General features: G+C 42.0%; 4 protein-coding genes across 4 annotated transcripts; 3 read left to right on the top strand and 1 right to left on the bottom strand.

The window, feature by feature from the left end:
• Nucleotides 1-3111: 3111 nt before the first annotated feature.
• Nucleotides 3112-21089, bottom strand: EIF4EBP1 (eukaryotic translation initiation factor 4E binding protein 1). The gene is made up of 3 exons (XM_058194135.1): nucleotides 20828-21089; nucleotides 8155-8325; nucleotides 3112-4063 (listed from the first exon to the last, which is right to left on the bottom strand). The coding sequence occupies exons 1-3, from the start codon at nucleotides 20988-20990 to the stop codon at nucleotides 4032-4034; spliced, it is 366 nt and encodes a 121-aa protein (XP_058050118.1). The 5' UTR covers nucleotides 20991-21089; the 3' UTR covers nucleotides 3112-4031.
• Nucleotides 21090-84581: 63492 nt separating this feature from the next.
• On the top strand, nucleotides 84582-90216 carry ADRB3 (adrenoceptor beta 3). The gene has a single exon (XM_058194842.1). The coding sequence runs from the start codon at nucleotides 84892-84894 to the stop codon at nucleotides 86209-86211; it is 1320 nt and encodes a 439-aa protein (XP_058050825.1). The 5' UTR covers nucleotides 84582-84891; the 3' UTR covers nucleotides 86212-90216.
• A 26410-nt stretch (nucleotides 90217-116626) lies between these two features.
• Nucleotides 116627-124959, top strand: LOC131203658 (nucleoplasmin-like). The gene is made up of 7 exons (XM_058194085.1): nucleotides 116627-116702; nucleotides 116942-117055; nucleotides 117947-118029; nucleotides 119428-119547; nucleotides 120202-120295; nucleotides 123043-123152; nucleotides 124825-124959. Exons 1-7 carry the CDS (start codon nucleotides 116657-116659, stop codon nucleotides 124849-124851), a joined length of 594 nt encoding a protein of 197 aa, XP_058050068.1. The 5' UTR covers nucleotides 116627-116656; the 3' UTR covers nucleotides 124852-124959.
• Nucleotides 124960-126840: 1881 nt separating this feature from the next.
• On the top strand, nucleotides 126841-142229 carry GOT1L1 (glutamic-oxaloacetic transaminase 1 like 1). Its single transcript, XM_058193985.1, has 9 exons — nucleotides 126841-126952; nucleotides 128922-129106; nucleotides 129927-130050; nucleotides 130615-130727; nucleotides 131943-132035; nucleotides 133706-133856; nucleotides 138367-138532; nucleotides 139915-140057; nucleotides 142012-142229. Exons 1-9 carry the CDS (start codon nucleotides 126841-126843, stop codon nucleotides 142227-142229), a joined length of 1305 nt encoding a protein of 434 aa, XP_058049968.1.
• The last annotated feature ends 1950 nt before the right edge of the window (nucleotides 142230-144179 follow it).

Here is a 144179-nt window from a genome sequence, read left to right as displayed (position 1 = left end):
TAGGTTCTGGCTGGTGTCAGCTTTGGTGGTGTCCAGCCACTGTGACCTTTGATGTCCCGGTTTCCGTTCACCATTAACTCTTTGGAGCATAATTGCTTTTTGCAGTGAATTCCATTACATGACTTGGCCAAAGTGAGACATAGTTTCGTGATTTTGTAATACCTAAATCCCAGGCCCTGTTGGGGTTTTGCCCAAATGGCATGGAATTGGCTCAATATATTTTGGTGGCTAAGCAAATGAAGAATAAATAAAATGATGCACCTGCATACAGGAGCTAATAGGAAGTTGACTGGCAGTTGACTGACCCACTAATGAAGGAAATTCCATGGCAGCTGAAACCAGCAAGCTAGCTTAAAGGGACAAGAAATAACCCATGAAAACTAGTGATTTCTGTTTTCCGACATCTTGCTGCTGTTCCCACCAAGCATTTGCCATTAGAGGCAGCTGTCTCATTTTGTCTAAGAGCAGGGCTGGCTATGGCAAGGCATATGAAGGCTGGTGGAAAAACAAGTGACAAGATTCTAGGGCCACAGCTCTATTGCCATAAACACAATGAAACCCTGCCTTCAAATCCTTAGCACAAGTTTGCAAAATGGGATTTCTACTAACATTTACTTGAATAGGCACAGACTACATAGAATGCACTAAACTCCCCATTTAAACTTATTGCATAGTGAGATCAAACATGAATTGGGTAGAGCTGAATTATGCTGGAAAGCTAATCAAAAAGTGGGGTCACAGATTGTTTTAAATCTTTGTGTAATTACAACTAACCATTTTCCCTTGGACTGCTTAACACATGATGCTCTCACAAAACCAAATTGATTGAACTCTGGCTTAATACGCTGGATCAGCCAGGCTGTTGCCTCTCAGGTACATTTGTACATTGTTTTGATATAACAACTGGGTGTGACTTTGGTATTTGTTTTTCTTCCTGAATCCAGAAATCTAGCACTATAGCTAAGAGACAGCCCCCCACATTTTTACCCCAAGAAAAGATAGTGATGGATGGGAATCCATATTGTTAAGTCATCTTTCAAAAATTTTATAGACAATTAAAAGACCCTCAAGTTGAACTTGGGATGGCAAGGGTAGCAAGATATAGCCAGCACTAAAACTTACTGATCAGGTAGTTACTCTTTTTCTGGGTTCACATGATCCACAGTACTGTAAGCTAAGCACAGGGCAGGAATCGTACAATAGGCTAGCTTACAAAGGGACGGATTTGCTTGTGATTCAGTAGACCATGCAAGTGTAGCCCACTACACTTACATTACACTACACCACTACACTACACTACACCATAATGGCAGAAGCTCCTCTCCACAGGAGCATTGGCAATATAACATTGCAATGCTCTCTACATGGGGCTGCCCTTGAGGTGCACCCGGAGGCTGCAGCTAGTCCAGAATGCGGCTGCGCGAGTAGTAACGGGAGCCGCTCGTGGCTCCCACGTGACATCGCTGCTCCGTAGCTTGCACTGGCTTCCTGTGGTCTTTCGGGTGCGCTTCAAGATTTTGGTAGCTATCTTTAAAGCGCTCCATGGCTTAGGACCCGGGTACTTACGAGACCGCCTGCTGTTACCTTTTGCCTCCCACCGACCCGTACGCTCGCACAGAGAGGGTCTCCTCAGGGTGCCGTCCGCCAAACAGTGTCGGCTGGCGGCCCCCAGGAGTAGGGCCTTCTCTGTGGGGGCAGTGACGCTCTGGAACGAACTTCCCCCCGGTCTGCGTCAAGTGCCCGATCTTCGGACCTTCCGTCGTGAGCTCAAAACATATTTATTCATTAAAGCGGGACTGGCATAATTAGTGATGTATTTTAATTGGGTTTTTAATATTTTTTAACTTTTTAATTTAAAATTTAATAATCGGCCTTTAAAATTTGCTCTTTTTAATTGTTGTTTTAAACTGTATATATCTTTGTTTTTACTTTGGCTGTACACCGCCCTGAGTCCTTCGGGAGAAGGGCGGTATAAAAATTTAATAAAATAAAAATAATAAATAATAAATAATAACTATTTGATCTATTGGTTAAGGCACCAGGCTAGAAAAAAGGGACTCTAAGTTCTAGTCCTGCCTTAGGCATGAAAGGCACCTGGGTGACTCTGGGCCAATCACCAGGTGACTGAGTTCCCATTCTGCTTTAGACATGAACGCCAGCTGGGTAAATTTGGGCCAGTCACTCTCTCTCATCCCAACACAGCTCACAGAGTTGTTGTTGTGGGAAAAATAGAAAGAGGGAAAAGTATTATATATGCAAGATAGAATTTGGGTTGGTCACTGGGATTAGAGATTTACTCTTCTGAGCTTTCGGACTCTGGAATTCCCTGAAGATGGGCTCCAGCATGAGTCTGAGCCACGGTGGCGCAGTGGTTAGAGTGCAGTACTGTAGGCTACGTCTGCTGACTGCCAACTGCCTGCAATTTGGCAGTTCAAATCTCACCAGGCTCAAGGTTGACTCAGCCTTCCATCCTTCCGAGGTGGATAAAATGAGGACCCAAATTGTTGGCAATATGCTGAATATTTATTTATTTATTTATTTATTTTTGGCTGTACACCGCCCTGAGTCCTTCGGGAGAAGGGCGGTATAAAAATCGAATAAATAAATAAAAAATAAATAAATAAATAACAGTTCGATCCTGACCTGCTCAAGGTTGACTCAGCCTTCCATCCTTTCGAGGTGGGTAAAATGAGAACCCAGATTGTTGGGGGCAAGAGGCTGATTCTGCTTAGAGAGGGCTAATAAAGCACTGTGAAGTGGTATATAAGTCTAAGTGCTATTGCTATTATCCTAGGACTCATGTATTTGTCTTCATTGATGAATTATTATTGAGTTATTTATAAAAAAATAATAAAGGAGAGATATAAATGAATGAATAATTGAACCATCCAACCCCTTAGATTCTCCAACCTAAGCTCTTTCTAGAATTTAACTCCCAGAATTCTCAGAAATGGTTGTGCTGGCTGGGGAATTCTGGGAATTAAAGTCCACATATTCTGCAGATTAAATAGAATGCAGAATGCTCATCACTAACAACATACAACTGTCATGGACAACAGGAAGGCTTGTGGAAAGAAAGGACACCGATCGGCTTCATCCAACACTCATACACCAATTTTAACAGTTTATTTAATTTTCGGTACAGTGAAGAATGTGTACAGATCTACACCTAGCCCTGTAAAGAAAGAAAAACAAGGACTTGCAAGGCCGCCTGCTTGTCCACAGCAACATTTTCCCACCTTAAAGACATTTTTTTCTTAGATTTTTTTTTTTGAAAAAGAGAGCAAGAGAAGAATTTGCTTCCTCCAGCACATTCAGAATCGAAAAGAAAATGGGATTTTCTTTCAGGGGTGATATCAAACAATCTGCTGATATGGGTGAGTTGTTTTCATCAAATCATTAAATTCTTACAGAATCTGAGGAAAAACTGCAGTGCAAAGCAATTGAGCAAGCATCTCACTCTTTTCTCTCTTTTTTTGTCACCAGGTTCCTCCTGGTCCTGCTACATTTCTCCAACTGGGGTGCTGATGCTGTAATAAAATTTTGGCCACAAACAATCACTCTCAAGAAGGGGAGATTTACAGGTTATACGATTGATGGGGATAAGAGAACACCCACTTCTGTATTAATGAATGAAAGACAACTGAGACTGCATTAATTGTCTACATCCGACATGATTACTTAAGTGTCCCTGCGTCAGTCTCTGGCTTCAACTCAACGTTTATGGAACAAAGGCACTAAGATTTGAGGCACAGAAACAAAAAACAACCTTCCTTCTCTCTTTAGCATCCTTTCTCCCTGGAAGTTAAAGACCCAAAAAATCCACCAATGTTTTCAGTCTTTAGGTAGTAAGAAATGTCCTCTTTTTCCCAGCTTTATTATTATTATTATTTTAATACGATGAACCATATATCCTGAAAAGCTTTGCATAGCGTGGGCTATTCTATAAGCCTCTCTCATTTCCGGAAGCGTTATTGATATCTCATCTTCATCAGGAATAAAACGACTCCTCTGTCCTCAAGGGAGAGATTTCAGATATCTATGTCGAACTGGGCTTCTTCACCTGTGAAAGAAAGAAATGATTTAACCAAACTGTCTATGGAGATTCTCAGTCATCCAGGTCATGGTTGTCCCAAAGATGCTTTTTTCAAAAGGCAGCTGGACTTTGCTTTTCCTTGAAGACGTTTCGCTTCTCATCTAAAAGCTTCTTCAGTTCTGAAGAAGAATTGAAGAAGCTTCTTGGATGACATGCAAAATGTCTTCAAGGAAAAACAAAATCCAGCTGCCTTTTGAAAAAGCTCCTTTGGAATTGACAAAAATCTCAATTTCATGTGTATTCATTGGATGCCACATATTGTTGTGACCCAGGTTCCCGGACTTGGAATCCTGGAGGATGATTCAGAAAGTGAGGAAGAGGAACTGGCAAGACCTGCTTCCCCTGGGCCCTCTCCCTCCCTGGCACCCACCCAGGAGGAAGAGGAGGGGCTGGCAAGGCCTGATTCCCCCGGGCCTTTTTCTGATTTGGCAACGCCCCAAGAACAAACTTGGCTTGATGCAAGACTGTGCAGACGTGACCGGCGCGCGCAGCAGAGGCAGCGTTGGGACAGAGTCAAAGAATGATGAGTCACGGAGTGACACCCACAGGGGCTATAAAGCAGGAGGCGGAACTTCCTGGCTTTTTGTCTTGGACAAAGCAGTGAATTTGTGTGGGCAAACTGTTTCAATGGAGGGAAGAATATATTCGTAAGTAACTCTGGCCTTATCTATAATTTCCTTGTTATCTCCAGAGACTTGGCAGACGCGTGGCTAGACATGGCCAGAACATTTATGTATGTAAATAAACTAGAAAAGAAGGCCTTTGACTGACTCTTTGTTGGGAGTACTGGGGGAGGGAAACAGAACACATATGTTTGAAAGCATTACTTCTCAACGTTTTCCTTAACATAAAGAGGGATGAGAGTCTACTCATTCCAGTTTTAACTGTGGAAATTCATTACTACTTTATATATATATATGAGTGCGACTTTAGGAAAAAGAACATATACATAGTAATTGACAACTTATAATCCTTCAGCAGTCCAGTCTGGCAAAGGACAACAGAATTATTGCTTTGAAAGCTGGTGGTTCAGAGGCAGTAAAAGCCTATAATCTTTGCAAAATTTACTTCAGTGTTCCCAGCAGAAAACAAAATATGCCCCTTTTTAAAAAAATCTCTTTTGGTTACTAGTTTCAATAGTGGTTTTGCTGCAGTAAAGCAGTCAGCAAAGATACTGAGAATTGGGGAATTCCAAGAAACTTCACCCATCTCAACTTGGTTCATTTGCAATCACAATCTATAATCATAGGACAAAAAATACAGACCCTGAACAAACAAAAACAAAAGACACAGGCACACTCAACATTCTTGGGACTAAGTCACAATTCTGACATGAAAGCTATACTACTGTATTCTGAAACAAGCTGCGAGAGTTAAGCAGTTGAAAACTTTTTTTCTGCACTCCAGGTAGTCCTCGTCTTATGATCACAACAGAGCCCCAAATTTCTGTTAGTAGCAACAGCAGTAGCACTTAGACTTATATACCCTCTCTAAGCAGTACCCATGCCCTCGTTACATTCTGCCTGGACTACTGCAATGCTCTCTACATGGGGCTCCCCTTGAAAAGCACCCGGAAGCTCCAACTGGTCCAGAATGCGGCCGCGTGGGATATAGAGGGAGCACCTCGTGGCTCCCATGTGACACCTCTCCTGCGCCGTCTGCACTGGCTTCCGGTGGTCTTTCAGGTGCAATTCAAGGTGTTGGTTACCACCTTTAAAGCACTCCATGGCTTAGGACCAGGCTATTTACGGGACCGCCTACTGCCACCAATAGCCTCCCATCGACCTGTGCGCTCCCACAGGGAGGGCCTCCTCGGGGTACCATCAGTAAAACAATGTCGACTGGTGGCCCCCAGGGGGGAGGGCCTTCTCTGTGGGGCTCCTGCCCTCTGGAATGAGTTGCCTCCGGGGCTTCGTCAACTCCCTGACCTCCGGACCTTCCACCGCGAGCTGAAGACTCTTTTATTCCATCGAGCAGGGTTACCCTAAAAATGTAGTTTTAATGGGGTTTTAGTTTTATTGTTATTGTTAGTTTTTAGTATTTTGGCCATAAATTATATTAATTTTATATTGTTTTCAACTTGTATTATACTGTGTTTTTAAACTGGCTGTTAACCGCCCTGAGTCCTTTGGGAGAAGGGCGGTATACAAATTTGATTATAAATAAATAAATACAGAGTCAGCCTATTTGCCCCCAACAATCTGGGTCCTCATTTTACCGACCAGGAAGGATGAAAGGCTGAGTCAACCTTGAGCCTGGTGAGAATCAAATTCCTGGAGTGAGCAGTGACTTAGCCTGCAGTACTGCATTCTAACCATTGTGGCACTGTGGCCCTGGTTTTAAGTGAATTTTGCCCCGTTTTATGACCTTTCTAGGCACAATTAAGTGAATCCCTGTAGTTGTTAAGTTAGTAACACGGTTCTTAAGTAAATCTGGTTTCCCCATTGACTTCGCTTGTCAGAAAGTCACAAAAGGGGATTACATCGTCCCAGGATACTGCAACCTTCATAAATACGAAGTATCTGAATTTTGATCACATGACCATGGGCGTACTACAATGGTCATAAATGTAAAAAACAGCCATAAGTCTCTTTCTTTCAGTGCTGTTGTAATTTTGAATGGTCATTAAAGGAACTGTTGTAAGTCGAAGACTACCTGTATGTGATCATGTATAAAGATAGATATTAGTTGATAAGCTTATTAAACATTTATTTCACTGAAATTTATTATTACATAAATAATTTTCACAGAAGCTGTAAAGTGGGCATGGGAATGACAAAATTAATTAAGGCCCTTCTTTGTCCAGCATGCCCTGCCTCGCAGCTTCCAAGAAGATGTCCGTTGAATGTCCAAAGTTAGGGAAGGAAAACAAAGAACATTTCTGGTATTCAAACAGACGCAGACTTTCTGAACATGGATGAAATATAGTCAACCAGCTGCCAATAGGCTGCACTTCCTCTATAATGAACTAACGTCTTTTCCTAGCATCTAAATCAGGGATGAAATTCAGCCGGTTCTATCCAGCTCAGGTGAACCGGTAGCGGTGGCCTGTGGGAGGCTCCGCCCACCCACACGGATGTCATGACGTTGCTGTTTTGTGACACTTTGCACACGTGTAGACGGTGCGCGCGCACGAAGCAAGCACGTCCATGGTGTGCGCACATTTGCGAACCAGTAGGGAAGGTAAGTGAATTTCACCCCCATCTAAATCATTTAGTAGGAAATTCTACACCGGTGTGTCCAACTTGGGCAACTTTAAGACCTGTGGACTTCAACTCCCAGATAGTAACCGATGCAGAATTGTGTAAGGAATTTAAATGGGACTCCACAGGCTTTGTGCAGCTGGCAATAGTTATTCTAGGAAATCAGATAGATAAGAGTCCTAGGCTTGTGGATGTAGAGCCAGATTGGTCTAGTGCAGGGGTCTCTGACCTTGGCAACTTTAAGCCTGGCGGACTTCAACTCCCAGAATGCCCCAGCCAGCTTTGCTGGCTGGGGCTTTCTGGGAGTTGAAGTTCACCAGGCTTAAAGTTGCCAAGGTCGGAGACCTCTGGTCTAGTGGTTAAAGCACCTGGCTAGAAAGCAGGAGACTGTCTTTCACATAGTGGCAGCATCTCCTCTCCACAGGAGAACTGGCAGTATAACTATTTGATCTAGTGATGAAGGCACCAGGCTAGAAACCAAGGGACCCTGAGTTCTAGTCCTGCTTTAGCCATGAAAGCCAGCTGGCTAGTCACTCTCCCTCAGCCCAACCCACCTCACGGGGTTGTTGTTGTTGTTGGGAAAATAGGAGAAGGTCTGTCTGTCTATTGGATATGTTTGCCACCTTATTTATAAAAATAATAAAGGTGGGTTACAAATAAATACAAATAAATAAAATATTCACAATGCACATGAAATCTCATGCGGTCAGTAGACCCAGCACTCATGGTGAAGCATCTATGGGTTTTACGACAGATCAAACCTGACCAGACTATCTTGGTTTGGCACAGAGAAAAGCAATGCGTGTAACCCAACTCAGCAACCATGTATTGTGATTCGTACAGGTGACCACACACCTAAGCCTGGTTTCTCATCGTCAGCAGACATGAAGTTGATCTCTGTCTGGAGCTCATCCATACTTGGATTTGTCACACCTGGAATGTCTGGAAGATTGCAAGGTGGTGTTTTGGCAACTGGAGAATTTCGGCACGCCATTAAGAATTTGCGGTCATAAATAATGCGGGTACCTATAAGAGAAAGATAGCTACAATTTACTGCTGTTCTCAGAGGGTTAAAGAACCAAATATTGCTCAGAAAGAAATTCCAGTTAACCTACCATGTTATCTATACTGTACTTTTGTATATAATTTTTATTCAACTTTTAAACAAGAAGATACAAGCAAACGGAAATTAATGAAAAAAGAAAAGAAAAATTAATCAAGAAAAATTGCAAGGAAAGTTGTATAAAAATAGAAAAGGAAGGAAAATGTATACTATATATATAAGTGGCTTGAGATATTCTTCACAGCAGTTTTAAATAAAATATATTTTAACCTCTTTCTAAAGTTATATCATATTGCTCTTTTTTTATAATCTATCTTATCTAATCATCAAAACCATAAATAATAAGTTCATTTTTTTCAGTTTTATACGAAAAGTCTGTAAGAGGCTTCCAGTCACCAATGATTGTAGCTGACCAAAGAAGTCAATTTATTAATTTCAGGAAAAATTTTAAACTTCACCAACCATTCCTCCATTATGGGTAAATGTTAAATCTTTCCATATCTAAGTAGACTGAACTTTTAATATTCAACAGCTTCTTTCCTTCCACAATCAGGGTTGGATTTTGGCTTGTTTTCACAATATAGCTGAGTCTTTCTTCTTTGCTGTTTAAGAATAGAATCAGGCTACTTTACATAAAAAAGCAGAAACTCCTGAGGAAAGTAAGGGGTAATGCACAGAAGCCAATAAACCTGCAAAATAGATTGAGGTTAATCATAATCCATGGTCAGAAAACCATGGTTTTCCACAACAATGAAAGCTGGCCAGTAAACCCGTCTCTATGACACAGAGTCTGAAGCACTGATGGTTAATACTAACTGAGAAGTAAGTAGCATAATATAATTGCTTATGTGCAGGCATATCTGATTATCTGGACAGTTTTACAAGGAGAACTGCACATTAGCCTTGCTTTCCATTTTTGGGCAAGAACAACAGAAGGAAAACAAGGGATGATATGCAATCTTTGTAAGTTTGCAACGGTGGCGGCTGCATAAAACTTGTGAACAGATATGATTCTTCCGCTTATTTCAAGGTCTATTCTATCATTAAGAATTGCTGGTTCTTCTTTGTCTAGAAGAGTGTCCAAACTTGGCAACTTTAAGACTTGCGCCCTTCAATTCCCAGACTTCCGCAGGCAGTAGGTCTTAAAGTTGTCAAGGTTTCACACCCCATTCTTGAGCTACTTGCTATCCAGCCTCCAAGAAGAAAGAAAGGCAGAGATGGTCCCACAACATTAGAGTCTCAATTGCCTTTCCTGTTTTGTCACCTTTCCCAGATATTCTCCACCACAAGAAAGGTCTCATGGGAGGCTATTAGAACAGGAGAGAGAAAAAATCCCTTTATTGCAATAGATAGGTTTAGCGGTGACCACTAGAAGGAGCCTTGTACTTTTATTTTGCTTCTGAACAGTTGCAGTACATAAGACATTTGCAAGTCCTCTGGCTGGGCTGAGAAACTGACTCCTAGTTTTGAAATATATATTCTACATTAGGCAATCAAGTCCTGAATAGCCACCAATCCTAGATCTTCATCCACGCATTAAGAAAGCTACACGCTTTTTACATTTTTCAGCTGTAACTGAGCCTTTTGCCACTTCAATAGAACCAAGAAAAAAGAAAAATGTACAAGTCTTCCTTTAAAAAAAAGATTGTGCATTAACAGCAGAGGAATCCTTACAGATAATTTTGGCTATGTAGTCTTTTCGGTTTTGATATTTTTGTATGCTTGATTCAGCTTCACTGAACCTGAAAGTCTACGTCTCTCTCTGCCTGCTGACAACAGGATTCAAGAGCAAGATTATTTGTCATTATGATAGACTTTTTCAGATAAATATCCAGTAATATTATTGTTCCTACTGAGTTCCTAACAAGATTCTTTCTGCCTTTGCAACTTTCCTCCAGCAAGAATGTAATGACAGTGAATTAGAAGGAAAATTGTGTATATTTTCAGAATTTGTATTCAACATTGAGCTGGCCAGGCAGCTTCCAAATATAGCATTAAGTATAAATCTTTTAAAACTCAAGCCAAGAAAATCAGAACTTTTTTTTTAGGGTTTAACGTTAACTCAATAACCCCAAACTTCAACCTCAAAACCACAATGTGGGTACTTGCCTTATTTGTAAACTTTATTGTGGTCATTCACCAATTCAAACACACAGACATCACAAATTCTGAGATAGCAAGTAAAGACAGCAAGAAGACTTAATTCTAACACTGAAGAGGTCAAAGAGCAAAATGTAGCCACATTTAGAGAAATCAAGCCACACTGATCAGTCTAGAAGGAGATTTGATGAGATGGAGAGTTATTAGCGTTATATGGAGAGTAACTGGGCATCTGGGTAACAAGAACAATACCAAAGCATGGGTTTAAACTTCAGTAGTTGCCTTAGATTTAATTAATTCCAGTAATTAAAAAAAGGCAGGTGGAATTGTGGTCCCCACCAAGACTTTTGTGTGCACGTATTTTTGCTACTCAATTGGAATTTTAAGCTGACTAGATATTATTAAAAATATGGGGATAATCCTAACAATTGTTATCAAATTAATTCAGTTTGAATTAAATTTATATTTAAATGCAAAACAATGATATTTAGCTTTTGGCTAAAAACTAGATTCCCCGTTTGGAGCAATTAGAACTAAATTGTTTTCCAACCCTCTGAAGTTTGGTGCGTTTCCAGGAATGAGGTGGGTGGAGCAGGGAGGGATTCAACAGTTGGGAGTCCACAGCGCAGAGCTCCACCCGATACTAAACAGCAATGAATCAGGATCTGCAGACAAGCGGCTTTCGCTGCTTCTGACGCCTGCCAGCTGCTGGAACACCCGCAGAACAAAGACTGTTTTCCTAGAAAAGTTGTCACTGTACCAGTTATTGCAAGAACATTTCATAAGGGGTTCACTGGAGGTCTATATCCCTGAGTTTATATTCAGACACATGCTCAGGACTCCTGTTTGCTTAATGCCATAGCCCGGCAGGGTGAAAACAGAGGCTTTGAAATATTTTCAGTTGCTGAAGGGGAGACGGAGGTGTTCAGGCCTCTACCCTCTGATTGCCTGCTTCCTAAGAACAGGAAACAACTGGGTGTATGGATGGGATTTTATACATACATGAGGGGGTCCATGTTGCTCTCCGAGCTTGGTTGTTTTCTTGCATCATCAGTGATAGTCTAGGACAGTGATGGCTAACCTTTTTGCCATTGCGTGCCAGGAGGAAGGGGGCGAGGGTGTGTGTTGCATGTGTGTCCACATTTATAATTCTTTGCACCCTGCCCCGCCCCCTGGCATGCATGTGCGACACCCCCCCTCACGGCACACAATGGCCCAGAAGACTTGTTTTTTTGCTGTCCCCAGCCTCCAGAGTCTCTCTAGGAGTCTGGGGAGGGCGAAAACAGCCTCCCCCACCCTCCGGGTGGGGTCCCTCCAGAGGGACCGGAAGTTGGCAAATGGTCCATTTTCGGCCTCTAGAGGACCTCCAGGGGCTGTGGTGGGGAAGGCCATTTTCACCCTTCCCAGACTCCCAGAGAGGCTCTGGAGGCTGGGGACAGCAAAAAACGGCCCTTCCTTCCGGTCTCACCGGAAGTTGGCAAATGGGCCATTTCTGACCTCCGGAGGCCCTCCAGGGGTTGGGGAAGGTCGTTTTCACCCTCCCCAGACTCCTAGAAAGGCTCTGGAGCCAGGTGAAAGAGAAAAATGGGCTTTCCTGATCACATGCGCACCAGAGCTGAGCTCATCTGCCCACTGATATGGCTACGCATGCTACCTGTGGCACGCGTGCCATAGGTTTGCCATCCCGGGCCTAGGATAATGAAACATCTGCAAGAAAACAAGCAAGCTTGGAGAACACCAAGGATCCCTCATTTCAATTCCCAAGCTACAAATATTCTATGATACATATATATGAAACTTTGAAACAAGACAATAAAAACGAACAAAGCTAGTATAAAGTGATGAAGAAAAAAAATTGAAGAAAAAGCAAAACGTGCAAGAGGAAAAGCTGAAGAAAAATAGCAAAAATTAAAGAAGTCACTTCTAATATTCTTCGCAGCAGTTATAAGTACAAGCATATTTTAACCCCTCTCTCTGAAGTTATATCATGATTTTCTTCTTTCAATAATCGTGTCTAGTCATCAAAACCATAAATCACAAGTTCATTTTTGTAAGTTTATGCAAAGAGTCAGTAAGAGGCTTCCCCTCATTTTTATTTCTGTATCTAATGTTCTTAATATTTTCATAGTTATGATTTTAAATGTAAGCCACTCAAGTTACTTTGCTGGTTGGGATGGATACCATATAAATTCAATAAATAAATAAATAAGTCAATAAAATATTTTCTTCAAAGAAATCAATTTATTCATTTCCGTAAAATCTGTCAACGTCACCAATCATTCTTCCACAAGAGATTCCTTGCATTTTTTTTATCCTGGAAGAGCAGATCTCACTCATATGAAAAATACACATAGGAGGTCTAGGTGTGGATTGGACCTTTGAAACTAGATGCAGTTTGTTAACACCGCTCTCGAAATTTAGGCTTCTGGGTTCTAAGGATGTTCCTTGCTTACAAGGCAGCTTACTGAAGGTCTCCTGCAAGTTACACAAGGAAAGTTTTTAGCTCCAGGGTAATGTTCTAGGTTTCTAATGCAAGTTTTGGAAGGGGTTAGTTAGCATCTGTTTTTTCTTGAGGGTGACATGGAAGCAAAGAAGATATATATTGGACCTTCTGAAGGCAAAATAGCTACTTTTGTTTTGTTTTTGTTCAATGCAGACTATTCTTTTCTTCTTGTCTTCTTCTTTAATCTGCATAGAATATGTACCACAAAAATCAGTTGGTCTCATACACGAATGAGGCAATCAATTTGCATTGGGATGGTATGTTGGTCAGCATGCTTCTGAAAGCAAATGGACGTTTCTTGCTGGCATTCCAAATCAGATTCCCAATTTATTTTACCACCTCACACATTCTTATCTGGAAGGAGAAATAATGGTGAGAGTCGTGGTGGCAAAGTGGTTAGAATACAGTATCGCAGGCTAACTCACTGCTCATTGCCAGCAGTTTGATTCTGACAGGCTCAGCGTTGACTCAACCTTCCATCCTTCCAAGGTCAGTAAAATGAAAACCCAGTTTGTTGGGGCAAATATGATTAATTCTCTGTAAACCACTTAGAAAGGGCTGTAAAGCACTATGAAGCAGTATATAAGTCTAAATCCTATTGCTAATAACAACCTGGAATTTCCAGATGTATTGGCTTGCAATGCCCAAATCTTTTCGGAAAAACAGCATGCTGGTTAGATATTCTGGCAGTTGGAGCCAACCTAGCTTGGAGAAGACTGACCTGAGTCTTCATGAAAGGGAGGTCTCCCTGGACAAGAGCCCTTTATTAGTAAGTCAGAAAATGTCAGGCATGGAAAAACCAAGACTACATGTTAAATTCCATTCAAACTGATTTATTGCTCTGGCTTGTGCACAGGAATCTAGTGAACTAGTGAGTAGCACTATTTTGGTGCTAGATAATAGAATTCAAGAGAGGTTGGACTTAGTCAGTTTGTGGCTATATAATGATTCTAGGCTGATTCCTCTTTTCACTCTGTCCCCAGGCTCTGTCACTCCTCCGACAGAAAGGGAACAGTGTAATGGTATGCGGAAAAGACCTTGGGAGACAGGAGGAAGAGCTGCAGATTAAGTAACCTTCATCCAAGAGATTTCTCAAACCATAGAAAGAAAAAGGATGTGGAGGGCATTTGAGAAGTACTATTTCTACTTAATTGGAGAGTAAAAGGAGAGTTTTGCAAGGTTCTGTTCATGTGCCTTTACAATAAGGACAGAGTTTAACACTTCTAGCTGGGCTTCTTGTCTGGACTACCCTGAAAGTCCAAAAATCAATCTTACTTTCTTTAACTTAACTCTCCATTGCCCCCAAGCAGCCAATTGTTCCAAACACCATCACGCCTGGCTGTAATTTTTTTTCAGCTGTGGTTGCAATGGGCTTCACAAAAAACCAGGCCCATGAACTTTTCCGAGGCCACCACAGGCTGAATGTTTGTTGTGAGCCAGGTCCATGCCTCCATGCCATTAACATAAGTGTTGTGACACTGGTCATACTGGCCATGTTCCCAGGGGCAATCTGAGACTGTTCAAAACAAACCACAAATAGGACTATCAGCATGATCTTGTTGTGCAGAGCAAAGTGTTTCTTCTTCTGAGGGATCCTCCTTGGGGTCAAGGAGAGACAATTACAATAAATTAAGGCTGGAACTGAAAAAACTGTGGCTCACGAGACTTTAACCGCCCTATTCAAAACCACACTTCCCCATCAGAAATACGACCTCCCTTTCCCCAGGCTCAGCTTTAGAGCAGGAGGAAAACAATACATTTTAGTCCAGTTAGCAGTTTGCATTATGCAATCTCTTCCTGATGAAAGGGAAAGGTATGGGAAAATGTAAACAAATCACTATCTTTATTTAATTTTTAGGAGAACAAGAGACATGTGCAGCAAACTGGCTTTCTGCATTTGGCTAGGGAAAAAAAAAATAACCAATGTGCAACACAACACTTCTGGCATTAGATTTATGGTAATTGGTTATCTTTCCCCCTTCCCAGGTTTTCGGCTCACAAAATGACTTCATCCCTTCTCGGTTATCTCCTGTAACGTTTCCATAGAGCAGTGTGTCAGTCTTCATCTTTTCCCCCTTTGGGGTCTAGCTCAGCTTTATTTGTTAATCCTAAACTTTTTATTTCCATCTCACAGTGTTTTTTTGCTCTTTTGTCTACCACTGGTTCTCTCCACGTGGAAATGCACTTGCTCTGTCCATAGACCATTGTTTCTCAACTTTAACAGCTTGAAGATGTGTGGTTGGCTGGGGAATTCTGGGAGTTGAAGTCCACACATCCTCAAGCTACCAAGGTTGAAAAACTCTGCAATAGACTGCAAAAATACTTCAGCTGTTTGGCCAAGTGTGTTTTAAATGTATAGTTTAGACCCAGGATTATTTCTCTTCTTTGCTAGTTTGCTAGCACATTTGAAAGAAGCGAACATCAATTCTTTCATGATAATTACAGTCAGATTGTTTTCCACCACATTTTCTTTTTTTCACCTCTCAAAAGAGCGGAGAGGACCATGAGCAACCATTCAAAACCATCTGCAGACAGTCATTTTTCAGGTTTTATGGACATTCTTCTGCTCTACAGTCAGAGACAAAAAGCATCCAACACCCACTCACTCTCCCTACATTTTAAAAACCAGAAGTAGGACACCATAGCTGTATTATTTGCAAGAGAAGCTGTGTTAGATGTTGTAGCAACCATTAAAGGATTTGGATTCACCTAGACCAGGGGTCTGCAAACTTGGCTTTTTAAGACTTATGGACTTCACTGGGAGTTGAAGTCCACAAGTTTTAAAAGAGCCAAGTTTGCAGACTCCTGGTCTAGACCTGTCTCTACTTCAAAGCCAAACTTTTTTTAAAAAAAATCATTAAAAAAGAAAAAGTTCAGGCTATACAGTCAAATCACAGAATAAAACACTATTGCCAGAACAGTCTGATGTCTATTTTCTGCAATCCAAAACCACGTGCACAAATAACTTCTCAGAATGGCAGATGATGCAATGCACAATACGCTGAAGCACAGAAGAAGCAACCACAGTCTTTCCATAAGACTCTTCCAACACGAAAGTTTTCTCCTTGGTAAATAATTACTTTGTTCATCTTGGAACCTGTTCATAGCACATGATTCGCAACCTGCTAGAGTTCATCAAGGTGACACCAGAAATGATAACAGAGTTACCTTGTGAGCAGCCTGGATGGCAGCCCAAAACTATTATGCAATACAAAACAAGCAGAGCTGAACATGCTTCCTTCCAGCTCCAGAATTCTGCAGCTCAAGGATTTCTGCTGCAACTGTGCAAATCTCACATTGATCCTTGAGCTGTGTGCACAAATGTAGGGAACCAAAAATTCTCAGAGCATTTGTCTCTAAACCACATTATGCACCCCTTTAAGCCCACCTAAGATTGACTTCAAAGAACCCAAGAAATGCTGCAAACTTCCCTTATAAATCCTCGACTTACAAACACAATTGAACTCAACACAATTGAACCCAATGTGGATTTTGCCTTATTTTACAACCTTCCTTGCCACAGTTGTTAAGTGCTGTTGTTAAGTTAGTAACATGGTTGTAAGTGAGTCTGGTTTCCCCATTGACTTTGCTTGCCAGATGGTCGCAAAAGGTGATCAAACAACCCTAGGACATTGCAACCATCATACATTAAGAGCAGTGCTGGCACAGTGGTTAGAATGCAGTATTGCAGGCTAATTCTGCCAGCTGCCAGCAGTTTGGAGCTCAAGTCTCATGGGCTCAAGGTTGATTCAGCCTTCCATCCTTCTGAGTCCACTAAAAGGAGGACCCAAGATTGTTGGGGGCAATAGGCTGACTCTGTAAACTGCTTAGAGAGGGGATGGAAAGCCCTGTGAAATGGTATATAAATGCAACTGCTATTGCTAAATATGAGTCAGTTGCCAAGCATGTGAATTTTGATCACATGACCATGGGGATGCTGCAACAGTTGTAAGTGTGAAAAACAGTCATCAGTCACTTTTCTCAGTGCCGTTGTAACTTTGAACACTCACTAAATGAACTGAGGACTACCTGTAGATACGTTAGTTTGCTCTATCAAATTCCCCCTACTTATTTCAATGTTAGGTCATAGAAAACCAAAGCGCTGTAGGTTGTTCATGTGGCTTTTCCACGTTAGTCATAGATTTTTTTTCTTGATTTACTGAAAAGCAGCTGTAAACTCACCCTCCTCCACACAGCAACAATAGCTTTGAATGGCATCATTTCAGATTGCAACACCAGACAGGCTTTTCAACTGATTGAGAAAGCAGGCAAATGCATCCATTGATGCTTATCGGTCAAATAAAACAAATTCCTTATGTTTTTTCCTTCCTTCCTTCCTTCCTTTTTTGCTTGTTGCTGACAATGCCACAAAATTACTGGATGATTAAATAACAGAAGATACTCAAAGGGAAGAGCCCAGACCTTGAAACTCAAGGTCCCCTTTACTATGGAAATTGTATTTTCAATTTCAACAATCCTAAAGTTGTGTCTATGAGCGTTTTGCTTAGTGATAGAGAAAAAAAGATGGCTTCGATCACACTTTGGGTCAGGGGTCTCCAACCTTGGCAACTTGAAGCCTGGTGGACTTTAACTCCCAGAATTCCCCAGCCAGCAAAGCTGGGAGTTGAAGTCCGCCAGGCTTCAAGTTGCCAAGGTTGGAGACCCCTGCTTTGGGTGATGCCAGCAGAGAGGACAGGAAAGTTATCCTGTGCAAGTAGAGAAACTGGAAAAGTGGACAACAATTAAACAATGTTGTCTGTTGGGACTCTGGAAGTACATCTTCTCCGTAGCAGTACTTACTGTACTTGAATACTTCTCTGATTTGTACTTACTGCAATCCAAACCACGTGCAAAAATAACTTCTCAGAATGGCAGATGATGCAATACACAATATGTTGAAGCATGGAAGAAACAACCACAGGTTTTCTATAAGGCTATAGTCCACCCCAACCGCAGATCTGGATAGTCCTCACACTTCTGTTTAGAAGAGCCAGGAAGACCTGGCTCTGCACCCAGGACTTTCACCAGTGAGACCACTTTTCTCACACCTGCCATCTTTTATTTTTACCTTTTATAATTTCTTTGTTTGGGGGACACCCAGAGCCATTGAGAGTCGGGTAAGCATACAAATTTAATAAAACATTACCAACATTCCTCTTTTCTGATGCAAAGCAGAATTGCTCTTCAAAGTCATGCTTAAGTCTCAACACGGTACCTGCCACGATGTCTTAAATTATGCAGTTATGAATACTTTTAAGTTATTCTCTTTTTAGTGAACATGTTAACACACTAGACCTCAGCTAAGAAAAGTTGCACATTTTATTGCACAAAAATATGTAAGTTTAGAAGTCCACCCTTGTGATTTAAGTTGCATTTACTGATGCCCAGTTCCCATGACCTGCCATGTGCCTCTTCTCCAGCCCCCCAAAATACATTCCAGAATGGACTGCCTGTTAACGTTCCCTTAAATGCATCCAGATTTAAAAGGCACTCACTACTTTGCATCAGTAATTAGGACTTAAACTTTGAGATTGCAGGCATCAGCCTGTCTGTTTTCATGACAAACAGAAGCAGCAAAAGTTTTACCCATGTATCACACTGAGTCTGCAACTGACACATGGATGGTTTATAAATAAATATTTACAAATCTATGGCTTCAAGGGGGCTCAGTTTTAACAAATACATTTTAATTCAGACTTCGGTTGTTTTTAAGAAAGCAAATAAGCTACGGTACCCACTGTATTTTACTGCATTGGATACAAGTAGTCCTCGACTTACAACAGTTCGTTTAATGACCGTTCAAAGTTACAATGCCACTAATGACTGTTTTTTCACACTCAAGACCGTTGCAGCATCCCCATGGTCGCATCAAAATTCAGATGCCTGGCAACAGATTCGTACTTATGATGGTTGCAGTGTCCAGGTTGTGATCCCCTTTTGTGACCTTCTGACAAGCAAAGTCAATACGGAAACCAATTTCACTTAACTCTGTTACTAATTTACCAATGGCAGTGATTCACTTAACAACCGTGGCAAGAAAAGTCATAAAAGGGTACAAAATTCACTTAACAAATGTTTCACTGGCCACAGAAATTTTGGGCTCAGCTGTGGTCGTAAGTTGAGGACTACCCGTATTGCTATTTTGGAAGAGTTCCTACTTGTGCACTCCTAAATACACGTCAGGCAGAAAATATATCTTGTTCCGTCTGCCCGCCACCAAAAATGTTGCAATGTTACATTTATCTACTCTTACAGCCCACTTTTACACAATACATCTGGTCCAAATGCAGCTAAAAAGTACAGCTAGGCATGCCTGTAATCTGAAAAAAAGCAAGCTTATTCTGCAGAGTTTGTAGTTCAAGAGGTTTGTGTCAGGTTTCCTACACCAAAGCCTGGGACAAAAAACCTTTCTGTGCAACGCTTGTTTTTACAGCACATTCACAATTTATAGCACACTTTATGGAAAAGTGGTTTTTCTGTTGGATTAAAAAAATGGCCCTTAATGACCCATGGTTCATTTCTAGTCTCCTGTAAACGTTTCTAGGATTCAACTACTATTCCCCATTACCTTCAAAGCAGAGTATTTTCTTCCCTGGCCAATGTTTGTACTGTTAAGGTACTCAAGGGAGCCACTGAGAATTCTAAGTATTAATTAATCTGAACCTGGAAAGGCACCAAGTTGGAGATAAACATTTATTCTCTGAGCCAGGATCCTCATATCCATAAACATGTTTCAGACGGGATATTACTTCCCTAGCTGTTTTGAGCATTTTCTCAGGAAAGGCTGTTCCTAGCTGGAAAATCCCTACTGCATGCTTGATCCATGTCCACCCTGTTTCCTTTTAGACAAATAAGAATATTCCACTCCATTATATTTTATTGTGGCCTCTGAACTCATTTATGCATTGTCTTTCTACAGAAATTGAGAGATTTCATGACAAAGCAGGCTTAGGACCCATTTTAAAGAAATATGCCGCCTCTTAAGGATCCTAATTCCACTGTGTGTGTGTGTGTGTGTGTGTGTGTGTGTGTGTGTGTGTGTGTGCTCGAAGAATGCCAGCCTTTTCCATTAAGTATAGAAGTAGTCTGAAGCCAGTCTCAGATTTAGACCCATTCTGGTATTCCCTCTTGAGGTGAATCCCCCTTTCTCTTACCCACACAGGATTCAAGGGTTTATTGATAAAATGAAGAGTCTGAGTAAGTGCAGAAAAGCTGGCAAGACTGAGTGAGTCCAGCCTGGCTGCTGGTCCTGCTATGCAGGAGAGAACCTTCTGCCCGTCTTGGAAAGCAAGACTAGAAAGGAGTCAAAATGTTGGGCACCATTTCAGGGTAAGCCCTGGATTGCTCACTTCTCAGAAGAACAATTTGATTCTAGCCTGCAGGATTGAACCCATGCCCAGCAGCATTATATTTACCCACTTTCTTGTTCCCCTCTTCTAAGTATGCAACCCCTTTCCTTTTCACTTACTCCCCGCTGCCCTTCTTTCCATGGCAGAGGCATACTTTTGGCACTCCACTCTCTTTTCCTGCTCCCTTCCTTGCATGCTCAGAGGCACTCTTTAACACCTCTGCAATTGCACACCCAAAGGCACTCCTAACACCATCTCTCCTGCCTTCCCTGCGCTCCCTCCGTGCTCAGAGACCTCTGCATGCTCTTTGCATGCCCAGAGGCATTCCTAACACCCTCTCTCCTGCCTTCCCTGCGCTCCCTCCGTGCTCAGAGACGCCCTTTACACCGCTTCTTCTCCCTCCCGTGGCTCTGCCTCTGGAGCCTCTTCACCTCCTCTCCCCCCTCTGAGCGCGCACTCCTTGCATGCTCAGAGGCACGCCAACCTCTCCTTCCCTCCAGCGGCTCCGCTCACCGCCAGGCGTGGTTCCGAAGAGGGTGCCGCCAGGCGTGGTGCCGTAGTCGCCCGGAGGCAAGGCGACTCCCTCGGCCAAGTCGAGCAGCTTGTTAGGGCCGGGGATAGCCCTGCCCAGCGTGGGCTCCGGAGCGGGGTGGGGGCGACAACAGGCGGCGGACATGGCCGGGAAGAGACGCCGCTCGCAGCCGGGATCGCCTGGCGAGCCACAACCGCCTCTCCTCCAGCGCTGCAAAGCACCCGCCGCCCCGCCCCCTTGTTTTGCCGGCGCAAAGCTCCTTGGGAGGTGTAGTCTTCGAACCCGCCCCGGGCACGCCTCTGGCTGCGAAGCCCGGTTTGCCTTGCGGGACGCCCTCGCCTCCCTGGATGATCAACGGCCCCCTCTTGCTAAATAAGGTTCCCCCTAAAGCTCCCCCTTTTCTTTAAGATGGTAAGCCGCAGTCATAGAAAAGGAGATAGATAAGGATATTTAGTTACTAACTATAAACCATAGTTTATACATAGTTTATAGTTTATACATAGTTTATACAAGAACACAAATACATACAATTTAATGTTTGTAATCATTGCACGTTATTATTGTTATAAGAAAAAACACCACAAATAGCTGTTAAGTAATATTTTCCTTTTTTTCTATGTTTTTAATGTAGAAAAAGTTTAATAAAATATATATTTTTTTTAAAAAAAGATGGTAAGCCACAGTCAGAGTTTGGCCACGAACAAGCAAACCCAGCCCGTGGCTGGTACGAAGCCAGGCGCAGAGTTTTTGCAAGCTTGCAACTCCTTAATAAAAGGAGTTTGACTTCTGCTCAACCATTTGACTTGGCGCAAGGTGGGAAGCCCGAAAACCAGATATAAAAAAAACCCCCACTAATTAAAGAGAACCTGTACCACTTGGATTCTCTGAAGGACTCGCCTCAAGAAGGAACAAAACCCAGAAGCCATGGATAATTGTTCTAAAACCGTCTTGAAATTTGAATAAAACCAACTCCAGCTGAGGTTGGCTATTTAGTCAGGGAGTTGGTTGTGCTTTTATAATAACTAGCTTCCCGCAGGGCCCAATGTGATCATTTGGTTTCTTTAGCACATTTGTGTGAACTCAGCTTTTGTGGTCTATGGAGGAAAGTGTGGTTGAAGAAACCAGGATAGAGGCCAGCCTCTAATCCAGAACAGTTCAGTCAGGAGGAAAATCATGCCTGGGCTCTCAGACAAAACAGGCAGAACATGAGAGAAAGAAAGGCTAATTCTTGAAAGCATGCTGATATGTATTTTTAACCTTACAAAGTTAGGTGGCAACACTTAGCTGATCTGGAAAAACTAAACAGGGTGGACTTCTGTTTGGATTGGAGGGGAGACACAAGGAGATTCTAAGGCTGTGCATAAGATTAGGAAATGAGGAAAAAAAACCAGGAAGGAAATTATAAACTGGTTATCAAGAAAAGTGCCCAACCGGTTGTCAACAAAACTTATGGACCTCAGTTCTTAGAATTCTGGGAGTTGGAATCCACAAGTGTTAAAGTTGCCAAGGGCAACCTACCTACTCTGGGGGAGGCAGAAGTCTCCTTGTTTGAATAGCTGGTGCATCACCCTTGGTTTTGGGAAGTGATGGGTGAAACCAGAGAGCCTTGCTCCTTTTAATTCCCAGGGCAACTGTCAAAGTGGCTTTCAGCCGGTCCTCACATTTACAACCATTGCAGCATTCCACAGTTACGTGATTAAAATTCAGCTTGGCAACCAGCATATATTTAGAACACTTGAAGTGTCTCAAGCTCACAGGATCTCCATTTGCAACCTTCCCAACTGGCTTCTGACAAGCAGAGTCAATGGGAGAAGCAGAATTTGCTTAACGATTGCATGATTCACTTAAATGCAATTCCATGGCAAAAAAACATCCTAAAATTGGGTGTGATTCATTTAACAACCACTTTGCTTATTAATGGAAATTCTGATGTCAATTGTAGCCATAAGTCGAGGACAACCTGATGGGCTTGAGCTTCTGGAGGGGAGGCAGGGCATATGGTTAATCAGTCAATGCTCTTCTATATAAATCCTAATTTCTCATCATTTTTCAGAAACTGTAGAAGCAAAGAACTTTTTTTTTTAAAGTAAACTCACGGGGTTTCTCCGTTGTTTTCACTTAAGTCATGGGGGCTACACTTGATTTGTCACTTGTCTGTTAATGCTGCTCTCTTAATCCTTTTAATTTTATTTCCTCATAATAGACTTTATTGTTTTCAACTGCAAAAGTTAATGTACCATTTATTTCCTGTCCTGCGGCTTTGTTCCTTTAATCCCTTTCTGGGACACGCACACAAGGGCTTCTTTGAGGCATAAATCGAATGATCGTGGTTGTTATGATGATGTTCATTTTTAGACGATACAGATTGGACAGCCAGACATGTGGCCAGAGATTGTCCTCTCAATGCTGTTGTTGCATACTTGGATTTTCAGAAAATGCCTCATCGAATATTTGGAGAAAATTAGCTTTCATGGAATAAGGGGATCTTGGTAGTTGGTGAAAAAGAGGAAGCAAACAGTAGGAATCAATCAGCAAGTTTTTTTTAATGGTGTAAGAAGGGGAACTTCTCAAGGGCTTTAGAGCTTGTTCATAAACAAGCTTAACTTATTTACAAGTAATCCTCAATTTATAACAGTTTATTTAATGACTGTTCAGAGTTGCAACTTATGACCTTTTTTCACCCTTTTGACCATTGCAGCATCCCCGTGGTCATGTGATCAAAATTCAAATGCTTGGTAATTGATTCCATATTTAAGAGGTATGTAACCTGTTGAGTTGCAGTCTCCTGGGGTCATGTGATCACCTTTCGCGAACTTCGTACAAGCAAAGTCAACAGAGAAGCAACATTCACTTAATAGTCATGTTACTAACTTAACAACTGCAGTGATTCACTTAACTGTGGAAAGAAAGCTCATAAAATGGGGCAAAATTCACTTAACTAATGTTTCACTTAGCCACAGAACTTTTGAGTTCAATTGTGGTCATAAGTCGACGACTTACCTATATTTACTTCTGAGTTGCTCCAAATAAAATAAAAATGCCCACTGAGAAAGGGGGGGCAGGGAAGAGAAAGAAGAAATTTTGTCTAAAAATCCAAATCAGTATTGTCAATCAATAATCAAAAATGCAATGCCAAAGTCACATGTTCGCAAACTGCATTGTCAATCATAACATATCAGCAAGATGAAGTCACTTCTCTCCTTTGCTTTTTATTTTTTTAAAAAATTATCAACTGTTCTGTTCTATGTTATCGGATCCTGCAATTAACTGTACGAATTGTACAGCCAAACCATTCTTGGCTGAGAATGTTATTTACACTCCCTTGTATATGAACAGATAATAGGGTCATAGCATCTAGTTGGCTTCTGTTGGTCTTAATACCACAGGGTTATTCCAGTATTCTTAAATATACAATATCAGGTATGATATAGAAAGAAAAGGCACAGAATAATGCAATAATATAGAAATTAATAACCTGAGTATTTCAATTTATTGAGGCTAAAAAATAGTCTGACTTTCAATTAAAGAGAGTGATGTGTTAGAGGAACTGCAGCTTCAACTTTCAAAATAAATCCATGTTTTAGGAAATCTTGAGCCAAGGTCTCTTTTAGGGGACTGTTAGGTAAGAAAATGGATATGGCAAACAGTCTTTTATGTTCTGGAAAAAATTGGGCAATAGGAATACAGTAATGTGCATTCAAAAGTCAGAAGAGGTATTGTAGGAAATTAAATTTGATACAAAATTGGAATGAGGTCTGCAGGTTCTGTCTTAGCACCGTTGAAGAATGTGCCAAGGGATGAATCATAATATGTTTCACCATGATCTTTTCTTCTTCCCAGTTTCTGCAAATTCAATTTAATCTCCCAAGGAGACCTGTTAGTAGTTTGTAAAGTCAGTAACTTCTTTTCTTTGCTTATTGCTGCTCATTGACATGAAATATGAATTTACTCTTTGATTTTTATTATGGCCTAGCCTTGGTCATGGCTAATATTATTAACTCAGAGGTGGCCTTCTTGGGTGGCTTTTAGAAACAATTGAAATTATATGGTGTGAGATTTTACAGCTTCATCTTTTCTCCTCCTCTCCTCCATGGAGGTATGAAACAGAAGCCTTTAGTGTGGTGTGACCTTGCATTGCTGTGAACTGTTCACCTGTTGAGGTGACAGGGAAAGGCATGGAAGAATCACTCCTGCCATATGGTCTTTCTCATGTATTTCATTTAGACAACAGCAAGGAGAAGAAACTACAGTGTAAGGTTAAACTGCTAATTAGATACTCAACAGGTTGGGACACACTGTTCTGATGAAAAGCAATGGGCTTAATGCATTATGTTAAACCATGGTTTCTTTAACTGTCATATATTGGATAAATCAAAGTTGATTGAATTCACACATTATCTTAAACCATAAATGAATGTTTTTAAATTACACTGGAAGAGAGGGCATAACTTGAGGCAGAATCAAGCCACCATATAGCTTGGTGGACTCATAGAATGAATCAATGGAACTTCCAAACAGCTTTGAATCCCAATCCCATCTTTTTCTCCAACTTAACTATTGATCAAGGGGTTTAGGGGTGTCAGTAAAGGTTGAGGAACAGGATCAATGTTTGCAAGATGTGATGGGTGAGGAGCTTAAGATCCCTCACCCCCCAAGTGTGTTGATTTGGGAGATCCCCATCATAAATCTAGTGCTTCAAGCTCTAGTACATGCTGATGAAGGAGACTTATTGAAGCTAAGGGGTTTCCCATGCTTGAATATCGTGCTAAACCATTTTTAAATTATGTTTTATTGAATAATCTACAATTGGTATCCTATTCCATCAACTATGATTTAAAAAGTACAGTAGTTAGTTTATATCACATGCAAATCCATATAGTTACAGTATCACTTAATCTGAAATGTGAACCCAATTGCTGAGTTGATATTTGAATAAACATTCTTTGGGATTAAAGGTAAAGGTTCCCCTCACACATATGTGCTAGTCGTTCCAGACTCTAGGGGGCGGTGCTCATCTCGGTTTCAAAGCCGAAGAGCCAGCGCTGTCCGAAGACGTCTCCGTGGTCATGTGGCTGGCATGACTGAATGCCAAAGGTGCACGGAACGCTGTTACCTTCCCACCAAAGGTGGTCCCTATTTTTCTACTTGCATTTTTTTACATGCTTTCGAACTGCTAGGTTGGCAGAAGCTGGGACAAGTAATGGGAGCTCACCCCATTACGCGGCGCTAGGGATTCGAACTGCTGACCTGCTGACTTTTTGATCAAGAAGCTCAACATCTTAGCCACTGAGCCACCGCGTCTCATATTTGACCCTGGATCAAATCAGCATGCCCATTGTCCTCTCCTTCCCCTTCTCCTGTATTGCTTGACACCAAGAATCTTCATTCTCAACAGATGAACTGAATATGCAAATGGTCAAAAGTATTTTCTTTCAGCTTTGAATCTGGTGTGGTCTATACCATTTGTGTGTGCCCCACTGTGTCCTTGGCATTTTTGTGGCTGAAAAAAAGAATGGCCACAAGTCGGCATTTGTAACTCAAGAGAACTGTTATATCAGTGTGACTCAGCTAGCCTTAGACTGTCCTTTTCTTTCCTGCTGAGTCCTGATGGAGACACCATCGGGGTGAACTCTAAATGAAATGAAGAGGAAGATGAGCAAGTGGTACATAAAATCAAAAGAAAGCAATCAAAACCACTCTTAGCTACAATTGGAAAATGAATAACAGAATAACAGAGTTGGAAGGAGGTCTTCTAGTCCAACCCCCTGCTCAGGCAGGAAACCTTGTTCTATTTCAGACAAGTGGTTGTCCAATCTCTTCTCAAAAACTTCAAGAACTTCTGGAGGCAAGTTGTTCTACTGTTTAATTATAACTATCAAGAAATTTCTTCTTAGTTCTAGGTTGCTTCTCTCCTCGATTAGTTTCCATCCATTGCTTCTTGTCCTGCCCTCAGGTGCTTTGGAGAATAGCTTGACTCCCTCTTCTTTGTGGCAGCCCCTGAGATATTGGAATACTGCTATCATGTCATCCCTACTCCTTCTTTTCATCAAACGAGACATGGTTTCCAGCAACCATTCTTTATATGTTTTAGTCTCCAGCCCCCTTAATCATCTTTGTTGCTCTTTTCTACAGTTTTTATAAAGTCTCAACACTTTTTTTACATCGTGGTGACTAAAACTGAATGCAGGATTCCAAGTGTCACCTTATCAATGCTTTATAGAGTGGTATTAGTACCTCACTTGATCTTGATTGTATTCCTCTGTTAGTGCAGTTTAGGATTGTGTTGGCTTTTTTTGGCATCTGTAGCACACAACTGGCTCATATTTAAATTATTGTCCGCTAAGACTCCAAGATCCCTCTCACAGTTACTACTACTGAGTGAGGTACCACCTATACTCTACCTGTGCATTTTGTTTTTCTTGCCTAAATGTAGAACCTTACTTTTTTCACCATTGAATTTCATTTTGGTGAAAAAAGTAAGATTCTACATTTAGGCAAGAAAAACAAAATCCACAGGTATTGATACATTGATGATTATTCTTATATCCTTCCTGGGAATTTGTTAACTGAATTTATTGGAAATGGAAGTGCCACTACTTTTGACTGTACTCCAGTTGGTTAATTTATTTATTTGTATGTATCTGTTTTAATTTTTTTTTGCATTCACCAGTTCAGGATCTATATTGGAGAACATGTCAAAAATAGCTTTTCCTTGTCTAAGTTATCTGTAATCATGTGTTCTTTGCATATAGGGATAAGTAATCCCCCATGGATGATGGCTGAGTGACTGGATGTAATATGCAAACACAACCAATAATTTATAGCATTGATATATCAAGATTCCTTATGCACGGTCACTCACGCCCTCGTCACTTCCCGTCTGGACTACTGTAACGCTCTCTACATGGGGCTCCCCTTGAAGAGCACCTGGAGGCTCCAGCTGGTCCAGAATGCGGCCGCGCGGGTGATAGAGGGAGCGACTCGAGGCTCCCATATAACACCTCTCCTGCGCAGGCTGCACTGGCTTCCAGTGATCTTCCGGGTGCAATTCAAGGTGTTGGTTACCACCTTTAAAGCGCTCCATGGCATAGGATCGGGTTATTTACGGGACCGTCTGCTGCCACCAATAGCCTCCCATAGACCTGTGCGCTCCCATAGGGAGGGCCTCCTCAGGGTGCCGTCAGTCAAACAATGTCGACTGGCGACCCCCAGGGGGAGGCCTTCTCTGTGGGGGCACCTGCCCTCTGGAATGAGCTGCCTCCAGGGTTACGACAACTCCCTGACCTCCGGACTTTCCGTCGCAAGCTGAAGACTTTCCTGTTTTCCCGTGCAGGGCTGGCTTAAAGTAATTTTAATTAGGGGTTATTAATGGTTTTATTATAGTTTTAAAGTTTTGTTTTCGGCCTTTAATTGAATCAGATTTTTAAAAGTGTTTTAATTTTTGTAACTATGTTTTTTATTTTGGCTGTAAATCGCCCTGAGTCCTTCGGGAGAAGGGCGGTATATAAATCTAATAAATAAATAAATAATAAATAAATTTATACCGGCAAAATCAGCAGTATGTAAACTTTTGGGGGCTGGGACCTTCCTTTTCAGTGGAGGTGGGAGTTTGAAAATCTCAGGGGCTGGCAAGGTTGGTTCAAGTGGATAAGATCTCATCTGTGTTTGCAGAACTGAGATTTAAACCTATTTCTTGTAGAGAGGTTTTTCTATGGTTTTGTATGCTGCCTGCACTCCTTGAATGGGGCTTCACTTGTTTCCATGGACCAGTTTCTGGCATGCTGCAGACCAGTGCTGGTCCATGAAACCGGGGGTTGGGGACCCCTGTTCTAATAGGCCATGCATTTCTGCTCCCATACCTGATAGGTTCAGGGCTCTCCTGATCTATGGTGACACTTCAGACTCTCGTCCTGTTTGGTGGCCTATTGGGTTGAACTTGGGAAGGATGAGTTCTGCTAATAGCACATTTCAAAGTACAAATAAAATATTCAAGTCATAACGCTGCTACAGTTCAATGTTAAACTACTAGTATGTGGATCAGATGTAATATCTGTACTCACTTGTAATTGTAAATAATTCTTAGGGTTGGACTTTTTTGCGTAGGAAGGATCTCTCTCTCTCCAATTCTTTCCAATGATTCAGATTGGTTTACAATTGTTAAAAATATTAAACTCAAGGAATAATGCAAAAACGCAAAAACAAAAGAACACAGACAGCAGAGAAAAGTAATCCAGATGGGACAAGGAAAAGGGAGAAAGAACAATCATTTTAACCTCTGCTCACCTAACCATCTCTCTAAAATTACAATTATCTCTATGATGAGAGATGGAAAAGAACACCAGAAAGCAAGTATTTTCAGACCTTCAGTCAAGTTGTAGCACTACTGTAGCCTGACATTAAACTAATAGTAGTATGGTAGTGTCAGATGCAATACCTGTGCTTACTTGGAACTATAAACAACTCAGAGGGGGTTATCATTTCTAATCTCCTTTTTCATAAAGATTGTGGATCAGATTTCGTTTTGCTTATAGTTATAATAGTTTTATCTTTTTATACCAAGATTTAGGATTGGTATCCTTCAGAAGCTGCAGCTGCTCCCCCATGTGGCAAGCCATCAAATTGCCGAAGGTGGCTTACACATAAAGTTTTTTCTATTAAAAAAAAATCTGCCAGAAACTTCTCTTTTTTCTTCTGTGTTAAGAATAATTCTGTCATTGTAACAATCTTACAGGGATGGTCAAATCTAAAACATAGTAGTCTTTGTGAGTCTTTCTGGCCAGTCAATCCCATGATTTAATCCTAGTTTGTAAATTCCATCTCATCAGAAGACGGCCCATCTATATTCCAGATAAACAGAAACGGAGGGTAGCAAGTTGGGGAAACTTATAGTAGATTATCTAGGGTGGAGTTAGTCAATAGCTTTAATCTTCTTGGTTAAGGTTAGAAGTGCATATTTTCATAGTATAGCAGTGCCTGTACTGTTAAATCAAGGATTGGAGCAGGGAGAGGGTGATAAGCAAGTCAATTAACATCAGGATTTCTGAATGTCTGTACATTTCAGGACCCTGGACAGAGGCCAAGAATTAAAGGGGCAGCAGTTATTGATTTGAACCTGGGTGTATTAACACCTTTTAATTTAGCCCAAGTTGAAGGTACCTCCTGTCCTGGTACGAAGAGCTCTGAAACAGTTGAATTTGTAAATCCCCCAAATCTTGATTCTCCATTTCAGAATGATATTATATCTCCCGATGGCATATATACTGAGAAGCTTCGAATTTGACGCAGTATTTGTGTAAAGTTTGGATGTGTTCCAAACAGATGGTTTCTTAGAAATATAAACTAGGGAATGTTAAAGATTTCTATTAGGAACAGATGTGGTGAAAGATTAAAGCAAAGAGAAGATGGCAAAGTGATTGAACAAATACATTTCACATTTTTTTTCTATATAAGATTTCATAAGCATGTAAGAATAGGCCTGCTGGATTGGGGCACTGTCTATTTTAGTTCAGAACATTGTATTTCGCAGTCTTCTTTAAGAAGATGCAGAGATGGGCTTCTGGGTGGCGCCATCTTTCTCGCTGGGTGCCAATTTATGGCACTCCGCATTGAATACCGTAAAAGCCGGATTTAACAACTGATCCCGGCTTCATTTCTCTCTCTGGTTGAAAGAGAGAGACAGAGCAAGGGGGAGGAATTGGGTAGATTCCCCTAGGGGCTTTGTTTTTGTAATACAAAGTCCTGAACGGTGAATCCCCTTATTTACCCCTCCCCCACCTCCAGTATTCTCTGCGCTCCTGAAAAAGCAGGAAAAGAGGAAGATGTCCACTTCTGCTAGCAATTGATTTTTTTTGTGGATACGAAAAGCAGGCGGAACGAATGTGAGGAGCAATTATTGGTTTGCAAGTATTTTTGATTTTCTGACTTCCTCCCCCCCTTCAGTTTCGTTTTAGAGAAACTGAAAGCAGAGCGATACATCAAAGGGAGCTTTGCTGTTGAATCGAAACTGAATGGAGATTTTATCTTATTGTGTTTGACTGTGGACTGTTGGATTATATTACGCTGTTTAAGTACTTTACAAGGATTCTCAGCAGGAATTTTGTTATGGAGGTTCTTTCAGAAGAATGGGTTCGGACGTTATACAGGACTACACAGAAAGAATGTATTTAATTATTCAAAAATACAAATTGATAAAAAATGGGGACGTTTTGGATGAGAGTTTGGAGCAAATTAACCAGTGCAATTATTCGGAAAATGGAATGGAGGATATACAAATAAAAGTGGATAAATATGAAGATTTGATCGTGAAGAAACAAGGTGATCTAAAGAAGTTTTCTTTAAATAGTTTGGATGAGCTGCCTGAATTTGTGCTACAGGAGATTGTCCCTCAAATGGAAAAGACTCACAAGCTTAATGTTTCCCAAGAGTTCTCTTTTTGGACTGATGGAATATACGGCAGTAATTTTTGGATTTCTGGACATAAGGAATTACTAGGAAATATTGTGATTGACTTTTTAAAAGGAGCAACGAAGGAAAGACAGAGATTAATGCACCAAAAAAAAAATGGCAAGAGACAATAGTATTATTTTTGAAACAAGGTTTTTTTAAAATATTAATAGACAAAAATATTTGTGTCCCCGAAAGAATTATATGGTTATATGGTTATAGAAGCTATAAGGGAGATATTCTCTGAACTGGATTGGATTTTTATGTTTTAGCTGGTTTTAAATATTTTAGGATTAATTTGTTCTACTGATTTATATATTTTATTATTGTTTATTGTTAATTTTTTGAAGGATTTGGTTATGTAAGGAGGAAGTCAGAGCTAGAGAGGGAGAATTGGTATAATAGTTTTGGGAAAAAAAATTTTTTTTTTAGCATATGTTTGTTTTATTTTTAACTATACCTTGTGTTTGTTCCGGGAAGCCAGGGGGGGAGGGGGAGGGGGTTTGTGAAGGGAAAGGGGTTGGGGGGAAAGGGGGAAAAAATTTTTTGTAAAACTTTTTGAATAAAAAAAAAAAAAAAAGAAGATGCAGAGATATGCAATCCTTACTGAATCTATTTTGCTGCTCAGGTAATTTTATTTATTTTTATCCTGCCTTTGTTTTTTTTATAAATAACCCAAGGTGGTGAACCCATCCAACAGCCCTGGGAGGTGAGTTGGGCTGAGAGAGAGTGACTGGCCCAAAGGCAGCCAGGTGGCTTTCATGTCTGAGGAGGGACTAGAACTCATAGACTAACGGTTTCTAGTTTGGTGCCTTAACCACTAGACCAATCTAGCTAGAGAATCCTCATGATTAACACTCTTAATATACCTGTTCATATCTGTGTCTTTGAATACAATTGTTAAATTTCCCCAGATAAGTCACAGTGATTCCCATTTTCTAACCAAGGAAGTAATGAAGAGATCTGCAATTATTTATATTGTGCAAAAATTGCATACAAATTGCAATATCAACAATTCAAAAATAAAAGCCTTGTGATAGAAAGAAAATTATTTACCTCATGACATTCTGAAACACCCCTCGTTTCTCAAAATAAAGAAGAGAAACTAAAATATAGAGCTGCATTATTTATTTGATAACATTGCTGTGTGTTTGTTGAAGATGGGAGATAATATTTGTAATCTGCTGACAGTTGATAAATTGGTGGGTCTTAATGGTAAAAAGAGAGAAAGTTATGCAAAAAATGATAGTGGATATAAATATATGGAAATATATATTAAAATATATGGAAAAGAGAAATAAAATGAGGAAATAGAACATGAAACACATGTGCACATAAATGGGTGTGCATTTCTTGACATCTTTAGCCACTTTCTCTGAATTTTGAACCTCCTGTAGCAACATCCGTGTTCTGTAATGGATTTATGTTTTCTTGCAATCTATAAGAAAGGGGACAGGGAATATAAGTACTTACTGGTCTACCTACCAGATGAATGGATTTATGGAAAGAGATCTGAAGTTTTCCATCCCTCTGAAACCATGAATGCAGTATTTGTTTGTATGTGTGTTTGAGTGAATGTCTAGAAGGCAACAAGACAGAGAAAATATGTTTTCTAGGTCTTAACTGTTTGTTTTGCTTCATCCATCAACAATCCATGAGATATTGCAATAACTTTAATGCTTCCTTTTCATCTCCCTCTCTAAGGAAATCTCCTTTCCTGAATTCCTGAATATGTTTGTTAACAAGTTAAACTCCAACATAGGTAGACTGAAGGTTGATGTGCGAATCTTTTCAGATGGACAAAGTTCAATAATAAAGTTCGAAAAAGTGAACAATCAGGGTTCAGCCACAGTTTTATCTTTGTTTCAAAAGGTAGAGGAAAATACAGTACAATCAGGAAGTCCTCAAGTCAGTCTAGCTGAGTGTTTTACAAATAAGGAGAGAGACAGAGGAGAAGGAGGAAGGAGGAGGAGGAAGAAGGAGGAGGAGGAGGAGGAAGGAGGAGGAAGAGGAGGAGGAGGAGAAGGAGGGATGAGGCAAAAAGTTGCAGCAATAAGGTTTGCATCAAAAGTAAGTATGGAGGAAAGCAATTCTGGCTTTTACCATGGAGTATCTCATTGATCTATATGACATCTTTGAAGGTAGATCTAAGCATTCATTATTCTTTTGCCAAATGCCAGTGGCTGACTTAAAAAAAATACTGGTAATGAGCTGCCAATCACCATTAAGTCAGACCAATTCTAGCATTTGAGACTGCTTTTAATTGCTAAAATGCATTTTTAAGACAGTAGTATTTGAACTACTCAATCATCAAAAAGTCTAATAAAAGTGAAATAAATGGCTTTTTACGGCCCACTGAAAACCAGCCTAGATGAGGCCAGCTGCATGCTTTATGGGAATAAGACCCCCAGATAGGTTTTTGCTGCTTCAGTTAAAAATCAGAAGCCTTTTTTCTTTCCCTGATGTTTCCTAGCCAATCAACAATTCAACTCCACTTTAAAAGAACAGATTTGTTTTAAAATTATCTGTTTGTTTTAAAAAGAGCATATTCTAGCCTTTACTCAATTACAGGTAGCCTTTGACTTATGGTCACAATTGAGCCCAAAATTTCCACTGCTAAGAGAGGCAGTTGTTGAGAAAGTTGTGTCTCATTTTACGATCTTTTTTGCCCTAGTTATTAAGCAGTTGTTAAATGACTGGCTTCCCCCATTGACTTTGCTTAGTTGGAAGCCATCTGGGAAGGTTACACATGGTGATCACATGGCCCTGGGACAGTGCAACTGTCATAAATACATGCCAGTTTCCAAGCACCTGAACTTTAATCAAGTAACCATGGGAATGCTGCAATGGTCAGTGTGAAAACTGGTCATAAGTGATTTTTTTCAATGCTGTTTTTTATAAATAACCCAAGGTGGTGAACCCATCCAACATCCCTGGGAGGTGAGTTGGGCTGAGAGAGAGTGACTGTCCCAAAGGCAGCCAGGTGGCTTTCATGTCTGAGGAGGGACTAGAACTCATAGACTAACGGTTTCTAGTTTGGTGCCTTAACCACTAGACCAATCTAGCTAGAGAATCCTCATGATTAACACTCTTAATATACCTGTTCATATCTGTGTCTTTGAATACAATTGTTAAATTTCCCCAGATAAGTCACAGTGATTCCCATTTTCTAACCAAGGAAGTAATGAAGAGATCTGCAATTATTTATATTGTGCAAAAATTGCATACAAATTGCAATATCAACAATTCAAAAATAAAAGCCTTGTGATAGAAAGAAAATTATTTACCTCATGACATTCTGAAACACCCCTCGTTTCTCAAAATAAAGAAGAGAAACTAAAATATAGAGCTGCATTATTTATTTGATAACATTGCTGTGTGTTTGTTGAAGATGGGAGATAATATTTGTAATCTGCTGACAGTTGATAAATTGGTGGGTCTTAATGGTAAAAAGAGAGAAAGTTATGCAAAAAATGATAGTGGATATAAATATATGGAAATATATATTAAAATATATGGAAAAGAGAAATAAAATGAGGAAATAGAACATGAAACTCATGTGCACATAAATGGGTGTGCATTTCTTGACATCTTTAGCCACTTTCTCTGAATTTTGAACCTCCTGTAGCAACATCCGTGTTCTGTAATGGATTTATGTTTTCTTGCAATCTATAAGAAAGGGGACAGGGAATATAAGTACTTACTGGTCTACCTACCAGATGAAGGGATTTATGGAAAGAGATCTGAAGTTTTCCATCCCTCTGAAACCATGAATGCAGTATTTGTTTGTATGTGTGTGTGAGTGAATGTCTAGAAGGCAACAAGACAGAGAAAATATGTTTTCTAGGTCTTAACTGTTTGTTTTGCTTCATCCATCAACAATCCATGAGATATTGCAATAACTTTAATGCTTCCTTTTCATCTCCCTCTCTAAGGAAATCTCCTTTCCTGAATTCCTGAATATGTTTGTTAACAAGTTAAACTCCAACATAGGTAGACTGAAGGTTGATGTGCGAATCTTTTCAGATGGACAAAGTTCAATAATAAAGTTCGAAAAAGTGAACAATCAGGGTTCAGCCACAGTTTTATCTTTGTTTCAAAAGGTAGAGGAAAATACAGTACAATCAGGAAGTCCTCAAGTCAGTCTAGCTGAGTGTTTTACAAATAAGGAGAGAGACAGAGGAGAAGGAGGAAGGAGGAGGAGGAAGAAGGAGGAGGAGGAGGAGGAAGGAGGAGGAAGAGGAAGAGGAGGAGAAGGAGGGATGAGGCAAAAAGTTGCAGCAATAAGGTTTGCATCAAAAGTAAGTATGGAGGAAAGCAATTCTGGCTTTTACCATGGAGTATCTCATTGATCTATATGACATCTTTGAAGGTAGATCTAAGCATTCATTATTCTTTTGCCAAATGCCAGTGGCTGACTTAAAAAAAATACTGGTAATGAGCTGCCAATCACCATTAAGTAAGACCAATTCTAGCATTTGAGACTGCTTTTAATTGCTAAAATGCATTTTTAAGACAGTAGTATTTGAACTACTCAATCATCAAAAAGTCTAATAAAAGTGAAATAAATGGCTTTTTACGGCCCACTGAAAACCAGCCTAGATGAGGCCAGCTGCATGCTTTATGGGAATAAGACCCCCAGATAGGTTGTTGTTGCTTCAGTTAAAAATCAGAAGCCTTTTTTCTTTCCCTGATGTTTCCTAGCCAATCAACAATTCAACTCCACTTTAAAAGAACAGATTTGTTTTAAAATTATCTGTTTGTTTTAAAAAGAGCATATTCTAGCCTTTACTCAATTACAGGTAGCCTTTGACTTATGGTCACAATTGAGCCCAAAATTTCCACTGCTAAGAGAGGCAGTTGTTGAGAAAGTTGTGTCTCATTTTACGATCTTTTTTGCCCTAGTTATTAAGCAGTTGTTAAATGACTGGCTTCCCCCATTGACTTTGCTTAGTTGGAAGCCATCTGGGAAGGTTACACATGGTGATCACATGGCCCTGGGACAGTGCAACTGTCATAAATACATGCCAGTTTCCAAGCACCTGAACTTTAATCAAGTAACCATGGGAATGCTGCAATGGTCAGTGTGAAAACTGGTCATAAGTGATTTTTTTCAATGCTGTTATAAATTAGCTAAATGAATGGTTGTAACTTGAAGTCTACTGGTAACCTATTTTCACTTACAATTTATTATTGGGGCAGTATTTGACCCAGTTCATCCTTACTAGGACTCCTCTCAGATACATACAGTAGCCATGGCTTATTCAATAGAGTTCAAGTTCAAGTTTATCAGGACTTATCCAGCTCCCAGTGCTCAATGATGTGGTAAAGAGTGGTGTGATTGTATTCTGAGACGTCCTTGAATAAAACTGATAAAATCTTTTAAACAGCCAGATATATTCATGCCTTTTTGATTTCTTCACTGACCCTATGGTGCATATTTATTTTGTAGGGAATTCACTTTGCAAGATGCAGAATTTGAAATATACAGATAAAGACATTCCATTGACACCACGGTCTCATCAATGCATGTTATTCTAGCAGTTCCATTTCTGTTGCAGCCTGCAGAAACCCTGCACCCTTCTCTGATCCAGGTGTTGGCCTGCAATACATGTATTCCACTTCCACTCAGTCACCTTGTTCAAGTTTCTTTGAAGGACGAGAAAATACTTTGCAACAGCTGCCTTTGCTTCCCATAGGAAGGCTGATTTTCTTTGAACTATTGTGAAAGCTTGCAATGGCTGAGATAGTCTACCTCCTTAGTAAAGATGCATGGTTTTTCCTAATTAGTAATTCAGGAAGGAAACCTATTTTTTTTTTAAAAAAAATCACATGACCCTAATTTATGAAACAGGAATATTATTACAAAACTTCCTCCTTCAGCTCTTCAATATGGAAAGAATACTAGGCCCTTTGTTTTCATTAGTTACTTATCTTAAGCCCAGTAGACAGAGTACTAATAGAATGCTGGTTATATAGTACCATTCTTTCTAGACTCCTAGGTGAATTTCCCTGTCTCTTTCAAGCAATTATTTAGTTGTTTTAAGCAAATCAAGCAATATATTTTTGGCATGCTGTTCAGGATTCTAATTTTATTAAGTAAAGAACAAGATATAGGCCTAAAGCACTGCTGTCACATCTAATCTTCCTCTCCTTTTAACGGCAATTAAGTGAGTTGTGCACAATTTTAGGATCTTTTTGCCATGGTTCATTAAATGAATCACGTGGTCATTAAGCAAATCCAGCTTCCCTTACTGACTTCGGTTGTTGAAAATCCTTGGGAAGGTCACAAATGGCAATTAAGTAATCTCAGGATGCTGCAACCATTGTAAATACATGCTGGTTGCCAAGTGCCCAAATTTTGATCATGTGTCTGCAGGGATGCTATGACCATCAAAAGTCCAAGGACTGGTTGTAAGTTATACAACAACATCATTGTAACTTTGAAAGGTCACTTAACAAATGGTTATAAGGGCTACCTGTATAGTCATCCCAGACTGTCTTTACATTTATAAAAATAAACTATTTTCTACTTCTTGAGCAGCAAGGAATTCCAGGAGAAATAATCTCCTAAACTGAGCTTACTTTGAAAGAAAAATCATTAAAAGTTTGTAGTGGTTACAGCTTTCCTCTCCATAGCCAGAATCACCATCATCCAGTTCTCCCATTGCATTCCAATCATTCCACAGTTAACAATCTATAGAGTAGAATTTTTCAACCTCAGCAGCCTGAAGAACTGTGGACTTCAACTTTCAGATACTAAACTGGCAGGAATAGCCAACACCCTAGATGATAGGTTCAAGATCCAGATAGATCTTGACAGCCCTGAACACTGGGTCCTATCTAACAAAATGAAATTCAATGTGGAGAAAAGGAAAGTCTTACACTTAGGCAAGAAAAACCAAAAGTACACATATAGACTGGGTGAAACCAGGCTTAATAGTAGTAACTGTGAGAGGAATCTTGGAGTCTTAGTGGACAACCAATTAAATATGAGCCAACAGTGTGCATCAGCAGCCAAAAAAGCCAATGCAATTCTAAATTGCGTTAACAGAGGAATACAATCAAGATCAAGTGAGGTACTAATACCACTCTATAAAGCCTTAGTACTTTGCACACCTACCGTGAAGTACTATATTCAGTTTTGGTCACCACATTATAAAAAAGATGTTGAGACTCTAGAAAAGGTGCAAAGAAGAGCAACCAAGATGATTAGGGGACTGGAGGTTAAAACATATGATGAACAGTTGCAGGAACTGGTCATGGCTAGTCTAGTGAAGAGAAGGACCAGGGGAGACATGATAGCAGTGTTCCAATATTTGAGGGGGTACCACAGAGAGGAAGGAGTCAAGCTATTTTCCAAAACACCTAAAGGCCAGACAAAGAATAACGGATGGAAACTAAAGGAAAGATTTAACCTGGAAATAAGGAGAAATTTTCTGACAGTGAGAGCAATCAACCCATGGAACAGATGTTGCCTTCGGAAGTTGTGGGAGCTTCATCACTGGAAGCTTTCAAGAAGAGACTGGACTGCCATCTGTCAAAAATGGCGTAGGATCTGCTTGGGCGGGCGGTTGGACTAGATGACCTACAAGATCCCTTCCAATTCTGTTAATCTGTATCTGTTAATCTGTATCAGAATTCAGTTCAGTAGTCTTAACAATTGGATAATGTGGACCAGAAACTTCAGATTTTGGATTCTAATCAGCCCCACCTCTAAACTGTCTCATGGGCTGTTCAGTGAACATTGTATGGAGTGTAGAAACTCTACTCCAAGAATTTCTTCAGTCTGGAGATTGTTATTATAGATGGTTAGTAGTCTAGAGGCTAAAACATATAATGAACAGTTGTGGGAACTGGGTATATCTAGACTAGTAAAGAGAAGGACTAGGGGTGACATGACAGCAGTCTTCCAATATTTGGGAGGCTGTCACAAAGAAAAGGGGGTCAACCTCAGGGCAAAACAATAAATAATGGGTGGAAAGTTATTTATTTATTTATTTATTTATTTATTTTGTCACAACAATATATGTAATTATCATACAGAAAGGTTATATAGTATATAAAGGTATAGAAGAAAAGAAAAACAATAGGACAGGAACGGTAGGCACGTTTGTGTGCTTATGCACGCCCCTTATGGTCCTCTTAGGAATGGGGTGAGGTCAATAGTAGAAAGTTTTTGGTTAAAGCTTTTAGGATTATGAGAAGAGACCACAGAGTCAGGTAAAGTATTCCAAGCACTGATGATTCTGTTACAGAAGTCATATTTTCTGCAATCTAGATTAAAGCGGTTGACATTAAGTTTAAATCTATTGGTTGCTCTTGTATTATTGCAATTAAAGCTGAAGTAGTCTTTAACAGGAAGGACATTACAATAGATGATTCTATGAGTTAAACTTAGGTCTTGTCGAAGGCGACGGAGTTCCAAGTTTTCTAAGCCAAGGATTTCAAGTCTAGTGGGATAAGGTATTTTGTTGTTTACAGAGGAATGGAGAACTCTTCTTGTAAAATATTTCTGGACACGTTCAATTGTATTGATGTCAGAGATATGGTGAGGGTTCCAAACAGGTGAGCTGTATTCTAGAATTGGTCTAGCAAATGTTTTATATGCTCTGGTTAGTAGTGTAGTGTTTTTGGAAAAGAAGCTACGCAAGATTAGGTTTACAACTCTTAGAGCTTTTTTTGCTATGTATTTGCAGTGGGCTTTGGCCACTTTTTATTAAAAAGAGATCCAACCTTGAATTAAGGAGAAATTTGCTGACAGTGAGAAAAATTAATCAGTGGAACAGTTGGGCTTCAGAGGTTGTGGATGCTCCATCACTGGAGGTTTTTAAGAAGAAATTGGACACTATCTGAAATAGTATAGTTTCCTGCTTGGGAAGGGGCTTGAATTCAAAGACCTCCAAGGTCCCTTCCAACTCTATTACTCTGTATTAGAGATGACAGGGCAAAATTCCACTGCTTCCCTATAATAATAATTCAGTATGGTCGATGAATTTTATTGTACTAAGATATGCAAATTCATTCATTTCCTGGTAGTTAATTGTGTCTGAGAGTTTACAGACTGTGCTTCTAAAAATGTTCAAGGTTGTTTGAGCAGAGATGACAATGGGACAAAAGTGAATGTCTGTTTATGTGCATATGGACAAGACTACCAGAATGCCATTTGGTATTGATTGATTCCATATCTTTTAAAATCTAATTATGACTTAAGGACAATGTAATGAAGTCACCTAATGAGGGCTGAAGCATAAGAAAATTGTTTTAATTATGCAGCACTAAAGGAAAACAAATAGAAACACTTAAAAGCTTACTAATCTGTCCTGCCTGATCTTATAAACAGATTTTATAACTAAACAGCATTTCCAAATTTTCATTTTAGCCAATAGGTGGTGGTGTTTGGCTGTTTATCTCAAGAGAAAAAAGCTTTAATATGCTCCACTAACAATTCCTTGTTAACAATTCCACACTGGTATGGCTTTATTTCTTCATTGACTATTTTGTTGTGAAACTGTTTACAGGAATTTATAGGGATGAAGAAAAGAAACGAACCATCGAAAGCAAATGTTTCATAAGGAACTATGAATAAAAAGTTTAAAAATCGTACAATAAGCTCAAAGGTGCTGTTTGTAAATAACTGAGACTATCAAATCAGCCTAAGACAAGTAAATGAAAATGACCCAGATAAAAGTGAATAAAAAGATACATGAAAATAACCAAATGTAAAACTCACCAAAAATGTTGTGATAAGAAATGAATGAGTTAAGTGCAGAAGACAAGATAAAGATAAAGGTTCCCCTGGCACATACATGCTAGTTGTTCCTAACTCTAGGGGGCGGTGCTCATCTCCGTTTCAAAGCTGAAGAGCCAGCACTGTCCGAAGACGTCTCCGTGGTCATGTGGCCGGCATGACTCGATGCCAAAGGCGCACGGAACGCTGTTATCTTCCCACCAAAGGTGGTCCCTATTTTTTCTACTTGCATTTTTACATGCTTTTGAACTGCTAGGTTGGCAGAAGCTGGGACTAGTAACAGGAGCTCACCCCATTACATGGCAGCACTAGGGATTTGAACCGCCGAACTGCCGACCTTTCGATCGACAAGCTCAGTTGTCTTAGCCCCTGAGCCACCTTTTGAAGACAAGATAGCCCACCATTAAAGAAACAGGAGATAATCCTCATAACTTTCTGCTGGAATGTATTACAAAAAAATTGGAGAAAGTGGCTGATCAGATTTACCCCTTAAATCAATCCCAAGGGACTCTTACAGTCTGCCAACATTCTTTATATGACCCCCCACCCACCCACCCCAAATTTTCCTAGAGAGAATGGTGCCCAAACAATTGATGGTTTGAGGTCTGGTGGGTATTTGAGGATGTGTTAGGGGTCAAATGAGGGTCTTAAGGCTTTCTTTGGGCACAGTGTCATTCTTTCAAACTTGTCTTCCAAATACAGTGCAGACCTTGAGATACCACACAAACCTTGGTAGCAAAATGTACGCAACCTTGCCCTGCTGGGTATAAAGAGGATCTGCAACACTGAATGCTCAAGAAAATGGCCCGGCAATATTAACAAGACTGAGAATTCTTCAAGAAAAAAAAGATTTCTAGCTATTTCAGTGAGGGAAAACTTATTCAGGGAAGATTTGCCTCAGACCAATTTACGTCTAATAGAATAACTTTGAGACTTTTTTATTAATGGACATAAGTAAAGCTGAGAATTTCTTTAGGAAAGGAGACTTGATAGGCTGTCCCGAGAAGAAAAAGACTCTATTCTATGAAGATAAGCTGGAGGGAGTGATTTAAATATGGTTTAATTCAGGGGTCTCCAACCTCGGCAACTTTAAGACTTGTGGACTTCAACTCCCAGAATTCCTCAGCCAGTTTTGCTGGCTGAGGAATTCTGGGAGTTGAAGTCCACAAGTCTTTAAGTTGCCAAGGTTAGAGACTCCTGGTTTAATTAATTAGGATCAGGGGTGAAATCCAGCAGGTTCTGGAGAACTGGTAGCAGAAATTAAGCAGTTTGGAAAACCAGCAATGGAAATTTTGAGTAGTTCAGAGAACCGGCAAATACCACCTCTGGCTGGCCCCAGAGTGGGATGGGAATGGAGATTTTGCAATATCCTTCCCCCAGGAGTGGGGAGGGAATGGGGATTTTGCAGTATCCTTCCCCTGCCATGCCCACCAAGCCACGCCCACTAAGCCACACCCATAGAACCGGAAGTAAAAAAAATGGATTTTACCACTGATTAGGATGGATTTTTTTTTAAAAAAAAGATATCTGTATTATTAGAAAGCTTTAAGTTTGTTTTGTATGTATAAAATTGAGTATGTATGCAGGTATGCCGGTTTTTTAAGTAATGCTGAACAACATTCTAAAGTTGGTAAAACATTATGGGCTAGATATGAAAATACGAGAATGAGTGATATATTATTCCCCACAACAAAGGAAACTGAGATGGTTAAAATGTTTCTTTTATCCAAATAAGAAATTATATTTAATTTTGCCTCTAGTTTGAAAATGCTTCCAGATTTTGTGTTTGCAATGAGAAAAAAAAAGACATGAAACTTTGATTCTGTTTTTGCAAATTAGACAGTCTTATGGCTTGTACATATTGTTGTGTAAAAAGTTTTTTTTTTAAAAAAGTTTTAGTTGTAATGTTGTTACCTTTGACTGTGCCAAAGAGAGTCAGAAATTGGTGCCTTTTTCTTTTTTCTTCCATTACATTATACCAGAGGTGGTATTCAGCAGGTTCTGACCAGTTCTCTGACTGGCCCCGCCCCCATCTATTCTCTGCCTCCCGAGTCACAGCTGATCAGGAGGAAATGGGGATTTTGCAGTATCCTTCCCATGCCATACCACGCCTGCCAAGCCAAGCCACGCCCACCAAGCCACACCATGCCTGCCAAGCCACGCCCACAGAACCGGTAGTAAAAAAAAATTAATCCCACTACTGCGACTATAAACACCACCCCCCTTTTCCCTTCCTCTCTTCTTACTTTTCCATGGGTTTTTTTCTTTTTTCTTTTATCTTATATTTCGATAAACTAGTAAAAAAAAAGTTGTTAACCGAAGAAGATGGCCCAGCAATTCCAATTTCTATCACTTATCATGAGAACAATATTGTCTTGTTAATCCAAAATGCACCACTAGCAAAGAAGGTGCACAATAAAGAATCTTGAATAAATAACAGTAATTGAAGAAATGGAAAATATTCTACTTTTCTGTTGTACCTTTCAGTCTGGGGACTGAAAAGGCCTGAAGAGACACCTTCAAATTCTACCTGCTATTCCTTTCTTCTTCCCTCCCTTCTTTCCTTTTGAGCTGTTTTTACATAAAGTCTTGTTGTTATTGAGTAAATGAAAGTCCAGTTATTATTGAGCACATGAAATGAGAATGCATAGATAAATATTCTAAACTAATAACACTTCTCTGTAATCTCCCACTCTTCTTCCACAGTCCAGGCAGATCCTGCCCAAAGTATCTTAGAAATTGCCACCATCCATCTGTTTTTAGACTCTTATCTCCAAGGATAAGAACTTTGGAAAGCTTCCAAGAGGATACTACCCCTACCACTCAATGAGAGTTGCTATGCCACAGGGACTCATTTGCCCAAGCTCCCAGATGGAGATCCAATTATCAGGGAGGACCTGGCAGAGGAAATGCATACATCCTGCAACAAAGAATAACTTTAGTATGGATCTCTTCACTTTGAGGAGCCTGAAAGTTATAGGCAGAGATTATCAGCACTTCCTTTCCACAGAATTGAAAGGAGTCAAGTTTCTTTGAAAGGACAAAATTCAAAGTCTGGCAAGAGGAAGAACTGGATCAAAGGATACCACAGGAAGACAGACAAGGATCAGTCAAATTCATTTAGAACCAATTTGCCCCACTGATTCCAAAATGTTTCAATACTCTGTTCAGAACTCTTGAAACCCGCTGAATTCTGAATGCTCTTGAAATCAAGATTTTAATACTTCAAATATGTAAACTTTGAATCCAACTTAATCATTGCATTTTTTGTTCTTGTTTGATTTTGTTTCGTTTACATATGAATTTGGGATATCGTTTGGGATTGTTCTACAAAAGAGGGCATGGTAAAGGGAGTGGAAACAATTATTTTATGTTTTCTGGGGAACAACCTAGCCATTTTGGAAGGGTTCAGCTTACCTTAGAGGCTCCTTTTTTGTATGGTGGCATTTATGATAGCCTTTAGTCTAAATTTGTACTTTAGAAACAATGGATTTTTTCTCAAGAAATACACAAAACAGAATTTTTATTTATTTATTTATTTATTTTTGTCACACAGTATATATAAACATAAGTATGAAATAATTATACAATATATAAGCATATATATGAGTAAGAGTTGTAATAACTATATTAATTGGATATAACGAAGGAAAACAATAGGACAGGAATGGTAGGCACGCATGTGCTCTTATGCACGCCCCTTACAAACCTCTTAGGAAAGGGTTGAGGTCAATGGTAGAGAGTTTTTGGTTGAAGCTTTTGAGATTTTGGGAAGAGACCACAGAGTCAGGTAGTGCATTCCAAGCATTAACAACTCTGTTACTGAAGATTGGAGCGGTTAACATTAAGCTTAAATCTATTGTGTGCTCATGTAATTGTTGCAATTGAAGCTTTAGTCTTTGACAGTAATTTAATAATTTAATTTAATTTAATAGTAACACCTATTAATCAGAAGACTGACTAAAGAGTAAGCTTCCCAACTTCAGCCAGAAGATGTTCTTACTTCCTCTGAATTTTCTGGAAGAGTGCGTACTTCCGAACAGAGCCATGAGCCGTAGTCTCTCTCATTTTCAGTTTGTTCACAATGCCTCCAGGATAAAGGTAGCCTTTGACTTACGACCACAACTGAGCCCAACATTTCTGTTGCTAAGCAAAGCAGTTGTTGAGTGAGTTTTGCCCCATGTTATGACCTTTTTGCCACAGTTTTTTAAGCAAATCACTACAGTTGTTAACGGAATCATGTGATCATTAAGCAAATCTAGTTTTCCCCATTCCCCCATTGGCTTGTTGGAAGCCATCTAGGAAGGTTACAAATGGTGATCACATGGCCCTGGATCAGTGCAACTGTCATAAATACATGCCAGTTGCCAAGTGCTTGAATTTTGATCACATGATCATGGAGATGCTGCAACGGACGTAAATATGAAAAGCAGTCATAACTCACTTTTTTCCAGTGCCATTGTAACTTCAAATGGTTCCTAAACAAATGGTTGTAAGTCAAGGACTACCTGTACACGTGGGGTTCAGAAGTAGCCTTGGACCTCATAATTATGCTTCTGACTAGTATTTGGCATAGTTCCTTTTTGTTAATTTAATGTAAAAATCTAATAAAAAAGACTATAAAAAATGGTGATGTTGTGTCTTGCCCGCTCTCACAGCAGCCGGGGCCTTCTTATCTGCTCCCAAACACGGAGGAATGTATGCCTCCCGGCCCCAGTCCTGGCTCCATGCCCAGACAAGCTGAAGAGGAGGGGGCACCTCCCGGTCCCAGCCCTGGCTCCATGCCCAAGCAGGCTGCAGAGGAGGGAGCACCCCCCGGCCCCAGCCCTGGCTCCATGCCCAGGCAAACGGAGCAGCTAGACCCCTCCCCCTCCTCCACAGCATGTGAGCCTGAGGAAAGTTTATTTCCAACAGCTGCTGATTGGAGTGACCCTCGCATCAGAAGACTGGATAGTCTTCTATCCAGAAGGAATACAACAGAAGGAAGGGAGGGGCAGGCCTTAATGAGTGCTGAGTCATGGAGACCCATGGCCTATATAAAGGATCTGCTTTCTGGCAGTCTCTGAGTCAGGCAAAGTCAAACTTATCTTGCTGAAGTCACTTTCTGGTCTCCTGCCTGCTCTGAGGACTTTGCTAGAACTTTGGGCAGAGCTGCAGAGGCAAGCCTGATTCGGATTTCCCTGACCCGGCCGTCAGCGGAGGAGTGGGACACGACAGATGAAGCCCTCATGGTTATGGAGCATTTAGTATGTTCTGTGAACTCAGCCATTCATGGTTCAGTCAACGAACCATAATGAAGGATCTAGGAACTAGAACATTGTGACCACATTAAGTCTTTGGTAGTTAAGAGTTATTTTTCTCCGCTTAATTTCTTTCAGACTGTTTTTGCCAAGCGGTACCTTAGAATGGAGAATATTTGGAATACTTTTTCCCATCTCTGCATTTCATAAGGCCCTGTGTGCAATGATTTATTTCCACTGTCACATCAATTCATGCCCCAGCATCCTGGGCCCATGTCTCCTGAACCAAGGGGGAGGGGAGGGATTAGAGATGGAACTGAACCAAACAGTTGGGTGTACCATTATTGTACCCGCCTGGCTCTGCTGTGAGCTAAACTAGGTGTTCAGAGAGGAAACTAGAGATAGATGCAAGGACAACAAACATCTGCCAGCCTCAGGTTTAATTCCTCACAGAGAAAATAAACCTGCACATGAATTCTACAGATAGTCAAATGGGGCTTTTCTATTTCTATTAATGATGCTTTTTGTTTTATTTTTTTCAATTCTTGGGGAAACTCCAGGTTATTTGGGTTTTTGATGTGAATTAAATGTTCTTCTCTTACAATTCTCCATTAAAATTCTCCAGTGAAAGAGAATCTGCCACTAAAACTGTTCCTGATAGTGGAATCATGTCTGGTTGAGTGATGTGGCAGACATTGCATTCCTCTGTGTCACTCAACTTTGTCATCTTGAAACTGTGTGGACTTCAACTTCTAGAATTCCTCAGACAGCCATTCTGGCTGGGGAATTCTGGGCGTTGAAATCTTCAAGTCGCCAAGGTTGAGAAACACTGCTTGAAAGTATCAACATGCTCTTCAATAAAGCAATGTCATTTTATGGCATCCAGGAGACATGCTGTCCTTGTTGCCATGTCTGCTTTTTGAAACAATATCTCCCCACCCCACGTAACCCCAGGGATCTACACACCTCAACCCTGCTTAGCTTCCAAAGCTAGCAGTCATGGCCCAGGTGCTATCACTGGTGGAGAAATGTATTAAGTAAAACATTTATTTATGCTTTTTGATTCAGTCTTTCTCAAGATGACCACCTAGACCAGGGGTCTGCAACCTTGGCAACTTTAAGCCTGGAGGACTTCAGTTCCCAGAATCCCCCAGCCAGCAAAGCTAGCTGGGGAATTCTGGGAGTTGAAGTCCTCCAGGCTTAAAGTTGCCAAGGTTGGAGACCCCTGACCTTGACTAGTTGCTGGAATTGTTTTGACAAGATCTTCAGAAGTGGTTTACCCCCTCTCCTAGGGCTGAGAGAGAGAAGGACTGGCCCAAGATCACCCAGCTGGCCTCTTGTTTCAGATGGGACAATAACTCTCAGTCTCCTAGCTCTGAGCCTGGTCTTTTAACCACTCCACCAAACCAGCTCTCCTTAACAATATTCCATTAAGAAAAGACCCTTTTCAGTTGGCTGTTGCCTGTCTTGTCCTAGAGCAGGGCTCTCCAACCTCGGCAACTTTAAGACTTGTGGACTTCAACTCCCAGAATTCCTCAGCCAGCTTTGCTTTGCTGGCTGAGGAACTCTGGGAGTTGAAGTCCACATGTCTTAAAATTGCTAAGGTTGGAGACCCCTGTCCTAGAGATATGCTCAGATCTGTTTTGGGACTTAAATGCAAAAAGATCAGGTTTCAAGGATAGAAGGACAAGAGAATTATATACCTGTGGATCTCCGTTTCATTACAGGCATCTCCTTTTTGCCTGTCTCACCCTTAATAATTTTTAAAAAGATTCAATTTCATTATAAATAAATGAGAAGCTATGTTTTACATATGACTAAACAAAGATTGGAAGGTCTAACACTATCTTCTTGCTTATAGGAGGTCAGTCCCTTAATGCAGGGGTCTCCAACTTTGGCAACTTTAAGCCTGGAGGATTTCAACTCCCAGAATTTCAACTCCCAGGATCCTCCGGGCTTAAAGTTCCCAAGGTTGGAGACCCCTGTGTTGTGTCTGCGCCCCCAAGCCGGCCCTCCTGCCAGAGAGTGACTTGGAAAGTGAGAGGGAAGGGCTGTCAGGACTTACCTCGGGAGCACCAGCTTCCCTGGCTCAGCTCCAGGAGGCAGAGGCAGGGCAGGTGGACGAGATAATGAGGCCTCCGTCCCCTGACTCTTCCCCCCCAGGCCACACCTCCAGACCCAGCTGATGGCAATCAGGCCTGGCTGGACCCTAGGTTTTGTAGGCAGGAGAGGCGGGAACAACAGAAGCAGGGGTGGGGCAGGCCTAGGAAGTGGTGAGTCATGGAGCCACATCTCACAGGATATAAAGTAGCAAGAGTTGCTGTGCCTCTTCGTAGCAGGCAAATTAACTGCTTAACCAAGAGCTGAAGTTTGTTCCTGGGTGACTCATCAGTGTCGAGGGAGATAACAGAGACACTTGGCAGACGTTCGCTATTTTGCTGTCAGAGCTGATAGTGCCGGCTAATTAAGCCATCGCTCAGACGGAGGCGAAGGGGGACAGAACACCCTGCCTTAATGGGTCAGAAAGCACCAAAACTGGTGGAGGTGTGTGCCTCTTCTGCGTGCACCTCTTCTGCGCATATGCAGATGGTAAAAAAACAGGATGTAATGATGTCCCGGTGGGTGGGCGGAGCCTCCCGCCGCTGGCGCTACTGGTTCGGCGAGCCAGATAGAACCGGGGGGGATTTCACCGCTGCTTATCAGTATGGTTATGTTCTACATCTGCAACATGCTCTCAACGTTTCCAATATGTTCATGGCCAAGTGCTTTGCTCACACCTGGTGCATTAAATTCAGACATCTTGAAAGCTAACCATCGGAGGTCAAGGTGCCCAACGTTTCTTAGAACTTGGCCTTCAGCGTGGGAATCCAAAAACGTCAGGGAATTGCAAAGCCGATGTCCAAATGGAGTCAGAGATGATGACACAAACTTGTAGCTTTGAATAAATAAATGTATTTTACAATTATATATACAGCAAACTAGATAGTCAGGCAAACAGGAGCGTCATGAGGTAAATCAACAAAGTAGGAACATTATGAGGTAAATTCCAGATCACAGAGGGCACACAAAGGAAAAAGGTGGGGAAAAAAAGACCACCCCACCCCACCCCGACAAGAGCCAGCACTCTGGTATCAATCTACTACAACTGTGTGTTCTGGCTCACTGCACAACCCCATCGCTCCAGCTACTAAATTTAAATATCTTAACAAAAACCTTCCTTGCATTCAATTCTCCTTCCTTATTGTTGCTTACAGATGTGCCTTGCAAGCTGCATATTTGTAGACTTAGCCTCAAAGTTCCCAGCTGCCCCATGTTCTTATCTGCTGTTTTTTTCCCATAGAACTGTGTTTATCTTCATCAGGATTAAAACAAGAACACATGCCAACTGGGAAGATTGGCTCAGGAGCCTGGCTATGTCTTTGCATGCCCTTGAAATATAAATGTTTTGGGGGACACTGCTAAAGATAGGCTGATTTCATTCTTTGACAAAGGCTGGCACTTCTTGAAACCAACTCTCTGTGTTACTGAAGAGGTAGGTAAACAAATGTAGAGGAGACAAATTGAAACAAAACCCCAATATATCAGCTACACATGCATCCTCACACACACACATTCCCATCCATATTACAAATGGTGTTCAAAGGAACATGGAAACTGCAGTGTCTTCATATCTCCATTATAGAAAGCCACATCATTAGGGAGAAACTGTAGTTCAGAGGTAGTCTAGCACGGGGGTTTCCAATCTTGGCAACTTTAAGACCTGTGGACTTCAACTCCACAATTCTGGGAGTTGAAGTCCAAAAGTCTTAAAGCTGCCAAGGTTGGAGACCCCTGGTCTAGCATATGCTTGGCGTGTAAAAAGTTGTAGATCCAAGCTTTAGCATCTCCAGGTGAAAGAGTTCTTTTAACAGGTAACAGGAAAGCCCTCTACAGATAGTTCTTGACTTACAGCAGGGCTGTCAAACTCCTGGCCTGCAGGCTGGATGCATCACATGCTGGCCACGCCCAGACCCAGTTTAGCGAAGAGGGAAAAAAAGTCATGATACATCACATGACGCCATCGTGACAACATGAGTTTGACACTCCTGATTTACAGCCATTCATTTTGTGATCATTTGAAGTCGTAATGCAGATAGATTTCACCATGGCTGGTGAGGAATTCTGGGAGTTGAAGTCCACAAGTCTTGCCAGGTTGTAAACCTCTGAATTATAGTATTATGTTTTTAATTTCTGCTGTTTAATTTGTTATTGTTGTTGTTAATAGTCTTGAGCACACATCTGAACAGAGAGATGGGGCAACAGTACAGTGTGTAAATCCTTCTGGATATTTAAATCAGATTCTTTCATATCCTCTTCAATACTGCATAACAAAAATGGGAATGGCAAGAAAGAGGAAAAGGTATGAAATACTAGCACAGCAATCTTGGGGTAAATAGGCACGCAAAACTCTGCTTGGAAGTAAAGAGTTTTCCCCAAGGGTGGGGTGGGGTGGGGGGGAGTGGGAGACAGAGCAGGGGGGAAATCTATTTATTTTTGCTACCGATTCTGTGGGCGTGGCTTGGTGGTCATGTGACCGGGTGGGTGTGGCCAACTTGTAAAATGTGATGAAACTCAATGTTCTTGCTTAGCAACCAAAATTTGGGGTACAATTGTGGTCATAAGTTAGCTTTCTTTCTTTCTTTCTTTCTTTCTTTCTTTCTTTCTTTCTTTCTTTCTTTCTTTCTTTCTTTCTTTTGTCCCTCTCTCTCTCCCTTCCTCTTTCTTCCTCTTTCTCTCTCTCTCTTTTTTTAATTTACATTTATATCCCGCCCTTCTCCGAAGACTCAGGGCGGCTTACACTATGTTAGCAATAGTCTTCATCCTATTTGTATATTTATATACAAAGTCAACTTATTGCCCCCAACAATCTGGGTCCTCATTTTACCTACCTTATAAAGGATGGAAGGCTGAGTCAACCTTGGGCCTGGTGGGACTTGAACCTGCAGTAATTGCAAGCAGCTGCTGTTAATAACAGACTGTCTTTCTCTCCTCTCTCTCTCTCTCTCTCACTCTCTTTCACACATGCAAACACACACACACACACACCTGGTCTGGGCACATAGACAGAGCCCTTCCCAGGGAGTTTTCCTGCCCGGACGCTCCTGGCAGCAGCAATGGTGGCAGCAGCAGCAGCAGCAGAAGAGCTTGCCTGGGCTCCAGAGGTGGGTTTCAGCGGGTTCTGACCAGTTCTTGAGAACCGGTAGTGGAAATTTTGAGTAGTTCAGAGAACCGGTAGTAAAAATTCTGACTGGCCCTGCCCCCATCTATTCTCTGCTTCCCAAGTCCCAACTGATTGGGAGGAAATGAAGATTTTGTAGTAACCTTCCCCTGGGTTGGGGAGGGAATGGGGATTTTACAGTATCCTTCTCTTGGAGTGGGGTGGGAATGGAGAGTTTACAGTATCTTATCCCTGCCACGCCCACCGAGCCATGCCACGCTCACCAAGCAACACCCACAGAACCGGTAGTAAAAAATTTTGAAACCCACTACTGCTGGGCTCCCCCACCATCCACAAACTGTGCTGCGACAGGGAGTTTTGCCACATGAACGATCCTGGCAGCAGTGGTGGCGGTGGCAGAGCTTGCTTGGGCTACCCTGCCATCCCAGAACTGCGTTGCGCTGGGGAGTTTTCCTGTGCGGCCGTGGGGCCGACGGTGGCAGCAGTGGCAGAGCACACCCTGCCCTTCAGAGACACGAAGGTGGGTGGCCCGGCCCAGAAGTGGCGCGTTCCCCATCATGGGCTGGATGCGGGGTGGGGAAGACAAGCAGGCGGCAGTCAGCCAAAGGCCCCACGGAAGCCAAGCACAAAAGCCAAGCGCGACACACCCAAAAGGTGAGTGAGCCTTGCCAGGTCCCCTGAGGCTGAGCACAGTGGGTCTCCCCTCCCCCGACTGCCAGCATTGGCTTACCTTCTAGATCCTCTCCCTGCAGCCCTGCCATGCTTTCCTCAGTTTCCTGCCTTCTGCGGGGCCTTCCGCTTTCCTACCTTCACACATAGCTGCGGGCTGCAAACTGGTTCTGGGGCATGACCAGCCAGCGATTGCTACCGGTTCTCCGAACCAGCCCCAATCTCCGCTACCTACTTGCCCGATCCAGTCCGATCCAGTAGCATTTCACCCCTGAGACAGAGCCAAGTCTACAATTCTCAAACAGAAATACATGACATTAATAGCCATATGATTCCAGTACCTTAATCAGTCTTCCCTCTTGGCAACAGCAGTAAGTGAGTAATAACTTCTTGGCAATTGTGAAAACAGCTGCTGCCATGGCATCAGCCACAAGAAAGTACTCTATGATGGAAGTACATTCTCAAGGAAATTTAGGGATTCTTGACATCTTAAGATTACAGCTTTTACTGAGAAGAACAGAGAAGAAAAGCATAAGATCTGATGGGGTTACCTCATAGCTGCATTGTTTTTTTGTGAAAAAAAGCTTTGCTTAGTCTTTGGATTCTGGGAATGAAGCATTTGCTTGCCCAAATAATGACAACTCTTGATAACACTAAGAGGTAGAAATACAAAAGTGGAAACTTATGCAAGACTTGCGGCTTTCTAAAGCCTGTGGAATTTTAGGATTGCATCCATTGCCACTTGTACTGCAGTAGAAGATCCTACTAAGAGAAGCTTGATGGTTTGTCTTTCCTAGGCTAAAGAACATTGCTTAAGACCTAAGACTTTACAACTGTGCATTGCCCATGAATCCAGGGACATGTGCAGGGCACTGCTGGAGAATGCAAAGATTCAATCAAAGGTGCAGGAAGAGGCACAAATCTGCATATCCTTTCAATATTCTAATGCCAACTCATAAGTGACATTGGTCATGTGGCCAGCATGACTCAATGCCAAAAGCGCACAGAACGCTGTTACTTTCCCACTAAAGGTGGTCCCTATTTTTCTACTTGCATTTTTTATGTGCTTTCGAACTGCTAGGTTGGCAGAAGCTAGGACAAGTAACGGGAGCTCACCCCCTTATACTAGGGATTCGAACTGCTGAACTGCCGACCTTTCGATTGACAAGCTCAGCGTCTTACCCACTAAGCCACCGCATCCGTTTTCGGTGTTTATACTTTTGAAGGTATTACTATGATTAATTTTCCATTCCGGTCAGAAGAAATCATTTTAAATTATTATTTCCAAGGAAGTGGAAACATACAACCAGAAGTCCTGTGGAATCTTACATACTTATATCATTATTATAAAAACTGTTTTTCTGAATAATAGTCCACGTTTGTCAGTGTTTCCAAATAGCCCAGACAGGAAACAAGAATGGTGACTTTAATGTTACATTTATTGTAAGATAACAGAAATAGAATTTTGCAACTCTGAAAACAACTCCCAGTATACAGGAGCCCATGGCTGCAGAGCAAAAAACAGTGGCAGTACAGCAGGGAGGAGAGCCAGCAGCAAGGGGCAGCATAGCCATCTAGAGCTTGAGATCAGCGCACAAAGCAACCAGGAAAGCGACGGTGGAGCTGACTGGCAGAGCAGATCAGACAGTGGAGCAAACCAGATAGTAGAGCTGAGCTGACCAGAAAGCTGAACGGCAGGCCGAGAGAGCTGAACAGAGCAGAGACAAAGCTGAAAAGGCTTGAGCTGGCAGAGAAAACGGCAAGGGGCCAGAGCAGCGAACAACGGAAGTGAAGGCAACAAATTAAGCTTGAGTTCCCAATAGGCAGGGAGGGAAGACCCTGCTAGAGAATAAAAAATAAATGCAGGACAGAAAATAAAAGATAAATAAAGAGGCAAAAATAAGGACAAGAGTGGAACATTAGAAATCAAGGAAGAACAAGATCAGTCAAATAAGTAAGGCAAGTCTTAAATAAGATAGGGAAGAATTGGAGCTCAAAAAGTTTTAAAAATATAGGGAAGAAAAGGATAAATAAAACTAATATAACAGTAAGTAAGTTAAATAAATAACAAGGTAGAAAAGTGAGCACAAAAGACAGAAAAAGGATAGAAACCTCCCCCCAAAGAAACATATTTTTTAAAAGAACCAGCAAAAAGAAACACACTCATGGGATAGGTGACTGATACTATTGTGGTATGCAATATACATTCCATGTATGTGTTTATGCCCCACGAACACCAAAATTATACATGTAATTAATGTATATTATGTGAACTGCTAGAGGAAAAAGTAAGGGATCTAGAGGCAACTCTAGCCAAACTCCAACCTACGCAAGAAAGCTACACCCAAATCAAACCAAATAATGAACAAATAACTCCCAGAGGATTTAACCCTGCTGAAAAACCCTTGAGGAAGACCAATGGAGGTTATGTCCATAGAAGGAAACACAATAATCAAAGAAAGAAGAAGCATATATCTAACAAACTCCTACTGCCCAATCTAACCCAACCAGAAGCAGCCCCATTAAAACTGAGCAATCTCTCTCTCTCCTCAGATGAAAATACTCAGACCCACAACCTCCCTCTCCAAGAAAACATGCAGACCCCTAGAAAAGAGATAGCATCAAATATCCCTTTAAAAAGTCACATTAACAGACACCCTTGAGATAAACAGAAAAGCACTCAGACTGCACACCCCCCCCCAAAAAAAGAAAGGTGAGTGTTGGTGACAGGAGAGTCTATTCTCAAAGGAACAGAATCAACCCTAACCAGACTTACAATCTAGGGAGGTATGTTGTCTCCCTGGAGGAAAAATCAAAGATGTGGCTGAGAACCTAACCCAAAAAATTAGGCCCACAGATTGCTACCCTTTCCTCCTGCTTCACATTGGGACAAATGACACAACAAAGAACCTGAGTACAATATTGAGAGATTATAAGCAACTAGGTAACAAAGTTAAGAAGCTAGGAGCACAAGTAGTATTCTCATCAGTAGCCCCAATGAAAAGTCAACATCCATTGAGGGAAAAAGAGTTATAGAAATAAACCACTGGCTAAAGGGTTGGTATTGCCAAAACTTTGGTTTCCTGGACCATGGACTGCATTACCTAAAGAAGGACTCTTGGCAAGGGAATGGGCTGCACTTCATGAAAACAGGGAAAAATGTACTCAGAAAAAGACTTGCCCAACTCATCAGAAGGGCTTTAAACTGAAATTGAAGGGGGAGCATGACCAATCTTTAGAATACTCTTCAATACCTTCATAAATGACTCAGATGAGGGAATAGAAGGGGAACTCATCAAATTTGCAGATGACACTAAGCTGGCAGGAATAACCAACACCCCAGAAGACAAGCTCAGGATCCAAAAATATCTTGACAGACTTGAACAATGGGCCCTATTCAACAAAATGAATTTGAATGTGGAGAAAAGCAAAGTTTTACATTTAGGCAGGAAAAATCAAAGGCATAAGTACAGATTAGGCTAGATCTGGCTCAAAAACAGTAACTATAAGAGGGACCTTGGAGTTCTAGTAGATGATCACTTGAATATGAAGCCTGGAGACTAAAACATATGAAGAATGGCTGCAGGATTTGGGTTTGGCTAGTCTAAAGAAAAGAAGAATTAGGGGTAACATGATAGCAGTATTCCAGTATTTGAGGAGCTGCCACAAAGAAGAGGAGGTCAAATTATTCTCCAAAGCACCAGAGGGCAGGAGAAGAAACAATGGTTGAAAATTTATCGAAGAGAGAAGCAACCTGGAATTAAGGTGAAACTTCCTAACTTTGAGGACAGTTAACCAGTGGAACAGCTTGCCTCCAAAAATCATGGGCACTCCATCACTGGATGTTTTTAAGAAGAGACTCTAGACCAGGTGTCGGCAACCTTAAACACTCAAGGAGCCATTTGGACCCGTTTTGCACAGGAAAAAAACAACACAGGGAGCCACAAAACCCTTCCCATGCCTGACTATTTCTTGAGCAGCCACAAAATTAGCATATATAGTTGAATTAAACATTCTATTTTCTTCTGAAACTTTTCTTTTCTTGGATTTATCCATGGTTGGCCTACCAGGGGTTGAAAAGCCCAATAAATTGTGTGCCGGCAGGTGTCACACATTGGTGGTTGTGATACATATTTTGAGCGACAGGGAGCTGCAGCAGAGGGATGGAAGAGCCACATGCGGTTCCAGAGCTGTGGGTTGCTGACCCCTGCTCTAGACAGTCACTTATCTGAAATTGTATAGGTTCTCCTGCTTCGGCAGTGGGCTGGACTAGAGGAACTCCAAGGTCCCTTCCAGCTCATTCTATTCTAAGTAGAATCTGCAACTTTCCCCACCTCTTCTTTTCCCTTTCAAAGAACAAGGGAGAGTCAATGTTTCTCCATCCCATACCTGTTTTGGATTCGATTTTATTTTACCAGACTGTTGTCTAGACCAGGGGTCTCCACCCTTGGTCCCTTTAAGACTTGTGGACTTCAACTCCCAGAGTACCTCAGCCAGCTTTGCTTTGCTGGCTGAGGGACTCTGGGAGTTGAAGTCCACAAGTCTTAAAGGGACCAAGGGTGGAGACCCCTGGTCTAGAATGCAGCTCTTCCTTCTGTTTCCCGGGTTCATTCTCACAGTCCATTACAATGATCATCCTTAATCTTTCATCTTTGTGCATATAGTAATCTCACTGCATTAATCAGATATTGGAATAATCTTTCATGACTATTTCCTAACTGCAATCCATCATTCCTAAACAAAAACCTCTGCTTTCAATGAAATAATAATCCTTAAAAGCCTCTGAATCAAAGTGTGCATTTGAATCCATTTTTAAAGCTTTTTTAACATGTTCAGCAAGCATGATAAAATGTCCCTTCCTGATGTTTCCATTTCCAACGTACAGTTGGAATGTCTTTATACATTACAGATAATTTATCTGGCATCATGTAGAGAACAGAGGAACAATTTTTCATTGGATCCAATACTGTTTCCTAGGCGCCAGTCCTGGAAAAGATATTTGGTCCAGAAATCAGAATCAGTTATACAGGACATTGTAATTAGGCTGGGACCAAGGTGTAGCCCAGGAGTTGCTGTCTCCTAAACAGTCTAGCCCCGTGCCCTGCCCCAATAGGTCCCATCCCCTAATCTGCTATGCCCTATCCCTCCTTCTCCAGCAGGAAGACCTGGCAACCTTCATTCTCCAGAGTTGCATTGTTCCTTCATATCTCAAACCGGAGATCAACTCGCTAATACCCAATCTGTTTCCTTGCCAAGGTATTTCCTGCTGTTTTTCTACATATCCCCTTGATGTTTGCCAGGGGCAGCTGATGGCACTGCTGTGGAGGGACCTCTTGGCGTGAGAAGATGCTTCCCCTCCAAACCCCTTCAGTCCCAGGGTGGGATTGTCCTCTTCTGCGCAAAGAGACTCAGGGTGGACAGTGACAGGCAACAAGGGGAAGTTCCTGCTTGCCAATGTGAAATTATCTTCAGAACTTCCACCAATACTAACTGGGCTGTTAATGAAAAGCCAGCTTGCCCGAGACAGGAAAAAAATAAAGTAAGGAGTGGATAAACTTCCTTGCTTCCATAAACAGCAAGCAGAGATAGTGACAGGGAGGGAAGGGATTATATATCCTCTCTGTGATGTGGTTGGAATGCGATCCTTTGGGAACTAAACTGTTGCCCTATCTTCAAAGACAATGAATGGCCTCCACTGCCCTGTACTCATTTGGGTCCTGTCTGTGTTCCTTGATTGTGCAAGGAAAGCCTTGTGCAAGGGCTAGTAGCAAAGCGTGAACAATAAAAAGAGCCATTCTGGACATTGTCCTCATAACAACAGTCCTCTGAATGGGTATCTACTGAAGAGGACTGACCCAAATTCATTCAATAAATCTCATGATCCAGTGAGGACCTGAACATGAGTCCCCTTAATAGCAATACTTTGACCATTATCATTTATCTTAATCACTATATTCCACTTGGCTGTGCTTATTGCAATAGAATTCATTTGTTTATATAAAACAATTTAACCTATTGTACAAGTTAGAGTTTATTTGATGTCAGTTGAGCCTCAAGGGGCAGCAGTTCTCCTCTGGGCATGCAGATGCTGGTGTGTATGTGTTTGATCTGATTCACCTTCCATCTCAAATTAAATCCACAAAGCACAGTAATTATATTAGTAAAGCACAATGTAGAGCATAAAAAGTCAACCTGATAGTTTGGGGTACTACTGTAATTCTCATGATTCTTTGGACTGGCTTTATAGATGGAGATAATGGAGATAAGTCTCCATGGAGATAAGAATTTATGGTGTAGAGGATCTTTTTTAGTTGCCAGCTAAAAGAATAGTCTATGCCTTCTTTCCCGCCCTGTTTTTTCCCGATCAAGGTTGCTTTTTCCTGACCAAAGAGCCACGGTGGCACAGTGCTTAGAATGTAATATTGCAGACTAACTCTGCATTCCCACTGCCAGGAGTTCAAGGTTGACTCAGCTTCCATCCCTTCCAAAATCAGTAAAATCATGACCAGATTGTTGGGGGCAATATGCTGACTCTGTAAACTGCTTAGAGAGGGCTATAAGGCTCTATGGAGTGGTATGTAAGTCTAGGTGCTTTGGCTATTGCTAATGTCTTCACTGAATGGCAGCAAAAGAAGCAAAATCAGGCACTACGCTGCTCCATTTGATCTGTGTGCTTATTAAGGTTAAGGGAGGGTTAGTATATCATGTGAAAAGCTCAGACCGATCAAGACCAGCACATTCAGTTCCCACCATTTTCTCTCCAGATGTTTAAATATAAAAAGTGCAAGAGGCACTCTTGTGTGCCTTTATGCATCCCTTGACAGGGTTTGGCTTGATACTAATCTTTTGATATAGAAAAAATAATTTGGTTGTTAAGAATCACTTCAATTGTATTGAGTGGATTCCTTTATACTACTGCACTTGAGAAATACAAATAGTCCTGGATTTATGACCACAATTGGGATTTAAATTTAGGTCATTTAGGCTGCAACTGTTGTAAATACTAGCTAGTTGCTAGCTAGTTGCCAAGTGCCCAAATTGCAGTCATATGACCATGGGAGTGATATGATGGTCGTAACTTTGAGGACACAATGTTAATCTCTTTTCCCGAAGCCATTGTGACTTTGAACCATAATTAAATCAAATGTTATAAGCCAAGAACTCCTTGTACTGCACCTGTACAATGTTTAAACCACTGTTTTTCAATAATTTTTGATGTGCCCATAACCTTAATAGATTCTTGACACCGGCCTGTGACAAAGTCTTCTCTTAATCTGAGGAATATCAGATGGTACCGAGATGCTCCTTTGGGACTTGGCACAGAGTCGCCTTAGATGTTTCAGAGAGGGAATACAGATGTGCTCCTATGTCACAATGGGCTTACCCTTTAAATCTTGGCTATTGCATCTTAGCTCTAGCCCTAAGAAAGCTAACTGATGCCCATCAAGAATCTCCAGTAACTGGCAGGGCTTCTAGCCTAAGTCTGAAGCAGGTTTTCTTTTAATCTAGGAGAGACTGGGCTACATCAGGAGTAGTCAACCTTTTTATACCTATTGCCCATTTTGTATCTCTCTTAGTAGTGAGATTTTCTAACCGCCCACCGGTTCCACAGTAATGCGCCATGTATCGTCATCTGCACATGCCTCTCGCGCACCATGGATTGGGTTTGGGGGGGAGGCGCCGGCTACCAACTCTGCTTGTCTGTTACAGCTGGGTGGGGGGGGGGAGATGCGCGAGCTATTCTGGGACGAGACTCTTTTGTTTGCGGTCGCACTACAGCGCCATTTAGTTTCACTTACGTAATGTGAACTAAACTTATGCGCGGGCAATACAAATAGTATATTTTCAAAAATTTATATTGTCACAGGAAATTTTATGAAAACCTAATGAAAATGTTTTGAAATAATGCTATGAATTTTTTTCAAAAAGTTAATTAAATAAAAAAAAAGGAAAGTGCTTCAGTATCGGACAAAACCCCTACCGTCCACCATGAAAGCTGGAACGCCCACTAGTGGGCGGTAGTGACCAGGTTGATTACCACTGGGCTACGTGAAGGGAAAAATGCATCTCAGATGTGTTCACTGGGCTAGAATGGAATGGAATGGATCATGGATAAGAAGAGAACTGAGCTGTTGCGTCCCTTCTTTTTCTGCACAGGAAGAGAGAAAGGAGGAGAGGGAAAGTCCATTCTTGGCCAACTTCCAAATGCATCGTCTTCATTCAAATATTTGTCGGGGACAAGTTGATGTGGATGATATCCAAATATCCTGGAGGTCCTGGCAGCCTCTCTTCTAGCCTTTCAAAGAATAGAATGGCCTTCTCTTTGTGATGTCATCATGATGAGGCACTTCAAAACCTCTGCCATGTTTACATTCCTCTCTGCTTGCCAGCCATGATAACATTCAAGCTGGCCCATTCTGCTAGCCAGCCAGTGCTTGGCATACAGATTAACAAATGCCCAAATAAACAATAAGAACCTGCTCTTGGGAAGCTCCCACCCATGCAGTCAGCCTCCACCTGAGCTGCCAAAAAAATCTAAGGAAGTCAGACATCCTTACCAGAGATTGGATGTTCCAGCAGATGGCACCAGGACTTACACTTGGCAGAAATTTCTTGCCTTGCTAGATACATTCCATCTAGAAATAGAATGCAGAAATCTAGCTTGTCTTTATAGATGGAGTGCCAGAGGAAATAGAGGACAATAGCAAAATACTCACTGCTATATCTCAAACACATGAAAAACTTCCTGTGTTGAATTTCTGCCCATTAGTCTATTTGAGACACAAGTATCTTAGACATTCGAAAACTGTGTGGATGAAAGGTTGATTGTTCTATTTCATGACACCTCACTTTTCTGTTAGCTAGCTCAAACAGATGGTCAAGTCTTGTTCTCCAACACAGATATGTTTTTATGTCTCACAACACTTGTGTGAAGTGAGTTAAGATAAGGGAATGTAATTGGCATAAAATCATCCAGGGAGTTTCAGAGTTGAACAGAGTGACATCCAGTGTACATCCACAGACGTCAGCTCATGACATTAATGTCTCTACTTGCTATGTCTAAGAGTCCCAAATAGGGAGTGGACGAGTTAAAAATAATCCTGGCACGGGAAAGCCAATGGACAAGGAAAGTCTCCTACCGCCACTACCACTATTGCATAAACAATTATTTCAGCAAAAAGTAAACAACTGAAGTCCTGTTATTCTCCTTTTCCTCACTTTTAGGCTTTAAAATCAAAGAAAGAACTTCCCCCACCCTTCTCTGCCAGTTCTATAGTATGGGAGCAATTGTATTATTTTTCTGGCGTCCAGAATGTACTGGGACAAAGGAATGTAACCAGAAGGAACAATAGCTGTGCCCGTCTTCTTCTGTTCTTGGCTCCTAGCTGGAACAAGCAGGCATTCTTCAAGAGACAGCTGGAACAATCTTCTTCGACCTGGTGCTCTAAGGCATGCTGGAATTCAATTCTTATAATTTCTTCCATTAGTAACTTACCAGAGAGGAAGAAACTAGTTAAAACTCAGCCTTTCTCTTTTCCTTCCTTCCTTCCTTGTATTTTATCAATCGATTGATTGATTCTGTGGCATCAAGTTGCTTTCAACTCCTAGGGACTACATTGATAGATTTTCTCCATGATTATCCATCCCTACCCTGTTCTTTTAGATCTCCCAATGATGGTACTATGGCTGAGAGTAAACATTTGTTAAGATCCAACAAGCACAGCCAAATGCTGCTGCTTGCTGCCTCTTGTTTCATTAGTTCATCAGATGCAGTATTATTCATGGTTTTCCTTCTGGAATTGTCCATCTCATTGCTGATACTGTCTATGAGCCCCCCGTTCTGAGTTTAGTACTTTAAATGACATTTGAAAGAGGTAACCTTATACCAGCATTCCAGGGACATTCAGTATCCAATGGGTTAAAACTATGCACTCTTTGTTTTTTATCATTATTTTAATTTTAATGTGCTGATGGGGAAATTTGGCAGATCATTCCAAACAACTTCAAAGGGAGATACAGAGAGGCCAACATGGAAACTATTCCTATGGCCCAACACATAAAGTCGGAATAATTATCATCAGCGCTCGCTCCAGAAACATTAAAGTGGAAGCTCAACATCTGTGCCAAAATTCTAGATTTTGGTTGGCCTAAAGCCTGTTGACATCAGACCACATGGCATACCTAATCTCTCATCACCCATATAATTTATCAAACAGCCCAAGAGGATTTGTGGCTAAATTTGGAAATGGGTGTTTTGAAACAAGGAATCACAAATTGCTGTATTTTCTAAAGTCCAGAAGGCCTTGAGTTAAAGATGCTAAAGAAGCTTCTGTGCTGGCCTATTGTCGCCAACATTGAATTAAGCTCTACTTACCATTTGCAGTAGTGCTATACTGTATATTAAACAATTTCCCTACTCCTCTTCATTCAAGCACTAGATAAACCAGTCTAGAAAGAAAGTAAGAATCTTAAAGGGTAAAGGTTCCCCTCACACATACATGCTAGTCGTTGCCGACTCTAGGGGGCGGTAATCATCTCCGTTTCAAAGCCGAAGAGCCAGCGCTGTCCGAAGACGTCTCCATGGTCATGTGGCTGGCATGACTCAACGTCAAAGGCGCACGGAACGCTGTTACCTTCCCATCAAAGGTGGTCCCTATTTTTTCTACTTGCATTATTTACGTGCTTTCAAACTGCTAGGTTGGCAGAAGTGGGACAAGTAACGGGAGCTCACCCTGTTACACGGCAGCACTAGGGATTTGAACCGCCGAGCTGCCGACCTTTTGATTGAGAAGCTCAACGTCCTAGCCCCTGAGCCACCGCTAGGATTCAACATATTTATTTATTTATATTTATTTGGTAGTAGTCCACACTGCAACATAGCAGATGGTTCTAATGTATTTACTGATGCTCAGCTCTGAGGGTAACATTTACTTTTGGAATGGAGGGTCCTATCAAAAAAAAGAGGTTCCTGCAATATTTGGAATCTGACAAAGTTCACTCTGTGCTTGATGAAGCCAACCTTTTGTTTCATTGCATGATTCAGACAGATATTTAAGGACTGAACCTAAAAGTGATCCTGGGCAAGAATGAGAGATATGGAGCAATAGCCCAGAATGGGCTGCTTACATTCTGACTCATAATAGCTCCGGGATCACTTGTCACTCACTTGTCACTCTGGTGGTGTTGAACTTACTTTTGATTCCCAGCAGGAATATTTTCCATTGCTTGTTCTGGCTTATGGCAGATGTGACCAGTTTATTACTGTAAGTTCGAAGAAAGTTTCTTTTAAATCATCTCTCATATCACAGCAATACTGAACTTGATTGAAATTTGGCCAAGAGTTTAGTGGCACCATGCAAGCGGTAAGAGATTGCAAGCTAATGTGGTAGATTTGAGAGACTGCTGTGGTAGAATATTTAGGTTTCCAAATTTATATACTCATGTATGTATTTATTTACTTAAATCTATTATTCACTACATTGTAACATTCTGGGCAGCCACACCCTTATTTATTTTTGTGTTTGTTTATTATTATTTTTTTTTATTTATTACTTATTATTCAGTGTATGCCATTTGTACATTGAGAGCCAGGGAGTCTACAGTGTTACTACAGAGTAGTATGCAGTTTGGTTTGGTTGCTTTAGAAAACATAACAAGACAAAAGACAAAACATAAAGACAGTTGTAATACGAATATTTGTTTGCTTTATAAATATCTGTATTACAAATACAACAAAAACCATGCATAAAAAGTGCTTAAAAATTAAAAAGAAAATGCTTCATGAAAAGACATGTTTTTACAATAACCGATACTTAATAAAGTTTGGGTGGGAAAAGTAATGGAGGATATATATGGAGGATATATATGCAAGAGACCAACTTCTTCTATGCATGCGCAGGATGGCGGCGTTTTGAAAACCATGCTGACAGCGGGTCGGGCCTTTTCCCGGCCGGGAAGCCGCGGAAGTTGCTCCCGAGCTCCCCAGACCTACCGCCCCGTGGATTATCGTCCCGACAGCTGGAGGGAGACCTTTGGGGCTTGCTAGACCCCCGGCTGTCGGGAACGGGGCAGGAGCGTCGGGCGAAGGGCGGACGGCGGATGGCGGTGGCCATTTTTGCTGGGCGGGGCGCGGAACGGCGCCCGCTGAGAAGAGCCCGCCGAGAAGAGCTGAGTCGGACCGCGGCTCGCCCAGACCTACCACCCCATAGATCATCCTCCCGACAGCTGGAGGGAGACCTTTGGGTCTCGTTAGACCCCCGGCTGCCGGGAACGGGGTTGGAATGTCGGGCGAGCGGTGGACGGATGGCGGCGGCCATTTTGGCTGGGCGTGGCACGGAGTGGCGCCCGCTGAGAGGAGTTAGGCCGGTTTGCGGTTCGCTACCAGGCGGCCGCATGAGTCACCAGCGGCCAATTACCCGGCGCTTTTGGCAGCGTGCCTTGCATCGGCGGAAGCGTCTAGCGGCAAGGATACCATCTGCGGTTTTGACATCAACACCAATGACATCGTTGGCGGCCATTACCATCGGCGGCCATGATCATCTGCGACGAACGGCAGCGGCCATTTTGGAAGAGCGCGGATTGGCACGCACTAGAAATGGCTGGTTTGCTGCAGCCGGCCATCATGACATCGGCGGTGGGGAGCGGGCCGCTGATCTTTTTAGCGGCTCTGTTAGCAGCATTGATACCAACGACCCTTTCGATGGCAGATGGCGGGGTCCATTCTACGCCGGGGGGGGATGGCGCCCTCTGGAAAGAGTTGGACCGGACTGCGGTTTTACTGCTGGACTGTCTGTCATTACCGCGAGCGGCCGGATGGTTTGCCGCATTCTCTTTAGTGGCACGGCTACCGCCGGTTTGGACATGGACTGCTCGGGCAGGCGGAACTTTGACTTTAGTTGACGGGCGATACCATGGGCAGAATCCACCAGCCCAACTTCCATCCTTTATTCCATCAGACTGTTGCCGTACCGGCCTTTTGCCGTGGTTTGTAACTATTCGGGTTCTGCCTGTTGTCTGCCTGCTACCATCTATCGACCTGGGATTTCCCTTTTTTCCCCGCTGTCATTTACATCTTAATCGCATGAAATATACGTCTGCCGAACTTCTTCGACTGCGAGGTTCCCCCGCCTCGCAGGAATGGCCCTCTGGGTTATCGAGGGCCGGCCTTAACGAGGGGTCTTGGGACCCGGAGAGGTGGCATGCGAGGAAGAAGAATTTGTGGGGCTTTGTATATAGGTTTTTTAATAAGGGTTTTTTAAAGGGGGGGAGGGTAGTGTCGGGTGGGGGGAAGAACCCGTCGGGGAGGGCAGGTCTAGTCCCGGAAACTGTTCCCGGCGTTTATCCATTAGGTCCGAGGGAGGGGGGTGAGGGGTACGTTCCAGAGGTGGAAGTTGGTTCCATCTGTACGGTAAGTGGGAGGGGCAGATATGGCGGAAGCAAGGGGCCATATCGCTTTCTGGGAGCTCGTGCTCGCTGTTTAAAAGCGATCACGTGCTCCGGCCGCCCCGTCTTTTCCTGCCCCGGTAGGCCAGGATCCTCAGAGCCCGGCCTCCGTTGATGTTATAATGCCCGGTCCGTGGTTAATAAAGCCCCCCTGATTTGTGACCTTATTCAGGGGGAATCCACGGACTTTATGGGCATTACGGAGACCTGGTTGGGCGCAGAAGGGGGTGTGCCCCTAGTTGAACTGTGCCCTCCAGGTTTCCGAGCATTCCATCAACCGAGGGCCCAGGGTAGGGGTGGAGGGGTGGCGGTTGTTATGAAAGAGGGTCTGAGCCGAGAGAGACCACTGTTCCTCAGATAGCCGGCTGTAATCCTTCTTGTGAAGTGGGGCCATAAGAATCAGATGGGTCTGTTGATCGCTGCACCTGGCTCCTTGCTACGTGACTACAGCCCTGCCTGAGCTGCTGGAGGTGCTAGCCGGGGTGGCGGTGGAGATCCCCAGACTCTTGGTCATGGGTGACTTCAACTTGCCATCGGCCGGCTTGTCGTCGTCAGTGGTTCAGGAGTTCCAGGCTTCCATGACGGCCTTGGACCTGGTTCAAATAACTGATGGCCCTACCCACACGGGGGGATCCGCGCTGGACCTGATTTATATCTCTGGACAGTGGTTTAATGATCTGGTAGTAAGAGATTTAGTGACGTTACCGGTGTCATGGTCAGATCATTTTCTCCTCCGCCTAGACTTTCAGACCGCTACTCACCACCGCAGGGAGACGGAACCAATACGTTGGTTCCGCCCCAGGCGCCTGATGGACCCTGAGAGGTTCCAGACGGAGCTTGGGCCGTTTCCTGAGGATCTTGCCCACGGCACGACCGAAGAACTAGTTGCGGCCTGGGAACAGGCCGCGGCTGGGGCTTTGGACCGTGTCGTGCCTTTGCGGCCTCTGACCCGGCGCAGATCTCAATTAGCTCCTTGGTTCTCTGAGGAGCTGAGAGAGATGAAACGCCGGAGAAGACGCCTAGAGAGCGTTTGGAGGTCCAGCCGTTCGGTTGATCGGACACTAGTTAGGTCTTTTTCAAGGACCTACCTAGTGGCACTGAGGGTGGCGAGGCGCTCCTACGCTTCCTCCCTCATTGCGTCGGCAGATAACCGCCCGGCCGCCCTGTTTCGGGTAACCCGTTCCCTCCTTCACCAGGGGGAGCGGGATGACCCCTTACAGGGACGTGCCGAGGAGTTTAACGGTTATCTATACGATAAAATCGCTCAGCCCGGGATAGCTTGGACCAAGATTGCGATGATCCGGATGAGATGACTGAGGCGCCTTGTTGATACCGTTTGGGATGAGTGCGATGCTGTGACTCCGGAGGACAGGGACGGGCTGCTGGGGAGGCTGCATGCCACTACATGTTTACTGGACCCTTGCCCCTCCTGGCTGGTGCTGGCCACTCAGGAGGTGACACGAGGCTGGCTCCAGGGGATTATAAATGCTTTTTGATGGAGGATCTTCCCGCCGCCTTGAAAGAGGCGGTGGTGAGACCCTCCTCAAGAAGCCTTCCTGGACCCAGCTATTTTGGGTAATTACCGTCCAGTCTCCAACCTTCGCTTTATCGAAGGTTGTAGAGAGTGTGGTGGCGTGGCAGTTTCCTCAGTACCTGGAGGAAGCTGTCTATCTAGACCTGCTCCAGTCCGGCTTCCGGCCCGGCATAGCACGGAGACAGCTTTGGTCATGCAGGATGACCTCTGAGGCCAGGGACAGGGGTTGCTCCTCTGCCTTGGTCCTGTTAGATCTCTCATTGGCTTTTGATACCATCGACCATGGTATCTTGCTGCGCCGGTTGGAGGGGTTGGGAGTGGAGGCACCGCTTATCGGTGGTTCTCCTCCTACCTCTGACCGGTCGCAGACGGTGTTGACAGGAGGGCAGAGATCGACCGCGAGGCACCTCACTTGTGGGGTGCCGCAGGGTCGATTCTCTCGCCTCCTGTTCAACATCTATATGAAGCCGCTGGGCGAGGTCATCAGTGGCTTTGGGGTGAGCTATCATCTGTACGCTGATGATACTCAGCTGTACTTCTCCACCCCAGGCCACCCCAGCGAAGCTGTCAAGTGCTGTCCCGTTGTTTGGAGGCCGACGGGTCTGGATGGGGAGAAACAGACTCAGACTCAATCCATCCAAGACGGAGTGGCTGTGGATGCCGGCATCTGGTACAGTCAGCTGCAACCGCAGCTGACTGTTGGGGTGAGTCATTGGCCCCGACGGAAAGGGTGCGCAACTTGGGCATTCTCCTGGATGGACGGCTGTCGCTTGAAGACCATGTGGCGGCCGTCTCCAGGAGAGCTTTTACCAGGTCCGCCTGGTTCGCCAGTTGCGCCTTTCTGGACCGGGATGCCTTATGCACGGTCACTCATGCTCTCGTCACTTCGCCTGGATTATTGCAATGCTCTCTACATGGGGCTACCCTGAGGTGCACCGGAGACTTCAGCTAGTCCAGAATGCAGCTGCGCGGGTGATTGAGGGAGCACCACGTTGCTCCCGGTAACACCACTCCCGCGCAGTCTGCACTGGCTACCTGTGGTCTTCGGTGCGCTTCAAGGTTCTGGTTACCACCTTTAAAGCGCCCATGGCTTAGGGCCCGGTACTTACGGGACCGCCTGCTGTTACCTTATGCCTCCCATCGACCCGCACGCCTCACAGAGAGGGTCTTCTCAGGGTGCCGTCCGCCAAGCAATGCCGGCTGGCGGCCCCAGGAAGGGCCTTCTCTGTTGGAGCACCTACTCTCTGGAACGACCTTCCCCCCGGTTTGCGCCGAATATCTGACCTTCGGACCTTTCGTCGGGAATTAAAAACTCATTTATTCATTCAAGCGGGACTGGACTGATTTTTTAGATTTTTTAAATTTCTAAATTTTAAATTTTAAATTTTTAAATCTTCTGTAATTTTATATGGGGTATTTTAGGTTGGTCAATTTGACGGTTTTAATTCGGCCACTATTGAATAGGTATTTTAAATTGATTTTTAACTTTGTATACTTATTGCTTTTTATCTTGGCTGTACACCGCCCTGAGTCCTTCGGGAGAAGGGCGGTATAAAAGTTTAATTAATAAATAAATAAATAAAATAAACACGACTGTGGGACAAAAGCTAAAATTTTCAGAGAAGATCCAGTTTGATCTAGTGGTTAAGGCACCAGGCGAGAAATCAGGAGATTGTAGATTCTAGTCCTGCCTTAGGCATGAAAGCCAACTGGATGATTTTGGATCAATTCTTTCTTTCAGTGCAACCCATTTCACAGAGTTGTTTATCTTAAGAAATCCGATCGATCAATCAATCTTTAGTAACTAAACCATAGCACAAGAATGCTTTACATTTAAGGAAGGGAAAACATTATAGGCTCCCTTGGAAGGGGGAATGGTATGCAGAATAACAGGGACCTTGAACATCTTCTAGTCCAACCCTTGCTCAAACAGGAAACCCTATACTATTTTAGACAAATGGTTGTCTAATCTCTTATTTAAAACTTCCATTGTTAGAGCATCCACCACTTCTGGAGGCAAGTCATTTCACTGATTAATTCTTCTGTCAGGAAAGTTCTACTTTAGATTGTTTCTCTCCTTGATTAGTTTCCATCCATTACTTCTTGTCCATCAGGTTCTTTGGAGAATAGGTTGACTCTCTCTTCTTCTTTGTGGCAGCTCCTCAAACATTGGAACTATCATGTCACCCTAATCCTTCTTTTCATTAAACTAGACATACCCAATTCTTGCAACCGTTCTTCATATGTATATAATATGTATGCATACAATATGTAAGTATACAATATATACAGTAAAGGTAATGGTACATTAGGGGTAGCAATAATGCCAGTTGTCAATGAATGTCCATTATGAGAGGAGAAAGAGAAAACTCTGTCATTGCTAAAGTCTGTAGGTTGCTAACTCTGATAAAGAAATTTGTTTTACAAATTCTGGGATTCTTCTGAATTTGATATCAGTGAACCCAGGATTCTGAACTGAATTATCTACTCTAAAACACTTTTTGTGCATTTAATGCATCTTTGCATCAAAGATGCAGTTTTTTGGTTTTCACTTTGATGATATCAACTCAGAGGACACAGAAAATCTATTTTGAATTTAAACTTTGCTGTAGGAGAACATTGTCTATTAGCAAATATTAATTTCAAGAGATTTTAGGACCATAACAGAGAAAGAAGTGGTTATGTTCCCTCTCTCTGGTTGGCTTGATTATTTTTGTTTCAGTTAACTTGCATTTTTGAACAAGCAAAGACTTAATGTTTCATTTGATTGTAAGCCAAAAGCAGATAATATTTTTGAATCTCTCTCTCCCTCTCTCCCTCTCTCTCTCTCTCTCCTCCCACTCTGTATGTTTGTGCAAGTCTGTCTGTCTCTTAGAATGGCATGGAGGTTTAATTTTGTTTTATCTAAAATAAATAAGCATGTTAAGTCTATAAGAGGATTAACCCAGCTTTGATACTGTTTATTTAAAAAAATAATTTAAAAAACATTTGCCAAAATTCAGAAATCAGCTAATGAATTTCAGTAAAATGATGTTAGAGATTGAGAACTGCAAAGCTAGTGGACTTCTGTGGCCTTGACTTGCCCTGAGTAGGGGGGAAGAAAACCCAGTTAACTTGTGCTACCTTTGCACAAGGTGGTGCATTAAATGTCCTTGGAATAGATACATTTGCAGTGGAACTAGATGAATGCCAGTCAGAAATTAGATCTGAATCTGCAAAAGTCTAATTGTTCAGTCTGCCTTTCATCCTTATGGACTGCATGCTGAGTCTAACACTCAGCAACTATGGGTAACTATTTTTTTACAATTTACTTTAATCCTATGAAAACAATGGGAAAGTTGCAGGCAGGATTTGCAATTGGCCAAAATGACATCATCAGTAGAATTACTCCAATCTGAAAGGCAGGTGATAGTTTATATGCATCCATAACTAAAAATATCCAGTTCCTGGCCAGATGATCTTTAAACTCTGGACAATCCAATTTTGGAATTCTTCTATCAGGAGCAGGGGTGAAATGCTCTGGGTTTGGACCAGATCACCCAATCTGGTAGCAATTGCGGTGGGTGGTTCGGAGAACCGGTAGCAAAAATCCCTGCCCCCACCCCCCACATGCCCAGCTGAGTCACACAATCATCAGAGGTTGTTTTTTTTAAAAACTTTTAAAAATATTTTTTCTTCGGCTGAAAAAAATGCTTTTATGATTGCACGGCTCAGCTGGGATTGTCCGAACCTTTTAAAAGCATTTTTTCTCAACCTCTTTGGCCGAAGAGGTTGCAAAAAAAAATGCTTTTAAAAGGCTCCTCTGGCGATCCCAGCTGAGTTGCCTGATCATCAGAGGCTTTTAAAAGCATTTTTTACAACCTCTTCGGCCGAAGAGGTTGTAGAAAAAATGCTTTTAAAAGTAAGAGAAGAAAGAAAGTTGACCACACCCACCCAGTCCCATTACCCACCCCACCAAGCCACGCCCACAGAACTGGTAGTAACAAATTTTACATTTAATCCCTGATCAGGAGTACTTAACCCACTCAATTGTCATGTTATGTAAAGACAACAGGAGATGTAAGTGACCTAGACTTTTTTCAGGCTAACTATAATACTTCCCTAAGTGGAATGTTGGAGAGTGCTCCAAAATACAATATTAATTGGAATGTTGAAATGGACATCAAGAAGATACTAGTCCAGTGATGGCTAACATTTTTACTATCTTTTGCCAAAAACGGAGGTTGCGCAGGTGGGTCGTGCACGTGCGTGCCCACACCCATAATGCAATGCCTCTGCACACCTTGCCCCCCCCTTGCATGTGCGTGTGACCCTCACACGCTCCCCCATCCCCCGCACATGCGCACGCAACCCTCCCATGTTCATCCCGCCCCCACACATGCACACATGACCTCCCCCCCCCCGCGGCCGATTTTGGGCCTGGCAAGCTTCCCTGAAGTCTCCTGGGACCAAAAATAGGCCATGGGGGGGCGCCCTGCACCCCCTTTGGCCTGTTTTGGCATGGGGGGTGCACTGCTGCCCCCACATTCCCCCACCCCTTGCTCATGCACATGAGACCCCCCTCCCATCCCTCGCATGCATGCGAGACCCCTGTACATGCACACATGTATCCCGCATGTGCCCCGCCCCCATGATGGCCAGCAGGAGGTGTGAGTGCATCAGTGGTGGGTTTCAAAATTTTTTACTACCAGTTCTGTGGGTGTGGCTTGGTGGGTGTGGCATGCCTTGGTGGGTGTGGCTTCGTGGGTGCGGCAGAGGAAGGATACAGTAAAATCTACATTCCCACTCCACTAGGGGGGAAAGATACTGCAAAATCTCCATTTCCTCCCGATTAGCTGGGACTCGGGAGGCAGAGAATAGATGGGGGCAGGGCCAGTCAGAATTTTTACTACCGGTTCTCCGAACTACTCAAAATTTCCACTACCGGCTCTCCAGAACTGGTCAGAACCTGCTGAAACCCACCTCTGGAGTGAAGGCATGGTGGAGCTGAGCTGGGTGACGGCTTGTGTGCCCACAGAGAAGATTCCGTGTGCCATCTGGGGCAGGGATGCCATAGGTTCACTATCACAGTACTAGTCTATAGAAAGCCATTTCAGAACTGTATTGATACTTGATCATTCTGAAAAACCATGAATCTATCTTTCTTCTTTCATCCTTCATTTCATTCGCTGATGGATTCAAGCCCTTGTGCTTAAACTAGCATGTGATTGCTTATTTTTGGCTTGGACTGTTATACAAATTCAACTGTTGACCAGTCCAGGCGATTGCATCTGGACAAATCATTGCTTAGTCTGATGTGTGACGAGGCCACTCAGAGGTAAGTTCAATCTTTACAGAAGTTTTCATTTTATCTGAACATCTTCACAAACTTTGACAAGACTTTTCTTTAGTTTTAATGCGAACTAGGGTTGTGCTGTAAATGTCTCCTTCCTTTCCCCTTACCCCCGTAACGTTTTCTCAATAAGGTCATCTCTTCACAGTTTGCATTATCGAAGTTTCCCACGCTTCAGTAATATCTCAAGACCTTTTGAAGGAACACTTCCCATGGGGTTTTTCTAGGTCAGGAAGTGAGGGTAGCCAGGGAAGGTGCAGAGTGATGGAGAAATGTGGAACAGAAAAACAGCCACCCAAAATAGTGAAATGATCAACTCGTGAAAAAAACAACAACCCCAAAGGAAATTCTAAAAAATTCAAAACACGCTAAAGCTTTGGCTGATGCAATCCTGGCAATAAAACTCCAGGATGGGCTTCTTGTGCCAATTTTGTTTTTCCCCAGTTTATTCCTTTAAAACAGTGGTTCCCAACCAGTGTGCCGCGGCACTAAGGGGTGCCGTGAGATCTTTTGAGGGTGCCGGGAACTTTTGAGCTACGGAGATTTTAAATATCTATTTCCTTATAAGGGTGCCGGGAACTTTTGAAAGGCTTTCCAAGGGTGCCTCAAACAAGAAAAGGTTGTGCCTCAAACAAGAAAAGGTTGGGAACCACTGCTTTAAAAATTATAACCTGTTAGCCATTCTTGAAATATTTTCAATGATAACAACCTTGGCTAAAGTAATAAATAGAAGCTTGGAAAATGAGAACCTTCTATTTTATTAAAACATTTAAAGAGAAAGATAAAAATGAGTACAAACTTTTTATTAATAAAAAGAAAAAATAGAAAATACAAATAGGGAAAATAGTAGAATACATTATTAACAGATAATAGAATCTATTATAATTAAAAATAACCTAAGCTTAGGTGAGGGACGTGGTGGCTCAGGGGCTAGGACGTTGAGCTTGTTGATCGAAAGGTCGGCAGCTCGGCGGTTCGAATCCCTAGTGCTGCCGTGTAAAGGGTTGAGCTCCAGTTACTTGTCCCAGCTTCTGCAAATCTAGCAGTTTCGAAAGCACGTAAAAATGCAAATAGAAAAAACAGCGTTCCGTGCGCCTTTGGCGTTGAGTCATGCCGGCCACATGACCATGGAGACGTCTTCGGACAGCGTTGGCTCTTGGGCTTTGAAACGGAGATGAGCACCACCCGCTAGAGTCGGCAACAACTAGCATGTATGCGCGAGGGGAACCTTTACCTTTACCTTTAAGTTTAGGTGAAAGTTTAGGATTAGGTAATCTAATTGTATTATTAATATTAATAGTGTATTAAAGTATATTGTGAACTTAAACTTTTAAGGATTAGAAATTGTGGGGATTTTGAGATATATCCCCAGGATTGATTAATATTTGGCCTTATTAGTAGTCTTAGGCATTTGGGATATTGAAATTATGGTGGAATAATGAGTAATTTTCAAAATATTAAATATTAATAACTTAGTAGGGGATAACAAATACATGGTGCAAAGAAATGTTATTTATGTTTAAATGAATTAATGGAAAAAAGGATAAAGAATGATAAAGAGAGAATGGTACTGTTAAAGTTGGAAGATGTTGTAATACTTATTTGTATTATTACTGTTAGCATTGTTTAAAAAAGATTTAACCCAGTCAATACACTGTCTACAAAATATGTATGGTGTATTATATTAAAAAATTAAAAAAATATATTAAAAATGAGTATAAGCTAATATCAAGTATCTAGTCCCTACCCGTTCCTCGGGTGGCCATGATCCTCAGAGCCTGGATCTTCGGCTGATGTTATGTAATGCCCGGTCCGTGGTTAATAAGGCTCCCCTGATTTGCGACCTTATTCAGGGGGAGTCCGCGGACCTTATGGGCATTACGGAAACCTGGTTGGGCCCAGAGGGGGGGTCCCCCTTGTTGAGATGTGCCCTCCAGGTTTCCGAGCATTTCATCAGCCGAGGGTCCAAGGCAGGGGTGGGGGGGTGGCGGTTGTCATCAAGGAGGATCTAGAGCCGAGGGAGACCACTATTCCTCAGATTGCCGGTTGTGAATCCCTCTATGTGCGGTGGGGCTATAGGAATCAGTTGGGCTTGGTGATCGCGTACCTGGCTCCTTGCTGCATGACCACAGCCCTGCCTGAGCTGTTGGAGGTACTTGCTGCTGTGGCGGTTGAGACCCCCAGACTTATAGTCATGGGGGATTTCAACCTGCCATCAGCTGGCTCGTCATCGACGGCAGCTCGGGAGTTCTTGGCTTCCATGACGGCCTTGGACCTGATTCGAGTAAATGATGGCCCTACGCACACGGGGGGAGGCACACTGGATCTGCTTTATATCTCTGGACAATGGTTAAATGATCTGGTATTAGATGATTTAGTAACAGAACCAATGTCATGGTCGGATCATTTTTTCCTTCGCCTAGACTTCCGAACCGCCATTCATCGCCGCAGGGAGACGGAACCTATACGGTGGTTCCGTCCCAGGCGCCTGATGGACCCCGAGAGGTTCCTGATGGAGCTTGGGCCATTCCCTGAGGAACTGGCCCACGGCACGACTGAGGAACTGGTCGTGGCCTGGGAACAGGCCACGGCCGGGGCCTTGGACCGTGTCGCGCCTTTGCGGCCTCTGACCTGGCGTAGATCTCGACCGGCCCCTTGGTTCTCCGAGGGGCTGAGGGAGATGAAACGCCGGAGAAGACGCCTGGAGAGCACCTGGAGGTCCAGTCGCTCCGAAACTGATCGGACACTAGTTAGGTCCTATTCTAGGACCTACCTAGTGGCAATGAGAAGCGAGGCGTTCCTCGCCTCCACCCTCATTGCGTCGGCAGATAACCGCCCGGCCGCCCTGTTTGGTGACCGCTCTCTCCTACATCAGGAGGTGCGGGATGACCCTTTGCAGGGACGAGCCGAGGAGTTTAGCGGTTATCTATACGATAAAATCACTCAGCTGAGGGACGGTCTGGATCGAATTTGGGATGATCCAAGCGAGGGAGAGGAGGCACGTCTTGTTGAGTCCATTTGGGATGAGTTTGACCCTGTGGCTCCCGAGGACGTGGACAGGTTGTTGGGGAGGCTTCACGGCACGACATGTTTACTGGACCCGTGCCCTTCCTGGCTGGTACTGGCCACTCAGGAGGTGACACGAGGCTGGCTCCAGAGGATTATCAATGCTTCTTTGTTGGAAGGGGTTTTCCCTGCCGCCTTGAAAGAGGCGGTGGTGAGACCCCTCCTCAAGAAGCCCTCCCTGGACCCAGCTATTTTGGGTAATTATCGTCCAATCTCCAACCTTCGCTTTGTTGCGAAGGTTGTAGAGAGTGCCATGGCGCGACAGCTACCCCAATACCTGGATGAAGATGTCTATCTAGACCCGTTCCAGTCCGGCTTCCGACCCGGATACAGCACGGAGACAGCTTTGGTCGCATTGGTGGATGATCTCTGGAGGGCTCGGGACAGGGGTTATTCCTCTGCCCTGGTCCTATTAGACCTCTCAGCGGCGTTTGATACCATCGACCATGGTATCTTGCTGCGCCGGTTGGGGGGATTGGGAGTGGGAGGCACCGTATATCGGTGGTTCTCCTCCTATCTCTCCGACCGGTCGCAGACGGTGTTGACAGGGGGGCAGAGGTCGACCGCGAGGGGCCTCACTTGTGGGGTCCCTCAGGGGTCGATTCTCTCGCCCCTTCTGTTCAACATCTACATGAAGCCGTTGGGTGAGATCATCAGTGGTTTCGGGGTGAGATACCAGCAGTACGCTGATGACACCCAGCTGTACTTTTCCACCCCGGACCACCCCAATGAAGTTGTTGAAGTGCTGTCCCGGTGCTTGGAAGCCGTACGGGTCTGGATGGGGAGAAACAGGCTCAAGCTTAATCCCTCCAAGACGGAGTGGCTGTGGATGCCGGCACCCCGATTCAGTCAGCTGCAGCCGCGGCTGGCTGTTGGAGGCGAGTTATTGGCCCCAAAGGATAGGGTGCGCAACTTAGGTGTCCTCCTGGACGATCGGCTGTCGTTTGAAGATCATTTGACGGCCGTCTCAGGGGCCTTCCACCAGGTCCGCCTGGTCCGGCAGTTGCGCCCCTTCCTTGATCGGGATGCCTTATGCACGGTCACTCATGCGCTCGTTACCTCTCGCTTGGATTACTGTAATGCTCTCTACATGGGGCTCCCCTTGAAGTGCGCTCGGAGGCTTCAGTTAGTCCAGAATGCAGCTGCGCGGGTTATAGAGGGAGCTACATGTAGCTCCCATGTAACACCGATCCTGCGCAGGCTGCACTGGCTGCCTGTGGCTTTCCGAGTGCACTTTAAGGTGTTGGTTATGACCTTTAAAGCGCTCCATGGCTTAGGACCTGGGTACTTACGGGACCGCCTGCTGCTACCACACGCCTCCCACCGACCCGTACGCTCCCATAGAGAGGGACTTCTCAGGGTGCCGTCCGCCAAACAATGCCGGCTGGCGGCCCCCAGGGGAAGGGCCTTCTCTGTGAGGGCGCCCACACTCTGGAATGAGCTTCCCCCGGGTCTACGTCAAATACCTGACCTTCGGACATTTCGTCGCGAACTAAAAACACATCTCTTTATCCGCGCGGGGCTGGCTTAAATTAGTTTTAAGGGGAAATTTTATTAATTTTAAATGGGGTTTTTTAGTAAGGAAATTTTTAATCTCAGGCTAATTTAAATAAGTTTTTTAAATGGTATTTTAATCTGTATATTGTATTGTTTTATTTTTGCCTGTACACCGCCCTGAGTCCTTCGGGAGAAGGGCGGTATAAAAATCAAATAAATAAATAAAAAAGTAAGGAAAAAAAGAGGAAGAATTAGAAAAGTAAGTTTAAAATGCAGAAAAAAAGAAAAGAGATACTAAGAAGTGACTTGCAGTATTCTTCACAGCATTTATACGTACCATTATATTTTAAAGGACTTCTAGATCTTGCTGGGAAAGGGAAAGGGTTTCTCCATTTACCAAAATTAATAATAATGGATTTCTCCCATTTTTCTTTCCAAATAGGAAAAGAAAATGATTTGCACCTAGGAAGGAATGCAATCACCTTTGGCGACCTGACAAGCAAAGTCAAAGGGGAAGCCTGATTCACTTGGCAATGGTGTTACTAACTTAACAATTGCAATTAACAACTGTGGCAAGGAAAGTCGTAAAATGACTTTAACAATTCATTTAACAAATCTCTCACTTAACAACAGAAATGTTGGGTTCAATTGTGATCATAAGTTGGTCACTACCTGTACTACATTCATGCTCTAAGTAGGAGCTATGGTTTCTCCATGATATCCTCCAGATACATTGACCTGCAGACTTGACTTGACTTTCCTCCTTTCCTTTCCTTTCCATTCCATTCCAGCTGAAAATTGTGCAAGTTAAGGGTAATGGACCTGGAAGACTGACTATTGACTGCTCTAGAGATTAGACACCATGCAGAAAAAAGCTCAAAGAGGAGCCAGCAAAATTAAAAAGGTCTGTTTTGGAAGAAGTAGGCCACAGAAATATGCAAGACAGGAATGTGACTCCATTGTGTTGTTTTTGTTTTGTGCTGTCCTGGTGTCACACGTGTATTAACCAACAGAGCAATCAAAGAAGTGAGAAATTGTGCTTGGCAGAACCCCATCTAAAGCAAACAAGTCCAACTCACAGGGTGCAGCCATTCATCTCTGCCTTCCGCCCTGAGAGTGAGAAGAGCCATGGAGAATTGTATATTGCTATGTATTCTACAGATATATTATCTTTATGTAGCCTTACTGCCTTCCTTCCTTTCTTTTTTCTTCTTCTTTCTTCTCAGCCCTTCCTTCCTTGTCCTGCCTATCTCCCCTATATTCAACTTCTCTAATCTTTCTTCCCTCCCTCCTTCCCTTCTCTCTTTCTGATTGAAGTCCAGTGGAGAGGAGTCCAAGCACCCCACTATTAATCTGTATTCATTCTCAGTAAATACATTGCAAATAGAGTGATTAAATGCAATTACTCCTTGGATGTTACTAAAAACACTTTTTCCCTAGAGGAAAGCCATTTCAGCACCCCATTCTCTCCCATTTGGTTTCCATAGTACAATGCGACTTCTTTGGTCACAGAAAAAAAAATTCAAAGTCCATATCTTGAACCAGGAATCAATAGGTTCTCTTTGTAAGTCAAAATATTTGCTAAATTTTATAGGTCTGGATGGAAGTACTTCAACTATTTGTTATTGCCAATCCCTGTTTTGAGGGATACACAAAATAAAAAATCATTTTCAGATTTCTGGGAACTAAAGGAGAAAGGCAGCAGAAGCAGGGAATATACAGTATTTCTGAGAACATAAACTGAAGAAGAGAGACAGTTCAACACTGGTTTCCACAATTGTCCAAAGAAATGTTCGAAAAAAGAGGCAGGGGTTCCTGGTTCCATATAGCCTCGCAGGCGTCCATCACTTGCTTGAATCATATGATTGCATCTAGCTATATATTTGATCCAGTGGTGGGTTTCAATTTTTTTTACTACCGGTTCTGTGGGTGTGGCTTGGTGGACGTTGCATGGCTTGGTGGGCGGGGCTTGGTGGGCATGGCATGGTGGGCGTGACAGGGGAAAGATACTGTAAAATCTCCATTTCCTCCTGATCAGCTGGGACTTGGGAGGCAGAGAATAGATGGGGGCTGGGCCAGTCAGAATTTTTACTACCGGTTCTCAGAACTACTCAAAATTTCCGCTACCGGTTCTCCAAAACTGGTCAGAACCTGCTGAAACCCACCTCTGATTTGATCACTATCAAGGAATGACACCGCTCAGGTCATAAAACAACTCAAAGAAGTAGTGCAAGATGGGAAAATGTGCAGAAACCGGGCCCATAGAATCACCAAATGTCGGACGCATCTGAATGGGCAACATCATCATCATCATCATTATCATCATCATCATGCATTTGATTAAATTAGTATCTGTTTGCTGCACAAGTACCATTATGGATTTTCCAAAAAATATCCTTACAGTATTTCATTTCTCCTTCTTTTCCCTTTGATGCTTAAGCAAGGCGTCTTCCTTTTGTCAGCTGACTCTGTTCACAGACAGTATGGGAAAATATGTACAGCATTCCCAGTTTATTCACAATTATAAACAGAGACATTTCAGAGTTTTTGACTATCACCAAGGCCACCATTCTACGTTTCCTGCTTAACTTGCAAATAACTCCCATTGAACTCCATAAGGCTTATTTCCATGAAAAGTATCACAAAATCAAAGCGGACTTTTTGGTTTTTAAAATATCTTTACTTCCATAGCACTGCTGAGTATGGAATTCAGAGGCTTTAGAATGAGCCTGGATAAGAAAGAACAGAACATGCTGTCCCCATACAAAGAGAAGTACACATACACACACAAAAACAGTTTCTCAAGGGGAAAAATGCTCCATCATGGGAAAATCAGATACAATAAATGGATCATGTTTATATAAGAGCTTGGAAGGTATTGTGGTATTGGAATGGTAACTATTAGTAATACATCGAGATAGAAATATTCTGTTATTGTGCAGAAATCTGCCTTCCAGTTTCCCAAAGTTGATTCTTTTTTTCCTCCCATGAAAGACATTTATGTTTGTTCAGCTCATTTTCATGATAATTTTGAATTCAATGCCTTCAGATCATTTCTTAGAACTTATTTTACTGTTATTAAGAATTTAGAATATAATAATAACAGAGCTGGAAGGGACCTTGGAGATCTTCTAGTCCAATATGTTACCTCTGGCTCCCTTGTCCACCATTTTCATCTCTCCTCTGCCTGGTTATTCCTAATTTTTGATCAGGAAGGAAGGGAGGGAGGGAAATGTTGAAAAAGTTTAGACTACTATTCTGCTTTTGCAATAATGACATTGGAAATCTCTTGCAGATTTTGGAGGCCAAAAATATATTTTTAAAAAAAAATACAGATGAAGTTGAAAGTTGTTACAGCAAACTAGCCTTCATTAACAACAAAGTCAACTAATGAATAGCTAAATAGATGGACAGATAGATACTTGCCATCTTCTGTTTCTCTGTTCTTCATGTTTTCAATGCAATAGCTCTGGTGAAATAATGCCATTATAACACAGAAGCATTCCAAATAATTAGCAAAGCAGGGAGGGGAAAAATATGTTAAACAAGTTTATTGGGCTGCATATTTCTGACTGCCGATGTTCAACTTGTAAAAACCATCTGAATTTAAGCAAACAAGCTTTTGCCAGCTTTCAGCTTTAAAGAGAAACGTTATTGGTCTCACAAGGGAATGACAAATGTTTATAGGGAAAATCCCATCCGGGAAGAATGCATTGAATCTAGGCTCTGCTTAAGTGTTACTCTTATACTGTAGACCCATTAAATAAGTAATGGGTCTCAAACAATAATAACACTTGAAAACTTCACTATTAAGTCATTCTTTTGCCAGCAGTTTAGAAAGCCTGTCACTTCTGCTGATAATGCTTTCCCCTGATTTAAACCCATACGCTCTGCCATGCATTCAGAGGAGACTTTACAGAACAAATGCATAATACTGCAATGACAAGAGTCCATAAAGCTTTAGGTGAATGGCTATATATAGAAAACGTTTGATCACTAAAGAAAGCAGCGGACAGAAAATATATTTATTATGGTCAGAAGTTTCGTATGTCCATGTGCCTGTTTAAAACAACATCCTATCAAAGCAAAGCTAAGTGATAAGAGGTCTGTATACCCAAGGCAATGATGTGTTATAATGAGCAATAAAATATAACTTCAGAGTTGCAAAGTAAGTTATTTCATAATTCAAGCAAAATTCATTTTAGGATAACTCCGACTACATTAATGAATCAGGATAGGGTTATGTATGTCAGAAAAGCCCATATTATAGTTAATGCTGTACCAAGTTCTATGCGGCAATTTTTCAGGATTTTTGCCTCTCTATAAAAGGGGGTCTATTATTCTCGGGATACTTGAATGTTTCTGTCAAACTTCTCTTTATGGTACTTTCGAACTAATTTGATGGAGGAAAGGGAGGGTGCTACAACTGCTTTTCCCAATCTTTCCATCACTCCAAAGTCTCCCTGGTTACCTACATTTTTCCCATGGCAGGATGTTCTCCATGAAATCTACTTCAAGAGTTTAATTAAAGGGTAAGATGCCAGAGAAGCTACCAACTGTGGAGAGATGACCGTACAGAGAAAGTGATGACATTTCACACATTCCATGACTTTAATGAGAATTGGTAGAAAAACATGTAGGTGTTTGTTTGTTTGTCTTGCATTGCATTGGTTACAACCTTTGTGTTCAATTTCTCCAAACTAGAGAAACACAAAGGCTCCTAGTTTTAGTTATGGTGGAGAAAGACTGTAAGAGAAGTAATTTCAAAGTCTTTGTTTGACCAACAAGCAAGTTCCTCCTGTGAATGTAGACATGTATCTTATTCATTCATTCATTCATATATTTATTGCAAATATATTTTTTAGCCTTCAGCTGGGACGAGCTACTGCTGTCACAAAAACATTGGAGCCTCCTGATGCTCTGGCATTCTCCAAGAACATAACATTTGTTCTGTAAAGCTACCCTAAAGAGCCTGGAATGCTTATCCTGCAACAGAGCATGAATCCCTCAGAATAAGCCTCTGCCTTTTATTTTCATGTCCTTATTTGATGATTCCTTTTTCAACCCGTCTTGTCCAGGAGCACTTGCAAACTTGTAAAAAGGAGTTGAGTCATGTTACTTGTAGACATTTTTTCCAACTAATCTACATGTTTCCTGCCATGACTCTCATCATGCATGAAACAAAAGAGAAGAAGCATCAGCTTTGGCTCCACCATCAAAACATATTAATTTGCAAGAGCCAAAGAGTTCTTTATACAAATCAAGTTGTTGCTCAGTTGCTAAGTTGTTCTGAACTCTTTGTCACCCTATGGACACACTTTGGCACACCAGGGTCCTCTGTCCTCCACTGTCTCCCGCAGCCCTCTCAAACTCATGTTCGTTGCATCAGTGACACTATCTAACCATCTCATCCTCTCCTTTTGCCTTCAATCTTTCCCAGCATGAGGGTCTTTTCCAGGGAGTCCTCACTTATCATTTGGTGGCTGAAGTATTTGAGCTTCAGCTTCAGTATCTGTCCTTCCAAAGAACAGTCAGGGTTGATTTCCTTCAGGATAGGCAATCTTAGCAATTTCCTGAACTTACTTTCTGTCAAAACTGGTCTATAGTCAGCAGGCAGAAACCATACTAGACATTAATTTGAAGGTGTTACTGCTTCTCCACCAACCCCTCTAGAGCAAGTTGGCCCCCTCTAGTTTTGAGGGGACTAGAGCTCCCAGAATTTTTTGCTGGGAAAGTATGTTTGGCATTTCCATTCCTGACATATGAGTCCATGCCAGGTTGAGCATCAGCTTGAAAGTGTGGACCCAGCATGGAGGTGGTCCTCTGCCGTCCTAATCCCAGTTGAGACCAGATTCCTTGTTCCTCACCAAAAGAAAAAAAAAATGTGATGAGGGACAGTTGTGTGCATCTATGGAGGGGAGAAAAGGTTATGTCCTCTTCTTCTCAGCCGGATGTGACTACTGACTGACATGGGAAGCCTAAGCTTAACATCAGGTTTAAGGGGGAGGTTGGGGTGGTGGGGAGAAACCTGCAGCTGCCAAAAACTAAAGGACTTTTCTCCAGTTGTGTTCTAGAGACTGGAGACTAACCTGCATTCAACTGCTGCATTAGGACGTGACCGCAAGTTTGATTGTGTTACTTTGGGATTGCGCTTTAAAATTGATTTTCTCTCCCCAGGAGAAAAGTGGGGACAGGGCAAAGCTGTCACGAGGGTGTTTTCGCCCTCTACGGCTGTAGTGGACACAGTCACTCTCCCTATTGCCTGGGTTTTGCGCAGGGATTTGGGAGAGAAACAGCTTGCCAGCTCAACCAAGTCAGTTAAATCTGCAGTAGAGGCTCAACTCGTATAACATTTCTGCCTCTCAGCGTAGGGCGCAAACTCGGGATCAGTTAGTACGGCGCGACTATGCTTCGAGCATTGAATAAAGTCAGCCAGTGGCATAATTCAGTAGCCAGGGGAGGCATTGCCGGGCGACCCAAGAAAAGAATCCCCCCCCCTCCTTCCGTCTTCGTTGGTCACGGATAGGTGACCGCGGTGGAAGCTCGCTGCAGTTTTGGTGGAATCTTCCCACGCACTGAAACTTCCGATGTTATCTGAGGGTGGGGAGAGGGAAAGAGACCAAAAAAAAAGAAAAGAAAAAAGAAAGGGCAATTGATTTGGGGGGAGCAGAACGGGAGCGATTGCGCGGAATTAGAGGTGACATTTAGCCGGCCGGACGTTTCCCCTAGTGCGGTAACTTAAGCTGGGGAAACCGGTTGGCTTGAAGTCGGAAGTTCTGCGGGGATGACCTGTTTACACCCCAGCCCTTAATGCAACCGCATTTCCCGCTTTACGAGAACCATGAAGGGCAAACGGTAGCTGGTCCTGGTACGGAAACTCCCCCCCCCCTTCCCAGTCAATGCCATGCTCCCCAAACCCAACCCTAAATGTGTTGGGCTACCACGCCAAAAGAGAGCGGAGGAGAGACCGCGAGGGTGGCCAAGCTACAACCCTTCCACCTTCATCCCCAGCCCGCCTGGCCCTTGATGGGAGCCGTCACAGAAGGCCGGCCTAGCGATAAGTGGGCGCCGAAGGGAGCCAGAAGTATAAAACGAATTTTCAGGGCTCGGGAAGACGATTTTGCCGAGCGGCGGACCTCGATTGCAAAAAGGCTGTGTGAATGCTGCCGCTCTTCCTCCACCCGCTCCCGCCACCCCCGACCTTGGAAAGGTGTCAGGAAGCCTAGGAACCGAAGACGGTCGCCGGAGCGGGTTGAAGAAAGGGACGAGCACCGCCAATGTCGTTGCTTTGGACGGCGCGTGGGTTCAGATGGGCCGGGGAGGCTAAAGCGAGGTGTAACTTAATTCTGCCATTGGACCTTCCAGCTTTAATTGCTCAAAAGAGGCAGCCTCGACCTTTAATGCCAAGGGAAGGGGAGGGGGGGGGGAAGAAGAGTTCTGCGGATTGGGAGGGTCCGGACGAGACGGGTCAATGTTCGCCCAGGATGAACGAGGCTTTGCACGAAGCAAGTCAAAAAGCTCTTGCGAGGCTTTCCTGCTGCGGAAGGGAGGACAGAGGCCCGGGAGAACCAGAGACCAACGCCCGTGTCCCGCCTCTGGGTCCTGCGCCTTTAAGAACTCCTCCTCTGAGCAGTGCCCACCGAGGGGAGGGCGGTGCTGCCCCCTCCGAGGCGCCTTCAGTCTTCCCCCGAGCATGGGCTGGGCTGCGGAGCCTTAAGCGGCGGCCGGGGGTCCCGTGCGCCTGGAGAGCGCACTCCCGCCGCGATTCCCGCGGAGAGCTGCTTTGGCGGACTCCAGGCGTCCAGAGGGCGGCAAGCCAGGTTCGTTCCTCTCCCAGCCTGCCCTCTCTGCCATGGCTCCCCCGTGGCCCCCCAACGGGACGTGGCCGGGGGCGGCGGAGCAAGCGGGGTTGGGGGGCAACGGCACCAACTGCTCTGGGACGGAAACCAGCCTCGGCCGGCAGGGGGCCCTCGGAGCTGCCCTCAGCCTGGCCGTGCTGGTGACGGTGGCCGGCAACCTGCTGGTGGTGGTGGCCATTGCTAAGACCCCCCGCCTGCAGACCATGACGAACATCTTCATCACTTCTCTAGCCTGCGCTGACCTCATCATGGGGCTTTTGGTAGTGCCTCCAGGGGCCACCCTGGTTCTGAGCGGCCACTGGTTGTATGGCACGACCGTCTGTGAGCTGTGGACCTCGCTGGATGTGCTGTGTGTGACGGCCAGCATCGAGACCCTGTGTGCCATTGCTGTGGACAGATACTTGGCTATCACAGCCCCGCTGAAGTATGAGATGCTGATGACCAAGAGCCGAGCACGGGGAGTGGTCTGCCTGGTATGGGCTGTGGCTGCCTTCATCTCCTTCTTGCCCATCATGAACCACTGGTGGCGGGATGGGGCGGATGTGGAAGCCCTGCGCTGTTACAAGGATCCTCTGTGCTGTGACTTTGTCACCAACATGCCCTATGCCATCTTGTCTTCTATCATCTCTTTCTATGTGCCTCTGTTGGTCATGATTTTTGTCTACGCCCGGGTCTTTGCCATCGCTACCAGGCAACTTCATGTCATTGAAAAGGACAAGGGGAGGTTCCTTCAGGATGCATCCAAAGGCTTCCGGCGTAGGAGGCCCTCCCGTCTCCTGCTTGCCATCAAAGAGCACAAAGCCCTGAAGACTTTGGGCATCATCATTGGTGTCTTCACTCTCTGTTGGTTGCCCTTCTTTGTGGCCAACATCATCAAGGTCTTTGCAAGATCCTTCGTCCCTGACCCGCTTTTTCGCTTCTTCAACTGGCTGGGCTATGTCAACTCAGCTTTCAACCCCATCATCTACTGCCGCAGTCCTGACTTCAGGTGTGCCTTCAAAAAACTCTTGTGTTGCCCAAGGAGACCTGATTCCCAGCTTCATGCTTTCTCCAAGGACCTGCAGAGATGCCTCTGTGCCTTCAGCTCCGGGGAGAGCAAATCCATTGCTACAGTTTCCAGAGAGGAGGAAGAGGAGGAGGAAGAAGAGGAGGACTTGGCTACTGGTAGCACTAGCAGTGGCTCCAGTAACAGGACCGAGGAAACAAAGCATTTGTATCTGCCCAGCAATGGGCACAGTTGTACACAGCGTCTCCTGGGGGAAGCCCAGCTCCAAGGCACCCAGATCACTTTGTGTCCACAGCTGGAAGAGTAGGTGTTGGGAATGGTAGTGGGGATAGAAAGAGACCTGACTAGAGAGTGAATGGCATCTGGAGGGGGGGGCAAGAAGAGTCCAAAATTGTTTTCTGGAAGGGTCTACATTTCTTCTCCTCTAATGTGCTACAAAGAAACTGGAAGGGTTATGAAAATATTTCCTATCAGAATCCTTTACTTGTTTGCTTTGGAAGCAAAGTCATAACTATTTTCACTGAGTCTTGCTCTCTAATAAGTGTGTTCAGAAGAGGATTTGCAACTACCGTAGTAATGACCAATGACTCCTGTGGTAGCTATTTCAGTTACTGGACTGTTAACAGAGCTGGTTATAACTCAGGTGCAAAACATACCTTGTATGCTTGAGTCAGAATCAAGTGACAGGGAGTAGGACATCCTGAGGTTATCAGAACTGGGCTGCAGAATTCCAGATGCCTACTAGAAGCTCAAAAGAGATGCAGAAACCCCAACTCTTTGCTGCTATGCAGTCAGGTTTTTCTTTTATTTTTATAGCAGAGTTATGACAACATTAGGAAATCTTTCCTTTTTACCATTAGCAGCCAGTCAGTGCTGATGATGCTGGCTTAGGTAGATAATCTAACCCACTATATAGTTGCTTTCGTTACTGTGTCTCTGTTGCCGCTGCAAACTCTTATTTGATTTCCTTTTCAGAAATGGACTGATAGCTTTCAGACACTGAACAGGAGCTCATTTTTCAGTTTCTCCTTTTCCAGGTGACATATTGACGAGTTAAGAAGCTCATCTCCAGAAATGGCCATCCCTCTTTGTGGCTTCTGCAGGAAAAATATCCCAACAATTCCAAATCCAAATATCCTAGCCATAAAACATAGGGGCATCACATTGCTCTAGTCTAGCTTGAAGGTTGCTCCTGTCAGGCAGTATTTCTGATGTGTGGGGAATGTTAAATGAAGACACACTAGTCTTTTCTCATGTGTTGCATTGACATTTGTTTTTGATTTAAATGCTGGAGTTTGGCTTAACCTGCTAAGCACTATATCCAAGAGAAAGATCAATTTGGCTCCACTTGGGTGGTGATCATTTTGGTGGACCATGAGAGCAGAAGGGCAAGGGAGAATTGGGGGAACAACTGGAGTGGGTTGAGGGAGGCAGATGGCAGCAGACACGAAGGTTAGCATAAGGGAGAGTTGTGCCAGGCGCAAAGAATCAGAAGTTGCAATTCAGAAGATTTATTGCTCAAGCCTATACGTAAGAATCTAGTCACTAAACTAAAGCTCAGTACTAAATTGGCATCAGATAAAGGTCAATGGAATTCAAGAGGGCTTGGACTAGGAGTATTTGTGAGAATTTAATGACTCTAAGCTGATGAAGCACTTAACTCCGACCCCCAGCTCTGCCTTCTCTTCTCCTACAAGTTGGGGGAAGGCTAGAATGGGTTGGGGGAGGCAGGTGGCAGCAGACGTGAAGATTGTCATACCTCAGCCTTCTCCAGCTGTTACCCTCCAGATGTATGTAAAGTTCTTGTTGTTACTATTGGGCTGCATTGCCAGTGACCCTGTCCTTTAAAAACAACCCATTCATTTAACAGACTGAATCTTGAAAGGAAAACCTTATCAGAAGAGGAAGGGAGGAATATATTTTATTTGTCTTTATTTCATTACTAGCAGCTGTAAACCTCCTACCAAGTGACAAATATCAAGCTAGACGATAGGGTCAAGTCTTAGTAGACAATTCATACTCTGGACTCCCAACATCCCTTTTTCTTTCCAAGGGCAAAACCTCCAATAACCTGGGATATAGATGGCAGTGTGCCATCAACGTTTACCTTTCTCCCCCTTTACCTTTACCCCCTTCTAGGAAACACTCCCCCCACCCCGCTAATTTGGGTGAACAGGCTTCTCCAGAGACAGGGTCATACAGCTTGTGAAATTCTCAGCAACCTAGCAGCTTTGGAGGTAGCAGGTTGGGGAAGACTGATTCATAACAGAGTGTCCGAGAGGGATGTTTGGAACCTATATTTTTCTGGAAGGAAGAATAGCTTGCCACATCTTTGCCTTAGATGCAGATAACTAGTTGTGCTGTTCCTCCACCCCACTGTGGGGAGATGGAGAAGTGACCTACTACAGCTGTCAGTCTTGGCTGCTTTTCCATCTTCCTTCACTGCCAAACCAGATTGGGAAGAAGAAAATCCAAGTTTCCCTTGCAGCTTCTGTTCACAGCAAGCTACTATGATGTTTCTCAAAGGCAGCTGCTGCTTAGCTCAGCCTAGTAGCCAACAGACTCCTTGCATTTTGCTCCTTTTTCTGGATGGGCAAATGTTGGTCATTGATTGGAAAATAAAATGTGTGTCTGTCTGCTTTTATTTTATGTGCAGCAGAAGGTGGTGGCTGAAGTTGCCTTAAACTGTTGCACCCTGGGTGTTCTCATATTCAGTCTGCTAGCCAGCCATATGCCCTCTTTCAGGATACTCTAATCCTTTCTAGTTTCCCTTTGATTGTTCTGATCTGTCATCCCTAGCATTCAATTAGTATCCCACTGTCATTGCTTATCCCTTCACTTGCTTGATGAATTTACAGCCAAAGACCCAATACAACAGTCCAGAAGAATAAGCTGTTTACAGAAAGAGTAGTGATGAGACTCTAGCAACCCTCTATAAAAATAGAATAAAAATAAAGAGAAAGGATATAGAAGATAGGCACTCTTAACAGCAAACCTGGAATCTACTAACTGCAATTGCAATTGAGCAAAACTTTGCCTCAGTCCTGGAAATTTCGGTGAAGAAGTCAGCAAGTAGTTTCAAAATAGGCTGCACAGTGAAGTAAAATATGATTTACCTATTTCAGTTGTGGAGTTGGAATAAATGCAAATATGTCCTTCATGATGGATGTTTTGTATAAGCCTTATTATGGTATTAAGCCAGTCTCTCTACATAAAATACATAAAAGAGATATTATACCTCTCCTTGATCAGTACTGACGCTGCTATTAAGCATTCTCAACCCAGACTGCAATTTTTCAGAAGATATTCATTGACTTTACTATAACTTTAAAGATTTCTTTTCCCTTTTTCTGCAAAATTTGGTGCTCCACCGCTGAAATTAATTTATTTAAGTGCAGATTTTGGCTACTGTTTTGGCTACTTAAGGATCTACCTTTGTCTAAAAGATCTGGAAAGAATAGGACAACCAAAATGAAAAGGTCTGCACCAGAGGCAGCCTAATTCTTAATTAAATGGTTCAGAAGTCAAATATGTAACATTTCAGACTAATTCCTGGAGGCGTTCAGTTAGCTAAAACAAGGATAAAATGGATTTTCAAATGAGCCTTTAAAAAAAAATTGTTTGCATAATAAGAATTTTCACTGCCCATATTGACTAGATTTGCACATTACATTAAATTGTGGTTTACTGAACCATGATTTGTTGTGGCTGAATTCAGACATGCTAAACTAAAGTTAAAAGCTTATTGTGATCTTAACAAAGGGTGGCAGAGCCTTTTTGTCTGCAGAAGCTTCTATGTTTTTCTTCCTTGGCTTCTCCTTCTTAGAGACTAAAAGTAAAATCCGAAAAAGTAAAATAGATTGGGCTAGATGGAGGAGTGTGATCTGGTAAATGTTCGTTCCTATCTTCTTCAGCTACAGAATCCCATCATCCCCAGCCAGGAACGAACTGCCTGACTTAATGCAGTACAAATCTGCTCCATGTTCTGCATCTGAAGGCAGCTTTCTGACAACCCTTCATCCTCTTTCCTCCTCGCTCAGCAAAATTTGCCCTTTCAAGTGTTTTTCATATGGTTTGGGTTCCAGCAAGGATGTTTATAAAGGGAATTTAAGTGTGCACAAATTGTATCAGTTTTGCATTTCCTTCTTAAATGTACATCTCTGCTCTATTCAAGGTCGACGGTGGATTTTATTAAAAATTGTCCATTTCCCTAGTTCAAGTTTTATTAAAAGTATAATTGTGGTAAGATTAGTTATGTGTAGCATTTCATTTCATGCCACAATGGCCATCAAGTGACTATTTCTAGCAAATGTGACCGATCCAATAAACCATGGTTAACAAAACTCACATAGCATGCATGGTATGTGAATTCTATCTACAAAGTGGTGTCTTCTTCCAGCTCTCTCCATCTAGGCCAATCTTACATATTGTGTATCACTTCGTTGCAAGATTTCTTGAGGGTTCAGATGAAGGGCAGGTACTGAATTGAGATTTTGGACAAGCAACATTGATTCTCTACTAATTCTCAAAGTATTTTCTCTAGATTCAAAATCACCTACCTTTAGCAAATGTAACACATATGTTTTAAGACAAGTACCCTATTATACAGTACATTGTTTGGGTCAGACACCATACTATAGTATTAGCGCCCTATAAATGTCTGGTCTACAGTAGTTGAAAATAGCATTCCAAAGCCACTTAAAGGGCATTATCTGGAAATGCCCAGCACTGAATGGCAGGTATGCAAAGTTTGTCCCCTGCTCTTATGAGCTACAAGTGACACATATGTGAACCCCATGACACACATCATCCAGCATTTCCTACTGGTGTAATAAAAGGCTGGGATATTTTTCAGTTATCTCATTTTTTTCCTCCCTGAAGAAAAAGATTGGGACAGGAGATTGGAGAAGGTCATGAAGTCAACCATGATCAGGTTCTGCCAAAAAGAATTACCACCAAAGATAAAGCAGATGTCTCCATAAATGTAACAGTACTCAAGCAACAGCAGCAACAACAATAAAGGCATAGGAGGAAGTAAAAGATGGGAAAAAAGGAGGATGGGATGGTGGTCAGGATCAAACTGTTTGAAGAAAAGCACGTCAGGCAGATAATCTCTATATACTAAGGGATAAAACTAGTAATTCTCTGTGTGTTTTAGTGAGATAAATCTTCATTCATAAACATGCCAAGTTTAAAGTTCTTGGGTATATTTTGGTACCTAAAATTCTCGGCTGATCCCTGAGACCTGAAGCAGTTAAGCTTGACCTCAATTGTTCATATTCTGTAGCTTCCAGGTTAGACTTCTTTAATTTGTTAAATGCAGATGGATAACTGCTTAACATTGACCTTGGATTGCAATATATCTTTAAGACTGTAAAGTTAGACCAGACATTGTGATTGTATTATCATGGTGCTTCTCCAATTAGATTAGTTATTAAGAGTTTTGGATTGCCATAATGTGCATGTTTTGTCATCACTGGTCTGGTTTGGAAGCCTCTCCCACCAAAAAAACTATTGGGCTCATCTCAAAATTCTTTAACTCAAATTTATCTTTTTACAAATGAGCAGAAGTATCTTGCAAGCCCAAAGAAGAGAGTTGTGTATACTTTGAAAATGGTCTAGAAGAAAGTGATAAGACTTTGTAGGGGGATGTTGCTTCCTTGCTATTTGTTAAAGCAAGCACTCCTTTTTCCAGGCTTTTGCGGAACTGAAAAAAAAGAGATGCTGCTGGTTTAATGAATCTGCTCATTAAAACATCATGTCTTTAATTTAACTGCTGCCTCTTTAATTCAACTGCTGCCACTGCCTGAAATAATAGATTTTCCTGGCTTCTACGAAAAAGATGAATAATCAGAATGAATTATTCTAGTAGCCACTTTAATCATGCACATCAAACAAAACTGGAGCTAATCTTTCTCTCATTTTTTTCCAGAAATCCAGCTGATAACAGATGGGGAGGGAAAAGCAAAAATGAAACAACTGTAAAAAAGACAGGCAGACAGGGGAAAAAAATTGTCTTTTTTTTTGAAAGCTGGAGTTTGACAGATTTGAATGTCACTGTAAGCTTACATTCTTAGTGTGATGTTTGGTTACTCCATGAGAGTGTTGGAATACACAAAAAATTTCTTCACCTCATCCTTTCTGTAAAACACGGAGGCAGCATATATGCTGAAAATATCAAGACAGCTTTCTGTCTCCATGCTTACACCAAGAATGTTATCTCTAAAGTTTATCCGGGTAATCCTGCTTATGCTCCCAAGATCCAGCTGCCATATTTGGAATGTAGAAGGATAGCATCACTTTGGCCTGAAGTTCTCCTTTCTTATTACAATTCAGTTTCCCCCCACCTCCTTTCTAAATGGTCTGTGCCAGGTTCTTCCTGCCCTATTTAGGATAGAAAAAGAACCTCCTTATTGCTTGTGACTTTTTCTATTGTTTGAATAGTGCTGACTTTAAGCAACAGTTCAGAATCTTCCACTGGCAGAAAATGCGGACTTCTAGGTGTGGATGACCTCAAGAGTCTTGTTAAAGTGTTTCAACAAGCACAGGTCTCATATGGAGTCCATTGGTGTTTGGATCCCATTCAGGGGATAGTTTGCAATTCCATCCTCATTTGTCTTGAAGGAGGTGTTCCGGTCCCAGACAGTTTAAGGGTTTTTAAACAGTCTGAGATCTGAATATCTCAAGTATGAGCCAGTAGTGGCTCTACCAAAGCCATAGTTCCGGTCCTTGGAACACATGAGGACCACTCCCAGGAAGAAGCTTTCGGAAATATATACGGAAAGCTTTGCCCTCCATCTGCTGATGTTCTTATTAGCCCACCCATCTCGTTTCTAGTCAATGCATAGTTGGCATCTATGGGAGAGTCTTATTACGCACATAGAGACAGAGATGGGGCTACTTCGACCTTTCAGATGTTCTTGAACAACTCTCAGCATCCATCATCATTGGCCATGCTGGCTGGAGCTGCGACGAATCAAGATTTGGCATCATTTAGAGAGCCACAACTTTCTTCGCAAAGTGATAAATCCTGCTTGTGGTCAGTTCAGGAAAGCATCGGCATGATCTGAACCTTTGCTGGCCAATTGGAAATGGAAGAGAACAGGACGTGGAGGTGGAGATGTGCAGCCCACCTAGGACACAGTCAGCTGTGAGTGATTAATAAATAACCATTGATGCGTTGCAGGAAAAGAGGAGGACTCAGAGCCCATACAAGGAGTAAGGAGTTTCAGAGATCAGCAGCTGACTTGGACCATAAGTGCAAGGCTTTTAGAAAAGGATACTAAACTTGGTGTCTATTTACATTTGACCCCAGCACACTTTTCCTGTGACAGCACTAATTCCCTTGTCCCCATGACAGCACCCTTGCCTTTACCTTAGCTCATGAATCCTGAAGATATTATTGGCTCTCCTGATCTTAAAATAGAATCTTCCCCTTATTCCAGCTTCCTTGATGGACTCGGTCAATATTTAGCATTTGTTTTGCTTTATCACACTTTAGTTTGAAGATAAAGTAAGGGATAAAGTAACATGCTTGGGGAATGTTAGGCTAGATCAGAGGTGTCAAACTCAAGGTCTGGAGGCCAGATCTGGCCCATGGGATACCTAGATCTGGCCCACGGGGCCACCCTGGAAACAGTGAGGGACCGTCCCATGGTGCTTCTGCCAGTGAAAATGGGCTCCCGAGCTCTGTTTTTAGCTGTCATGGCCTCCTGCAACCCTCTGCCATTGGCGGAGGATTTTAGGAGGCTATGGCAGCCGAAAACGGAGCTTGGGAGCCTGTTTTTGCAAGCAAAGGGCTTGGGCCACCAGAGGCACCCCTGACAGGAGTGCTGTTGAGCTGGCCACACCCACTCTGGTCACACCCATCCCACCCACCCCCAGCTCAAACACAACCTTGATGTGTCCCTCAATGAAATTGAGTTTGACACACCTGGGCTAGATGGACCTGCTTCTCTGCTCGTTGGCCAGCTTTTCTCAGCAATGCCCCTCCCCCACATTTTGTTTCCTTCCATATTCAATTTTCTTTCTATCCTTTCTGCTTTTGATATCCACTTCTCTCTAGGCTTCCAGTAAGCGAGGAGAAGACAACACACCTCCCCTCTTTTAACTGTGAAGGAGGAAGGAGTCGTCTTGCACCTTTCCACACTACAGTGTCCACAAAAATAATGAGGATAATGTTTTTCCTCTTATTGTCAATTTCAGTCCATCACTTCTTGAAGTATAGATAGTCCTCATTCAATGACCACCATTGGAACTGACAATTTGGTCATTAAGGAAGCAGTCACCACAACAGTGCTTATGATCTTACTCCAGCTTTCCTCTGCTTTATGGACCTGGGAAGATCATAAATGTGAGAATTGGTTACAAAATTACTTTGTTTGTTTATTTTTGTTTATTTATTTGTCACAACAGTATATATAGGCATAAGCATGAAATAACTATAGGATATATAAGCATATATATAAGCATAAATATGTAATAACTATACGAATTGGATACAATTAAAGGGAACATTAGGACAGGAACGGTAGGCACGCTTGTGATCTTATGCACGCCCCTTACAGACCTCTTAGGAATGGGGTGAAGTCAATAGTAGACAGTTTCTAGTTAAAGCTTTGGGGATTTTGGAAAGAGACTACAGAGTCTGGTAGTGCATTCCAGGTATTAACAACTCTGTTACTGAAGTCATATTTTCTGCAATCAAGATTGGAGCAGTTCACATTAAGCTTAAATCTATTGTGTCCTCGTGTATTGTTGTGATTGAAGCTGAAGTAGTCAAGGTCTTTTTGGAGGGTAGCTGTATTGTTGGTAGTGTTAAATAGTTTAACATTATCAGCGAAGAGAACACAATTACTTATAATATGGTCACAGAGATCATTAATGTATAATATGAAGAGTGTTGGCCAAAGAACGCTGCCTTGGAGAACGCCGCTATTGACAGGAACAGGATTTGATAGGGCACTGCCTATTTTGACCCCTTGTTGACTGTTTGACAGGAACGCTGTTATCCAATTATGGAGGGGTCTGGAGATGCCATAGGATTTTAGTTTTAGAAGAAGTTTGTCATGTACCACTGAGGCAAAAGCTTTACAGAAGTCTATGTAAATTGCATCTATTGCTTTGCCCTGATCAAGATTTGTAGTCCATATGTTTTTGCAGTGAAGAAGTTGTAAATTACAGGATAAATTTTTTCTGAAACCAAATTGTTTGTTAGAGAGTAGGTTGTTAGTTTCTAGGTGGAGGGTAATGGATTGGTTGATGATTGATTCCATTACTTTGCAGGTGACGCAGCATAAAGAGATTGGTCTGTAATTTTCAACTAGGCTGGGGTCTCCTTTTTTGAAGACAGGGATGACTGTGGCTAGTGACCAAAGTTTGGGAAGGGAGCTGGTCATGAAAGCTTTTTCAAAGATTATGCTTAGGGGTTCTGCTATAATACTTCTTTTTTAACAATATGCACATAAACCATCAGGTCCAATAGATAGAGATAGTTTCAGTTTGCGAAGGGCCTTTTCAACATTATCTTCTGTGAAAGCTATTTGTGTTAGATCGTTGTACTCATTGTTGGTACGACTGGGGAATGTTGGGTATGAGCCATTACTGTTAACAAAGACTGAGCCGAAGAATGTGTTAAAGAGGTTTGCTTTAACTGTTTCATCATTATATTCTTTACCGTTAGATCCTTTTAGGGGTGGGATAGATCTCGAGTCTTTAAGTTTGTTGTTTACAAAATTATAGAAAGCACGATTGGATTTTGTGCGCAGAAGGTCTTCTTTTTGTTTGATGTGGTAACTGGTGCATTCAATCTTTATTTGGTTGCATATATTTTTGTAGCTGTTTCTGAAGTTGGCTACATAGCCAGTTTTGTTTCTTCGCCAGAGGGATTTTTTTTGGATTGGAGCTTTTTTATTGATATGGGTAATTTGTTTTTTCTGCTTTTAGTGGTGGTTTGTGGTACGTATAGTTTAATGGCTCTATTGATTTCAAGTAGGAAAACTCTATAGTGGTCTTCAGTAGTGATACAGTTAGAGAATAGATTTTGCCAGTCAAGAGATGAGAAGTCTGTGTTTATAAGGTCATAGTTGGCTTTTTTGAAATTGTAGTTTGGAATACCTTTATTATGAAGATTATTGTAAGGGCGTATATTGAGACAAAAGTCTATCATGCTGTGGTCACTGTTGGAAAAGGGTTCTTTTATTTGTAGTACATAAATTGAGTTTACGTTGTTGCAAAAGATGAGGTCAAGGTAGTTGTTGAGTCTTGTATTGTTAGTTACTAGTTGATCAAGACCTAGATTTGTAACAGCATTGTACAGGGTAGTATGGATGGGTTCAGTTGTACATTTGTTTGTTATCCAGTTAATAAGAGGTAGATTGAGGTCACCCAGGAAGATGAGAGGATAAGGGCAAGAGGTAGCCCATGTTTACTTTTTCATCATCATCATAACTGCAAAAAGTAGAAGGCAGTCATTAAATGAGGTAAGAATCTCTTTGCCCAAGAACTCCTCAGTTTCAGTTTGCTGGTTCTACATGATTCACAGCTCCAAGCTAGTTTCAGTTATGACTGGGTCAGCCCCCTTTCTACCTGGGTCTGCTTCTTCCCTTTTTTAACATTATTTTAACTTGGGAAATGCCCAAGTAGTGTAGACAAAGAAGACAGGAAGAAGGTGGAAATGAGAATCCACCCATTTCTGCTGCCTTGGACCTTCTGGGCTGGTGACAATTGACAGGAGAGAGACAACTGGAAAGTCCGAAGGGGAAATCAATGCAGTAAATGATGCACCAGTCAACAGTGACTCAGAACAGATCCCACAGAATGACAAACCTTTGAGGTGATGCCACAGAATGACAATCCTTAGACTAGGAAGCCAAAGTTATGATTGCTAAAACAACTTTTATTACAAGATTACAGTAACAGAAATTTGTGGATCTGCGCATGCTCCTCCCCCTTCCTTTATTTTTCATGAAAGTAGGGAGGGTCAAGATTGAAATTCTTTCTCCACGTTACAGTTTTGATTTGGACTCACATTTCTTTCCTCTGATTGTGGTCCTGGATGTAGATCTTCCTCCTGTTCCTCAAGGTTATTGCTGCTTCCCATTGCACAGTGGCAGGATAGAGATGGGAATTTTTCCCGGATCATTATAAATGTGCCACCTTAAGAATGAATGGATAATACATCAACTCAGTGTTTGGGAGACACTTTCAGATGATTAGAAGCAAGACGAGTATCTAATCTACTTTTTTTTCCAAGGACAAGAGGGATCTTTCCAATTTGCCCTTCCTGATAGGTATCTAGTAGGGGGAAATTGACCATTTTGTTCATTGAGGATCCTATCACCATCAAAAAAGCCAAGAAGGGTGTCTCCTTCCAAAATGGCATCAGGGCTAGTCTTCAGATGCATAAGCATTCCTTTATGGGGTACCCTAAAATTTATCATGATCTGATGACGCACCTAAGCTAAATAAATTTTCTCAAGGAGCCAAATCTTTTCTCACATAAACCCAGAATCGTGAAATGCCCTTCCAAGAGGAATTACCATGCTTTGCCATTATTTGTCTTTCCAAAGGCAATCCTTCAAAATGTTCCTTCTCTTAGGAATTTTACTAATTGATTTACTAGGTCCCAACACTCGTGCTTGGCAAACCTGCCTGCCTAGATGGAAAAATAACCTGAGGAAAGGGGAAAGTAGAGAGGATTGCTTAATTACTTCCCTTTCTAGCATTTGTTTCATAAAAAGTTCTGTCCTCTCCAACTGCATGTCTCTGCTCAGAAAAATTACCCCATAATTTCTTTTTCTTTTTTAACAGTGGGAAGGGAGCCAAGAAGGAGCTTTTCCAACAAGAAAACATGCAGAAGAGAAAGGATTAAATCAGATTATTTAACAAGCACAGAAAAGTTACCGCTCTGATTGTCTCCCCAGCTTATAAGGAACTGACAGAAGAGAAATAAATTTGCTTCTTTTTAAATTTATTTGTTAGGCTATTTGTTTGCCACTCCTTTCCAGGGAGGGTTTTGAACAGTTTACATTCCTTTCTTTTAACAGGAACAAAGAGATGGTAAAGAGATGATAGAGAAAGCGATAGATAGATAGATAGATAGATAGATAGATAGATAGATAGATAGATAGATAGATAGATACCGACCAGAGACAAATGCAAACATAACACAGAATTGAGGCTCCCAATATATAACAGATGCCTTCCCAAAGCTTCCTTAAAAAGTCAGGTTCTGCTGCTGTCTTCCTAAAACCAAAAGAATTATTTTGCACAGCATTCTGGAGTCTGATATCTTCATCTCATGGCCTGCTTTCTGTGTTGGGTTTAGAAAAGAAGCAGAGGATTCACACATGTCTTTCACTCACTCCTCTGTATCTACTTCCTTGCCACTTCTGACTGTCTAGTGAGTAGACTTTTTTTAATTTTCTGAAAATAGCCAAGGCTCTTCTCTGTAGCCAGTTTTTTTGTTGTTGCTGCTGTTACTGCTGCTACCCTAAGGAGTTTTTAAGATGTCTTTATGATACGTTGAATGTTTTGCATTTCACTTTTTGTTTTGTTTTTCAGTTTTAGTTCAAATGTGTGTCTGTGCGCATGTGTGAATGCCTTCAAATCAGTGTTGACTCCTAGAGTTGCCTGGATTAGTCCCTGCAGTATCCTAGGTAATAATAATAATAATAATTTAATTTTTATACCGCCCTTCTCCCGAAGGACTCAGGGCGGTGAACAGGCAGATAAAATAATACAATACATTACAATAAAAACACTATTTAAAAAACTTATTCAATATAGCCTAAATTTAAAATACAATACAAAATATAAAATAAACCCCAATAAAATCCATGTTTAAAACCCTATTTAAGCCAGTCCTGCTCGGAAGAATAGATATGTCTTCAGCTCGCGGCGAAAGGTCCGGAGGTCAGGAAGTTGTCGAAGTCCTGGGGGAAGCTCATTCCAGAGGGTAGGTGCCCCCACTGAGAAGGGTCTCCCCCTGGGGGTCGCCAGTCTACACTGTTTGGCTGATGGCACCCTGAGAAGACCCTCTCTATGGGAGCGTACCGGCCAGTGGGAGGCATGTGGTAACAGAAGGCGGTCCCGAAGATATCCCGGTCCTATGCCATGGAGCGCTTTAAAGGTGGTAACCAGCACCTTGAAGTGCACTCGGAAAACCACAGGTAGCCAGTGCAGCCTGCGCAGGATCGGTGTTATATGGGAGCCACGAGTGGCTCCCTCTATCACCCGCGCGGCTGCATTCTGAACCAACTGAAGTCTCCGGGTGCACCTCAAGGGGAGCCCCAAGTAGAGAGCGTTACAGTAGTCCAGGCGAGAAGTGATGAGGGCATGAGTGACTGTGCATAAGGCGTCCCGGTCTAGAAAGGGGCGCAACTGGTGGACCAGGCGAACCTGGTAAAAAGCTCTCCTGGAGACGGTCGCCAAGTGATCTTCAAAAGACAACCGTCCATCCAGGAGAACCCCCAGATTGCGTACCCTCTCCATTGGGGCCAATGATTCGCCCCCAACAATCAGCCGCGGTTGCAGCTGACTGTACCCGGACGCCGGCACCCACAGCCACTCAGTCTTGGAGGGGTTGAGCTTGAGCCTGTTTCTTCCCATCCAGACCCGTACAGCCTCCAAACACCGAGACAACACTTCAACAGCTACATTGGGGTGGTCAGGGGTGGAAATGTACAGCTGGGTGTCATCCGCGTACAGTTGATAACTCACCCCAAAACCACTGATGACCTCGCCCAGCGGCTTCATGTAGATATTGAACAGGAGAGGCGAGAGAACCGACCCCTGTGGCACCCCACAAAGGAGGCGCCTCGAGGTCGACCTCTGCCTCCCTGCCAACACCGTCTGCGATCAGTCAGAGAGATAATATGAGAACCACCAAAACACGGTGCCTCCCACTCCCAATCCCCCCAACCGCCGCAGCAGGATACCATGGTCGATGGTATCAAAAGCCGCTGAGAGATCTAGGAGAACCAGAGCAGAGGAATAACCCCTATCCCGGGCCCTCCAGAGGTCATCCACCAATGCGACCAAAGCTGTCTCCGTGCTGTATCCGGGTCGGAAACCGGACTGGAATGGGTCTAGATAGACAGATTCATCCAGGCACTGGGGTAACTGGTGTGCCACCACACTCTCAACAACCTTCGCCACAAAGCGAAGGTTGGAGACTGGACGATAGTAACCCAAAACAGCTGGGTCCAGGGAGGGCTTCTTGAGGAGGGGCCTCACCACCGCCTCTTTCAAGGCGGTGGGAACAACACCCTCCCTCAAAGAAGTGTTGACAATCCCCTGGAGCCAGCCTCGTGTAACCTCCCGGGTAGCCAGCACCAACCAGGAGGGACACGGGTCCAATAAACATGTGGTGGCATTCAGCCGCCCCAGCAACCTGTCCATGTCCTCGGGAGCCACAGGATCAAACTCCTCCCAGATGGTCTCAGCAAGACTAGCCTCCGTCACCTCGCCCGAAACTACCCAATTTTGGTCCAAACCGTCCTGAAGCTGAGCAATTTTGTCAAACAGATACCTGCTGAAATCCTCAGCACAACCCTGTAAGGGGTCATCGCAACCCTCCTGATGAAGGAGGGAGCGAGTCACCCTAAACAGGGAGGCTGGGCGGTTCTCTGCTGACGCAATGAGGGTAGAGACATAGGCCCGCTTGGCCTCCCTCAATGCCACTAGATAGGTCTGAGTAAAAGACCTAACTAGTGTTCGGTCAGCTTCAGAACGGCTGGACCTCCACGCGCTCTCTAGGCGTCTTCTCCGGTGCTTCATCTCCCTCAGCTCCTCGGAAAACCAAGGAGCTGGTTGAGACCTATGCCGGGTCAGAAGCCGCAAGATTTTAGCAGCAATTACTTTCTTCCTACAGCTGAGAGAGAAGCAGAGGTGAGTTTCAGAGGGTTCTGACCAGTTCTGGAGAACCGGTAGCGGAAATTTTGAGTAGTTCAGAGAACCGGTAGTAAAAATTCTGACTAGCCCCAGCCCGATCTATTCTCTGCCTCCCGAGTCCCAGCTGAATGGGAGGAAATGGGAATTTTGCAGTAACTTTCCCCTGGAGTGGGATGAGAATGTAGACACTATCCTTCCCCTTCCATGCCCACTAAGCCATGCCACACCCACTAAGCCACACCCACAGAACCGGTAGTAAAAAAAATTGAAAGCCACCACTGGAGAGAAGGGCTGGTCCAAGATCACCCAGCTGGCTTCGTGCCTAAGGCAGAACTAGAACTCAGTCTCCTGGTTTCTAGGCTGATGCCTTAACCACCACCCAAACTGGCTCACTTTTTATTAATTTTAAATAATAATGTTTAACCGAACAACAGAATATAAATAAGAATAAGCAAATAAAGGCTGGAGAGAGATTGAGACTGGATTAACTGTTCTTTTTTCCCCTTTTGTAGCTTCAGGTGCAGATTTTGGAATAGAAAGTAACAGGCCCTTCCTGGATATTTAGTCTTTATTGCTCCTTAATGAATAAATAAAAGGCTCAGATTTCACTCATTGGATTCACCTAAGTATCCTGTTTTAAGAAGTAGCCTTCTCTTGTGTCTAGAAGTACAGTGTGCTTCCCCACTTTGTGGCGGAGGCTTCTGTTGACTTGTGTTGCTTTGGCATGACGCCTTTGGGGGCTGGATTTCTCCTTCCTTTGTTGGCTGCCCGATTCTATGTCTCCACAGGTATGTCAACATTTAGCCAGAATGAGTTGAAGTCAAGTGTGGGTCGCTTCTTCAATTGCTGTTTTTGGCTTGATTCACTCGCTTGTGAAAGGGAGAAAACAAGTCTCCACTTTGTTTCCGTCATCTACCAAGAAGCTCGGAAGAACCAGTTTTGCACAATTTCTGATTGATTCCTAACCTGTGTGCATGTTTGTCTTCATGAAACTTAAGCTTGGGATTGTTTATCACTGGGGAACTAAATTGGTGTGTTTGAGGCCCTTCAGCCCTTGATAAAATTGTTAGTCTATGGCAAATTCTTCCCACCCTACATACAAATTATTTCATTATTTCTCATTTCATTTCAGGACAACCAGATCTCTGTTGTGGTGGCCTCACTTCCTAATTTTTGGCTAAGCCTGTTTGGTTTCTTAGATGATACTCACTGATTTTACATTATTCTGAACATTTTTGGCTCTTCCGAAGGGGTGGGGGTAAAGCAGCAACTGGTAGTCACACTTCAGCTCTTTTCCGTGTTTCTAGTTGGGATCTACTGCAGATCTACTTTAGAAGAATTGAACAAGATAGATATCCCAGAGGTGGATCTATTGATGTAGGAGGGGCAGAAGTATTACGATATTTTGAATTCCCTCAATTTTTAGTGCTTACTGTTTATATTTATATGGCAAATCTATACAGCGTACTAAAAAGCAGAGACATCACCCTGCCAACAAAAGTGCCTATAGTCGAGGCTATGGTTTTCCCAGTTGCAATGTATGGCTGTGAAAGTTGGACCATAAGAAAGTCTGAGCGCCAAAGAATTGAGGCCTTTGAACTCTGGTACTGGAGAAGACTCCTGAGAGTCGAACAAACAAATCAGTCCTAGATCAACCCTGACTGCTCTTTAGAGGGCCAGATCCTGAAGATGAAACTGAAATACTTTGGCCACCTAATGAGAAGGAAGGACTCACTGGAGAAGAGCCTAATGCTGGGAAAGATTGAGGGCAAAAGAAGAAGGGGGGTCGCGATGGGTTGGACACGACTTCGCAACTAACAACGTTTATATTATGTCAATCCCATGCTAGTTACTATGCAGTTCTTAGACGTCTTCTTGTAGCCTATCCCTTCCCTCTCATGAGCATTCAGAGTTCCTGCCAGATTTTAAGATGGATCTATCACTGAAGTGTATAAGCCCTTTGTTAGTAGTCAACAGTAAACCACTACATGATTAGATGCTTGACAAGTATGAAATTGATTCAGATATTTCAAAATGCGCACTCTTTAATATCTCCCTGGAATAAAGCACAGCAAAATAGGATTGGCATCCTCAAACTATCTCAAAGGAGCTTTTTCCAAAAGGCAACTGGAATTCCTGGGGGGTTATTTTCTTTGAAAATGTTTCGCTTCTCATCCAAGAAGCTTCTTCAGTTCTGAAGAAGCTTCTTGGATGAGAGGCAAAATATTTCCAAAGGAAAGAAAACAAAGTCCAGTTGCCTTTTGGGAAAGCACCTTTGGGACAACCATGAGTGATTGAGAATCTCCATTGACATCCTCAAACGAGCTACAGGATTTAAGAGGGTTAAAAATGGTTGAGGACATTCTTGAAAGCAGTTGCATCTCTGGAGGAGGAGGAATTTAAATGATGCAGAGATGAGGAGCCATTTGTTCATTGCTGGTTCTAGTTAACGTGGTCAATATCAAGGTATGATGGGAGATTTAATTCAAGTGAGTAGCATTATTCCATGCAGATTTCCTTTTCTACTCCTACCTGGAGACGCTAGAGATTTAACCTGGATGATGAAATTGGAAACCTAAGAAAACCTAAGCAGCTTTCCTTCTTTTTCTACTTTGGTGGTAATAAAGAGGGGATTTTTTTCCAAGATTGCCTTTGATATGGCTTAACAAGAATCCAGAAGCATCACTCTTCTTGTAAGAAGATCAAACACATGCACAAAGCAGCGTTCTTGGACCAAAACTCTTCATATTATACATTAATGATCTCTGTGACCATATTACAAGTAATAGTGTTCTCTTTGCTGACGATGTCAAACTATTTAACACCACCAACAATACAACTACCCTTCAAAAAGACCTTGACTTTGTATCTGAATAGTCTAAAAGTTGGCAACTCCAAATCTCAACCAGCAAATGCTCAGTCTTACATATTGGAAAAAAGAACCTAAACACTAAGTACAAGCTTGATGGACATTACCTTACAGATGACCCCCATCCTGTTAAAGATCTTGGAGTTTTCATATCAAATGATCTAAGTGCCAAAGCCCACTGCAACTACATAGCAAAAAAGGCTCTAAGAGTTGTAAACCTAATCTTGAGTAGCTTCTTCTCCAAAAACACTACACTACTAACCAGAGCATATAAAACATTTGCTAGACCAATTCTTGAATACAGCTCGACTGTCTGGAACCCATACCACATTTCTGACATCAATACAATTGAACGTGTCCAGAAATATTTTACAAGAAGAGTTCTCCACTCCTCTGAATACAACAAAATACCTTATGCCACCAGACTTGAAATCCTGGGTTTAGAAAATTTAGAACTATGCCGCCTTCGACATGACCTGAGTTTAACTCATAGAATCATCTATTACAATGTCCTTCCTGTTGAAGACTACTTCAGCTTCAATTGCAACAATACACGAGCACACAATAGATTTAAGCTTAATGTTAACCGCTCCAATCTTGATTGCAGAAAATATGACTTCAGTAACAGAGTTGTTAATGCTTGGAATACACTACCTGACTCTGTGGTCTCTTCCCAAAATCCCCAAAGCTTCAACCAAAAACTGTCTACTATTGACCTCACCCCATTTCTAAGAGGTCTGTAAGGGGCGTGCATAAGAGCACAAGTGTGCCTACCGTTCCTGTCCTATTGTTTCCTTTCATTATATCCAATTAATATAGTTATTACATACTCATACTTATATATATGCTTATATATTGTATAGTTATTTCATGCTTATGCTTATATATACTGTGTGACAAAAGAAAGAAAGAAAGAAAGAAAGAATACTCAAATTGCTGATCACCATGGGAAGAAAAGAGAGAAGGAATGTTATTGCCACTTTTCTTTTTCTAGCAAAGCACCCCTATCTTCAGTACCCATATGTCTGGCAGAAATTCAACTCATGTAATGCATGTTGAAGTGTTTTTTTAAAAAAAATTGATCTCTCATCATTAGTAGTTGGATTTAGATCCTCACAAATGTCTGCAGATTCATGCCATTGGAACATTAGCTTGCCTGTTGTTAAGCGAACAGTACATTGCTGGCCAACCAACAATCCTACTTCATTGACAGTAGCTTGAAAGATCCTTTGTGCACTCAGAGCTTAGTTGCTTTTTTGCAAGAAAGCAACCAAGCTCAGGAAGCACCAAGGACCCCTCATTTCAACTACAAATATTCTCCTTTAAAGAATAATTTGCACACGCATGTTTCTAAGTGCAGAAGGTGCCAGATACATTCTTCGCCAAGTCCACTTAATGATTGGTTAATAATAGAGGAGAAAATCTCAGACACGGGGTGGTGGGGGGTGGTGTCTGCCACCAGTTGGAATCGACACTGGATGTCCAGTGTGACATTACCTACTTTTATTTTATTGTTCAGATCTGTTATTTTTTTAAAGGATAATGAGCCATGGTGATGCAGTGGTTAGAATGCAGTACTGCAAGCTACTTCTGCTGACTGCCTGCAATTTGGCAGATCGAATCTCACCAGGCTCAAGGTTGACTCAGCCTTCCATCCTTCCGAGATGGGTAAAATGAGGACCCAGATTGTTGACTCTGGCTCTCTAAACTACTTAGAGAGGGCTGTAAAGCACTATGAAGCGGGTGAATGAAGTGCTATTGCTAGTGCCATCTTGTTGCAAAGTAAAGTAAAGCATCATCCTCAAATATAACCTAAATTTCTAACAGGAAGTTCAGGAATGAGCTACAATGAATACCACTGAAGTACAGGTAGTCCTTGACTTATAACAGTTCATTTAGTGACCTTTCGAAGTTACATCATCAATGAAAAAAGTGATTTATGATCGTTTTCACACTTACAACGTTGTAGCATTCCGTGGTCATGTGATTTATATTTGGATGTTTGACAACTGATTCATATTTATGACGGTTGCAGTGTTCGAGTCATGTGATCCCCTTTGTGCTCTTCTGACAAGCAAAGTCAATAAGAAAACCACTTAACAACTGTGTTACTAATTTAACAGGTGCACTGATTTGCTTAAGAAATCTGGCAAGAAAAGTTGTAAAATGGGGCAAAATTCACCTAACAAATTTCTCACTTAGCAACACAAATTTTGGGCTCAGTTGTGGTTGTAAGGTGAGGACTACTTGCAGCAGTGGGATTCACTTACCTTCCCTACTGGTTTGCAAACGTGAGTCCATGCACCTGGTCTGCCGCATGCACACGGCCTTCTGCACATGCACAGTGTTCGCAGCTTACATCCGAGTGGATGTGCGGAGCCTCCTGCAGTTGCCACTACTGGTTCGCCCAATCCTGAGAGAACTGGTGTCCCTGGCGGAGTTTGCTTTAACAACTCTCAGCACACCTCTACTCAGATGACCCCGTTCTTTGCCAATGTGGGTACCATCAGCTCTTCCTCTGGCACCACGGACTCTCCTGTTCCCAGCGCAGACCTTCCTGACGGAATTGCATGCGGTCCAACAGTTGGTACGCCAGCAGCTGAATCGGGCAAAGGAGGATTACAAGCGGTCCGACCGCTCCCGGCAACGCCCGCTGGCAGTTGGAGACCGGGTGTGGCTCTCCACCAAACACCTCCCGTCCGACCGCCCGGTAAAGTTGGACCACCGATTCGCCGGCCCGTTCCTGTCGAGGCAGTCATCAACCCGGTAGCCTACCGAACCCTGCCACGATCCATGCGGATCCACCCGTTTTCACCGGTCCCTTCTGGTTCCTGAGGCCACCGAGTCCCCTTCGGTGCCCAACAGCACCCGTCACTGTCGCCGAGGACGGATCGGAGGAATCTGAAGTCCACAGCGTCTCGAGACTCCCGCTGGCTGAAGGGTCGTTTCCAATATTTGATCGCGTGGAAGGGATACGGGACTGATTTCTCCTGGGTAGATGCCTCCGCGTTCATGCCCCTGACCTGGTGCAGGCCTTCCATGAGCAGAACCCAGCCCGACCGCATCCCGATCGCCAGCCCGGGGAAGGGCCCTGCGGTGAGGATAGTGTTGTGACCCAGGTTCCTGGACCCGGACTCCTGGACTCGGATGATTCAGAAAGTGAGGGAGAAGACCTGGCCAGCCCTGCTTCTCTTGAGCCCTTTCCTCCCTGGCACCCACTCAAAGGGAGGAGGGGGCACAACCTGATTCCATGGAGCCTCCTTCTGATTTGTAGCGCCCAAGAACAGTTTTGAGCGATGCAAGGTCACGTGAGCGTGTCGCGTGCGCAGCAGCGGAAGAGTTGGGACAAAGCCAAGTCATAATTGTCATGCAGTGACATCTGCAGAGACTATAAATAGGAGGCGGGACTTCCTGGTTTTTGTCTTGGACATGAGCTAATGAATTGGCGCGAGCTAACTATTTCAATGGAGGAAAGAATATATTCGTGAGTAATTCTGGCCTTATCTATAATTTCCTCGTTATCTCCAGAAACTTGGCAGGCCCGTGGGTAGACGTGGCCAGGACATGTATCTATGTAAATAAAAGGGAAAAAAAAAAGGAAGGCCTCTGACGGACTCTTTGCTGGGAGTATTGGGGGAAGGGAAACAGAACAACTTTGTATCTGAATAGTCTAAAAGTTGGAACTCCAAATCTCAACCAGCAAATGCTCAGTCTTACATATTGGAAAAAAGAACCTAAACACTAAGTACAAGCTTGATGGACATTACCTTACTGATGACCCCCATCCTGTTAAAGACCTTGGAGTTTTCATATCAAATGATCTAAGTGCCAAAGCCCACTGCAACTACATAGCAAAAAAGGCTCTAAGAGTTGTAAACCTAATCTTGAGTAGCTTCTTCTCCAAAAACACTACACTACTAATCAGAGCATATAAAACATTTGCTAAACCAATTCTTGAATACAGCTCGCCTGTCTGGAACCCATACCACATTTCTGACATCAATACAATTGAACGTGTCCAGAAATATTTTACAAGAAAAGTTCTCCACTCCTCCAAATACAACAAAATACCTTATGCCACCAGACTTGAAATCCTGGGTTTAGAAAATTTAGAACTATGCCGCCTTCGACATGACCTGAGTTTAACTCATAGAATCATCTATTTCAATGTCCTTCCTGTTGAAGACTACTTCAGCTTCAATTGCAACAATACACGAGCACACAATAGATTTAAGCTTAATGTTAACCGCTCCAATCTTGATTGCAGAAAATATGACTTCAGTAACTGAGTTGTTAATGCCTGGAATGCACTACCTGACTCTGTGGTCTCTTCCCAAAATCCCAAAAGCTTCAACCAAAAACTGTCTACTATTGACCTCACCCCATTTCTAAGAGGTCTGTAAGGGGCGTTTATAAGAGCACAAGTGTGCCTACCGTTCCTGTCCTATTGTTTCTTTTCGTTATATCCAATTAATATAGTTATTACATACTCATACTTACATATATGTGCTTATATATTGTATAGTTATTTCATGCTTATGCTTATATATACTGTGTGACAAAATAAAGAAAGAAAGAAAGAAAGAATACTCAAATTGCTGATCACCATGGGAAGAAAAGAGAGAAGGAATGTTATTGCCACTTTTCTTTTTCTAGCAAAGCACCCTTGTCTTCAGTACCCATATGTCTGGCAGAAATTCAACTCATGTAATGCACGTTGAAGTGTTTTTTTTAAAAAAATTGATCTCTCATCATTAGTAGTTGGATTTAGATCCTCACAAATGTCTGCAGATTCATGCCATTGGAACATTAGCTTGCCTGTTGTTAAGCGAACAATACATTGCTGGCCAACCAACAATCCTACTTCATTGACAGTAGCTTGAAAGATCCTTTGTGCACTCAGAGCTTAGTTGCTTTTTTGCAAGAAAGCAACCAAGCTCAGGAAGCACCAAGGACCCCTCATTTCAACTACAAATATTCTCCTTTAAAGAATAATTTGCACACGCATGTTTCTAAGTGCAGAAGGTGCCAGATACATTCTTCGCCAAGTCCACTTAATGATTGGTTAATAATAGAGGAGAAAATCTCAGACACGGGGTGGTGGGGGGTGGTGTCTGCCACCAGTTGGAATCGACACTGGATGCCCAGTGTGACATTACCTACTTTTATTTTATTGTTCAGATCTGTTATTTTTTTAAAGGATAATGAGCCATGGTGATGCAGTGGTTAGAATGCAGTACTGCAAGCTACTTCTGCTGACTGCCTGCAATTTGGCAGATCGAATCTCACCAGGCTCAAGGTTGACTCAGCCTTCCATCCTTCCGAGATGGGTAAAATGAGGACCCAGATTGTTGACTCTGGCTCTCTAAACTACTTAGAGAGGGCTGTAAAGCACTATGAAGCGGGTGAATGAAGTGCTATTGCTAGTGCCATCTTGTTGCAAAGTAAAGTAAAGCATCATCCTCAAATATAACCTAAATTTCTAACAGGAAGTTCAGGAATGAGCTACAATGAATACCACTGAAGTACAGGTAGTCCTTGACTTATAACAGTTCATTTAGTGACCTTTCGAAGTTACATCATCAATGAAAAAAGTGATTTATGATCGTTTTTCACACTTACAACCGTTGTAGCATTCCCGTGGTCATGTGATTTATATTTGGATGTTTGACAACTGATTCATATTTATGACGGTTGCAGTGTTCCGGAGTCATGTGATCCCCTTTTGTGCTCTTCTGACAAGCAAAGTCAATAAGAAAACCACTTAACAACTGTGTTACTAATTTAACAGGTGCACTGATTTGCTTAAGAAATCTGGCAAGAAAAGTTGTAAAATGGGGCAAAATTCACCTAACAAATTTCTCACTTAGCAACACAAATTTTGGGCTCAGTTGTGGTTGTAAGGTGAGGACTACTTGCAGCAGTGGGATTCACTTACCTTCCCTACTGGTTTGCAAACGTGAGTCCATGCACCTGGTCTGCCGCATGCACACGGCCTTCTGCACATGCACAGTGTTCGCAGCTTACATCCGAGTGGATGCGCGGAGCCTCCTGCAGTTGCCACTACTGGTTCGCCCAATCCTGAGAGAACCGGCTGAGTTCCATCACCTGTATGGCTGTGAATTCTTACCTGAATCCATGAACGGTCAATCTGAGCCATGAAAGAATCATTTGTTTTGACTGGTAGTCCAGGGACCGTGAAGAAGTCTCTAATCTTCTAGACCAGACCAGTTTCCTGTATGGATTATCTACCTCAAAAGCCAGAACTTTGAAGCCAGCCAAAGTAGAGCTTCACATCCTTCCCCCCATTTCCTTCCTTCTGCATTTTTAAATTTTCATATATTTATACATCTGGGAAACAATTGCCCAGGATATTCTGTGTATATCTTAGGTAGCCCCCATTGTTTTCCCCCTGATTTAATAAGTGGCCATCATGATGATCCAATGGGTGAAAATCCATTGTTTCATTGTCTTCAGGCTGGATCATTGGCAATATTTTGCCTGTTGAAGACATTGGTCTCAACCAGTGGTCAAACTCTGAAAATAGAATTTCAGAAGTAGGTTTAAATTCTTGATTTATTGTAAGCCATTATTTGGATGGTATGAAGTTGCCTTGGTTGTTTAAACCTAGCAGACTGTGGTTAATGAGGTCTTAGCAAGTATAAAATCCAGACTTTGACTTGTTTTATTCATTGCACAAAACTTGTACAACTTTGACATCATTATGGCTGACTTCACACAATATGCTTGGTCATAAACTGTTGGTTATGGAGCACAATTCTTGGTCTCAGATAAAACACGAAGCCAAAACCAACTAAACCAGGTTATGGATTAAGCCATATGTTTTTTACAAAAATGCAGGTGCAGCCTTGCAAATGCTCCTGGTTTATTTATCCACCATGACTCTATCTCTAGGCAACATGGAACGTTAGGAATTGTAATCCAAAATGTCCAGAAGGCTTTTAATTAGAGCAAAGATGTTAAACTGGCGGCCTGTGGGCCGGATGTGTCACACACAGGCCACGCCCACCCCAGTTCCACAAAGGGGGGAAAACATCACGTGACGACAATGTGATGCAGTGAGTTTGACTCCCATGAATTAGAAAAAGCTATTGTAAAATAAGACCAAAATAGCTCGGATATCATTATGTTTATGAAAGTTGTAGAGACAAGCAATACAAATGGAGAACTACCAGCTATATTCCAGCTCCTTCACTTTTAATTACATGGAACTGGGGTGGGGAATAAGTTGAGGACTGTGGCAGTCTCCAAAAGTGGACAGAACCCGTCATATTTTTTTTCACCTGTTTTGTCTTTGTTTTTAAACGAGGCACTGAAAGCTGGTGGACTGAAGAAGCTTCTTGGATGAGAAGCGAAAAGTCTTCAAGGAAAAACCAAGAAAATCCAGTTGCCTTTTGAAAAAAACACCTTTGTGACAACCATGACCTGGATGACTGAGAATCTCCACAGACAAATGTATCGGGCTACATCCAGTGGTGAAATCCAATTTTTTTTCTACTAGTTCTTTGGGCGTGGCTTGGTGGGCATGGCAGGGGAAGGATACTGCAAAATCTCCATTCCCTCCCCACTCTGGGGACAGACAGAGGTGGCATTTGCCGGTTCTCTGAACTACTCAAAATTTCCGCTATCGGTTCTCCAGAACCTGTCAAAACCTGCTGGATTTTACCCCGGCTGCATCTTCAGACATTTGCAACCTTAATAACAAAACAAAAATCCTGCAGCGCTTTAATACCAAGTGTATTAGGGCAAAGACTTCTTGTAGCATCATTGTTGTGACCCAGGTTCCTGGACCTGGACTCCTGGACTCGGATGATTCAGAAAGTGAGGGAGAAGACCTGGCAAGCCCTTCTTCTCTTGGGCCCTCTCCCTCCCTGGCACCCACTCAAAGGGAGGAGGAGGGGCCGGCAAGGCCTGATTCTCTGGAGCCTTCTTCTGATTTGGCAACGCCCCAAGAACAGTTTTGGAGTGATGCAAGACTGCGCAGACATGACCGGCGCACCCAGCAGAAACAGCGTTGGGATAAGGCCAAGGAATGATGGACATCTGCAGAGACTATAAATAGGAGGCGGGACTTCCTGGTTTTTTGTCTTGGACAAAGCAATGAATTTGCGCGGGCAAACTGTATCAATGGAGGGAAGAATATATTCGTGAGTAATTCTGGCCTTATCTATAATTTCCTCGTTATCTCCAGAAACTTGGCAGGCCCGTGGGTAGACGTGGCTAGGACATATATCTATGTAAATAAAAGGAGAAAAGAAGGCCTCTGACTGACTCTTTGCTGGGAGTATTGGGGAAAGGGAAACAGAACAGTCATGGACAAAATGGGCAATGTAACAACATGGACTATCCATGACGTGCAGCCCTTCAAATGATTATACCCTTTTCTTAAGCGCTGATGAAATCTGACAAGCTAGATTTACTGCTGACATTCAGTTGGTTGCTCACATCTGACAAAACTAATTAATTTCTTGTCGGTGTTAAATTCTGGAATTGGAACCGCATTTTTCTATTTCAGCCTCATTTATAAGATGAGAACCAGTTTCTTTTAGTTTTCTCCCAAGCATAAAAACAAAGATTTGCTTTATTGGGTTTACTGTAATTGGAAAAGTTGCTCTAGCTTGAAGACTCAATTTACAAGTTGTCTCCTGCTGCCCCCTGCTGGACTGAGCTGTCATTCATGTTAGTAGAGGAAAGTGCCTAGACATATACTTAATATTCTACTATTAATACTAATTATTAGTAAAATTAGTAATCAGTAAAATTAGTATTACTATTAATACTACTATTAATTATTAATGTGCTATTAATACTACATATTAATATGCCATTATCCATGGCTCAGGACCAGGATATTTATGGGACCGCCTGCTGCCACCGGTGGCCTCCCATCGACCAGAGAGGGTCTCCTCAGGTTGCTGTCGGCCAGACAATGTCGGCTGGTGACCCCCAGGGGGAGGGCCTTCTCTGTGGGGGCCCCAGCCCTCTGGAATGAACTACCTCCAATGTTGCGCCAACTCTCTGACCTCCGAACCTTCCAGCATGAGCTGAAGACTCTTTTATTTCATCGAGCAGGATTAGCCTAATAGTTTTTAATAGTTTTAATCAGTTTTTAATGGGATTTAGCAAATTTTTACAATTTCGGCCAATTTAAAATTAGTTTTTTAAAATTGTTCTTAACTTTTGTATTGTTGTTTTTATTTGGCTGTAAACCGCCCTGAGTCCTTCAGGAGAAGGGCGGTATAAAAGTTGAAATAATAAATAAATAAATAAATAAATATTTTGACGTAGAAGGGGTATCATAGTTACCAGAAATAAAGTTTTTTGTGTGCTCCTTCTGCAAACCCAAGAACATGAAGAATGATGGAACATTTGCTTTTTACTAACCCCCGACTGTGCAGCTGCTGTTGAACTATAATTCTCAGCACCCCAGCCAGAATGAACTATATCAGGGGTCTCCAACCTTGGTCCCTTTAAGACTTGTGGACTTCAACTCCCAGAGTCCCTCAGCCAGCAAAGCTGGCTGAGGAACTCTGGGAGTTGAAGTCCACAAGTCTTAAAGGGACCAAGGTTGGAGACCCCTGAACTATACTGAGAGTTGTTGGGAATTGAAGTTCTTTAATAACCAGAGAGCCACTAGTGTTTTTTCCTCCTTTCCGTTCAATTGTGTTCAGTTTCTGGCAACTGCCTGAACAATTCCATATAGTTTTCTTAAAAGGTTTTTCAGAACTTTACCTTCTTCCTAGGGCTGAAAAAATTGGTTGGCACAAGGTTACTCAGGTGGCTTTGTGCCCAAAACTCAAGGACTCCCAGATTCTCGCTTGATTCTTTAACCACTACCACCAATCCCCAAAATCAATACATTCTTCAGAAGCACGGGACATTTGATGATGGTAGATGCTGCTGAACTACACTGCACAGACTCTTCCCCCATTAGTTATGCCGGTTGAAGCTTCTGCAAATTGCAATTTAATAGCACCTGGGATATCAGAGCTTTTCAACTCAACACACAGAAACCTGCCTGAAATAGCAAGCAAATGAGGCTCATCCTGAAAATAATACGGCCAAAGGCTGGAAGACAGAGATTAGCTTGTAAGCCAAGCAAATTTTAAGCAGACAGTTTCATTCATGCTACTGATTCTGTGTAAAAAGAGGACGTAAAGTTGCACAACTCTATGGAGGGGGAATTTAAAGCTACAGGCCTGTAACACCTGGGGTGTGGCTCCACAGACCGGATAAAAGGTGGAGCATAAAGGAGTTTTACATAAAACTTCCCAAGGTTTTAATGCTCTATTAATTCTGTAAGTAGCTTGCTATAGCTGATACTTTGCTAAGTATGTGGTTTTCTAAAATACTGGGTGTATGTTTGTTGTAGCTTGGTTTGTGTTATAGAAATTATTCTATGAGATAATAGTAAGAATATATTCAATGCACAGTTTGGTGAAGGATTATGATTATATTTGTGTTAGATTTGTTTAGCAATTCATGGGCTTTATATGTTAAGAGTGAGAGTATACATGCCATTATCATCCTAAACTTATGCTTGTTTAGGTTTACAAGTGTCTTATTTTTCTGGACTACCTATCCTGGACCTTAAATAACCTTCTGTAGTATTTTGCATAGTCTCAGCTGTGTTCATATGAATCCCTACCCATACTGAACATTTCCAATTAGTGTATGTATGTATGTACGTATGTATTTATTTATTTATTTATTTATTTTATTTGTCACAACAGTATATATAAGCATAAGCATGAAATAACTATACGATGCATAAGCATATATATATAAGCATAAGTATAAAATAACTATATGAATTGGATACAATCAAAGGGGACATTGGGACAGGAACGGTAGGCACGCTTGTGCTCTTATGCACGCCCCTTACGGACCTCTTAGGAATGGGGTGAAGTCAACAGTAGATAGTTTTTGGTTAAAGCTTTGGGGATTTTGGGAAGAGACCACAGAGTCAGGTAGTGCATTCCAGGCATTAACAACTCTGTTACTGAAGTCATATTTTCTGCAATCAAGATTGGAGCGGTTCACATTAAGCTTAAATCTGTTGTGTGCTCGTGTATTGTTGTGATTGAAGCTGAAGTAGTCTTCAGCAGGAAGGACATTGTAACAGATGATTCTATGAGTTAAAGTCAGGTCATGTCGAAGGCGATGGAGTTCTAAATTTTCTAAACCCAGGATTTCAAGTCTGGTGGACAAACCCAGTTTTTTCATAGTTCAGTGTGTGGCATGGATCTAGAAAAAGGAGTTGAATACACTAAACTTTTGTTTAGTTGTAGGTTTTCATGCAAAATAGAGAACATAGAGGGTTGTTTGCCCTTTTGCTGCAGTCTTCTTTAAAGAGGATTTTTTTCCTCCTCCCTTGAAAAGCGGTTTAGAAAACAATGTGCTGTGAAATCTGCTACTAAAAAAATAGGGTGAAAACTTTATTTCTGGTAACTATGATATCCCTTCATTGGTAGGTCAAAATATGGTAATGGCACATTGGTTATTAGTAGAATATTACAAAGTTACAACGGCACTGAAAGAGTGACATGACCATTTTTCACACTTATGACCATTGCAGCATCCCCAGGGTCACATGATTATATTTGGATGCTTGACAGCTGACTCACATTTATGACGGTTGCAGTGTCACGGAGTTATTTGATCCCCTTTTGTGACCTTCTGATAAGCAAAGTCAATGGAGAAATCAGATTCACTTAATGACAGTGTTACTCATTTAAGAACTGCAAGGATTCGCTTAACAAATGTGGTGAGAAAAGTCATAAAATGGGGCAAATTCACATAACAAATTTCTCACTTAACAACATACATTTTGGGCTCAGTCATGGTCATAAATTGAAGACTACTTGTAGTATGAATAGGTAACAAACCAATTCTTAAGTGAATGAACTGGATTGGTTCCGCACGAGTTTGTCTTCCAGAAAACCAAAGCTAAAACTGAAGATGGTCAGCATTTTGTCTGAATGCAGCTACTAATCAACTGTAAACAGTTGTGATACTTGCAATAGGCTTTTAAGATATACACTACTTTTAAGGTAGCAAATGCAAGTATTTAGTTTCTCCTCCTCTGGTGATGAGGTCCACTTATAAATTAACAAGCAAGTAAGCAAACATCTAGGTTCAAAGTGGTAGAGACAAAGACTGGATTCATACCAATATAATGTGGTTTGTTGATTCTGGCTTAGAAACCATTTGAATCCATTCACTGTGCTGGCAGAGAACAATTTCTGCTTTAATCCAATATGATGAATGCACCTGTGAATGGCTTATGTATGAACCAGGTTAAATGAACCATGGCTCATTGCCTACGGATGACTTTCCTTCACCCAAGCTTTCCAATTTCACAAAAGAAATGAAGCAACTGCATACTGGGTCTTTAATTGCCAGCTCTCAGCCAGTGCTGCAGATTTGCAATTACAACTTGACAGTTGCTGGCCAAGAATCATTGGGTAGCTATTAGGCAGTAACTGGGAGGGTCAGCTCTCAGTTTCACACCACCAAACCAAACCAAAAGTAAATTGCAAAAACACTTACCTGCTTTCCCTTGGTGGCATATCTCCTGCCAAGTCAATTCTGTTTAACAATCCCTTCACAGAGCCATGCAATCCACCTCCGGGGGAGGCTGGTGAGCCAGGCATTCTCTTTAGCAGCTGCAGAAACTATCCTAGGAAAGTCCACTTTTGAACAACATAAGCCGTTTGCAAATAGAAGTTGGCAATGGCATTAATGGACCACCAGGGGGCTCAGTGCCCTTTGTAAGTGGACTGAAATTTACATTTGATAATGGTTTGAGTGCAGTGTGTGAAGCCGATATGATAATGCAGTTATTATTCTGCAAGAAGAATAAGCAGCCCTGAAAATGGACTGAATCTGCATAATACATTGGAAATACGTGCTGTAGATATGCAAAGTGATGTTGCTCTGATGAGACCCTCTCTCTTCCCGATGGATGCCTCAGATGAGACTCAGTCTACCTCAATCAGCCTGCCCCTTTGGTGAGTAGGGCTTTTAAGCAAGCCTGGGACCTACTTTACATTTTACATTTTATTTTACATCAAAGCGTTTTGAAGAGGCACTTCAATCAAAGTCTTCAAAGCTCTGTACACGCTGTTATTTACCCAAAAGAGCTTGTGCAAAGGTTGATAACATTAATCAACCAGTTTCCCTCCAGATATGTTGGGACTTCCTTAAATTCTCCTGGCATTCTGGAGTTATCATATTCTGATATTTTCAGATCTTCTCCTTCTCCTCCTTGACATCTTATTCCGGATTTACCTAAGCAAGATGACCTCACTTTCCTCAAATTCATCTTCTTCTGCTGAAGGAAATCATGTGTCTGTCTTGTGGGGTAAGACATGTTGGGGGCTAGTAAAATGAACATCCTGTTATTATTAAAACTTGGAGCGTTTTAAAAACGAATCGAGATTGTTGGTAGCCAACTCATTAGATTAGACTGGTCAAATCCCTTCCTCACTAGTATCCATTTGGAGCATCTCAGATCATCTCAGATTACACTCAGTGGTGGGTTTCAAAAAATTTTACTACCAGTTTTGTGGGGTGTGGCTTGATGGGTGTGGCATGGCTTGGTGGGCGTGGCTTGGTGGGCATGGCAGGGGAAGGATATTGTAAAATCTCCATCCCCACCCCACTCCAGGGGAAGGTTACTGCAAAATCCCCATTTCCTCCCGATCAGCTGGGAATTGGGAGGCAGAGAATAGATGGGGGCGGGGCCAGTCAGAATTTTTACTACCGGTTCTCCAAACTACTCAAAATTTCCACTACTGGTTCTCCAGAACTGGTTAGAACCTGCTGAAACCCACCTCTGGTTACACTGTAGAAATGTTGATGGATGCAATTTCTCCTCTCTTTTTTTCTCCCCAAAGAGATAATGTAGATTGAATAATTTCATAATATGTCATATCTCCCTTTGGCAATTTACTGAAGTGTGAGAATTCTGAAAGACTGAAGAATGTTGGAGAGATTGTACAATTACTGGCCTCAGTCATCTGTTAACTAAGATGGGTGGCAAAATTTCCTCTCTCAAAAAGTATTTTTTTCCCCCCTCTTCATTTTTGGGATGGGGGAAGAGACAGGGAGAATCCATCAGATTGAGTAAAAAAATCTCAGGAAAACATGCAAAATACATTTGTAGCTTAGTCCAGGTAAATATATCTTGTAGTGAATGTTAACCTTTTCTATTTTTCTATTTTCTGTATGGTTTAATGATGTCTCTGAATAGGTTGTGAATTGAATCACACCACCCGGAGATGTGTAGTGAAAGAAGATGATGACTTATTAGAACACTTGGTATACTTGAGGACGGTAAGTTTCAGTAGGAGAGAATCTCTGTAGATCAGGGTTGAACTTGGTGCTGTCTGAGCTTGGGTGTTTGCCTGAAGCCATTTCATTACCTGACTAGGTAGTGTCATCAGTGCTAATCAGTGTGGGATCAAATAAACCCCCAAATGGCGTGAAGAACCCTCAAGAAGTGTGCTCAGATGCCTGCAAATGAATATGAGCCTTCCAACTCCCTCCCACTCCTGTCAAAACTATTATCTTCTAGCCCCACTCCATCTTGTCAAAAACTGTGAGGCTTTTCGCATGTCTATGGAGATTCTCAGTCATCCAGATCAGGGGTCTCCAACCTTGGCAACTTTAAGACTTGTGGACTTCAAAGCTGGCTGTGGAATTCTGGGAGTTGAAGTCCACAAGTCTTAAAGTTGCCAAGGCTGGAGGCCCCTGGTCCAGGTCATGGACTGATCCCAAAGGTGCTTTTTGAAAAGAACGGAAAAAGCTTCTTGGTGAGAAGAGAAAGAATTTCAAGGAAAAAATAAAAAGTTTTTGAAAAAGCACTTTTGGGACAGCTAGGACTTGGATGACTGAGAATCTACCCATTTAGTGACTGTGGGTTTTTCCCCTATTTATACAGGTAGTCCTCAACGTATGACCACAATTAAGTCTAAAGTTTATGTTGCTAAGTGAGAAATTTGTTAAGTGAGTTTTGCCCCATTTTACGACATTTCTCACTACAGTTGTTAAGTGAATCACTGCAGTTCTTAAATCAGTAATGCTGTTGTTAAATTGCTTGTCAGAAGGTCGCAAAAGGGATCACCTGACACTCCAACGGTCATAAATGTGAGTCAGTTGTCAAGCATCCGAATGTAAATCACATGAACATAGGGATGCTGCAATGGTCATAAGTGTGAAAAATGGTCATAAGTCATTTTTTTTCAGTGTCGTAACTTTGAACAGTCACTAAATGAACTGTTGTAAGTTGAGAACTACCTGTGTGCAGATAATAAAACAGCTACAAGCAAACAACTAAGCTTGGAGAGAATCAAGATTTCCAACAGCAACTTTCCAATATTGTTGCAACCTCTAAACATAATTCTTCACATTTTTCTGGAAAGTATTCCTTTTCATAAACTAATGATGGGGAATGCGTGTCCTTCTAGAGTTTCATAGATACCAATTCCTACCCTCCCCAGCCAACATAACCAAATGATGGGAGCTGGAGTCCAACGTTTGTGGGGACCCCCACAATGCCTTAAACAATGCTTCCGTTTTTGAAAACGCTCCCCGTTCTACATATTCTGAAGAATGGTAGACAGTGACGTTCAGGAAGGTTTGTGAAGGCTCCAGTGCATCCCCGTATGAAGATCTGTAAAAGCTGCTACGTAAATACTCAGAAAGGGCCGTTTTTTGTTTCTTACCATCAAGGTGTCCCTGGGGGAAGATGCTGATGATGAGACCCATGTGGTGGCTGTCGAGTCCAGAAACATGGCCAGTGTTCCCGAGCCAGTACCCATTGCATCCTTGAAAGCTTCTGTCTTGCCAATGGTAATTCACAGGGGAATGCATGGCAGGGGTTGGGGTGGGAGGTGTTATGCTATTTTAAATTTATATTAAATGACTTATGCTATTTTATTTTAATTTAATTTATATCTGTGCATCCTTCACAAATGATTCAGAAGTCTTCCTAACTAACAATTTGGAGAAGTAGTTTTCTAGGCACTCATACCTTAAAGTGCATCAGGGAGCTATCGACTAGGCAACATCCAATGAAAAGTTATTTGGACGTGTCATGTCAGCCGTATTTGGATAGCTTGAAGTGTAGTGTAGTGTAGTGTAGTGTGTAGTGTGTGCAGTGCAGAAGAATAGAACAGAGTAGAGTAGAGTAGAATAGGACTAGGACTAAGACTAGGACTAGGAGGAATGGCATGGTGTGGCATAGAATAGAATGGAATGGAATGGGAAGGAATAGAAAATAGAAAAGAAGAGAATGCAGTAGAACAGAACACTTTATTGACGAAGTGTGATTGGACACACAAGGAATTTGTCTCTGGTGCAGAAGCTTTCAGTGTACATACAAATAACAATGTAATATAATCAATGTACATATAAACATACAATATATTCATCAGCATCCTACATATATTGTGGGAGAATGATAAGAGCAGCATTCTGAAACACAGCATCTGTTTTTTATAACAGGTGTGTCTTGATGGCTTTGAATTGCTTCCCCCGGTTTCTTTTATCCTAAAATCAGGAATGGGTCCAGTATATCTCAACGGGCAGCACCTGATCTGTAAGTAGAAGTCATGTCTCTTAAGTGCATGTATGAGAAGAGACTGGGAAATAGTGAGTAGATAATTAGATCAAGAAATGTGACCTGGAGTAGAATGTAGAAATTAATTTGTCAAACCACCAGGAGATGTAGATGAATGAATCTGTATACCTAGACAACAACCAAGAAGTAATATATTTTCTTATTTCATGTAAAAATATACAAGGTATGGGGAGAATATATTTGTATCTTAAGAGAATATATGTAGCAGCAGCTAAAACACAGCTAATCCATGCAATTTTTGTTGTCAATAAATTATTGCTCAATGCAACATTGCCAACAGCTGCATACAACTTCCAGATACCAATGTAGGAATGGAATGGGAAAACTAGGTATGATTGACATAATTAATATATGAATCTATGATGGCTTTTTAAAACCATGCATATCCATCTTCCGCAACCTGATGCCTCTCAAGTGGAACAAACCCTTAATCCCATCATCACAAGAAAGTTATTATTGATGTTTTGGTCTAGTCACAAAATTGGGAAAAGATGATATGTATTTTGTGACGGGTTATTGATTGTAGTTGTGTTGTGACATTTGCTTTCTTTTTAAAAAAGAAATCAAAGGTTTATGGTGGGGGAGAGATAATCAATTGAAGCGATAGACAGGAGAAGGGATGTCTAATCCTTTCCAAAGTTTGGGATTTTTAAAATTTTTTAAAAAAAAGCTTCTTTGTAAGCTGCTTCTTCATCCTAACTGCAACAGACAAATATAGGCATGCTGAATTTATGAGTATGAAAAGAACGGTTAAACACCCTCTGTGTGGTCTAATTTGTTCAGCTAACTGAGTTTTTTTGGAGGCAAATCATTATTTAACTTACTTACTTTCTTGCAGGCATGTGTTGTTTTCCCCCCCTCTCTTCTGCAGGGAAGTTTAATGTTTTATTCTTTATCCAGTTTATGAACCATTTTTAAACTTCCTATTCAAAGCAGTCCATAGCTAAACCAATAATAAAAAAGATATTGAAACTTAATATCTTTTCGTGCTAAGGAAAGTGACCTTCACACTAAGATTTTGAGTTGTTAAATATTAACAGCTGTACAAACTGTAATATTTAAGAGGATCAAAAATTTTAACATTTTACAAGCAAATAAGACCCACACAAGAGTGCCTTATAAAATCATACTATATAGAAATCAATATCCTTTCTCGTCTTCAACTGGTTTCAATTTATATGTTAATTTTTCTAACTTTACTTAGATCTCCATTTTAGATATTTCCATAGATATTGTTCTTTTTGGCTAATAATAATATTAATAAACATATTAATTGCACCTTTTCACATTGGTATACAGTAGATAGAAGAATGCCAGGTATCTTTATACAATAAAGCAAAATATACTTTCATTTTTATCTTCAAATTTTAGTTTATTCAAAAAAGATTAAAATACAAAATGCCAAAATATTTTTTAAAAGAAAAAAAAAGAAAAAGTCACACAACAAAGAAAACAATTTAAAAAGTGCCTTAAAAAGAAAAAAAGACAAACACTCTTGCATTTTTATATATGAATTTACTTTATTTAATATTTATTACATTTTTAAAATATCTGGTCAACTGGAAATATTGTTAGGTAAAGACAGACCATGTATTAAAAATAGAATAAAAGGGACTAAAACAGTATTGAAGCTACTACCGTATTGAGAGATCTTGCTATGAGGAATGAAACCAAGAGTGGATTAGAAAGGCATCTCAAACAACCCTTTACATGTGAATACAAAATAAATAGTTTGAAATTCAAATTCATGAACCTTGATACTCCTACACAAGATTTACTCTTGGGCTTCAGTGTTTAAAGTCTGAGATTACTCCTATGAAGCAAAACCCAATGAAACCTATTGAGGCATAGCAAACCTGATTCAGTCAAAGTAATTTGGCCAATAACTACAAGCTTTGACTTGCCTCCAGAAGTTGTAGATGCTCCAACTCAGTTTTTAAGAAGAGAATGGACAACCATTTATTAGGGGCCTGGAGGCTAAAACATATGTAGAACAATTGCAGGAGTCTAGCTAAAGGAAGGGCTATGGGTGACATGATAGCAGTGTTCCAATATTTGAGGATCTGCCACAAAGAAGAGTAGTCATCCTATTTTCCAAAACACCAAAGGGCAAGACAAGAAACAATGGATGGCAACTAATCAAGGAGAGAAGCAACCTAGAACCAAGGAGAACTTTCCTAACAGTGAGAACAATTAACCAATGGAACAGCTTGCCTTGAGAAGTTGTGGGTTCTCCATCACTGGAGGCTTTTAAGAAGGGACTAGACAGCCATTTGTCTGGAATTGCATAGGGTCTCCTGCTTCAGCAGGGGATTGGACTAGAAGACCTCCAAGGTCCCTTCCAACTCAGTTATTCGGTTATTCTCTGCTTTCCTCCCAGCATTAAAAAAAAACCCCAGCTTCAGATGCCTTTGTGACATCACATGCTGCTCTGGCTTCCATTCTGCTGCTCCTCCCCATGGATTCATTTTAACTGTCACAGAACTCTTGTTGGTGCTGAGGACGGTGGCTGAGCTAACGGTGATCAAAGGAAGGTTTACCAGCTGCCTCTTTAAGTGCACCACTAGGCACACAGCTTTCAGACATCTCTTGCTGGTGGTCCAGAGCATTTTTGGGTGCTTAGGGAAAGGAGGGGATGCTCTTCAAAGGGGCCCAGTTGTGGTGGATGTTATGTTTAGTACTGTCTTGCAATTCTCTCCTGCAAGTGGAAGATGACTCCGACTACGAGCCGACAGATGAAGACATTCCAGATGATGCCGATATTGATGAGGACAGCTTTGATGAAGAAGAAATACCAAGTCCAGAGATGCCAGCTGTGAGTCAGATCAATTTTATGGATGAAGGGCTTCCATAGTCGGGATGGATGGATTGATAAAGTTCAGTTGTGCTAACTTTCTTACTTTTCCAGACTTTTCTACCATTTTTTTAAAAAAAATCTAAAACCTATCCACCTGTATGGTTCCCCGTCCAGAGTTATGTACGGGTACTCCTTGACTTACAACAGGTTGTTTAGTGAACATTCAAAGTTTCAATAGCACTGGAAAAAAATGACTTTAAGACTTTCCAGCATCCCCAAGATCAGATGTTTGGCAACTGGTTCATATTTATGACCATTGCTGTGTCCCAAGATCATGTGATCACTTTTTGTGACCTAACGAGTAAAGCCAATGGGAAAATCAGATTTATTTAACTCTGGGTTACTAACTTATCAACTGCAGTGATTCACTTAACAACTGAGGCAAGAAAGGTTGTAAAATGGGGCAAAACTCACTTAAGAAATGTCTCATTTAAAAAGAGAAATTTTGAGCTCAATCGTGGTCATAAGTCAAGGACTACTTGCATTTAAGATAAGTAGTTACGTATATATTTTCTAAATAAATAAATTCTATTCCTTTGATTATATTAATGTTTGCATCCTGATGCTTACTTGCTCTCCACTTACATAAAGAGCTCATTACCACAATCTCTTTAATTGGCCTTAGTGTGCTATTGAGTTCAAAGATAGTAAACTATAATAATGTCATTGTAAACAGCAAGATAGGGCATTTTCCATACTGATTACTAATCAGGAGACAGAAAAAGTACATGTAATTACCCATATGCTAGTTGAAAGGAAAGGACAGAAGTTTGTGTTTGTCCTAGACAATATGGTGACCACAGAACTCACAGGCTTCCCTGTTTCTTCTGGCTTCGGTTTGTTTGCTTGTTTTTGTTAAAAATATGTTTACAGTTAAAAATAATAAGTGAAGCTAGCTCGTTGAGAAATAATAAAGCAGTGTTCAGCATTCTCCTTATTTCCAAGAAGGTCTCTAGATGTTGTATAAGTTCCGTAGGCTTTTTCAAAAAATAAAAGATTAATTTTTTCTTAAGAAATAAAAAATTACATACTTATGATTATATTTATGCTTAGATATCGTATAGTTATTTCATGCTTATGCTTATATATACTGTTGTGACAAATAAATAAATAAATAAATACTGGTGGGTGGTTTTCAATAGCATTGCCAAAGTGTTCACCTGCTTAGGAAAAAACCAAGATTAATAGATCTGGTCCCACTGATTTAGCAGAATGCAACCTAGGGGAGATAGGGGCAATGTAATATAAACATGGATAAGCCATGTTCACCATAGCAATTGTTCTATGACCAAGGGAACAAATTCTCAAGACTAGTCCTTAAAATTCCAGATTTCCCTCTTGTAGAGCATGATTTTTCCTTGATGCCTTCTTTGAGATGGAAAAGGAAGGTTCTTCAGACCAGGGGTCTCCAGCCTTGGTCCCTTTAAGACTTGTGGACTTCAACTCTCAGAGTCTCTGGGATGCTGTGAGTTCTAGTCCTGATTTATTTATTTTTATTTTGCCTTTATTATTTTTATCAATAACTCAAGGCACCAAAGATGCCTAATTATCCATCTTCCTCCTATTTTCTCCACAACAACAATCCTGTGATGTGGGTTGGGTGAATGATCTTTGGATTTCTTCTCCATAGGAAGAGACATCGAATCAAATTTCCTAGCTGCAGCAAGTATTATCTGAAGGAGACCTGCCAGAGAATCGAGTTTGGATTGGTTCCTGTCAATGGATTATTCTAAAGAAGCCTGATTAAAAATGTATTGCAGTAAAAGCAATTGTTTGCTTGTGGGTCTACCATGGTCTCTTTTTTGGATGGGTGGTTGGGAAGGACTGATGCTAAAGATATCACCAGTGACTATTTTTTTGAGAGTGACTCAAGCCAATGTTATTTATCAAATGCAAGCAAGCATGCTATGGAACTGGGTAGCAGTTTTCACTGCCCACATTCATGAACATTGGTGGTCATGATCTAGGTTCTAGTGGGATAGAGGTCTAGGGCCCCACTTGGCAAAATGGGTAGGATACTCCTAATCACAGCAGGACATTCTCAAGATACCGATGATCAATCTAAATTACTTTAAATTACCTTCTGGATAAATTGAAGGGAAATGTTTGTAACTGAAATAAAAGGTGCCTTATGGTTTTTTTTAAAAAAATTCAGTCCTTGACTATATCCTTGTCAATTACCAATGCTGCCCCTATGTTATTGATCTGGAGAGATCCTAAGCGCAGATCTAATATTTGGATAGGCTATACTATGTGATATAAGTTAAATAAAGGGTTGCTACATTCTCAGGCATGGCTCCTATAACTCCGGTTGTCCAGGTCATGCAATTGGACAAGAACCGCACAGATTTTAGCATGGTACCTTTAATGCTAGCTAGAGGTCAATACACAATGTTGGAAACTGTCAGAGAAAACTTCCTGCCTGCCTGCCTCCCTCCTCACTTTTTGGAATGAGTGGAAATACAGATTTTTTGCCAATAGGACCAAAGTGCCATCTAAGAGAAAAGCTGTCAACTAATCTGTCTACTACCTCTTTGTTTGTCTAGTCTTCCTTCCATTTCTTCCCCAACATCTTCACCATTTCTCATCCCAAGCTAAGTTTACCCCAGGAATGCACAATCTGAGGTTCTATAGGTAATTAAAAATGGTAATTAAACATCTTTCATTTAGATCCAAAGGGAAATTTTTCCTTTTTATTGTTCCTGGTGGATTAAGAACACTGTTGAATTAAAAGTTATGTTTCCATGTAACCTACTAAATACTTCTAAAAGCATCTCTTTCCTTTCCAGTGATTGGCATTTAACTGGGTGCTGGCCACATGATCACGGAGGCACGAAACAATAATATCTTAGTTTAATTGTGAATAAATAACTAATTCCCAACTAACATTAAATATATCTGCAATAGCAGCAATATATTATGAACAGGAAACCGGTTTAGAAGATGAGAGTCCTGATAGACCAATCTAATGTAGTGTTCTATATTTTGATTGTGGTAGGGTGTCGAGCTTCATTTCTGCTTGCCAATGCTTTGGATAGGAATCACCTGAATTTGTACTATAAAACATCTATTAACAATTGTGGAAGTTTGTCTGTCATTGGCTAATTATAGGCCTCTTGTAAGCAGGGTGCTATGTCTTGGATTATTCCTCCTCCTCAAAATTTGGAGCCAGCAGCTTTGAGAATTTGCGCTTTTGTAATCCCAGTAGCTTCTCAATGTGTCAGTTTTGAAAAGATCACCAAAGGAGATGGAGCTTAAAGACATGTCTTCCAAAATATATGGGCTGGGTTCATACCAGTTGCTGTACCAAAAAACCAATTAAACCATGTTATGGTTGAACACAATTTGTGAACAAAGCCCAAATCTAAAGCTAGTGCAATGATATATGTAGAATTAGGAGTGTATACATGGTCTCTGGCATTGCCAGTCAACCAGATGAGCAAATGTTTGCAGGATAGCATGACTGATAACCATCTGATGCATTATCTTTTACTTAGTTCAGAATGTTGAAGGGCAAATATATTTGGTTTCCCAGGAAACGGTTGCCTTAGGAACTCTGCAAGCTGTACTAGAACTTGGTAGATCAGGTTTTCAACAGAACAGTAGTCTGTCTGAAAAATCATTTTTGTCTTAGCTAAACTGTGCTATGACAACTCTTTCTGTCTTCTTGGATGTTCCCTTGGCCACGGCAGTAGACTTTCCATTAGATGTCTACAGGGAAGATCCCTCACCCCAAAAAGTGTGCCTTGGCCATGCAGGTAAACTAATTCTTCCTCGGATATGAATACCCCTGTTCATATTGCATACCAATTTTGAAAGAAATCTCTATTAACAAACATGTATATGCTTCCCTATTAGATACCAAAGTAACTAAGGTTTGTGGTTTAGTGCACTGTCCAAATCTGAAGCAGCCCTATTTTGATTCTCTGGTGATTGGGAGAACAGGGGATCATAATTCTGCCTTAGGCACAAGGCCAGCTGAGTGTATCTTTGTGTGTGTGTGCACATGCACGGCTGCCAGCAGTTTGGGGAGGTGAGGAGTTTGTGCGGCATCGAATTGTCCCCATAATGAGTTAGCCAGTGCAACTTGTTCTGTCCTGACCAGGGGTGGGTTCCACTTACCTTTACTACCCGTTCATAATGGGAGCGCATGCATGCGCAGATCACCCATGCTGACATCATGGCGGGTGGGCGGAGCCTCCTGCCGGTTCTACTACCGGTTCTATAGAACTGACCGAACCGAGAGCAACCCACCACTGGTCCTGATCTGGCTGTCACAAGTCAGCCACACCCAGTGAGAGGCATTGAGCCGGTCATGCCCACCCAGCCATGCTCATCTAGTCATGGCCACCCAGTTACTGGCCCTTTGAGGGCAACCATAATGCTGATGCGGCCCTCAATGAAATTGAGCTTGACACCCCTGTTCTATGGAATTGTTCTGTCCCCCCTCCCACTTCACGGAGAAACGCAAGTTTCACAGTCCTTTTATTGACACAGACCTGATACTTGTTCTGTTTCCCTCTCCCCAATACTCCCAGCAAAGAGTCAGTCAGAGGCCTCCTTTTCTCCTTTTATTTACATAGATATATGTCCTGGCCACGTCTACCCACGGGCCTGCCAAGTTTCTGGAGATAACGAGGAAATTATAGATAAGGCCAGAATTACTCACAAATATATTCTTCCCTCCATTGATACAGTTTGCCCAAGAATTCATTGCTTTGTCCAAGACAAAAAACCAGGAAGTCCCGCCTCCTATTTATAGTCTCTGCAGATGTCACTGCATGACAATTATGACTTGGCTTTATCCCAACGCTGCTTCTGCTGCGCGCGCCGGTCACGTCTGCGCAGTCTTGCATCACTCCAAAACTGTTCTTGGGGCGTTGCCAAATCAGAAGAAGGCTCCAGAGAATCAGGCCTTGCCGGCCCCTCCTCCTCCCTTTGAGTGGGTGCCAGGGAGGGAAAGGGCTCAAGAGAAGCAGGGCTTGCCAGGTCTTCTCCCTCACTTTCTGAATCATCCGAGTCCAGGAGTCCGGGTCCAGGAACCTGGGTCACAACAATACTTCTGTAGAAAGTACAAGACTTGGCAGCGACCGTGCAGAGGCCTGCAAATTTCTGAAGTCTTTATCTCGGACAGAGATAAAAGCACTTGTGTCCAAGTCCCGTTGCCAAGCCTACAGGAAAGAAAGCCTTTAACTCCCGAGCGACCAAGCTGCAACACGCGCTGGGTATCCGCGTATTTTGTCCGTTACAAAGCCCAATGGCTGTTCCACCCGCTTTTATCCCCTGTGGAGTGTGGCTCCGTGACTCAGCACTCTCTGAGCCTGCCACACCTCTTCTTCTGCTGCGCACGCTTATCTCTTCGTCGCTGCCTCGGGTCGATCCAGGATTGATCCTCAGCAGCTGGAGCTTGGGGCGTTGCCAGGGAGGAGGAAGAGGGTCCTGGAGAGGGAGGCCTTGTCAGCTCCTCCTCCTCCTGGCCTGCAGCTGGAACCTGGGGTGGAGCCAGAGAGGAGGGTACTGGAGAGGGAGGCCTTATCAGCTCCTCTCCCTCACTCTCAGAGTCATCCTGCTACATGAGGACAGACTCGGGGGCCGGAGCCACAACAGGAATTCAAAAGGCTCAGGCAGTGATGCTTAGAATGAAAATAACAGCACATTGACTGCCACTGTTTTCATCCCTGAAGTATTGGTAGTTATGTCTCAGGCCAGCTTTATTGCTTTTCCCAGGATGCCACACTGATAATGCTGATGAGATCTGGATCCCACCAATTGTGCAAAAGATTCTGTTGCAAATCCCTCAAGATCCCACCTTGGATCATGAATACATCGGAGAATTGGGCATTGTGGAGTTCACCAAAACAGCCATGGAACTGGTTATTGGCAAGAACAATCAGGCTTTCTTAGACAACAGGGTATGGGGATTTTTATACGAGTATGGCTATATGCCTAGGCCAGGGGTCTCCAACCTTGGTCCCTTTAAGACTTGTGGACTTCAACTCCCAGAGTTCCTCAGCCAGCTTTGCTTTGCTGGCTTTGCTGGCTGAGGAACTCTGGGAGTTGAAGTCCACAAGTCTTAAAGGGACCAAGGTTGGAGACCCCTGGCCTAGGAGACAGAGATATGAAAGGAACAAATAGATATTTTTCCTTATTTTAAATTCAAAAGCTTGTATGGAGTCCCTGTTGAAAATAATAGTGCTGTAGCATCTTTTTCTTTTTAATTATGACAGCTTATTTTGTTGTCATGGCATGAGAAGAAGAAATATTTAAGGCCATTAGCAGCTTGAGAATAATCATGAAAAAAATTAAACAACTCTCTGTCCTGCGCTGTTGCTCTTGTCAAAGAAAACTGTGATTGGCCCAAATGTGAGAACTCTTCCTCCAATGAAAGGAAGAAAAAATGCTTCAATCTTGCAGTCATCAACACTAACCCAATGCCTGTTGGTCCAGAATCAATTTTTGCCTGTTGAAATAGGGTAGCTAAATAATTCTTCTGTCTTTCATACTTTCTGCCTGCATTCATCTTTGGTTCTAAGCAGTGACTTATTAAACAAACCATCATTAGTTGAGTTTGCATAATATGCTTTCTGGGGAATATCGGGATATAAAGTCCATACATCTTAAAATTGTTGAGGTTGAGAAACACCGGCTATGAAAATTAATCTTTTGAAATGTTGAGTTGACAATTCTACATGATTAGTTAATAAAAATAATTTCTTGCTTCTTTCTAAACAGGCAGGTGGTGTTCACACCATAGGTGGGACAGGTGCTATGTGGATTGGAGCTGAATTTTTGCACCGTTGGTACCAACCCAACCATTCAACTCCAGCAATTATCTATATTGCTGAACCACAACTGGGTAGCTAATATTTTTTCATACCTATGTTTTGGCCTAGTCCTACAATTAAAATGTAAAGCCATTAGAAATATTGTTGGGAAGGAAAATGAGACATGACAAGAACAAATCAAGAAGTTGGAAAATTATGTGGTTACCTCCATCTCCCATCTAGGGCTCAGAATATAGAAGAAACAACTTTAAGCATCTGATTAATGATGTATCTGTGTAGATCTACATATGAATGAAACTTGGGTTTATCAGGAGGGCTTCAAAAGACAACCCAATAACAATAAAATTCTTCCTGTAGTGATGTAGCAATTAAATCAGGCATGCACTGGTTTAGTATTTTAGAACATTGGGAGATTGAGAACACATCTGTCACCTGTCCAAAGCCTGGGAAACGAAACCAAACCATCCCCAATTTCATTAATGACAATAACAAAGCTGCTATTCACCCTTGATTCATTTAGCGAAATGTTTTCATCTTTCCTATGAAGTAAATCTCAATAGACTTAAATTGAGCTACCTGAATTGAATATTGGATTTTAGGCCTTCTGAAGATAAAACATGCACTCAATTTTTCAGGCACTCTTGGTTGCATATTCCAAGTTGCTGGCTTTGCAGATATTCGTTCTTACCATTACTGGGATCCCATCAAGCTGTTGGTTGACATAGACTTGCTTGTGACAGAACTGCAGGTACCAGAAAGCAACAATTTCTATGCTTACCTAGAGCAACATCCCTATAGCCATCTGACGTAGTGGTTAGAGCACTTGACTCAAAGGAAATGTGACATGTGCAAGGGATCAGGACCAGCTGTTAAGTTGCAGTTAAGAAGATTTATTGCTCACAAGACCCTAGTCAATTATTATTCAGCACTAAATTAGCAGTAAATAAAAGTCAGCTGAAGATGGGTTGGATTTAAACCATTTGTGGGAACATAATGACTCTAAGCTGATGACCCGCTTAATTCAGCCCCCAGCCTCTGACTGCTCTTCTCCTACAAATGTAGGAAAATAGCAATAGCACTTAGACTTATATACTGCTTTAGAACAGGGGTCTTCAACCTTGGCAACTTTAAGCCTGGCGGACTTCTGGGAGTTGAAGTCCGCCAGGCTTAAAGTTGCCAAGGTTGGAGACCGCTGCTTTAAAGTGCTTTACAGCCCACTTTAAGCGGTTTACAGAGTCAGCATATTGTCCCTAACAATTTGGGTCCTCATTTTACCCGCCTCAGAGGGATAGAAGGCTGAGTCAACCTTGAGCCTGGTGAGATTTGAACTGCCAAATTGCAGGCATCCGGCAGTCAGCAGAAGTACCCTGCAGTACCCTTCAACCGTAATCAAATTACAGATCCTTGTTTACCTCTGAAACTGAACGGCTATTGGATCCCTCTCACTTCAGCCACAGTAGGTTTAGATGTTACTTCCTCTATGAAAAAAAATGCATGCTACTGATTAATGTATTAATCCTCTACAAAAAAAGAAAATAATGACTTTCAGAGCATAGTCATGAATGTGGGAATTTGACCTTAAATTAAATTATTTGTCAATTTTGCCACTTCAACTGATAAGAGCTAAAAAAGATTAACTTCTTCTCCATTACATACTATCTTCCAACACTTTAATAGGATATACATGGATATTAGTTTAGGAGACTTTTCAGAAGAAAAAATGAATATGTCCCCTATCATGGATCTATAATTTTCCCCCATTCTTTTATGCATCATGTGTATACTGTTTTTACCATCTTAGAATCAACTGTGCTGTTTCCAAAACTGCTAATAAGTAATTATTAATGACCCATTGGTAGATCTCTCTTTTTTTGCCTCCAGCTGTGTCTTTTAAGCCTTTTGCCCTACTCCCAAAGTCCTTGCCCACCAAAAGTGATAACTATTGCATTGAATGTCCTTGCAGAATGCTCCAGAAGGCTCCATTATATTCCTGCATGCTCCTGAAGAAATTGGCTTGAAGCCCTCTGAATGGAGAAGAGTTGCATCAATGATGAAGGTAAGTGAGGACATCAGGAGAAGCATAACCAGACAGGTCACAATATGTAGAGAGCAGGGGTGAAATGATCCAATAGCAATAGCGGAAGGTAGTTCGGAGAACCAATAGTAAAAATCCCTCTCCCTCCCCAGGTCCAACTGAGCCGCGTGATCATCCGAGGTTGTTTTTTTTAACTTTTAAAAGCATTTTTTCTTTGGCCGAAAAAATGCTTTTAAAAGTAAAAAAATAAAGCCTCTGATGATTGTGCGGCTCCACTGGGATCGTCAGAACCCTTTAAAAGCATTTTTTCTACAACCTCTTTGGCCAAAGAATTTTTTTTTTTAAAAGGCTCCTCTGGCGATCCCAGCTGAGTTGCCTGATCATCAGAGGCTTTTAAAAGCATTTTTTTAACAACCTCTTTGGCCGAAGAGGTTGTAGAAAAAATGCTTTTAAAAGTTAAAAAAAAAGTTTTTTTTGACATTACCTTGGTGGGAGGGTCACATTACCCCCCCACCAAGCCACACCCACAGAACCAGTAGTAACAAATTTTACACTTCACCCCTGGTAGAGAGACACTCGACATGATATCTTTCAAAAGTGATGCATCCTCTGTTGACACCATGCCTGCATGGCATTAGAACCCTGCTCTTGACCCACAGTGAGTTAGCTTAGACTGAACTGCAAAACCTGTGAAGTTTAAGAACCCTTCCAATTTAATTCATCCTACATATTCTGAAACTAAAAGGTACCGTATGTGGCATGGCAACAGTGATGATTCTTTTCTATGATCGGCATTCAAATTATAATTGAATGATTTCTATAGAAAATATGAATGCACTGAGCCTGAGTCAGAACAATAGATACTACAGGTAGTTATAATTTATGACCACAATGGAGCCTGCCCATTAGGGTCATAAGTCATGATGGCTGTAAAATAATGAACACAGAAGTCATAAAGAGAACTCTGTGGTCATTAAATGATCATCATATACATTAAGTTAACCCATAGTTTGCTATGGGGCATTTTTTGCTGAAAACTGGAAGTAAATACTAGTTTTCAGCACAAATATCCTAAATCATGATCACATGACCGCAGGATGCTGTAAATACAGGCTAGTTGCTGAGTGCCCAAAATGCAGTCACATGTCCACATGAGTGAGTAGCTGTCAGAACTTCAGAACTGGGACTGAGTCATAAATACTTTTTGGGTGGTTCATCATAATTTTGAACGCTCTCTAAAGAATGGGCTATAAGTTGAAAACTACCTATACGCAAAACATCTTTCTTTCATTTCCAATTGTTTATTTTCCTTTGAATGGAGTCAGAGGGGACAGTTAAGTTGCCTCTGCGTCAAATCTCAGACATTATTCATGCATTGCTTTTAGACAATACACATACAAAAGAACTAGCCTGCAAGACTTGACATACATACTGGGGACTGTCAAAATGAATGTTAGATGTACCTTTTCCCCTCGGTCAGCTCACATAATTTCCATACTTGATATAAAAGCTATAATCACTGCTGTCTTGCTTGCAGAAGTTCTACAGTCTCAGTTAAGACCAATTTCTAAGCTAAACATAAGGCAGCATTAATGCCAAATTGTACTATTACATTCATTCACTATAACAAATGAACTATATTTATAAGATATCTGCTGTCTTTCCCTTCTTCTTTTCCATTGTTTCCCCAGAGAAGGCATCTTTTCCCCTTTTTTGATGTCGCAGCTCAAGGATTGGCTTCGGGAGACCTGGACAGAGATGCCTGGGCAGTGCGTTTCTTTGTAAACAAAGGTTTTGAGATGTTATGTGCTCAGTCCTTTTCTAAAAACTTTGGCTTATATGGTAAGTCTTTGCATTCTCAACCATCTTTGCCACACATTTGGGAACTGGGACCAATTAAATGCCATTTGTGAATCTCTGCAAAGTACTTTTGCAGTTGGCTTCAGGGCCATATGTAAATAATGCTTCTTCATTGTAAACCACGCAGAGAATGCTGTAAAGCACTTTGGAGTGGTATATATGCCACCAAATAAAGACTGAATGCACCAATTACCACATCAAACAAGAAGAAGTCCTTCTGTGCACAAAATCCAATCACACTTTCTATAATTTTGTAAACAACAAACTTAAAGACTCGAGATCCATCCCACCCCTAAAAGGATCTAACAGTAAAGAATGTAATGATGAAACAGTTAAAGCAAACCTCTTTAACACATTCTTCGGTTCAGTCTTTGTTAACAGTAATGGCTCATACCCAAAATTCCCCAGTCGTAGCAACAACAATTACAACGGATCTAACACAAATAGATTTCACAGAAGATAATGTTGAAAAGGCCCTTCGCAGACTGAAACCATCTCTATCTATTGGACCTGATGGTCTATGTGCATACTTCTTAAAAAAGCTTTCCACTGTTATAGCAAAACCCCTAAGCATAATCTTTGAAAAATCTTTCAGGACCAGCTCCCTTCCCAAACTATGGTCACTAGCCACGGTCATCCCCTGTCTTCAAAAAAGGAGACCCCAGCCTAGTTGAAAATTACAGACCAATTTCTTTATGCTGCGTCACCTGCAAAGTAATGGAATCAATCATCAACCAATCCATCACCCTCCACCTAGAAACAAACAACCTACTCTCTGATAAACAATTTGGTTTCAGAAAAAAATTATCCTGTAATTTACAACTTCTTCACTGCAAAAAACATATGGACTACAAATCCTGATCAGGGCAAAGCAATAGATGCAATTTACATAGACTTCTGTAAAGCTTTTGCCTCAGTGGTACATGACAAACTTCTCCTAAAACTAAAATCCTACAGCATCTCCGGACCCCTCCACAATTGGATAACAGTGTTCCTGTCAAACAGACAACAAGTGGTCAAAATAGGCAGTGCCCTATCAAATCCTGCTCCTGTCAATAGCGGTGTCCCCCAAGGCAGCGTTCTAGGACCAACACTCTTCATATTATACATTAACAACCTCTGTGATCATATTATAAGTAATTGTGTTCTCTTTGCCGGTAATGTTAAACTATTTAACACTACCAAAAATGCGGCTACCCTTCAAAAAGACCTTAACTTTGTATCGGAATGGTCAAAAAATTGGCAACTCCAAATCCAATCAGCAAATGTTCTGTCTTACAAATTGGAAAAAAGAATCTGAACACTAAATACAAGCTTGATGGACATTACCTTGTAGATGACCCTCACCCTGTCAAAGACCTTGAAGTTTTCATATCAAACAATCTAAATACCAAAGCCCACTGCAACTACAACCCCAAAAAGACTTTAAGAGTTGTAAACTTAATCTTGCGTAGCTTCTTCTCCAGAAAGATTACACTACTAACCAGAGCATACAAAACATTTGCTAGACCAATTCTCGAATACAGCTCACCTGTCTGGAACCCACACCTCATTTCAGACATTAATACAATTGAGCGTGTCCAGAAATATTTTACAAGAAGAATTCTCTACTCCTCTGATCACAACAAAATACCTTATGCCACCAGACTTGAAATCCTGGGTTTAGAAAATTTAGAACTACGCCGCCTTCAGCATGACCTGAGTATAACTCATAAAATCATCTGCTACAATGTCCTTCCTGTCGAAGACTACTTCAGCTTCAGTCGCAACAATACACGAGCACATAATAGATTTAAACTTAATGTGAACCACTCCAATCTTGATTGTAGAAAACATGATTTCAGTAACAGAGTTGTTAATGCTTGGAATAAACTACCTGACTCTGTGGTCTCTTCCCAAAATCCCCAAAGCTTTAACCAAAAACTATCTACTATTGACCTCACCCCATTCCTAAGAGGTCTGTAAGGGGCGTGCATAAGAGCACCAGCTTGCCTACCGTTCCTGTCCTAATGTTTCCTTTGATTGTATCAATTTGTATGGTTATTTCATGCTTATACTTATATATACTGTTGTGTTTGACAAATAAATAAATAAATATAAAATATAAAATATAAACCTAAATGCTATTACTATTGCTGTAGCACATGCACCAACTATCTTGTCTTGACCATACGAAGAAGTTGGATGCACTTCTGTTTCTTTCCACTAGAAGACTTTTAGTTTTGATTCTAGAAACGGTATATACCAATGAAACAGCCAGTCAAAATTTGTGTACTCTTCTTTGAAGTAGTAACCATCTGCAAGTCCATCATTATGTACCTCGGTGCATAGATATTTGCAACACGGAAAACTTATTGTTTTCTCAGTGGCTAAACATGTTTACCAGGCAAACAGTTGGATTGCATTTCCAAGTTTGTTCCCAACAGTGCACAGATATACAGTTGCACTAGTTTTCATCAAGATTACCTGCAAACCTATTTCTGTATTTGCTGTCAATTGTCTACACCATTTTCTGCATGACTGAATAGATTTGTCGTTATCATACACTTTAATCAGTACTTGTACAATCTCAGAGGTTCACTTTTACAGATCTTGATAGACCTCAAAATTACTATCTGACTAACAATAGTTCTCCAACATTTCAAGAAGAGTCATCAAGTTTTCATCATCTGCTCTCTTCATTTAAGGAAATGTAAAGATTGAATTTGAAGGCTTGAAGATTGAAAACAGGGCTCAACTGATAAGATGTGATCTTTTCTTTCAAAATAGCAATGGAAATAATTGAACATTGAAGCATAATTAATTTAAGTGCAGATGCATTCTAGTTCTTAAAATAATTGCTCTCTGAAAAGATGTCAAACAGTATGTATGTCCAAACACTAGAGGTCTCTGAATACAAGAAAAAAGAGGTAGCCACAGTCCATTTGGGGGGTTGATCTATTCCTTTTTTGATAATAATCCCAGACTTTTCTTTGCTACATTAATGCTCAGTGTCTATATTATTTATGGTTTGGATAGTTTTATCCAAAGATAAAGACAAGATAAAGACTGTGAGCTATTGATGCCATTCTGATATGTCATAAATTGGGCTCTGCAAAATTGCCTTGTGATGCCAAACAACTCATGTTACTTAACAGATTTGGAAAGCTTGTGGGCATGTCACAAACTAAAGTGTCGATGGCCCAGTTCTTAGACCAGAAATTATTGATTTTTTAAAATAGGACTTGTGGATCACTCCTAGTACTTCTCACACCAGTCTGAGTATAGGGTGACAAGCATATCCAAAGCATTGTTTTCAAAGAGCTATTAGAACCCAGGTCTTTTTGAACGTTGCCCAATCCTCTTATCACTATATCAATTTTCTCTTCAGTGGGCAACATAGCAAATGAAAAGGACTGAACAGTAATAAAGCCTTCATTATTCCCATTAAACTATTTTTATCTTTCAAGCTATTTGGCTCAATTCCTCCTTGTAACAGGAAAACAGAGGAGCTGTCTATTATAAAAAGAATGAGTCCTAAGCAAAGAGGCTGAATTAGAAAGGGAGCTGTCCAACGAAAGAATCCAACAAGGACTTAGATGCAAAGAGAGGTAGTCACAGCAACAGCCAGACAGCAATTAAATAATTTGAAGCTGTTCTTGTTGTCACATCATTTCCTAGAGATCAGGAAATCTCTGATGTGGACCACATATTCTTGCTCCTATCTCTTAAACAGGTTCTACTTCTGTTGTGTTGAGGATAAAGATTCGTGCCTATCAAAAAGCATTGGAGGAAACAAGGAACACAGAACATAGAATAATAACGTTGGAAGGGACCTTAGAGGTCTTCTAGTCCAACCCCCTGTTAAAGCAGGAGACCCAATACCATGTCAGTCAAATGGTTGTCCAGTCTCTTTTTGAAAACCCATAACTTCTGGAGAAGGTCTTACAACCAGAAATTCACCTGTCATCTCTAGTACCAATAGGTCTCCTGAAGTTATCTTTCTAGACATTGATTCGTCCTACCAAAGTCTGATGGATTTAATGTCAGATAGGCTAGATCACTTTCAGTCCTGAAATTAGACAGATCCTAGACTAATTCAAAAATCTTCCCTGAACATCAGTTCACATCTCTGGCAAGAGTAATCCACCTTTGCTTCTCTTGGCATTTGTGAGGTGAGGAAGAAAGAAACCAGTCCACCCATATCTCCTCCTGATCTGGATTCTGTTTCTGATTGGGACAATACATTATCCTCAAGGAAAGATAGACTCCTCTCCAATGCCCCATCGCTAAAATAAAGTTTACGGGGAACCTCTTCATTTAATAATTGGTGAAGTCTACAGAGAGTGAATCAGAATAAGTTTCTGTATTTGATGGAATGACAAGAATCCTAATATTAAGAGGTTTGGGGGGAGGACAGAATATTTAGAGACAGCTAGTTTCAAAGAAATACTGACTCAACTACAATACACTAAATACTGCAGTGTTGTGTCTCTTTGGCTATATCATGCAGATGAACGAGTGGGGAATCTCATTGTGGTGACAACAGACAATCAAACCCTGATCCGAATTCACTCACAGATAGCTCAGCTAATAGCCGTGACATGGTTTGGACCCACCAGCTTAGGAGCGCGGGTGATTACAATGGTACTGACCAGCCCTGCTCATTTCTATGAATGGTAAGAAGGAAGGCAAGTAACCAGATAGTCTGAATTTATATTAGCCATGAGATCAGCTCTCTGTATTACTATCTTGGGATTGTGATGCTCCATCTGCTATAGTAAAGTATCCAAGAATATTATTTAAGTTATAAAATATTTGCTTGGTATGAGGGTAGACAAAGAAAAAAGCCATTAAAGTCATTCTTCAGATGGAGATTCTGCCATAAAACAAGAATAAGGATTCTGGAAAACACCTGGTGAACGAGTACAGAAGTGTTAGAATAAGTTATTAGGATTGTCTGCTGGTTCCAGACAACTTAGTTTTCCCAACTAAATTGAGAATTCAATTCTCATAATTCCCAGCATTTCTAGCCTGAAATGTCAAACTGATGAGTAGAATGAAGCTTGTTTTTTTATTGGAAATAGAGGTGACAACATAGTTACCTTGAACGGTGCTTATTAAGCACAGCATGACTCTCTGGGTATTGACGTATTTGGAAATGGTTTCTAGGAATGATTTGTTTGTACTGCTTTTAACCAATTATTTGTTCAATGTCTTTTTACAGTGCATATTCTAGGAAGTTCTAAATTGCAGTACTGGTGGTCGGTCATCTTTCTATGCACACTTTAAAAGTACATAGTTACCTTTCCCAGTGTAGTGCCCTTTTGAATTATTGGACTACAGCTTCTAAAATTCCTGGCCAGTAATGTCACTAATGAAGGCAAATATACATGTCCTAGGATAATGCTGCAAAATCAAATCTAGGTCAGTCACCAGGACCAGAGGTTTACTCTTCCAAGCTTTCAGATTCATACTGGAGCTCATCTTCAAGAAACTTCTCTCTACTGTTGCTTTAGGCTATTTTGTGAGTCACATCTATGTGGTGCTTTCCTGTTGGTTGATTGGTATGATGATAGTTTGGCAGTTGGCTGTTGTTTCCTTGTGCTGCCAATCACCAGCATCAACATACCAATCAACCAATAGGAAAGCACCACATAAATACGACTCACAGAATACCCCAAAGGGCATATTCCAGTAGAGAGAAGTTACTTGAAGATGGGCTCCAACACGAGTGTGAAAGTTCAGAAGAGTAAACCTCTGGTCCTGGTGACCGACTCAGATTCAGTTTTGCAGTAATGTCACAATCCGCTATTTACCAAGGACATGGAGGATGTCCATGTCACAACACATTAGCATGGCATCGTGTTGGAGAAAGCTAATATGCCAGATCAACCAGTACCATTTTAGAACTGTTATTTTTGGCAAGAACAGACTCTTCCCAGCCTTGCTACATTAATTAAACGCTGTAATAAGAGATAAAACTTTCGGATCAGTTCTAAATAGACATAATTGGTTTGCAAACCGTGTTGTTTTTTTCCCTGAAATCCAACCTTCTTAGGAAACAAAGTCTTCAGACACTAGTAAAGAGGATTATGTTGATTAGGGAAAAGTTGAAAGAGAGGTTGCGGATTCTGGGAACACCAGGTTCCTGGGAGCATCTTACAAGACAGTCAGGAGTCCATAGCTTTATTGGATTGAATTGTAAGTATTCAATAAATAGTTGTTGAAAAATCCAGGATAAATCTTCCTAACCACTGACTTATGAAACCTCACCTGCTATAGGGCTCCTTTTTTCATTTCTGCATCAGAATATCGAAACTATGGAACTCCTTCATGATAAGCACAGTAGGAGTTAGTGATAAAAGTGTTGCACTTGGGAGACATTGGGTAAGTTTTGGCCATTCCCTATTTCTCAGTCCAAACTACCATGGAGGTTGGGCAAATTAATGTTGATCCAACCAAAATCTTGAATTCTGTACTGATCATTGGTTCAATACTTGAATTCAAGGACTGATGATAATTTGAAAATTTTGATTCTAAGCAATTTTTTTTTTGATTTGAAAAAAAAAATTGCACATTTGCAACATCCCTTCCAAATTATCAGATTGATTTGAAAAGAGACATCATGCAGTTTCATGCAACTTTTCAGTTTGATTAACAAGGTTGAGCTGATCTGAAAATTCCATCAACTCAACTTTGACTCATATTTCTAAACTGAAGCTCTGCATCAAAAAATTAATAACATTTATTTTTAAAATAAAATTTATTAACCAGGTATCAAAAAAAATCAAAAGACTTTTAGAAACAAATAGGGTTCCACATATTTTCATGTGCTCATGGTGTAATTACTCTCTCAGTTAATTAGCTCTATAATAGTTGATTGCACCCAGAGGGTGATGGGGAAAGACAAATACACCAAAGACCCCCCAAGTAAATGTATGCATTTAATTTATTCATATTACATTTTGGCTCCAAATCTGGCAGGCCTATATTGACCGAGGGATGGGCAACCTTTGAATAGCCAAGAATGGACTGAATGCAGAAAGCAAAACCACAGAGGACACACAAATCAGGCAAAAGACTAAGTTATGAATGTGGCTGTGGTCTGAATGCTCTCCTCTTTTATTGTTTTAATTGCTATTTTGGAATAGTCTTTCTATAAAGTATGTTATACCCATTGCAGGTTTTTCATTAGTTTTCTTGTGTCCCGTGCCGCCCCCCACCTGAATATAAGAATAAGGCTTGGGATGTGGGCTAAAGAAGTGCCCCCCAAGATAAAAATGCCTTCTCCTCCTCCATTAAATAATGGAAGGGAGGTTTCCTAGATGCCCCAAAGGTGGTTTTTTCAAGAGGCAATTGGAATTTCTTGTTTTTCTTTCAAGTTGGTTTCACTTCTCACCCAAGAAGCTTCTTCAGCTCTGACTGGATGCTGGGGAATGGAAGTATTTATATTCCTTGGGGATAACTGGTCATTTGCATCCTTTTAGAGAGTCGTTGAGGCTACTTGAAGGTTTATCTATATCCTTAGGGACAAGATTCAGCAGTCCATCTGCATTTAAAAGACAAAGGCCACTCTTTAGAACATAGCAAAGCCCACATTTTGGACAGAGAGGACCGCTGGTTTGAAACGAGGGGGTCAAAGAGGCCATCTATGTCAAAATTGAGCAGCCCTCTCTAAAAAGAGGGGGAGGGATACAACATTATCTATCTCCAGTCTATAACACAGTCCTTTCAACAGTTCCAAGAAGGCTCCACACCCATTGCATTACTCAGGTGACCCTGAGGACACAGATAAACCTCCAAGTGGCCTCAATGACGCTTTAAAAGAATCAAATGACTGGCTGCCTGCAAAGAATATACATCCTTCCATTTCCCACCATCCAGAGCTGAAGAAGCTTCTTGGATGAGAAGCAAAATGTCTTCAAAAAAACCAAAGAAGGTCCAGTTGCCTTTTGGAAAAAGCACCTTTGGGACAACCATGACTGGACAACTGAGAATTTCCATAGACAGATTTCATGGATGTTTTCCAGTCTTCCTGCATAAAATTCACAGCCATTTATACAAACCAGCTGCACACATAGTTCCTATTTAAGCTAAAATTTTCTTCTTAGCTGAAGATCCATCAAAGTGAAAAGCATTTATTTTTCTTTGCCAGCCTCCCAGGTGGAGTTCCTAGAGAAGCAGAAACATATTTACCTTCTTGCCAATGGGCAGATCAACATTTGCAGCATTAACTCCAAGAATTTGGACTATATAGCAGAAAGCATCCATGAAGCCATCTTGGTCACCACCTGTCAAAATCCCAACCAGCTCTGCATAAAGGCTGACCAAGAACCTGAGATGAGTTCTACAGATTTATCAAATTCTCCTTAAATTAAGAGTGTTCTAGTAAAACTGTATTTTAGAAACACTTGATCTGGTCAATGTATGTTTGTTTGTCAAAATTAATCATAATCATGATCTCCAGTTTCTAGATGTTGAGTCTATGTACTCAGTAATCATTAAAATGATCTCTAACATGAATCTTTGTGAAGTAGAGTGCTCCTTTGGAAAGACATCAAAAGCTACTTTTTCCAGTATATAACTGATGTTTACTCTTTGTCTAAAGCAGAGACATCACCCTGCCAACAAAAGTGCAAATAGTCAAGGCTATGGTTTTCCCAGTTGCAATGTATGGCTGTGAAGGTTGGACCATAAGAAAGGTTGAGCGCCAAAGAATTGAGGCCTTTGAACTCTGGTGTTGGAGAAGACTCCTGTGAGTCCCTTGGACTGCAAGGCGATCAAACCAGTCAGTCCTAGAGGAGATCAACCCTGATTGCTCTTTAGAAGCCCAGATCCTGAAGATGAAACTGAAATACTTTGGCCACCTAATGAGAAGGAAGGACTCACTGGAGAAGAGCCTAATGCTGGGAAAGATTGAGGGCAAAAGAAGAAGGGGACGACAGAGAATGTGTTGGCTGGATGGAGTCACTGAAGCAGTCGGCAGGAGCTTAAATAGACTCCAGAGGATGGTAGAAAACAGGAAGGCCTGGAGGAATGTTATCCATGGGGTCGTGATGGGTCAGACATGACTTCGCAACTAACAACAAACTGCTTTCTTCTCAGGCTCATATATATGGAATAAATGCTCCCTGACTGTACTTCTGGTAGGACATAGTTAGCAAGGTGCTAGACTTTGTCTGACTCTACAAAATATACATGTATGTATATATGTATGTATGTATGTACGTACGTATGTATGTATGTAGGTAGGTAGGTAGGTCTTGGCATATTCGGGTGGGTTGGTTGGCTGTGTGGTTGCATCTTAATTGGTAGGTGGGGTGGATGTTTGCAGATTAGTTGGCTGTTTAGTAGCATCCTGTGTGGTCCTAGTTGTGTACCCATTAGTCTTCTGTGTTGTAACGATTTTGGTAATGGGGTGAGTGGAAACATCCTGAGTTCTGGTAATGTGACCTCCTCAGACTTGTGTTGTAACATCCTGGGCTTTGGTGTTGTGATCTCTTGAGTTCTGTGATATAATGTCCTGAGCAGATGACTGTGATGCAACATCCCGGATTTTGGTTTGGCTTTGAGTTTGAGGTCTTGTCATGTGTTCATGGCGTATGTCAGTTTGCTTTGTGTGGGGATCGAAGGGGGGCGCAGCAGCCAGTGGTGCCAATTAGTCTGGCTTTTGGATGGTGATTGTATTTCATCTGTGGGATGGGTTTAGGTTTGAATCTGGTGAGGATGATTGGTGGTAGCATTGTGTGTTGTCCTGGGTCCGATGTAAATTTTCGTGGCTGGGACTCATTTCTTGACTAGGGCTAGTTTCCAGATGTCTGGTAGGCGGGAGGTATCATCACATTTGTTCATGTTGTGGGGGTGTTTCTCTATTTCGATGGCTTCCATAATTATTCTCTTGTTGTACTGTTCAGTATTGGAGATTAATTTGGTTCTGTCAAAATCAATTTCATGTCCTGTGGTTTTAAGGTGCTGGAAAAGGGAGGAAGTTTTTTCTTCTTTTCTGACTGCGTTCTTGTGTTCTGCAATGCGTGCATTTATTCTCCTATTAGTTTGTCCAATGTATGTGGCTAGGCAGATTTTGCATGGTATTTCATAGACTCCTTGGTTTTCTAGCTGGATCTTGTCTTTGGGGTTTCTTAAGATGTTGGCTATTTTTTGGTCTGTGTAGAAGGCTGTCCTGATGTTGTGTTTTTGGAGAATTTTGTTGATTTTATCTGTGGTGCCTTTGATGTATGGGAGGAGGACAATGCCGTTGTCTTGTTCTGTTTGGGCCCCTTTTGACAAGTTCTTGGGTGGTGTCTCCCTTTGGATTAAGTTGGT

Source organism: Ahaetulla prasina, chromosome 9 (genome assembly GCF_028640845.1).
Source record: "Ahaetulla prasina isolate Xishuangbanna chromosome 9, ASM2864084v1, whole genome shotgun sequence".
Lineage (NCBI taxonomy): Eukaryota > Metazoa > Chordata > Lepidosauria > Squamata > Colubridae > Ahaetulla > Ahaetulla prasina.
The sequence above is the reverse complement of the archived record's forward strand: the minus strand, read 5'-3'. Positions and strand labels throughout refer to the sequence as shown.

What these genes read in the sequence shown, in the direction of transcription:
- EIF4EBP1 (XM_058194135.1), bottom strand. Translation starts at nt 20,990, where the DNA reads ATGTCCGCCGCCTGTTGTCGCCCCCACCCCGCTCCGGAGCCCACGCTG. An exon ending in CTTCGGAACCACGCCTGGCG is followed by an intron (nt 8,326 to 20,827) that starts GTGAGCGGAGCC and finishes TTTCTCTTATAG; the next exon opens with GTACCCGCATTATTTATGAC. An exon ending in CGATGAGAAACCAGGCTTAG is followed by an intron (nt 4,064 to 8,154) that starts GTGTGTGGTCAC and finishes TTTCTTTCACAG; the next exon opens with GTGAAGAAGCCCAGTTCGAC.
- ADRB3 (XM_058194842.1), top strand. Translation starts at nt 84,892, where the DNA reads ATGGCTCCCCCGTGGCCCCCCAACGGGACGTGGCCGGGGGCGGCGGAG.
- LOC131203658 (XM_058194085.1), top strand. Translation starts at nt 116,657, where the DNA reads ATGCCTCAGATGAGACTCAGTCTACCTCAATCAGCCTGCCCCTTTG. An exon ending in TCAATCAGCCTGCCCCTTTG is followed by an intron (nt 116,703 to 116,941) that starts GTGAGTAGGGCT and finishes TGATATTTTCAG; the next exon opens with ATCTTCTCCTTCTCCTCCTT. An exon ending in CAACGGGCAGCACCTGATCT is followed by an intron (nt 120,296 to 123,042) that starts GTAAGTAGAAGT and finishes CTCTCCTGCAAG; the next exon opens with TGGAAGATGACTCCGACTAC.
- GOT1L1 (XM_058193985.1), top strand. Translation starts at nt 126,841, where the DNA reads ATGACAACTCTTTCTGTCTTCTTGGATGTTCCCTTGGCCACGGCAGTA. An exon ending in AGGCTTTCTTAGACAACAGG is followed by an intron (nt 129,107 to 129,926) that starts GTATGGGGATTT and finishes CTTTCTAAACAG; the next exon opens with GCAGGTGGTGTTCACACCAT. An exon ending in TGCTTGTGACAGAACTGCAG is followed by an intron (nt 130,728 to 131,942) that starts GTACCAGAAAGC and finishes ATGTCCTTGCAG; the next exon opens with AATGCTCCAGAAGGCTCCAT.